General features: G+C 41.0%; 3 protein-coding genes across 3 annotated transcripts; 2 read left to right on the forward strand and 1 right to left on the reverse strand.

Annotated features, from left to right (window-relative positions):
• Positions 1 to 19,207: 19,207 nt before the first annotated feature.
• On the forward strand, positions 19,208 to 106,305 carry ATG10 (autophagy related 10; the record flags this gene model as incomplete). The annotated part of the gene is made up of 7 exons (XM_080638030.1): positions 19,208 to 19,333; positions 24,814 to 24,933; positions 71,338 to 71,461; positions 80,796 to 80,893; positions 104,214 to 104,311; positions 104,572 to 104,691; positions 105,083 to 106,305. The coding sequence occupies 7 exons, from the start codon at positions 19,208 to 19,210 to the stop codon at positions 105,096 to 105,098; spliced, it is 702 nt and encodes a 233-aa protein (XP_080494156.1). The 3' UTR covers positions 105,099 to 106,305.
• Positions 106,306 to 115,529: 9,224 nt separating this feature from the next.
• Positions 115,530 to 117,447, reverse strand: RPS23 (ribosomal protein S23). The gene is made up of 4 exons (XM_080638067.1): positions 117,343 to 117,447; positions 116,885 to 117,044; positions 116,070 to 116,190; positions 115,530 to 115,725 (listed from the first exon to the last, which is right to left on the reverse strand). Exons 1-4 carry the CDS (start codon positions 117,344 to 117,346, stop codon positions 115,579 to 115,581), a joined length of 432 nt encoding a protein of 143 aa, XP_080494193.1. The 5' UTR covers positions 117,347 to 117,447; the 3' UTR covers positions 115,530 to 115,578.
• On the forward strand, positions 117,440 to 136,225 carry LOC308232271 (uncharacterized protein; the record flags this gene model as incomplete). Its single annotated transcript, XM_080638346.1, has 9 exons — positions 117,440 to 117,511; positions 118,278 to 118,438; positions 122,817 to 123,023; positions 124,026 to 124,162; positions 130,305 to 130,366; positions 132,065 to 132,294; positions 133,703 to 133,753; positions 134,484 to 134,727; positions 135,923 to 136,225. 9 exons carry the CDS (start codon positions 117,440 to 117,442, stop codon positions 136,223 to 136,225), a joined length of 1,467 nt encoding a protein of 488 aa, XP_080494472.1.
• Between the last annotated feature and the right edge of the window lie 7,954 nt (positions 136,226 to 144,179).

Genomic DNA, 144,179 nt, shown 5'->3' on the forward strand with positions numbered 1-144,179 from the left:
CCTGTGATTACAAAACCCCTCATCTCCCATCTCTGGTCTTTGCCTGTGTGCATCCATTTGAGCCTATGCTCTCTAAACTCTCTGCTCTGATGTGTTCTGTCCCTTTTATATTTACCCCCAGTCCAGGCCTAATGCACTCACTTCATGTGAACTGGTAATCCTGAGTATTAGACCACCTATTTCATCAATATTTATGTTACTAAAAGTTTATAGTAAGTGGTGTGGTATGGATAGTAACTTCCTGTGACTGACATGCACATTTCCTGCTGACACAAGTGTGTTCAATTGGTAATAACTTCTCCAGTCTTCTGGCTGAAGTTTTCCAGGCCAATGTCCACATCCAACTTAGGCGCATAAACAAACATGCTTATATTTTGGAGTTAGGTGGTCATATAGTGTTTTTCACAGGTACTCGCCCCCTGCCAGTGCCCAGGGTGATCTGCTTGTACATGAACCATCACTTGGAAGAATGTTTTCTGTAGGACCTCTAACTCATTTGGCCTCTAAAGTAGAAGGTATTTGGCTGTTAAGTCAGGATATTGCTAACGTAGAAAGGATCCTTTAATGGTTAAAACCATTGAATGCTACTCTGGTAAATCCCATGACAAGACTCTGGCTCTGTCATGGGATTCATATGTGGCAAGAAGCAAGTCATTAAACCAAATTTATCACAGATGGCCACCGTCTGGGCTCTCCTCTTTCTAGCTTTCCTACCTGGAGACCCTTCAACCTAATTTGTGGAAGCTGTGAGTGTTCAGGGTTGCAAACAAAATCAGAGGGGACTGTCCTTGGCATATATAAGTTCTCTGAAACAAAAACAAACAAACAAACAAAAAAAAGAAGTCCTAGGCAGATCAAATTGACAAATATCTCAATTTTTCTTCTATGCACCACAGTTCTCTGCTATAAAATGGTGTACAGTCATAGAAAGTACTGCCCATCTCACACAGAACAGTGAAGATTCCTCTGATGAAGTGGAATGCTTAAAAGACACCCCAAAAAGCATTTAATAATTCAGCCTTTCAAACAGGGCTTAAATTCAGTACAGTAAATAAAACCTGCAACAACATACTAGAGAATGAGGAAAAGCATAAAAAAATGTATAGCTGCTCATTAAAAGAACATAATGTATTTTCTGCTCTGAAAAGGTGGGCAGGTACTATACAATTCAGTCACTAATTACTACACCAGAATGCTGATCTGGAAGGCAGACAAAGTAAAGCTTAATTCTATATTTTGTGACTTTTGAGTACTTAACTTTGCAAGTTTAATAATATTTTAACATATTCTTCTGTGTGCAGTATGTACAAATGCTGATAGTATTGCTAATACAAACGTTGCTCTTCAGAGGGCCACTTTAGTAGTGGGAGAGTATCTTAAAGTTCTGGACGAATCCCCATTTTATGAAATCAAAGAAATAATAAACATAAAAGTACCCAAAGAAATAAGCCTGTATATATATTTTAATCCCTCAGCAGGCTTCATAAAATACTAAAGGGCACTTCTTAATGAGGCAAACACAACCAAAATTGAAGCAAAGATTCCAGAGAAAAGTTCAGCCAAAAAAAAGCCAAACCAACAACCCAAAAACCCAAACCAAAAAGAATTTTCAGCTTGTTTTCAAGAGAATGCAATTCAGTATCTTGTTTTATACATTTTACAAAAATAGCATAAAAAAACTTATTTGGAAGTAGAAAAGGATGTAACATTTTAGGGGAAGTTGTTTTATTACACAGAAGCTGAAAAGGGCAAAGGGAAAAAATGCTTAAAACCATGTTTACATCAGAAAGCAAATTTTTACTTTAAAGTAGCTATTGCAACCTTTTAACACATGGATGGATATGAAGACAGGGATAATGCAAAGCTGGTAAGGCTGTTTTTCCTTCATATAGTGGGCTTTGGAAAGACAGATGTCATTGATTTAAAACTGTAGCTCTTACAAGGAATTATGTTTTAATTGCATAATAACTGTACAGTAACACTGAGCTCTGTGGCAAAAGTCTTAAGGTTTCTAAATATACTGGTAGTTGTTCAGGAGTATAATACATACCTAGTGCTCTGAGTACTGACATACAAGCTGTCAACAAACATTTCAGGTGACCAAAATAACCCAGGCTTGAAAGGACCTCAGGAGGTTTTCAGTCCCACCTTCTGCTCAAAGCAGGGTGAGTTATGAGATCAGACCCAGTTACTCAGCACATTGATCAGTTGGGTCTTGAAAGCCTCAAAGGCTGGAGACTGGAGACAACCTTGACTGTACTCATGATGCAAAGTTTTCTCCCCATATCTAAGCCAGAACTTCTATCCTATCAGCCTGCATTGTTAAAAAGCATATTTTAATTGGATTGCAGATGTTATACCTGACTCCTCATCAACAGCATTTTAAATAAATAGATAATTTCAGCTGTTGTTGAAAGTGGTTGATATTAAAAGTGATTTTAGTATGGAATAGTAACTTTTTATGATTAGAACGCCCCAAATTCCAAACAAAATTGTAACATTGAAATAGAAGATTCACGGGGTGATAAAACATGTTTGTTAGCATCATAAATTTAAGTGATAAATAATGCAGGTATTCCCCAATGAGAGTACCACTCAGCAAAATTAATCTAAATACAAAACTAGACAAGCTCCAATTTGTACAAACTTGTCCTGCACACACCTTCAAGAAATATTATATACTGCTGCGATCAAAAGGATCATCTGCAGTTTCCATATGATACCATCATTTTATGACTGGCATTTAGTGTTATAGCTCATGGATACAAACTCTGAAGAAAATTAACAATATCCCATCTAATGACCCTGCCTTCTTTACCTTCTCTGCCTCAGCATGTCTACTCTGTGAGGTTTTCTTCTTTCTTACGAGCTTCTTTCAGTACCATTCAAAAGGTTTGCGATGTTATTAGTTGACACTGACAGAAGGCATACCTGGAAGTGCTGAGTAAATAAATAAAGAAAAAAGGGCACAGGGCTACTAGGAAGGTGGCATCCCATCATAGTTCCAAACTATTCTTAATAATCCATTCCATTACGCAGGGCTATAGTAAAGAACATGTAGGACAGAAAGTTTCCTTTTATGGACTACATGCTTTTTGCAACATGCATTTATCTGAGTAAAATCTGAGTCAGAACATTCCAGTGTTTCAGGCTACTTCTTCATAAAGCTGCAGGGCAAATGATGTCTAAAATGTGTAGTAAGTTTTGATCACCTACAACCAGCTGCTATGGATCCTATACACTTAAAAAGACTACATACAAACATTATAGGACAAAAGGATCTATACTTACAGGACAGATATATGTTTCAAAAGTAAGACCAAGTGCCAATAGAGTCATGAAGTTTATGCTAAGCATTGCACTGTAACCACATGCCCTGGAATGAATTATTGAGCTTCTTAAATGGCCATACTGATGCTTTTACTTATGAGTTCTTACCTGTAGAGGTATGGTCTCATAATTACTGTAATTACAAGCCTTATGAGTCTCATCACTCAAATCACCTTGCTCCCTCAAGACATTCTCAAAATTGCTATCTGTCTGATTCCCACACACTAAAAAAGATAGTTTTGGAGTAAAGCTTTTACCGTGAAAAAAACCCAGCCAGTCAGAGGAAAGAAATATGCAGCGATGTCATTCAATCCCCTACAGACACCCTAATCTATGCCGTGTCATCCCCACCATCCAGAGGTGACACAATGACCCCTGTACTTCAATCAGACACACCACAGCATGTACAATTAGCTTCTGATAATGACCACAGGTAGTGTAGATTGCATAAATTATGTAGTGAAAACTGCTGCACATCGTTTTCTAAACTAGTGTTTGAGTGAGTATCAGATGAGGTGGTGATGAAGAAATATTTATCTGTAGTGACACTCTTGATGTTTCTAATAGCATCAGCTACAATTCTGAGAGCTGCACAAAGGGATGCACTGGCAAGTGTACTCAAGATTAAAGTTGTTGAATATTTACTGAGTTTGTTTTTTGCCTTTACAACTAGCATCCTGGAATGGTTTGTGTTGGAAGGGACATTAAAGCTCATATAGTCCAGCCCCTTGCCATGGGCAGGGACACCTTCCACTAGACCACATTGCTACAAGCCCCATCCAACTTGGCCTTGAACACTGCCAGGGATGGGGCAGCCACAGCTTCTCTGGGCACCCTGTGCCAGGGCCTCACCCCCCTTACAGGGAAGAACTGCCTAAGAGCTCATCTCAATCTCTCTGTCAGGTTAAAGCCATTCCCCCTTGTCCTGTCCCTACAGGCCCTTGTCAAAAGCCCCTCTCCAGGTTTCTTGTCGGCCCCTTCAGGCACTGGCAGCTGCTCTAAGGTCTCCCCTTAAGGAGCCTTCTCTTCTCCAGGCTGAACAAGCCCAGCTCTCTCAGCCTGTCTCCAGAGCAGAGCTGCTCCAGCCCTCACAGCATCTCCGTGGCCTCCTCTGGACTCTCTCCAACAGCTCCATGTCCCTCTTGTGTCATTACCCCAGAGCTGGACACAGGACTGCAGGGGTCTCCCCAGAGTGCAGTACAGTGAGAGAATCTCCTCCCTCAACCTGCTGCTTATGCTCTGGGGATGCAGCCCAGCACACAGCGGGGTTCTGGTCTTCCAGCACACTCTGAAGCTGGGTCATGGGAAGCTTCTTGTCAACAAACACCCCCAAGTCCTTCTCCTCATGCCTGCTGCATCCAGTCTGACCCAGCCTGTGTTTGTGCTGAGGATCAGGGTCAACAAGACCTTGCACTTGGCCTTGTTGAACTTCATGAGGTTCACATGGTGCCACCTTTCCAGCCTCCACAAGTCCCTCTGGAACCCATCCCTTCTCTCCAGTATGTCAACTACACCACACAGCTTGGTGTCAGTAAACTTGCTACGGCACATCAGTCCCACTGTCCATGTAACTCTGAAGATACTCAATAGTATTGGTCCCAGTAGAGACCCTTGAGGGACACCACTCATTACTGGTTTCCACTTGGATCCGAGCCATTGACTATAACTCTGGACACAGCTATACAGACAGTTCCATGCCCACTGAACAGTCCATCCTTCAAACCCACCTCTCTCAGCAGAGATGTCTGAGCTAAGTAGTTCCCCTGGCTATCAAGGCAGAAATTATTTAGAATGCAAAAGAAATTTATCCTACAGGGAATGGCTGTGTGCTTAATTTTGAAAGTTCAGAATTGCCTTATGGCTAAATACATGCATGTGTGAAATTTGAAATTTGTGGCAATGGGACTGTTTAGCCCCAAAATACATAAAAGAAAAACAGGAGGAAATGTAAAAGAGTAACGTTTAGAAATGTGTCCTCTTTCACAGACCCAAAAAACTATAAAAAGACATCTTTTGAAAGAATACTGGGTAAATTTTGAATCTAAATTCAATTATTAAAGATATCTTAATTCTGCTTTAAGGGCCTAATTACTGCCTCATTGAAATTAATGTGGAGGGGCATCCAATGAAGACAGAGCATGCCATAAATAGAAATCCCAACTTAGAGGGCTGCTACTGCAATGTTCATGTGTAATCCAAACAAGCAGATAAATTAAAGAGAGTTCAATGAATTAAATGTAGGGTAATAAAACTTTCACTTTCCTAGTGTTACATCTCATGTATGTCTAACTGTACATCATGAATGGTACAGTCACAGCAAAATCTGATTTGTGGCAACCCAAGATTTATAAATGTCACCCCTTTAGCCTTTTCTGGATTATGCTGTAGATACCCCATTTCATGAAGTACTAAATATTCTCTGAAAGAAGAACATTCATTACGGAAATAACATTGGCTTCTCAGGAGAAGTTAGGTGCTGTGAGGACAATTGTAGGTTAGTTTGGACCTTTCATCTCTTGCAAATCCATATATGGTAAATCTTCATGTACTTTAAAAAGTCTCACGATATTAATAAACTGATATTGTCTCCAATAGATCTTTATCTGGCAGTGTAACCAATAATAACAAAACAGGAGGGATCTAAATTGAGTCTTACCTTGTTAATGTTTTATCCACTGGGACTGTGAACACAGTTAAAGGATCATGCCCTTAAAACACTATTTTACAACTTCCTATTTCCAATCATACTGTGACATCTTACATCTTGTTTCAGATATTGAAAAGAAAAATAAAAAGAGATCATGAAGGAAATGAAGTGTTTTTTTTCTTTTTTTTTTTTTTTTTTTTTTGCTAGGAAAACCCTCCCTAAGCTCAATAAAGTGTTCTGCTCTTTACTTATTTAATACCATGTCTCAAAATCCTTCACTTCCAGTGGTCTCATTATCTCATCATCCTACCTTCAATTCCCTTTTACTCTAAACAATAATGTACATTTTCATAATAATTATACTTTGATTTTCTATACACCCATGTTTTCACTTGTGTGTCTGAAAAGGCCTGAAGTACTATTGAGTTAACCTTCAAAACACCTATTACATTATCATCCTCACCCTCATTCTGCAGGTAGATGGAAATAACAGCAAGAAGCAAGTAACCCGACAAAGGTAAAAAGGAGAGTGGCGGTGGCAGACATGGATGCAGTTGTGAGCTGGAAATTGATGACACTACCCTCATCATTAGCCACCAGTAATCCTCCAGTTGATAAAAAAAGGACACAGCAGCTGTTTCTCAGCTTCTGGATACCTGCAGAGAGTTGTCTTCTCCCACGGTGATAACCACAGCTTTTAAATCAGATAAACAACATTTGTAAGTTCTAATTTACACTTGAAAACTTACATGAAATTGTTCTTCACATAAACAAAATACATCCATCCTTAAAGCCATGCCATTTGATTGTGACAGAGTGAAGGGACAGGAAAAGTTACAGTGTTGGTATAGAAGGGATTAAACAGAAAGTGACCTGGGTTTGTGTATGCCTTTGGGATGGCAGGCAAAAGAAACAGGGCTGGGAAAACACAGCACTCCACTTGTGCTGGGTGGGTCTCATTTGAATTGGTGCTTGGGGGCACGTTCCACTATTGTTATGTAGGAAACTACTACCTCTGAGTTACAAATCATATACAAGATGTATATATTGTACATCAGGGATCCACAGTTGAAATTTACATCTTATTTTGGCTTTTCTTCTTGAATTTGGCTGGTTTAGTGAAAATTCCTACAAAAAGAAAACTCTTAAAAATGATTTAGTCTGAATCATATCCAATTATCTCTCAATTATTTGTGGACAACATGTGCCAGATGTGGCCCATTTTGGTATAGAGCTACATGTAATCTAAATGCTTATAAGCTTTATTTTAATGATATATCAGCAATAAACCAACTATAAATTCATGCCAGCTCTGTGCAGATCCAGCCACAATGTCTCAGCATTGTCCTGCAGCTACAAGGACCGTGGGGGTGAGTTGCTTTTCTGATGCCGCATGGACCTGTCTAGCTGCTGCTGAAACAGAGCAGTAAAACTGGTGGGAGGGGACCTGATTCCTCCACCATTCCACTGTGCTGCTCTGCGCTCAGGGAGGACACACCAGCTCTGGAATGCGCACTTGGCCTGCAGCATCTTGGAGCACTGTACATAGATACCTGAGAAGTTCATTTCATCTCCCATTCTGGGCCTGTGCTGGCTATGCTGGATCTCAGTTATTTCCAAGCTGTGTGCCACAGTACCTGTGTTATCCAGGTTTGCCTATTGCCAGGTGTTGCAGCCCCACCATTACTCCACATCATGGAGAGTAATTGCTAGACTAAATTAGTTCTGACATACCTTCATCAACATCAGCAGATGCGAATTTTTTTTTTGAAAGAATACTGGGTAAATTTTGCATCTAAATTCAATTATTAAAGATATCTTAATTCTGCTTTAAGGGCCTAATTACTGCCTCATTGAAATTAATGTGGAGGGGCATCCAATGAAGACAGAGCATGCTATAAATGGAAATCCCAACTGCAAATTTGGACCATGGAAATGTGGGCCCTCTCCAGAAGGAAACAGGAGACCTGGTTACCTGGGACATGGAGAAGGCCAAGGCATGCAATGACTTTTTTAACTTGGTCTTTGGCAGCAGGAGCTCCAGCCACACTGCCAAAGTCACAGAAGGCAAAGGCAGGGACTTGGAGAATGAAGAACCGCCGCTGTAGAAGATCAGGTTCAAGATCATCTGAGGAACCTGAAGGTGCACAAGTCCATGAGACCTGATGAGATGCATCTGTGGGTCCTGAGGGAACTGGGGGATGACCTGGCAGTGAGCACTTGAGCTCAGAACCCTGCCATGTGCTGGGCTGCATCCCCAGAGCATGAGCAGCAGGTTGGAGGAGGGGATTCTCCCCCTCTACTGCACTCTGGGGAGACCCCTGCAGTCCTGTGTCCAGCTCTGGGGCAACAACACAAGAGGGACATGGAGCTGTTGGAGAGAGTCCAGAGGAGGCCATGGAGATGCTGTGAGAGCTGGAGCAGCTCTGCTCTGGAGACAGGCTGAGAGAGCTGGACTTGTTCAGCCTGTAGAAGAGAAGGCTCCATAAGGGGAGACCTTAGAGCAGCTGCCAGTGCCTGAAGGGGCCGACAAGAAACCTGGAGAGGGGCTTTTGACAAGGGCCTGTAGGGACAGGACAAGGGGGAATGGCTTTAACCTGACAGAGGAGAGACTGAGATGAGCTCTTAGGCAGAAGTTCTTCCCTGTGAGGATGGTAAGGCCCTGGCACAGGTTGCCCACAGAAGTTGTGGCCGCCCCATCCCTGGCAGTGCTCAAGGCCAAGTTGGACGGGGCTTGTAGCAATGTGGTCTAGTGGAAGGTGTCCCTGCCTGTGGCATGGGACTGGAACTGTATGGGCTTTAAGGTCTCTTCCAACCCAAATCATTCTATGATTCTATGATTTCACTGTTATGTTAAGAAGCTCCATCAATGTCAGTGCTGCGTACAGATTAGGGGAACTGACACTGATGAGCTGGTGAAGCTAAAGCATGCTAGGTCATAGTCTTATTAAATAAACCATTCCAATTTCATTAATAGTCTGCTCTTCATCCTCTTGTCTTCCTGAGTTTGACTCTTGTATTATTTACCTTGCACAAATGCTGCACATGACTGAAGTAGAATGACTGAAGCACAGGACTGGCAGTGGTCTGGGAAACCTCTACACCTACCCTGTGTGAAATATTCCAGTGCAGTGTAACTGTGTTGTAGGTAAATGTCGATGAATGAAGTGGAGCTACAGCCTCTTATGCCAGGGTAAATTCAGTCAACTAAGGAAAGGAGTAATGACACTGCAAAATAGCTTATTTTGAAATTCTGCTTACAGTGGTCTGGAGGACTGGATCCCTTGAAATCCTTTTTTGCACTCACCTCTGTAGTGGCAATTACCAGTGGGTAAAGGGTCAGGAGATATTCCTCCTGTTCAAAGGATCATCTTACTTGGTACAAGCAATGATTTTCCGCAGCCATGCTGCAAGTTAAACTCCATCTGAATAAATGTATGTTTTTTCTTCTGGGGGAAAAGAATTACAATTGGATCAGTAACGTAACAGCTGATTTTAATTTTGAAGATCTGGTAAATTTCTGGACTATATCATTCAAGAGAATGAAAAAAAGCCTGTGGCCTTGTCCAAATAAGGATGAACAAAAACGTTGAGTGTCATATATTAACTTATGCTAGTTAACAGAATTTTGGGCAGTCTAGTATAGGGACAATATTTTAGCATGTGCTAAACTGTGAATTTTAAATGGCAGGTCCTTTCTTTAGTGTAAAGAAAAATATTTACGTTTATAGTTCACTGTCAAATGAATGGTCAGCTCCCTGCTGCTCACTTCATCATTTTACCAGGACAGCTTCTGATTTTCTTCCAATCTGGCAGGTGACATGTATAATTTTCAGGCAACAAGAATGTTCTTTGTTAGTCCAAGCTGATAAGGAAACAAACTCACCAGATTTACTCCTGAAGTCTCTATTAGTTGATGCAATGTTCTTCCACTGGGCTTCTACAAATCTCATTTGCATACCCTGATGAAAACAGCTGACATGCTGTTCTTGTCTTGCATTCTGAAGCACTCAGTACATTCATAATGTTGGTAGTAAGTCTGGAAAACAAGACTCATGACAACAGAAGATGAAGTGTTAGGAATCAACCTTATTCTCAATTTGCAGTACATGCAGTATGATAAAAGAAATGTAATTCTAGGAAGGATTGTAACCGTCTTACCATGCTGAGGCTCTTCACTTGCTACATTTCTCACAAATGGGATAAAGAGGTATACTAAAAATATTAAGTTAGAGGACATGATCTTATGTCAATGAAGACAATAAACTAGGGGGCTTTTTTCCAGTGCTTTACATCAAGCTGGATAAATACTCTTTTTCTCATTTCTATGGCAGGAACTTCCAAGTATGAATAGGTGGCTATGCCATTCGGAAGGATGAACAAGTGAACAGTCCAGCATTCAGAAAATGAGAACAAATGTTAGATGCTGTATTTGAGAAACAATACTGAGTGAGGAACAGAGGAGGTGGATTTGGCAGCTATGAAAGGGAACTGGCAACAGAAAGTGAAAACTGAAGTGACAGCCTGGTTGGTGAGACCCAGGGCCTACAAAGGTGACTAGCCCACCTCTGGAAACAGCAGCAGGAGAGGCCCTTTCAGGACCAGAAGTTAGCCTTGCCTTTTCTTTGGTCCACTCCTTGGCAGACACAATTGTATTAGGAACACTAGAGAGCAATAAAATGTTAAAAAGCCTTTAGTTTGGAAGGAGAGGCCTGAAGGAAAACTGTGCAGTGACCAAGTATATCAGCAGTGGCTCTCACAAAGTGCCAAATACATGGCTGTTCATGCAAGGGCTGTGTAAGTGCAAATGCCTCCTTGTCCCGCTCCTTGCTGTGCAGAGCTCCACAGGGTCCAGGAATCCTGTGAACTGGATTCTTCAGCCTTGGCTTGGGAAGAGGCCAATACACTTGAACCTCTGTGTGAACCCCTGCAACACATGTGAGAAGAGGCATTGAGAAGGGCAGACAAGGGGCACAACAGATGGCAAAACCAATTCTCACTCTATCTGGTTGCAGGTTTATTTATTGCTTTCTCTGTTGCATATTAAGGTGGAGTTCTGTGCTTTAGGTTGATTTGTTTCTGCACCCAGTTAGCTTACATTTTAAAAAGAGGCTTTGAACAGGTAGCAGAAAGATCATCACCAGGCTATGCACCTGCACCTGAAAGATATTTAATAACATTTCTTCAGAGTAAACTTGTAAATTTCTTACAGAAGTATCTCCAATCTGCACTTCCTGACATCACAAATCAGTTTAATTTCACTATCGTAGGTCTATGTCTACAGCCAACTGAACGTTTTTTAGGGTACAGAAGTCCAGAGCCATACCTACTGCTTTTACCTAGCTGGCATCAGAAGTTATTTTCACAGCACTAGTCAGTCAAATTCACACTCCAGTTCCAATAATCCACTACTAGCTGGGGAACATTTTTCTCCTGGTACCTGTGCAGTTAGAGAAGGATTCCATTGTCTCTAATAAGAGAAACTGATTGTTACTAAAAATATAACAGGGAGCTGTATTATTCTGTGGGTAACAACGTTACTGGGAAGGACCTAATTTTACTATGAGCTAAAGCACTTGGGTTCATTACTTCACTGTCACAGGTTTTGCCGTATTTCCTGTACTGCTGTTCAAAACACTGTTCTCATCCATCAAGCCTTTACTGAGATAGAACACATCACTCTTCTGGCTGGTGTAACTCTTCAAGCACAACCCGGGGGCATCTTCTCTCCCTTAGTATCTCTAGACCTGTTCAGGACCTATCGCAGCTACAAAAGCATTGGTCTCTGAAAACCATTTATTTCCCACTTTGGGAAAAACAAGGGTTTACAAAGCAAAATGAAACTCAAGAAACAATTTAATTCCTGGAAAGACACCCATGACGATCAGATCCTTACCTGATCCCAAAAGTCATCAAAAAACAAAAAAGTGGAAGAAATATTGTGACCCCTAGAAATCCTGAAATCAAATGTATAGCACACATACATCCTTAGTGTGCAGGACATTGTGTGCATACAATGACGTAGCATGAATAACACGTATTAAGTCAAACGGGCTGGGATCCAAAATGTACTGAACTATATACATAAAGACTTTTTAACAGGCATGCCTCTGCTCCGCTCTCGGGAAACCCCCCCTGCAGTCCTGCGTCCAGCTCTGGAGTCCTCAGTACAGGAAAGACATGGGCCTGTTGGAGAGAGTCCAGAGAACTGCTGTTATCTTTTTTATTAATGACTTGAGTATTTCGTATAGTAGCCTGTCTCAAATTGATTTCAGCTTGTCTAATAAGAAATAAAACCAAAACAAACCAAAAAACCAAGACTGGAACATCAGTAACAGCAGCAGAAAGAGAACATAAAACAATGAAAAAAATCTGAAAGAAGTATTAAACTTTTAGATAAAAGAAGTAGAAAGAAGTAGGAAAAACTGCCAAAACCAGAATGTGGCAACAATTGCTGCATTGTGCTGTTACTTTTTTTCCAGTGCTGGTTGGTAGCCACCAGAGTAGAATAAAAACACTCATGAAAAATGTATGCTGTTTGTATACCTCTCAGTTTGTTTCCTTTGAACTTTCTTTCAGCACAATCAAAGGGCCCAAGAGCAAGTATGTTCAAGGCACAGACCATGCATCTACAAAACTGAGCTCTGCTCACTAGCCTAACAATTTCCACACCCTTGTACAACTTACTTAATTCCTATTTTTCTGCCAGCAAATGGAAAATATCACTACTTGTCTACTTTGTAAGAGCACTGCGGTATTGTGCTCTTACGTGATTATTGGAAAGTGATTATTGGAAAATAAGCTCTCCATCTACCAAGCTCTTAACAGGAATTTCAACTATAAAGTCTCTGAAAAGAACAAAGCAAAAGAATGCGGAGTAGTTTGCTTTTAATTCTTATTTTGCATTACTGGTGCAGAATCTCCATAAGCACTATTAATCTAATGACAGACAATGAAGAGATTTAAATTCAGCAGTCACCCATGGTGTATGACTGCTAATATCAACTGGAATGAGGTCCAGCATTTTGGTTTTGCAGATGTTGCCTTTATATGTAGTTCTTCCTATACTGTAGATAGGATGCATTTCCTCCTGTGACCATACTAGTACAGCAAATGAAGAAACTATTTGTTGCAGCACAAATGATATGCTGGGTTTAAATGTGCTGTCCAATAGCCTCATGAGATATCTTCACAAGCATTTTGCTTTGGCGATACCATTACTTCTCATTTGGGTTACCTGGCAATATTCTTTTATTATAAAATTTCCAACCCAGGTCCTGCCAGGCATTGGTAATAACAGATTGTGATCTCTTTTTGCTTAGCAACATTGCTCAGCATTGGAAAGTAAGGGTAATCAAAAACCAAAGTAGAAGAAATAGCATTAGAATTACTGTGGATCTGAACCATACTAAATAGGATTTGTGAAATTGAATGTACATGATGTTAATCCTATCAGAGCTGTAATGTTACCTGTTTTCTTTGGAGAGGTGAGTGTTGCCTGAACTGCTTGACTCATCAATGGGTTTTGGATGAAGCTGTTTCTTGGGATCAAATTACAGGATGAAGAGATGAAAAAGGCCTTTTAGAGATCAAACAGTTCACAGCCTGGCTGATGAAGGATTGCTGTCCAAGCTCTTAGTTTAGTTCTAAAAATCTCAGCCATAAAGTTCCTACAACAACCATAGTTTACTCTTAAAAATTATCAATATGTGATAATTCATTAATCATAGAATCACAGACTGGTTTGGGTTGGAAGGGGCCTTAAAGCTCATCCAGTTCCAACCCCCTGCCATGGGCAGGGACCCCTTTCACTAGACCAGGTTGCTCCAAGCCCTGTCCAACCTGGCCTTGAACACTGCCAGGGATGGGGCAGCCACAGCTTCTCTGGGCAACCTGTGCCAGGGCCTCAGCACCCTCACAGGGAAGAACTTCTTCCTAAGACCTCTCATCACAGTCTCCCCTCTGTCAGGTTAAAGCTATTCCCCTTGTTGTGTCCCTACAGGACCTTGTCAAAAGCCCCTCTCCAGCTTTCTTCGTGCTTGTGATTGCCCTGACCCATGTGCAGGACACTGCACTTGGCCTTTGTTGCTGCTGTTCAGGTGCTCCCTTGATGACCTGTGATCACTCCACGGGCTCTGGGCACCTACTGGCACCAGAAACCAAACCGGTCTGATGACTTATTATGCATTTGCTTTAAGCATAAAACATCTCAGTAGTGACTCAAGGAACAGGACTATTAAAACTTTTGTATGCAGAGATAAGATGGAAACCTGAGGCACTGATTCAGAGTACAGGCAAAAGAAGAAAGAGAAAGGAAAGAAACCCCTATTGGGACTTCTTGTCAAGTAATTTTAGAACTACAGCAAATGCATTTCCTTTGATAAAGTGGCACTCACTGCAACTTGCTGAAATGCCCTGGCAACAATACTGGAGATGACCAAGCTGATACCAGATGCTGTAAGAATATTCCATGAATCTGATCTGATCTGCTCTGCAGACACACAAAAAGAGAAACAGACACAAAAATCTGAAACAGCCCAAATTTGTCAACAGCAGAGCCAGGATTAGAACTCATCTCTGGTAAGTACAGTATCCTGTCCACATAGAGAGATATGGAATTTCTGTTAGCAGTAACATATGGATACTAACAATTTTTCAAAGCTAAGCACTTCAGACCTTAACTTTCATAACACAATGAGTCAGCTAGGCTCACCAGCAAGTCCTGGAGGGGGATACTCAGGTAAACTGTTCATTACTTTTAACAACACATAATAACTAAACATTGTGTATGCTCAATTTAAGGCCCATAGATAATATTTGTGATGCTCTGATGGTATTCTTTAAAAAAGACAACTAGTGTTGAAATCCAAGTTGCTGCATGTTCTTGATTTTTACAGCGACTGCATGCTCACAATTTTAAATAAAGTAAATGGATCTGAGTAGATGGATCTGAATATATGGAAACTATGGCTTAGCTTCCTAAAAGCTGCTACTCATGGTGACTTCTTTGCTAACTTCAGTGCAAAATTAGGGTCCTATCATGCACTTTTAAAATGAGCCATGCCCTCAACTTGATGATTCTTCCCTAAGAAAATCCAGAGAGACAGTAACAAAGCTAAAATTAGAAATCAGGAGCTGTAGCTTCCAAGGCAATACACACTGCTGACATTTTTTCAATACCACAGGCATTTTCTGCTAGCAAAAAATGGCTTAAGGAATAGAATCCCACAATGTAAAAACCTTCCTTTAAAACTCAGGGTTGGATGAAAATGCAGTGTTTACTTACCATATTTCATAAGCCCAAACATTTAAAAGAATCAGTGAAAAACAATATAAATAATTAATTCTGATGATTAAATAATGACTCCAGCATCACAACTTGTGGTTGTAATAGCATAACCCAAGCTGTGTAACTGCTTTCAAAAATAATACATGCAGCCAAAATAGCGATCTGTGGAGGTACTATGATCCATTCAAAGCACATCATACAATCATTCTCCAGAATAACGTCACAAAACAAAACTTTGCTTATATATACCTAATGTTGAAAATTACAGACTTGGATAGAAGTTTTTGCTAATCATAAATAGTTGTGAAAATTATCTTTAAATATGAATCACAGTGCATATTTGAAGAACTCGGCTGCTAACAGCCAAAATCCAGTAAATGGAATTTTAAGTACAAAGAAAAATGGTTTACTTCAGGAATATTCCAACAAAATGCCTTGGGCCTTGTGAGCTCTCCACACCCAGCAAATTACAATCAAATTGGGAGCCCCATGGTTGCAGAATGTCACATTACCACCAACAGCAAAGCACCATCTGCCTGTGGAGGTTCTTCATTGCAGTGTGGTCTCCAAAGCTGACGGGGTAGCTCATTTACTCTAAATGCAAATCACAAAACTCTTTAAAATGGCAGTCTCCTGCTAAATAGGTAAACCCCACATTTTAAAGCAATATTTTAAAGCACTGGAATAGGCTTCCCAGGGAAGCGGTGAAGTTACCATCCCTTGGGGTATCTAAAAAAACATGTAGATGTGGTCCTTAGTGACATGGTTTAGTGGTGGACTTGGGAATGTTAGGTTAACAGTTGGACTTGAGAATCTTAAGGGCCTTTTCCAAGTATTCTATGATTTTGGGTTCCATCCATCCATCCAGATATATTAGTATGTACTATATACTGTAAACCATAGTTTGGGTATTTGGATTTCTGCACATACTACAGTTTGGATGGCTTAGTCAAGCCAGACAAGACCTTACCACTAAAAAGTGCATAGCTTAATAGACTTGTAAATTTTAAAAATAATTATTTTAACATTCGTGTAGCAAAACAGCTTCTGTGCACTTGGCAAATTTTCACACCTAAAAGCAATTATACAGTCAACACAGCTGGGTAACAAAGTGAAACACACATCAGGCATCTTGTGGAAGTAGCTCAGGATTAATATTTTAGTGAGACCCTGTTAATTTTTTCACATTTTCACCCAGACAGCTGCATAACCATAGAATGAGAATCACAGACTGGTTTGGGTTGGAAGGAGTCTTAAAGCTCATCCAGTTCCAATTTCATGCCATGGGCAGGGATACCTTCCACTAAACCAAGTTGCTCCAAGCCCCTGTGTCCAACCTGGCCTTGAGCACTGCCAGGGATGAGGCAGCCACAGCTTCTCTGGGCAACCTGTGCCAGGGCCTCACCACCCTCAGACAGAAAAACTTCTTCCTTATATCCAACCTACATCTTCCATTTAAGTTTGAAGCCATTCCCCCTAGTCCTATCACAAGATTCCCAGATGAAGAGTCCCTCACTTCATCATGGATAACCACATGAATAACCACTCCTTCACTCATCCACCATGTTACATTCCAAGACAGTCCTGAAATGAGCTGGCCATTTTAATTTCACGTTTCCCCGTCCTCACTAGGAGGAAATAATAACATTTTATATTTATCCTGTAAGGAGAGAAGGGCTGTGGAGCCTGCGAAACCGATTAGAAACACGCAGATGTAAGAGTCATTGCTGAGCTCTTGGAGCGAGGCCAGCGGGTCTGAATTAACCAGGGACTAGCACGGTTGGCGGTGGCGGAAGGAGCTGATAACGGAAGTGGGCGAGAGTCTCTGTACCCCGCCGGCTAGCCGGGAGCGCTCCCGAACTGTCGCCTAACACAGACAGCGCCCACAGACAGCAACGGCAACCAAACCCCACCCCCCGCGTAGCCCGCGGCCGAGGCCAGCACCTCCCGCCGCGCATGCGCTACCGCCCCCTCCTTCCCGCCGGCCGCGGCCCGCCGCAGGGCGCGCGTGCGCGGTGGGCTGGCAAGGAGAGCGGCGCTGGCGGGAGGCGGAGGCACGGTATGTGGAGGGCGGTGTGGCGGGAAAGGTTCCCCGCGCCGCGGCTTCCTCGCCTCTCTTCATCACTTTTCAGGCGGGACCGGCCCCCCGTGCCTCCCCCCGGGCCCCGCCGCCTGCCTGTCCCTCCGGTAGCCTCTCCACCACCACCCGGCGGAAGGCTTGAGGGGCTCCGCATGGCGGGGCGGGCAGGGGAGGAGCGGGGCCGGCCTGGCTGGGGATGCCTTGTCCCTGCTGCTTGCGGGGCCTTGGACGAGCGCGGCTGGTTAGCTCGGCTCTGGTGGTCGCTGTTAAGTCTTTTCGGGTTAATTGTAGGGAAGAAAGGTGTGCTGCGCGGGTGCCAGCAGCCTGGTGTCACTCCACAGCTGTTTATGTCCCAAAGCACGTACCTCTTGCCCGTGTCAGCGGGTTGAACTAAATGATCTTAAGGTCCTTTCCAGCCCAAACCATTCCGTGATTCTGTGATCTCTGCTTAAAACATATGTGAGAGCTGCACTCTCCTTTACATGTACTTCCGCGGTTGTGCGGTCCATCATCTGAACTGGGAAATTTGGAAACCGCAGAAGCGTTTACCCTGCCTGTTCTTCCACAGTTCCTCTTTCTTGGCAACCGGGTATCACAGAGTAACGGGGGCTTGAGTTAACTGCCATTGAAAATGAGGTGTTTTCAAGTGCGAGATTAATGATTTATGTCATAGGCAGAAAGAGTGATGTTGTGATTGAGGGCCAGATCCTGAAAAATAACGAACGTTACATGAGGTGCTGTGTCCTCTGTGTTTTTTTTTTTTTTTAAGAAAAAACATGTAATAGTTAACTGAGTATTTGAATGTGGTGCTGCAGTGTTTCCTGATGTTTGTAAACTGGCTGTGTTTATGATAAATCCTCTTTGAAAGAGGGGAAAAAAGTAAAATTGGAAGGATCCTCTGGAAGCTTTTATGTTACCTTTAAGACCCTGGAGGGGAGCGTTCGAGGAGAAGGGAAGGTGCTCATTTGAAACATGTTGTGACCCCCTGAAGCCACATTGTTGGGCCATTGAGAGCTGTGCTGCTGGCATGAGCAAGAGCAGTTACTTCTGCGGGGCTCTGATGGCCATTGTGGAGGTTCTGGGTCCGCAAACTCTTTGTTAAGGTGTTGTGGAGCCGTTCGGTTCCCCAAGAAAAAAGTGGTAGGCCTATGGAAGTAGTCCTCTTCCATGCAGTACAGTCACTGGCTGGGCCATGCTGCTAAGGAAATGTATGTCAAACCAACCATCCTATGTCCTGCTCTGGTCTCTCCAGTACAAGAAAGACAGTGCCAGACTGGAGCAAATCCAGTGAGGGGCCACAAAGATGATTAAGAGTGTCTGACATACAAGGCAGGGCTGAGGGATCTGGGACTCATCAGCCTGGACATGAGAAATGTCAGTGTGAAATACTGATGAGAGAGAATAAGGAAGAGGGAGCCAGGCTTTTTGCACTGTATGTTGTGAATGCACAAGAGGCATTGATCACAGATACATAGACTTTCATTTAAACACAAAACAAATTATTTACTGCTGTGGTAATTAAACACTGGAACAGATTTTCTGGAGAGTTTGTGGCATCTCCAGCCTTTGAGATCATCAAAACCCAACTGGAAATGGTCCTGAGCGACCTACTCTAGTTGATCCTTCTGTGAACAGGGGGATTGGACTAGATTATCTCCAGCGGTCCATTCCAACTTCACCCATTTTGTGTGTCTAATTTTCTAATGTACTTGAAGAAATTTGTCTTCGTTTTAAAGAACCTGTTTTCTCTCCTCCCACCCTTCCCAGTGCTTTGTTGTTTTATTATTTAATTGCTAGAAATTAGTGAAAGTTTTTAGTGTTCACTTTATGTGCCAGTACTAACATTTAGTTTGCTCTGCAGATGTCCCGCAGCATGGCAGGTGAAGAGGACTTCTTTTTGGAAGAAAAGAGATTCAAGCAGTACTGTGAAGAATTTATTAAACATTCACAGCAGATAGGAGATGGCTGGGAGTGGAGAACTAGCAAGGTAAAATAATCGTGTTCATTTTTAGATACCCTTTCTGGCCTTTTTGAACTGTTGACAACTGCCACAAGCTGGAACATCCTTTTCAAGGGGAGTTTATAACATACGAAATAAATGGTATTTTGCACAGCTGGACCAAGAACAAAGTAGTGCATAGATGGTTTACATGAGGATATAGGCCTGTATCTGTATTGAATAGGGTTCATGAATCCAAAAACTACTGCACCTTGTGGTGTAACCTTGTAGGGTTACCCAAGATGATTTCTGTTTTGGTCTGAAAATGTCTTTTACGACATTAAGCAGTCTTTGTTTTTAGAATTCCCAGTGTTCGAAAAACAGTCACAGCTTTCAACAAGTCTTTCAAGTGGCTGGCTATGCTTAAAGTGAATTAAAAAAAAAAAAAAAAAAACGCAGCTGTTCCTACTAATCTTAACTGCCCAGCTTTGTGTTCCAGCCATTGGTATCTATACCTTTGTCTTCTAAGCTGGGCACCCTTTTTTCATCAGAATTCTCTCTGTTTTGGTACTTTAGTTTCAGATCATTTAGAACGTTGTAATTGTAGAAGCAAACCATGTTGAGCTCCCTGCCTGTTTACATGTTTTCCAGTAGTTTAACAATTCTCGTGGATCTCTGAATCCTGTCCAATATATAAAAATCCTTTTTCAGCTGTGGGCCGAACTAGACAATGGATGTTGTATCATTGTGAAATTCAGACCTTCCTACTCTGGGCAAGGGGTTGTGGTTACGTATCCAAGGATCACTTTAACCCTGTAAACTGAAATAGCACGCAGTTTTTGTTCTAGATGTGTGACTTAATATTTTGCATTAGAATACATGTTAGTTACATACAGCAAGTGGAAAAATCTGTATAAATGATCAATCCTCGTTATTTGCTGGTTCTTCACAATTTTCAAACCTCACCAATAATAATTACATATTGTTTCTAGGTCATTAATCAAAATGTTAAATAACGCGGGGCCGAGTCCCACAGGACCCCATTAGAATCACTTCTTTTAGGATGATTCCCCATTTTTTAAAGTTACATTTGAGATCTGTGAATTAATCATATTTTCATCCTTTAGTGAGAGTCAGATTAGGATGGGATTATTTTAATGTTTTAATTTCCACTTGTGGAATCAGCAGTTTTCTTACAGAAGTCTGGGCATATATTGTTTGTGTTTATCAAGCAAGCAAGTCTTTACTGTGATAAAACCTATTTTTGTTAAAAAATAACAACATGTACTGTATGTTTTTCTTTATTTACTGCATTCTACATGATGTCTTCTTTAGCTTGGGATGACTTTAGTACATGAATATGTGTATAGTTACTCAGATTAGCCAGTATATAAAGATATATTGATACATGCTGGCTTTATCCAGGCTTCTCTGAAGCTTCCACAGTACTCAAAAACTTAAAAGATCAGCAGTTCTTATGTACTGATTTAAAAACACCTAACAATAGCTGTGTCATGTTAATGTCCTGCTTACCCACCACTGAAATGAAAACTTCTTAATAATTTGTATTTGTTCTCTAAATAAGAACAGAAATATTTTCAATAGTTGCAGTTTCTACTTTGAATGCTTCTGTTATTTTCCATCTAATAATAAATCCACACTGTTCTAGGATGTCTCTTTGCCCCACTTTTTTTGATGTGTGGGCAATACAGGTTTTCCTATGTTTTCATAGAATCATAGAATAGTCAGGGTTGGAAAGGACCTTAAGATCATTTAGTTCCAACCTGCCTGCCATGGGCAGGGACACCCCACACTAAACCATGCCACCCAAGGCCTCATCCAACCTGGCCTTGAACACCACAGGGATGGAGCATTCATCACCTCCCTGGGCAACCCATTCCAGTGCCTCATCACCCTCTCAGTAAAGAATTTCTCCGTTATATCCAATCTAAACTTCCCCTGTTTAAGTTTGAACCCATTACCCCTTGTCCTGTCACTACAGTCCCTGATGAATAGTAATTTTCTTGCTTTTCTGACTGGTTTTCAGTATCATAGTTTGGGGTACTTATCATTATCTGTGTATTTCTTCTCTCTGGTGTTTTTTAGCTTTTGTGTTTTATGTTAATGGATTTAGTGGTTTTGCATGCTTTCATGAATTTTGGGGAGAAAAATCATGCTTCTACCATTTTGAAGTGCAGTAAGTCCTGCAGTAAATATATACCATCACTTCTGTGGCAATTGTACATTAGCATTTGTAAACACAAATTAACAGAATTTCAGTAAGAAGCAGGATCCCAGCCTTAGGTACATTCTGTTTAGAAGTTTTTAAAAGAGTGCAAATATTAGCTAAGTGTTATAGTGAACCCTTTTTTACAATGAGCCGTTTGGAACTTTGGATTTCAGTCCAAGGCTGTATTTGTGAGGATTTATTCAACAAAGAAGGATGCTCTAAGCCTCTATTGGGAATTTAATACATGGGTCAAAGTTCGAACTTTCTGTGAAATAAGAAGCTTTGCTGAAAATAGCAGAATCAGAGAGAATTTTGTTCTTACCTGTGAAAAAAATTGTAAGAGGTGTTGTTTTTTTCTTTTTTTTAATGGGTCAAGTTGGTGACTGTGATTTCATTGAGACCATCCATTTATGTAGTATGTAGTCTGGGAAGGAAGCTTGTCGTTAACAAGATGGCCCATTGTTTTTTTGCCTTTTTTTTTTTTTTTACCCATTGTATGCGTTCTGGGTAGTTCGGGGCACTCTTAGTTTTGCTGATGTAATGCACTTGGATCTTATTCCTCATTCTGTACTCACGTGAATAGACCCATTGATAGCAATAAGACCACACAAGTAAACCAGGCTTGCAGACCAGGCTGTGTTCTTGTGTTCCTGTGTTTTCTGTAGAGATTAAATTTGGATGATGAAATACTCATTGTTTTTGTGGAGCTGGCTCCTGTGACATAAGCTCACACGGCCCAAGCAGAACCTTGTATTTATAGCTGTAAGTGAAATGTTCTAAACTATGTTATTTTTATAATGTTTCTTTCTCCCAGAAGAAAGCTGTAAAAAAAGCCAAGAGCACCTCTACTGTAGGACTTGATGAAGCTAAACGGGAGTGCTGTTATTAGGGGTGGATAGTTTAATCTTGGCTGTGAAAGCTGCCCCCTGTTAGCTTTCTGCTTTATGTTTCTTATTCCCACTCTTCTTTCCCAGCAGCACTTACTGCAGTATGATGTCGTTGATGTCCTGAGTAAAGAATCTCTCTCTTCCTTCTCCCTTGGCAGCTCTGGCAGCCTGGAAATTGGGAAACGACACAAGGCACCATAAGTTTCCAGATACAGACAGCTATAAGCAGTCAACAAGAACATCACAAGCAGAGATAAAGATGTCATTGTCCCACTCAGTGCTTGTCAGGCTCCACCTTGAATACTATACTCAGTCTGGGTCCCTGACTTACTTACTTAGGTTAATCTAAGTAACCATAGCAAAGGCTGTATCAGTTCACTTTTGCTTATGATGCTCACAGGATAGCTGGAGTAGAAATGAACTTCCTTTCCACAGTAATGAGATCAAAGTCTTTGCTAAAATATTGATGTATTTATAGGGGCAGAAGGGTGCAAAACAGGTATCAGAACAGGGAGTGCAACAGGAGGGTTGCTTCTCTTGTGTGCCACCTCTCCTCTAGCCTCTGACATGCAGCTATCAAATACAGAGACTGCTAAATCCAACTCTCCATAGGTATTTTTTCATGGCACTCAAATGCTACAGAATGCACAGGCTGTGGCACTTGGTGCCTTCTGGCTGACAGGAAGAACTGGTTCAGGGAGATGAATGCTGCAGTGAAGCAGCCTTCTCTGGCAAACCTCACTGTGCCTTGGGCATTTTACCTCTGTGGGTGGCTGTAGTAGTTTCTTTGCTGCTCTTAGGGGGATGAATACCAGTGCACGTAGCTGTAATCCTGCTGACACTCCCATGAAGCTCAACAAGGAGAGACTTGAGAGAGCATTGAGGCTGAGGGAAGTGGCTGCTGCATTGGCAAGTTAGCATTAATTTTTCTGTCACTGTTGCCCTCTGCATGCTCAGTTCTCCATTGCACAGGCTGCAGTTGGTTCTGCACCCATGACATCCAGCGAAGTTTGACGGATTCATCCTGTTGGTGAGGCTTAATGAGGAAATAGGGCAAGCAGTAGGAAAAGTTGTAAGCCAGGGCTGAAGTATACAAGCGGTGTATATGTGTGTGCACATGAAATACACAAACATAGTATGATTCATGCTTAAAAATTCATGGACAAAAATAGGTGTAGAGAGCATTATAATTTTTAATGTGTGAAACTTGGTGAGAACAAAGTGAACGAGTAGCCCAGAGTGGATTTTGGAGGTACATATATTCTACAGTATCCTTGAAAAGAGAGAACTAATGTGTTGGAATAAAACCTGTGTTGATTTAAAGGTCAGAATGCATAAGATAAAACTGTGTCAGCAATGACAGATTAACCAAAGAGTTAAATTAAAGTGAAATTTGCAGCCTTGTCAACAATTTAATGCTACGTTAATGAACTTTGTAGAGAGACTGTTCTGAATAGAATCCTTTTTCATCAGATGTTGTGCATATGCTTTCTGTGTTTGTTTAAAATAAAATGTAATGAAACAGCTAATAAAACCCCTATTTATTTGTTTCCTTTGAGAAACAAGTTTTTAACATGCAGCTACTGTTCTTTGTGTTCTCTATACCCTTTCTCCCTTTCAGAGTGTTTTTCCAGTGATCTGTTACTAAAGTTTTTCTGTTCTCTTGCTTTTAATTAAAAAAAAAAATACATGTTTTTATATGTGTGTAGACAGCCAGGTCAGCAAGGGGAGAAAGCTCCTAAAACCTTCTCCCGCCACTCTGAAATTGCAAAAGGGCTTTTTACAGGAGTAGACCTTGTGCCCTAGGAAGCAGAATGATAAAAAAGAAACTGGGATAAGGTACAGCTTTGTCTCTTTTCTCTTACATTTGACCCTCAGAGATGATAAAGAGAAGAGAGCCAGTAGTGACACTGCACACATGAGTTCTGAAGTGTTGCTGATTTGGTTTTTTTTGTTGTTTGGGTTTTGGGTTTTTTTTAGGACTTTAAGAAACTTAGAGGGGGAACAGAGCAAAAATAAACTGATCTAGCAAGAATTGGGAAGTTTATAAAGGCATGTATGCATTGCTAGAAGTAGGTCAAAATCATTAATATCTGCTCATCTCTTCATGATCTTGGTGCAGTGACTTCCTGTTCTTTGGTGCATATCCTGATTCCCAGGTAGCAGTTGTCCTATTCAATTAATAGCTGTATAAAATTTTATTTTTACTGTTCAGGTCTTTGACTTCCTTTAATGCCAACAGCTAGTGTAAACTACTTGGGAAAAGATGCTGAAAAGCAATGCAGTCGTTGGTGACTATAAAAAGACTTGGAGTTTACACCTGAATACCATGCTCTGTTTATTTTCTAGAACAGTGATAGCATTTAGCATTTTGGTTACAGAAATTTTTTTTTCTTGTTTTCTGAACACAGGATCTTGGTGATGGTTATCTTAGTAAAACACACTTCCAAGTAAGAAATAGAAGCATCCCACCAGATCTCAAGGAGAAATGCAGTGATAACATGCAACAAGCATTATCTACACATGCTGAAGTAAGTACACGTTCTAGACTTCCATGTTTGTAAAATAAATGATGAACAGGATTTTTAAAAGATACTATACTATTAAATTAAATCCTGCCAGAAAGATTTCAGATTTACCAGTGGCTTTAATTATTTTTCCTGTAGTTGTTCTCGTTCAGGTGTACAGCTCTATTAGTGATGAGAACTGGGATGAAATGGGAAGGCTCCAGCATCTTTTATATATATGTTTTCCTCATGGAAGGATATCTCTTTGCACTTTGATTCACCAGCATTAAGGAAGCTTTTGTGTGTGTGGAAAAAAGATTAAGCATTAAAATCTAGTTATCTTAGGGATAAATATTAATTAAAAAATAAAGAAAACTTTAGGTTAATACTCATTTAAGTGATACTTACTGAATAAGTTGCGTATAAAGATTTTACAATCAGTGTATATTTTTGTATTGTGGAACTAACATAAATTATGGAGCAATGTTTTGAAACAGGTGAGGGGAAATAAAATAGATCTGGTGTTCTTGAAGAAGAATAAAATTCTTTCTTCCAGAAAATGAAAATGATTCATTAAACCCATGGTGAACTGATCTGAATAATTACTTAATTGTTTGATTCTGCTTTAGACCTGCAGATTACTGACTAATCAAGATATAACAGTAGATATTCACTGTCTTGTTGTTACCATAATAAATACGAAGAGAAATCTTGGGTTATAATTGACTGAAAACAATGCATTCTGTATACTATAAACTGTTGGATAGATGGAGATGGTGTATTTTCCAGGTACCTTTTTCAGTAGCAGTTCCTTTTCTTTTTTCCTCAGCCTATTGATTTTTCTTTCTTTCTTTTTTTTTTTTTTTCCTTCCACAGAGACTCTGGTACAGGTTCTGAAATGAGTGTTGTTTTGGCCTGATTTCTGAAGGAAATGACACTTAAAACTACCATGCTGTTTGATAGTCTGTGGGGTAGTAATTTCTACTGATTTTTTAGTTCACTCACAGGTTTCAGCTGTATTTTGAAGAGGGGTAGGTATCAAAAAGTGTTTGGTTCTTAAAAATTTTGTGAAAGCAGATATCTGGCTAGAGGAAAAGTACTTTCACTGGCAGGAAGCCTGGTCTTTGTATTGTTTGTCTACTCAGTGCAAGTGACTAGTGCAAGTACAGGACTGGACTAAAACAGCACCTTGGTCCCACAGAGTGCCATGAGGAGCAGCAAGGGTTCTCGTGACACAAGGAAGCTGTAAACAAGATGTGGTTCTTTTATCAGCAAGACAATTTGTTCAGTCAACTGGAAAAAAAAAAAGACCATTTTACAACCCCTTAGCTGGTACACCAGATTTGATACGAATTGGAAGCTGTATAATCTTTAGAACCATAACCTTGCATTTGTTTGATAAATGCCAGTTATAAGCATACTATGTAAGTCACAGCTGAAGTGTTTTAAGTTTTCCTTTAATTTGCATTCTAGTATTTGTTAAAATGAAGGTTAACAGTGCTTCAGAAGTTGTTACTTACTTGTCACTATGACATTGTTTGTATACTTCAGGCCTGGCTTGTTAGAACAGATGAAGAGTGAAGCAAGGTCTTGGAAAATATTGTAGGTTATGAGACGTGAGGGTATGCGTAAGAGAAAAATTGAGTTTCTTCTCCAAAATAGTCACTGCCTAACTAATGCAGATTATGTCGAATTTATGTTCTTCATTGAACTGAAGGCTACCCAGGCTGTTAAAAGTTATTTAATCTAGAAAATGGTAGAAGCATACCAGTAAGTTGGAAAATGAAATTTGCTACAGATACATAAATTAAAACTATGCATTTCACCCTAAGGAGAAAGATGGAAACGGTGACTCTGTAGGGGATAAATTTGCTCAAGCACAGCAGTGCCTGTATAGGATGTGTATTCTTTCCACGGATGTTCAATGTGAGAGTGCTGTTGCACTGTTCTAAGAGTCTGGTGTTATGGAGTTACTGCAGTGTCTTTCAATAAGTTACTGGAATATATTCTGTCGAATAGAGTTCAGCAAAAGTTGTGGTCTTGTTAGAAGTTGGAAAGGTTTCCACTGGCTACATGCTTTCAATATTCGGCATTTTTTTTCCCTTAGAAAATTCGTAAATTTTATTTTTATATATTTGAATTCTGACAGAGCTCTAGATAAGAATTTTAATTTATTTTGAAAAAAAGTCATCTGATAGTTGCCTATTTAATTTTCGGTTTCAGAATTACTGTTATGATCTAGATTTTTCTATCTTGTATCTCTACTACTTGTGTCTTACTGAGGTACTTCCATCTGCCAGTAGTCAGATCTTCAAGGCATGGTAGGAGATATCATATATAGTTTTATGTAAGATAATTAAACTAGGAACAGTAAGGAAATTAAAGTTGAATCAATATCCAATGTTAGGAACGACTCGTGTTGTCAAAAAGACAAGGAAAAAAAATGTACTGTAGCATATGACAGGCCATATGAGGCCACAAGATTTTCCTCTCCTCTTGCTGGGAAGTCAGTTGAGAGATTACAAATAGAATGTTAATTTTGGGAGGCAAGGTGAAAATTAGGATGCAAATTAGAAGTCAGATTTTTGAAGCTGGGTGGAAATATGGGAAAGTTATCTATACTGAGTACTTAACTCCTATTTAAGTAACCAAAGACACATCAGAGGAGAGGTGATGTTGAGTAAATCGGTGAGTATGTTGTGTTGTAGCAAAGAGTACAGTTAGGATATTGAAACTGCAGAGAAGCAAAAATGCCTGTTCTGTTTGTATTTAATCTGTGAAGAAATGGTGAAGTCTGTGGTACAGTACAGAAAATATACAGAATAACTGAAGCAACATTATTAAAACAGCAAATCAGTTACCAGTCAATACAGCATCAAAAATGTGCTAATTTTATGGCATCTCCAGAGAACACGATAAAATTATTCGAGCAGTTTATTTCAGCTCATTGGTCATATGGATAGTTAATGTTTCCAGTTTTCCATCTCATTGTCTGGTATTTGAATATTTGGAGCCTTCCTGGTGAAGGAGTGGTGAATAACTGTGTATTCTGGTGTTTTCTAGAGCAGTCTCTAGTATGTGGTATGCTTTTTGCCATTTATACAAGATGTGTTTTCCTCTGAAAACCAAGAATAAATTTTTGTGTGGGTTTCTTTCTGCTTATTTTAGATATCTGCAATATAGAGCTTGTCACTTAGATCTTTGTTTCAGCCTGAGGAGGTAAAAAATGCATTTTTGGGTATAAATCAGTCAACCTATTTTAGATGTCTTCTCTAGAAGATGAGCTAGAAAGTGTCTGGTTTGCTTGTCTGATGATCAAGGGAAGCTAGATGGTTAACCTGGATGTAGATGTCTGCCTTTTGTCATGTGGATCTCATACAACAAAATCTCATACAACAAAATACAGATCTGAGCTCCTTAAAAGTAGTAGCAATTTTTTCTGGTGACTTCACTGAAGGTGAGATTTCACTTCAACAGTGAAGCTCAACCTTAGTTGAGGACTGTATTTTGTAAAGTAGCAATTAAAAATTAAAAAAGGGGATTTAAGGATAAACCATTAGAGCAATTGGCATTGATTTAGGTTTTTGATTGAAATCCCTACATTGTCACTGGCATGCTTATGCAGTGGAATGCCTTGGTCATACAGGAGATCAGAATGTGTACTCAGTGCATGCAATGGATCTGCATGTGCAAGCGTGGCAAAGTACCACTCTTCTTTGTGGTGGTGATAGTGTGAATTGTTGTATTCCAGTTCCTGTTGGAACAGCTTACTTACATGGAGGTTCCTGTATTGCAGGTATTGTGACAACTAGGGGTCAGTTGATGGACAGTAAGTTGCTGTGTTGAAGGCAGTCTTCTCTATAGGACCAAGAGGAATACAGCAGAAGCTAAGAACAGGTTTGGCTGGCAGTGTGTTGTACTGCAGCAAGTTGTCATGTTACCTAGAATGAAGCATGTTTTCAGTTTTCTGGAGCTTGAAGGCTTATGCCATGCATGTAATAGTTAATTGATGTTTTCTTCAGCTCATTGGCAAGCCTGCTGAATTCAGACTGTCTCCTTGTTATCCTTTGATATCTGCTAGTTTCCAGACACACTCTTGCTAATTCCTGAGCTCTCCTAGGCAGTAGACGAATTACCTTATGAACTCATATGGATTTATGTCCACATAAATTCACTGACACTATGAAGGAGGGTATCTGAAAACAGGTGTGCTTAAATTCTAGTAACAGAGCAGTTTTGGAAAATTTGTGTCTTTATATTGGCAGTAACTGAGTTGTCGAGCCTGGGAATACTGTTTCATGCAGACCATTCGTTTCATTTGCCATCATCTGCCATTTGGCATCTTACTAGAAGGGGACTGAGAATGTTCCTCTGATTTCTGTGAATTTGGTGTAATAAAGGTATTTGTTTTAATGTCTGGCTTCATAAACAGAAACTACTAATGACATTATGACTAACCATAAACAAACTTTGGGCCAGGTTTGTGGAGGACACCCTTCTAACCAGTGAGATCAGATTCAGTCCCTAGGGTAGGATTCTGTGATTCTATATGAGCTGAAGGGTACATAAATCTTTTAGAGTACCTTCCAAGAGAAGGAAAACAGCATGAGATGCAAAGCAAGTAGCTAATACAAACACATGGTGCCATTTGAAAATTAGTAGGTTGCAGTTGTGTTCTAGTTAAATTTTTATTGAATCAGTTGTTGTCTTTCTGTGTTCTCCTGACTTTATGCCAGATGAGTGTCATGTATACTTCTCCACAGACAGCATAAATTCTGTGTAACCACGATACTGTGTTCTGGCTAATTTAACAACAATCTTCAGTATATATTCTTTCTTGATCCAAGTCAGATATGTTCTGCCAAGAGATCTGTCAAGGTCTGTATCAATGAACGTGAAATTACATCTTCTTTTGTATAACTTAGTTGATACGTGGAAACATGTTTCAAATATTTCTATAGTGACATTCTCATATTACCCAAATTTATAGCAGAGATTCATGTAAGTTGTTCATCCCAAGCTCTTCAGTGAGACTAGATGCAATGAAGATCAGTTTGATGAGCTTAACCTGGGCTTGGTTTTGAGGAATGCTCGTGGCACTGATATCTTGACTGTCCGAGGCAGTAGCTTCTGCTTCTATTGAAACTGGAAGCATACCGCTATGTATTTGTAAACTTTTTTTCTCTTTTCAATCATCTCTTTTTCCAGTCTAAGTGTATCATGGTGTCTGGAGTGGTTTTTCCTCCCTGTGACTGAAACTATTCAAATGCTACAAAGTCATATTTCACTTACTTTATTTTGAATCCAGGGAGGCAACTGCACTGAAATTATGCCTTTCATTCTAGATTTCATTATTTACAATTATCCAACTCCAGCTTTTGTTAAGTGCTCTGTAGATGCATCTCAAGCAAGGCCAGAACAGTTACATACATTTCTATCTGAATTGTTGATAAAGTGAAGAATATTATAAAAATTTAAAATAGAGATTGTCTTCCTGCCTCAAAGAATTTATGTTCTAAAAGAGCAGAACAGAAAAATCTGGATTCACTTTATGCATTCTTTTTGTTTGTTATTCAAATAGCTCAAGGGAGGCAATAACTTGGAGTAATAATTCTCTCTGGGTGGTTTGTCTCAGCTCCTCTGGGTATTGCAGAAGAAGTGAGTCAGCGTGGAACCATTTCTGAAGCTAGGGCCATTGCTACTTTATGTGGGCATGTTGGGAATGTTGAAGGTCTGTTAAGACTCAAAAGTAGCCTTTGGAAAATGAGGGCTGAACTTCACAAGCATGTTGAGTAAGTTACATGGTTACTTTTACGTGGACTCCACCTTTGCTGGCAAAGGTTCCTTGGTGTTAGCGAAGATCTGCCTGATGGAGGATGTGGGAATGAGTTTGACATCTTTCTTAAACTTCCTAATACCACGTGATTTGCTGTTCAACTGTGCTGTTCAGTATATAACAACTAAAAAAATTACAATTCTTAATAATTATTAATATTTTTTCTATAAACAAGTCCAGTATTTTTAGAATTAATAACAACTCCTTTTTTTGTGCAAAAGTAAATAAGATGAACTCACTGTAAACATCTGCATAACTACAGTATTTATTGGATGGTTAAAACATGTGAAGTGAAAACCCAGCGAACAGTACTTAAGGAGAAAAATGTAAATACATTTAATAGAATCCAGCAGTCACTGCAGGCAGTAATGAAAGGACCTTAGTAAAAAGGGGGAATATCAATTATGACATACTCAGCTGAAACATCAGTTTTTAATGAACTATCTGCGCTTAGGAGCAGTGCAGTTGCTCAGAAACAGGTGAGTTTACCCTTCGTCTTTTTGATAGTTTCCCTGTTGCTTTGAGAAGGGAAGTAAATCATACTGCCTCTGTATTCAACCCAGAATATGTTCCCTTGAAAAGCCGGTGTGGAAAGCTTTGATACGAAGGAAGTATTCACATTTCAGTTTGTCTCGGATCTACTCAGACCCTTTTCGTCACACTTGGCTTCTTACTCCAATTCTGTTATGTCTCCTGGGACTAAGCTCTTCCTTTGATGCTGCTACCCAAAATGTTGCTAGTCAGCATTAGCTGGGCCACAGAACATGTTTGTGCCCCATAGTGTAAAAAAAAAAAAAAAAAGAATCAAGAAACCACTAAGTCTGAGGAGATCTAGAGTGCGTTGCAAGACACAGTGAAGATGCTTGTGATTTTGCTTAAAAATATATTAATCTGAAAATGGAATTAGCCTTTATTAAACCACAAGAAAATATTCTGGTGTGGATTTTATTAACTGTTTTCTACATGAAAAGACTTGGCAATAGAAAGACATTGTTTAGAAATATCAAGGCTGGAAGAAACTGGTGTAGACATTACACCCCTTACTTGAGCTGGAGAAACCTTAATAAAGGAAAAGTGCTGTGGTGACAGAAGTAATTTGAATCCCAGATACGTCCTGTGTCTGGGTGACTTCACTGATGGGATGTCTCAAGCTTCGTGGAAGAGGCTAAATGCTTCTGTTCCTGTAAAGTTCTGGAGACAAGGGAAGTTTCTGTCTCCCATGCACAGACCTTTGTAGATAATTTTCTGTGTGTCACTTTGGTATCCTGGCAAATCTTGTTAACAGTTAGTTACATCTAGTTTTCAGCGGCTTCGATGACATGCTGTTGGCTTGACTATCATTGTGGGTGGTGGGACTCTGATCTGAGTTCTCTATCTTTTGCATTCTTTAATTGCTGTTCTGTTTCACCCAATAGGTATGCTTTCTATTCACAAAAATTAGAAATTACATCAAAGCAAATACATAAACTAATTATGAAGCCTTTGGAGTAACTGAAGAGCCATACTGTATTACCTTCAAAAGTGATTTCTTTTTAGTTTAGATGTTAGCATAGAGTGATTCCAACTTTTTATCTTCTCTCTTAGTATTCAGAGTTGTCGCTTAACATTAGCAAATGAATGCTACTTCAAACACAGAAAAAGATGCACTAATTCAGATTTGGTAATTGAATGTGACAGTTTAGTCAGAGTTACCATGGCGTAATCCCAGCAGAATGCCTTCCTTCTGCAATAAATAAACCTCTGTTTCCCATGGAGCACACACTGAGACTGTGGTAAGTGAAGATGATTTTCTGAGAATCTTAACTTTGAGAGACTATGGAGTATTTTAAACTTTTTAATTACTCAAGTTAAAATTTAATTCAATACTTTTAAAATGTGATTTAATTTCATAAATGTACAGTCTGTCTTTTTTTTTTGTGTCTCTGTATGTACCTTTTGGTAAATTAAAGCCTTATTATGAAAGTGTAAAAAAATAGCTTTTAAAAATGGTGCCTGAGTGGACCTCAGCAGTTGTCTTTGCCCTGTAAATTATGCTAATTCATCTTAGAGCTGTGTATGATTACATGTACAAAGAAGTGACAAAGGCATGTAGACCACATATTCAGATACTTACCTACCTGGGCTATGTGTTTTACCTCTCTGTTTGCTAGAGCACTGTCTTCTTGTACAAGGCTCAGTGACTTTTTCATCAAATGTTTTGATATCCACAAGGTTGATGTGTCTTGATGCCTGGGCAAAACATCCAGAAATCCCAGCTTCTATGGTTTTATTATGGGAAGGGCTTGTGAGAAATTAAAGTCTATTTTTTTCTGTTTTCAATTTAAAAGTATTACTGTAGTAGTCTAAATAAGAATTGTTGTAAAAATAGGCATTTTTGTTTGTTTTATTACTGTTTAAAACAAAAAAATATTCATGATACAGTGCTTTGCTGCTACTATGTATTGTTTATCACCTGTCCCTTTTCTACCAAAAGTTGAAATTTAGCTACCATGAGTAAAAGAGATAATCATAGACTTCTAGAATCCCAGACTGGTTTGGGTTGGAAGTGACCTTAAATCTCATCCAGTTCCAACCCCCTGACATGGACAGGGACACCTTCCACTAGACCAGGTTGCTCCAAGCCCTGTCAAGCCTTACCTTGAACACTGCCAGGGATGGGGCAGCCGCAGCTTCTCTGGGCAACCTGTGCCAGGGCCTTACCACCCTCACAGGGAAGAACTTCTGCCTAAGAGCTCATCTCAGTCTCCCGTCTGTCAGGTTAAAGCCATTCCCCCTTGTCCTGTCCCTACAGGCCCTTGTAATGAAGTGGTATGTATATCAACAGTGCTTATGGTGGCACAGATGGCCACACTGTGGCATCCTATTATATTATTTAATATATTAGAACTAATTTGTATGTTGTAAAGTCGTACTGTTGTGGCATTTCCTAAACTGGGCTGTACTTGTGAATAACGAGAATGAAAGGTTTGTGAGGACAATATCAGTAGTAAACAATGATTGTTTTTCACATATGAATAACTAGATCCCAAATACGTCCCAGTTAAGCCTCCAAAACTAGGTTGTTCAGAACAATTGTACACTGCAGTGTTCTTATTCAGTGCAGCTCAGAAATGTGGCAGGCATGTGGTGAATGCCAACCTTATGAAGTTTACCCATGCCAAGTGCAAGGTCCTACACCTGGGTCGGAGCAATCCCAGGCACAGCTACAGGTTGGGCAGAGAAGAGATTCAGAGCAGCCCTGTGGAGAAGGACTTGGGGGTGTTGGTCGATGAGAAAATGAACATGAGCCGGCTTCAGTGTGCGCTCGCAGCCCAGAAAGCCAACCGTATCCTGGGCTGCATCAAAAGGAGTGGGACCAGCAGGTCGAAGGAGGTGATCCTGCCCCTCTACTCTGCTCTCGTGAGACCTCACTTGAAGCATTGTGTGCAGTTCTGGTGTCCTCAACATAAAAAGGACATGGAACTGTTGGAACAAATCCAGAGGAGGGCCACGAGGATGATCAGGGGATTGGAGCGCCTCCCGTATGGAGACAGGCTGAGAAAGTTGGGGCTGTTCAGCCTGGAGAAGAGAAGGCTGTGTGGAGACCTCAGAGCAGCCTTCCAGTATCTGAAGGGGGCCTACAAGGATGCTGGGGAGGGACTCTTCATCAGGGACTGTAGTGATAGGACAAGGGGTAACGGGTTCAAACTTAAACAGGGAAAGTTTAGATTGGATCTAAGGAATAAATTCTCTACTGTGAGGGTGGTGAGGCACTGGAATGGGTTGCCCCCGGAGGTTGTGAATGCTCCATCCTTGGTGGTGTTCAAGGCCAGGTTGGATGAGGCCTTGGGTGACATGGTTTAGTGTGGGGTGTCCCTGCCCATGGCAGGGGTGTTGGAACTAGATGATCTCAAGGTCCTTTCCAACCCTAACTATTCTATGATTCTATGAATACTCACTAGAATGCATACAAGACCCACATCTATGCATTACTCTGAATTTTACTCTGAGTTTGTGTGGTCTCTAAACTGCATTTTTGTACTAAGACTTCACTTCAGGATTTGGTAGAACACATGATAGGTGTTGGTGGTAGTTGTTTGGAGTTGGTTGATCTCTGAGATGTGCAAAAGGATTATGCCTCAAGCTTATCCATGAAAACTGATGGTGATGTTAAATATAGTAGAAGTCTAATGTTAAAATTCTTGCATTGCTAAAAACAATTCTTCGTGTACGTTTTTAATAACCTGGTTTTAAGAAGGTAAAGGGAAAGGATTTTTTAGCAATAGAAATACCTTTGACACAGAAATTCTTTGATACAGAATTGTATTTTAGTTTGGCCAGTGCAGGGTATGAAAATGTGAGAGCCAACCAAATCATAAATAGTGTTTTGGAAACCTGAGTTTTAAAGTATACTTCTGTTTCATGCGCATACATATGTGGTAAGCTAGTGATGGTGGCAAATAGGGCTGAATGGAGTGAAGAAGAGTGATCCTTGTTTCCACAGCTCTGAATGGCATTCCTGCACCAGAACCTTAGGTTTGGATCCGTTTGCTTCCACCAGGAGTAGCCAGAGCATCCTGAGGGACATTGTAATACCCCTGTCATAATCCCAGCCTTTGGCTGCTCCAGGAGCAATCTGGAGATGCGCTGCCCTAACTCCAGGCAGAGCATTGCCTTTTTGTCAAGACTGTATTTTTTCAAATGTTTATGACATTAGCTCACAAACAAGCAACATGACATCATAGTGTTTATCAATACTGTTTTACCACAAAGGAAACAAAATCACAGTCCAGTCAGTTGTTAGCATTTTCCTTTTTATGATGGATCTCAAAATACTTCATGTTGCCAGTCTTGCATATATGCCTTCCTTTGTTTCTTTTAAATTAAACTGTACTGGTGCAGTATTATGCTCTAATGTTCGAGGGACAGTGATCATCTCTATTGGAGCACTACTTCTATTCTGGCTAAGGGCCTGTATTTTGTAGCAGTTACATGATTCATCTTTCAGTGTGTTTCACCTGCAACACATAGGTACGTTGGCTTGGAGTGAATATTGCAGATTTAGGGCCCTATAGTGAGCAGCAGTGGCTTCCTGAGAACTAGGCAAAATGACCAAACTTCCGTATGTTGCTGCTTTGTAGAAAATTCATTGTTACCGTCCTTTTAGCTGTGAGGTCTAACCAATAGTTTTGTTTCCTCTGCAGCACCATCTCGCCATCACTGTCTCTGAACTGTTCACCTGGATCAGTCCTAAGATACATGAAACAATCCTTTTCTCTCCTTTGTTATGAAGAGCAGTTATTATTTCCTACACTGGAAAAAGATTCCATCTCATACTTCTTTTCTACATGCTGAATCTTTCTATACTCTAGATCTTACTTCTTAGCTTTATTAATGAATAAGCAGCCATTGCTGGTTTTATGTTAATATTGTGAAGATAGTGATTTAGCTTTTTTTTTGAGGTCAGAATGTGGTGTTCCTTGAGGACATTATAGAGTTATACTGTGTTTTTGAAGTCTAGTCCTTCTTAGATAGAACTAAATAACACTGAAGTTGATTGAGATTTAGGAACTTATGCTGCAGAAAATATGTTCTAGATTTATAAATTGTTTGTTGCCAATAGTAACAATAACTGATTTTTCCTCATGCAGACGAATGCACAGTGAGGAGACACTGCTTTCTTCCCTTTTTTAAGTCAAGTCTTAGTGTATGCCCTTTAAAAACACAGTGAAGGAAATAAGATTTTTTTTTTTCGTACTGTACTGGTATGGACATGGTACTACCAAGGTAGTGTGTTAAGTTTGGTGGTTATGAGCACCCCAATTTAAAAATGCTATTCCTCTAGTTTACAGCTGAAAGGAATTTGGTTATGTGAATTTGTATGGGATACAGGTGTTTTCCTTTATCTTTAATACATAGCCGGTGTTTTTTTTCACTTGAAATCAGCTTGTTAATGTTGTGTAATCTTTCTGCCCTGGTTTGCCTTGGAGTAGATCAGACATTGCTTACGCGTACTTATTGACAACTTCAATGAGACACTCTCAGTTCTACTGTATACAAGATACTGAAAGATTCAGAGCAAAGGGATGATTTGGGTCAGGAAAATACACTGCTTAGCATAAATGGTTGTCTGTAACCAGGAGTATTTTGCTCAGTGAGTGGGTAACTTTTTCGTTATGATCTGTGGTGGTAGCAGTGAAAGTAAGTAATTTCAATTGACCCAAACATCTTTTACCATTTTTTGTAAAATGTTTTTTACGAAATTGTGGAGGAGGACATAGTGTCATATGGTAAGTAAGATTTAAGTTCGCTTTCTGAAAAAGGCAACAGTAAAGTGTAAAAACTCCTTGGGATCATGAGGTGAACATATTACTGGGATAAGTAGTAAACCAAGATGCAGAAAGGCAGGCAGTTCTAGTGTAGAAGAGAGAAAGCTGTGGCTTGTGAGAGGTAAAAGACTTGTGCTGTAGGTAGTAGGTCATACTTCATAACATAAGCTTTGAGTCCATCTAGTGATTTTTTGTAACATGATCATTAGTATTTATGTCCATTTGTATTTTCTATTTTTCTCTGTTTAATAGCTTGCCAATAGAATTTCTTTCCCAAACAGTTGAACCTAGCTTTGCAGTCTGACAGGGCACAGAAAACCACCTTCAGAGGAAAGCACATTAAAACCCTTAGAAATCACCAGAAAGTGTTAACGGCTCTGTTGGCTGTTACACAATGCGATGCAGGAATTGCAGTAATGTTCTTCTTCCATCTGGTGCCTGCAAACTTGATGTTTTCACAGGCATTCATTGCTGTGGCAAACTGTTCACTTATTCATTCATGTGTAGTTGCCCGTTATTCTTTGGAAAAAGAGTTGGGTTGAAATCGGATCAGTTCTTTGTTACAGAAATGCTCAGTGTCAAACACACTGCAAGAAGATGTCAGTCCAAATGCAAATAACATGAAATTTCAAAGCATCTTTGCATGTTGTATATATTTGGAATGTACTGTGAAGGTGCAGTCCTAGGAGTGAGGATCTTGACTGACAATACTCAAAGGAAAATCATGCAGTATCAGTGCCAAAATGTCAGTCTTAGACTGAAATTTCAATTTCCGTTTTAAATTTCCTGGCTTATGTTAGCTAACATCCCCGCCTTAAATTCCCTTCTTTTCTTACAATCTCTGTAGTTGTTTTCTTTGTTACATCTGGACTGGGTAATTTTCAGAACTGTGAGATAACCTGCTGACTGGAAGGTGTCACTCTGAGAGTGAAGGTGAACTAAATGGTGGTTTCATGAACTAAAGGATGGAGCTGGCACTTCTCACTCCCTGTAGCAAAACGAGACAACTTTATTTTGGAACGTGTTGCCTGATTTCCTTATATTGGTTGCTGGTTGGGGCGGTATTGGGGTTGCCAGTTTTGTCACTTTACTGCAAAACAATGACTACCTTAGGTCCTCATGAGGAATGCTGGAGAAGGCATGGGACTCAGCTTGCTGGCAGGGTTAGTATTTACAGCTTCATAGGGGAAGCTTCAAAATTCTGTTAGCAGGAAAGTGAGTAAAGACAGAGACAGGACACTTACTTCTTGTTGCCAGACCAGGAGATAAAGGAGTTGATAGGTAATTTATGAGCACAAACTGGTTAAAAATGTCCAACTGTTGGTCCTCCCAAGACGTCTGAAATAACCACATCCATGATGAAAATACTTGCGAGGGCTGGAACAGCTCTGCTCTGGAGACAGGCTGAGAGCTGGGCTTATTCAGCCTGGAGAAGAGAAGGCTCTGGGAGACTTAAGAGCAGCTGCCAGTGCCTAAAGGGGCTGGGAAGAAATGTAGAGAAAGGCTTTTGACAAGGGTCTGTAGGGACAGGACAAGGGGGAATGGTTTTAACCTGACAGAGGAGATATTGAGATGAGATCTTAGGCAGAAGTTCTTCCCTGTGATGGTGATGAGGTGCTGGCACAGGTTGCCCAGAGAAGCTGTGGCTGCCCCATCCCTGGCAGTGTTCAAGGCCAGGTTGGACGGGCTTGGAGCAGCCTGGCCTAGTGGAAAATGTCCCTGCCTATGGTAGTGTCCTGGGTTCAGCAGTAGCAGTCAGTTTTTCTCCTTCTTAGTAGCTGGTGCAGCACTGTGGTTTTGACTTTCGGCCTGGGAATAATACTGATAAAGCTGATGTTTTCAGTTGCTGGTCAGAATGTTTATCCTGACCAAGGACTTTGTGAGTCTCATGCTCTGCCAGGGAGGAGGAGGGGCCGGGAGGAAGCAGGGACAGGACACCTGACCCAAACTACCCAAAGAGGTATTCCGTACCACAGCTCGTCATGCCGGGGGATGTAACTGGGAGCTACCCGGAAGGGCACGTCCTCTTTTCTGTCGGGCTCTTTTCCGGCGGGTGGTATCGTATTCTCTTCCCTTGTTATTTCTCTTATCATTATTATTATTGGTGGCAGCAGTAGTGGTTTGTGTTATACCTTAGTTACTGGACTGTTCTTATCTCAACCCGTGGGAGTTACATTCTTTTGATTCTCCTCCCCGTCCCTCTGGGGGGGTGGGGGGAGAAGTAGACTGCGTGGTTCTAATATACGGCCTGAGCTCAGACACGACAGGTAGGGGGTTGGAACTCTTTTCTGTGATAAGGCAAGAGTCTTTGATGGTGTTTTCATATCAACACAGGCTTGGAGGTTTAGCCATTTTCTATTATTTGGGCTGTTCTTCCAGAATATAAATTAATCTCTCCAGTCGTGCAGTAGTGAGCAGGTAATGAGCTTACTAGTAGTTTTCCTGAAAGTACCATAGGATTTATAGGCCTTGAACACTGCCAGGGATGGTGCAGCGATAACTCAAATGACAAATTTGCACCCAAGGATGAAGAAGAGGAAAGGAGGGTTTGGAAGCTGTAGTGAGATCCTAAGATGTATTTAACCTGTGTCTACATTAGTACTGTGATTCAGAGGAGTAGTGTAGTTTTGGAGCAGAGCCTCCAGCTGACCTCACTTACTATAAGTTGGTTGATCTGGTGTACATGAACTAGGTTACTTTTGGAGGAAGCTTGACTAGATCTGTTCCAGCTATCTACTGCGTGGGCATCAACTTGTAATGCAGGGATAAAGGTCCAGACCAATGACTGGTTTTTATAGCTTTGAACTACATGGAGTTGGTCTTTCAGTTCAATAAATAACACTAAGTCCACTCTTCAGTAAAATCTTGGAGCTGCATACAGTGTAGGTTTGGGGGTCTCTGCACCTTGATCTCTTGATGCCCTTGATCTCTTCCTGTAGTTTTGCATTACTTGTGGATGCAGGGGTAGTCCTAAGTACCTTAGTGCACCAGCACTTTTGCCTAGGAAGTGGTCTACCTAAAATAAAGACTTAAGTTCCTGGGTAGTCAGTGGAGAGCAGTATGTGCTTTTATGTGTTTCTGAATAAAGATGTTGTCTGAGTTTAGGCAGCAGTTAATCACACGTGGTCTGCTTTGGAAGATCTTCAAAGCCAGTTATTTCTTTGGCAGCTAGGTTGAGACTTAAGACCTGAATCTGAATTAATGAATCTGAATTAAGTATCTAGCTTAAGCAAACTCAGTTCTCTCTTCCAGCTTCATTAATTCCTCAGCTTGTGTTTTTTCTTATTTTCCCTCCTATATGTACTGTTCAGTTAAATCCACGCTTTTGGGATGTTAGCGGATAATGCTGATCATGTTAAAAGCAATGTGTGTCAGAAGAATTAGTTAAACATGACTAAAGATCATCCCGTTTTTGGCATCTGGGCAATATGATTTTCAGTAGTTGCTAGAAGCTAAGTGTAGGGTTTTGAACTGACCTGATACTTGGCAGTGGTGAGTCCTTTTGCAGTCTTTAGTGGAAGCTTCTGAGTACATGATGGTTTGGAAAATCAGGCCACATAGGCAGTTAAATAGAAACCTCCTAATCTAAATGGAAGTTCTTGATTTTGAGGGTTTTGTCCCAAGATTTAGAAGCTTAGGCAACTGAAGACTTACATGGGTTTGCAAGAATGAACATGAGCAAGAAAAAGCTACCTATCAGAAGTACTAAATCCCAGGTAGGATGCGTGGAATACATTTGTCTCCTTTATAGGATCCTTGTGCTTCAGCAGTGTCACAGCATGTGTTTTAATGTATGTTTAGTGTATGTTTAATTAATCCACTGATTAAGATGTAGAAATGCAGTTAACGAACAGCTGAAGTGAGTATACAATCAAAATTTTGATCTCATGGTCTGGTCTTAGCTAGAATTCTTCAGCTTTCAAAAATAAACATTACAGTTGCAGCCATTTAAACACAAGTGTAAATGGTAGAAACTCTCATGAGTTTCTAATCTTAAAAATATTTTTATTTGCTGTCTGTTGTTAGATGGTTATTTTTGCATTCCTCAGGGTTTTTTTTTTCCACATTTCAAAAGAGTAGAAACATACTTGCCATTTAACATCAAAGACACAGTTTCTGTGTAAGCTGTAACTGCACAAATTTGAATTCTAAGAAAAATGTTAAGCATTGAAAAGATGAGAATGCAAAAGGTCTGCTGTACAAGAGTTAGCAAGGTATAATGCTTTCCTTGGGGTTGTATTAGAAAAGCTGTTTTGATTTGGTTTTCTGTGATACGTATGTCTGTCTCTGCCCTTGCCTTTATTCAGAAATTCTTCCGTCAGTGAAATGATAACCACATTTGAGCAAGTAGAGGTTTTTAGAGATAATGAAGTTCCTTAAGCTTTAGAGAAATTAAATAGCTGAGTGGAGGACAAAGACTATACAAGTTTTCTGCCTGAGGGAAAACTTGAAACATGTGCTGGTAAGTTACCATGTGCCAGAGAGTCCACATGAGAAAGATCTTTTAAATGTCCTAGTTGAAGGAAAGCCTTTCTTTGAACCTGAAACCTAGTTGACCACAAGTTGCAAATCTGCAGGAAAGAAATATCAAATCAGACAAAACATTTCAAAATAATTCAAGGTAATTTGCAGTATACAGTATTTAACAAGCAACTTGATGAGCAATTTCAGAATGTTTTGTCATATGGATTTGGTGCAATATGAAAAAAAACAAACATGAGTTGATTAAAGAGCTATATAGTCCCATAAATAAAAGATTGGTGTTTGCCATTCATTTTTCCCCCCTCTTTCCTCAAGTACCAATGCTTCAGGAACACGGAGAGTGCATTTGACTGAAGTGTCTCAATGAAAAGCCTTGTAGCCCTATCAGAAGATGCTGGGTGTATGGATATTAAAACATTACATTATTTGGTGAAGTCTGGCATACCTTCAGTTGCTTCTGTCCTTGTTAATGGAAGATTTGAATGTCTATGAATAGTAGAGCTGTGCTGCACCTTTCATTTTTAATCTTACATTATATAGATATTTGGGACTTGCTATGTCTGTCCTAAATTAGTGGACCTAAAAAATCCTATGCAAAGCTGCTCTTGTGTCCGTATATGGTGCTGAAGTAAATCCATAATCTATACAGCGACCAGTGATTCCACCAAGCTTTATTACCCAGTTCTTCATATATGCAAAATTCTTAACACTTACAGGGAGAGCATTGAACTTACGATGTAGGCACTGTGTAGTGCAGGGCATCTCTCATATTTAGATGTTGCCATCTTTGAAAACAACATGCAGTGGAAATACTCTTTTTTAATTCAGTATGAGGAGTGCTTTCTTTCCCTATCTTTCTGCATTTTTGAAGATTTTTTTTTTTGTTTTCTTGGTTGATTTAATAATTTTACAACTATAGTATTGCATGGGCATTGATTGATGTAGTGGATTTCAGAGCAAGGATACATTAAAATTCTATTCAGCTTTCATAGAAGTTAATATAAGGACTTACTGTACTGTGGACTGTGTCTGATTCTGCTTTACAGGTAACAGTCTTAGTAGCCAGACATGCAAACCTCCTTAATATGCAAGTTCTTCAATCAAAGTGAATCATACCTTACAGATAAGTAAAGTTATTTCTAAACCCTGTTTTCAAACACTGGAGCTAGTCTAAACTTCTTTTATATAGAACTTCTTGAGCACCAGGGGTAATCTGGCCATCAGTAATCTAGACAAGGTATTTTTTGCCACTGCTAATCAGATTTGTTGTATTAGACTTTATGTACTGCTCCATGTAGTTCTCCAGGTTTTTCACCTCTTCTACTAACAGTACTTGTTTTCTTTTTCTCTGTGTGAAAAGAGCATTCTGCTGCCACTCTATAGTCTCGTTACAGAATTTTGTTTTAAAAGTATCTTGAAAAATACCTCTAAAAGTAGCTAGATTTTAATGTCATTTTTAAAAAATACTTCTTTCTGAAAACTGTGATACTGCTTTGCTGGAAAGATTGGTAAAAAGGAAGAAATAAATAACATGAGAGGGGTTGTTACTGATGTCTTCTAGTTAATACATTTCTTTGTCTTCACTTGAAATCCCTGTTGTAATCTGATACACTAATTTTTCTGGAAGGTATCCTCACGGTGTTTTATTTAGCTGGCATGTTCATATTTTGTCCATTTATATTTTAAACTACATCTGAGAATTCACTTCCATCTGTTGTTTTTCAAAGGCAGCCCTTAATCGTAGATGTCTTAACTATGCGTAAACATCAGTTTTGTAAGATAAGCTGTCCTGGCAGCTGATTATGCTCTAGGTGTTCCAGAGAATGGTATCCCTTTTTTCTGTCAGGTCTAGAAATCTTGCTGTGATGAGTTGTTCTCATGTATGTGTGACATCCTTCATAAAGGACAGCACTCTTCAAAGATGTAAATAATGCATAATTAGAAAGTGTAATCTGTTTTGTGATTGAAGCACATTTAATGAGTAATATAACAAGGTGCTTAAGCAAATCAAATTAAAATCAAGGGCCTAGAAAATTTTAAAATAATAATAATTAAAAATTAAACATGTAACACTTTGAACTGAACTTACTAATAATATGTAGACATACAGGGAGAGAATGGATGAATAAAAACAAATGTTAAGAGGAGGAGGGGCGTGAACTGATGCAGTACTTTGGTGAGCAAAGGGATGAGCCTGTTCTAGTCAGAGATCAATTTAGAGCATTTTCAGAATGCCAGAAGTTAGATTACAAATAGTTCCATTTTCAGATCAGGGAAGCAGAATGGTGGGGTTTTCCTCCTTTTTTTTTTTTTTTTTTTTCCCCTTCCTTTTCATCTTTTGATCTGTCTCTTAACTTTTCCACTACCAGTATTAAAGAACAGGTATTTAAATACCTTATCTCTTGACTGTAGAGTAAATACAGTTGTATTCAGCTGGTTCTTAAATAATAATTTAGTAAAATGCTAGAAACTCAAAACACTGGGGAAATATTTTTCAAAGACCTTCTATTTATTCTCTTCTCAACCAAGTTGTAAGTGTGTACTTCCACGGGCAGAGTAGCTATTATTCGTGTATTGCTTTGTTAGACACAATTATCCCGAGCAGAGTATCATAGTCGTATAGCTGTGTTCTTTCTGATACCTGACCCATCTCTCTATAAGTTGTGAACATGCCTTGCTGAAACAGATGATTCATTCTGATAATGTCAGGAAACCAAACAGTATAATAAAATGACTGCAAACACTGAATAGTTTCCATCTGTCCATACTTTACGTATTTGTATTCAGTAGTGTGTTATTTCCTGAATCTTACAGTAAAACAAATAAGAATACAAGTAATCCTTTCCTTATTTTCCACCTTTCTTTTTTGCTTCACTTTATATTTTTTATTTTTATGTTTTCATATTTTTTTGAGTGTTTTTAGTAATGCTAGGTAAATAGCAAATCATATCCATAGTATTTGGAAGGATACAGAAAGGTTTCTCAACACATCTGTCCAAAAGTAGGTTAGGCAAAGAACTTCTTACGGAACCGAAAATTAGTTCCGAAATATTTACAACTTTTTAGATTAAAAGAACGTTTGAAACAAGGAGTTTTTATCGTGTTAGTAATAGCATTTGAAGGTAAACTTGTAAAATTATTTTTCCCTGGTAGTCTATTGTAAGTATTTTGTTGATAACTATGACATTATTTAATTTAATTATTATTCTGGTATTATTTCTCAAAATGGTAAGAGTCTTCTGTATGTAACAGCTGATGGGATTTTTCAGTAGTTGGGTTTCTTAATGAACAACACCTGAAACTCTTTTCAGATTTGGTTCTAGCGTTTAGTAAGAATTACTGAATAGTTGTCCTTAGAAAACAAGCTTGAATGGATGTATCGTGAATTGATTCTGTTTAAAATAAATAGATGGACAACTTAAGCATTCAAGTTTCTTAATTTCAGAAAGACAAATTTTAATTCCTTAATGATATTTAATGATTTTGGCTGAAGTATGCTTTGACTTCCTTTCAGTCTAAAGTGCAGAATAGTCTGAAACATAACCGTTGTAGCAAATCCGTTGGGAAAATAAAGCAACCTTAAAGGATGAGGCAAAGCTATAGCTTAGACTTTCATAGATAAGAATTCCCCAAAAGAGAATTTGGTTTGTATCTTGAAAACAAGTCTGAAAAGATGCTAAGACAAATGTCAGAAGGTTCTTTAACCCTGCGTATGAGAAGATTAAAGGAAGAGAAGCAAGCCCGAGGAAAAGATTGCAGACAAATAATATTTTACTCTTTCCAGGTAGCAAGAGTTCCAGGAAATATATTCCCATTTTCAGTAAAGATGATTTCAGAGAAGGCAGGATGGCTAATGAGAATGGGGGCATTAATAAGACGCAAATCACTTCGCTCAAGGGGAAAGCAAAATCAAAGAGATCATCTAGTAGAAGGCAAGAGATAACTTCTGTCCTAGAATTCCTGTCAGGTATCAGTCTTGTTTCATGGTAGTGTTGAAATGACAAAAAAAAAAAAAAAAAAAAAAAAAAAAAAAAAGGAAATTATTTCTTTTTAAAAAGGCAAAGAACTATAGGTTTATTAGCCTAACATTAGAGTTACTCAAGGTTTTTGAACACATTCTTAAGAAATAAGTAAAGGTTGAAAATAGAATCATAGAATAGTTAGGGTTGGAAAGGACCTTAAGATCATGCAGTTCCAACCCACCTGCCATGGGCAGGGGCACCTCACACTAAACCATGTTACCCAAGGCTCTGTCCAGCCTGGCCTTGAGCACGGCCAGGGATGGAGCATTCACAACTTCCCTGGGAAACCCATTCCAGTGCCCCACCACCCTTACATTATAGAACTTCTTCTTATATCCAATCTAAACATCCCCTGTTTAAGTTTTAACCCATTACCCCTTGTCCTGTCACTGCAGCCCCTAATGAAGAATCCCTCCCCAGCATCCTTAAGCCCGCTTCAGACACTGGAAGGCTGCTGTGAGGTCTCCATGCAGCCTTCTCTTCTCCAGGCTGAACAGCCCCACCTTTCTCAGCCTGTCTTCATACGGGAGGTGCTCCAGACCCCTGATCATCCTCGTGGCCCTCCTCTGGACTTGTTCCAACAGTTCCATGTCCTTTTTATGTTGAGGACACCAGAACTGTACACAATGCTCCAAGTGAGGTCTCACGAGAGCAGAGTAGAGGGGCAGGATCACCTCCTTTGACCTGCTGGTCACACTCCTTTTGATGCAGCCCAGGATACGGTTGGCTTTCTGGGCTGTGAGCACACACTTGAAGCTGACTCATGTTCATTTTCTCATAGGCCAGCACCCCCAAGTCCTTCTCCACAGGGCTGCTCTGAATCTCTTCTTTGCCCAACCTGTAGCTGTGCCTGGGATTGCTCCGACCCAGGTGTAGGACCTTGCACTTGGCATGGTTAAGCTTCGTAAGGTTGGCATCAGCCCACCTCACAAGCGTGTCGAGGTCCCTCTGGATGGCATCCCTTCCCTCCAGCGTATCAACCGAACCACACAGCTTGGTGTCATCGGCAAACTTGCTGAGGGCGCACTCAATCCCACTGTCTATGTCACTGACAAAGATGTTGAATAAGACCGGCTGCAACACCCATCCCTAAGGGACACCACTCATTACTGATTGGACACTGAGCCATTGACCACAACTGTTTGTGTGGGGCCATCCAGCCAGTTCTTTATCCAGTGAGTATTCCATCTATTAAATTGATGACGCTTCAATTTAGAGACAAGGGTGTCATGCGGGATAGTGTCAAATGCTTTGCACAAGTCCAGGTAGATGACGTCAACTGCTCTACTCCTGTCCATCAGTCCCGTAGCCCCATCATAGAAGGCCACCAAATTGGTCAGGCAGGATTTCCCCTTAGTGAAGCCATGCTGGCTGTCACCAAGCACCTTGCTGTTTTTCATGTGCCTTAGCATGCCTTCCAGGAGAATCTGCTCCCAAGATTTTGCCAGGCACAGAGGTGAGACTGACTGGTCTGTAGTTCCCTGAATTACCCATTTTCCCCTTCTTGACAATGGGAGTTATATTACCCTTTTTCCAGTCGTCAAATCTCCAGATCAGAGTGACCCGGTTTTACTTTTGGCTTCCACCATTCTGATTTTACACATTGCAAACATAGCGTTTATGCTTTATTCTCAGTAGTATTGTATTATGATTTATTACCTACACAGAACTGTAGGTTCTTGCAGCGCCTTGCAGATGAATAAAGTCTGTGCTTTCCACAGAGGAGCTTTAACGTGGCTTCAGGCCACAGTATGAGTGCAGAGAAGGCATGCCATCTCTGGAGTGCACACAACAGAGCCTCCTGAAGATTTCTGCAGGTGGGAATATAAACTATCCACAAGCCAGAACAGCTCAGCTGGGAAATACCAGAGACGTCAGCCCTTAAAGGATTCCTAGCATTTGACCACAGGGATACTGATCTCTGTCAACTAGGAATGGAAGAACATGGATACAGTGAAGGCAAAATTACCTGAATTCTCTGCCTCTCCATCATGGTTTAAGCCCAGTCGGTAACTCAGAAACCAGGCAGCAGCTCACTCCCTCCCCCACCTTCTTCCCCCCAGCTCCCAGAGGGATGTGGAGGAGAGCTGTAAGAATGTAACTCCCACAGGTTGATACAAGAACAGTCCAGTAACTAAGGTATAACACAAAACACTACTGCTACCACCGAGAATAATAATGATAAGGGAAATAACAAGGGAAGAGAATACAACCGCTCACCACCCGCTGACCGATACCCAGCCCAACCTGAGCAGTGATCTCACAGTTTCTATACTGAGCATAACATGCTGTGGTATGAAATACTCCTTTTACTAGTTTGGATCAGGTGTCCTGTCTCTGCTTCGTCCCAGCTTCCCATGCCCCTCCTCACTGGCAGAGCATGAGACTGAAAAGGTCCTTGGTCGGAGTAAACATTACTTGGCAACAACTAAAATCATTGGTGTGTTATCAGCATTGTTCTCAGACTAAAGCTGAAAACACAGCACTGCACTAGCTACTGAGGAGGACAAAAATGACTGCTACAGCTGAATCCAGGACAGTCTCTATGCAGAAACATACCTGAAACTTCAGATATAAATCATAAAACTTTACTGAAAAATCTGAACTTTCTTGTGCAGATCAGTTATCTGCTACCATTTTACATTATTTTGTTAAAACCTCGCTCATCTTCAGTCTGCATTAGACAAGTCAGGTAATTAATGCTTTATGTAAAAATGTGTGTAATAAGAATCTGGGCAAGCGCCCAGTGCCAGCTCATGTTCATTTTCTCATAAACCAGCACCCCCAGGTCCTTCTCCACAGGGCTGCTCTGAATCTATTCTTTGCCCAACCTGTAGCTGTGCCTGGGATTGCTGCGACTGAGGTGTAGGACCTTGCACTTGGCATGGTTAAACTTCAAAAGGTTGGCATTAGCTCACCTCACAAGCGTGTGGAGGTCCCTCTGGATGGCATCCCTTCCCTCCAGTGTATCAACTGAACCACACAGCTTGGTGCCATCGGCAAACGCGCACTCAATCCCACTGTCCATGTCAGCGACAAAGATGTTGAATAAGACCGGTCCCAACACCAATCCCTGAGGGACACCTCTCGTTACTGGTTTCCAGGTGGACATTGAGCCATTGACCACAACTGTTTGTGTGTGGCCATCCAGCCAGTGGATGGAAAATAGGATGGAATGCAAGGTGGGGTGACAGAAGACAGTGGTTGTATTGAACCATTACCTGTTATTTCGCAAAATATCTGATTTGTTGGAGAAAGAATATTCAGTGCTTCTAATCCATTTGGAGTATATTAAAACTTTCTATATTAGCAGCACAGAGGAAGACAAAGCTGAGTGATACCGCAAAAATTCACATTTGAACAAAAATCTTGTATTTTAACTACTAATTATAGTACAGGAGGTAGGAAAGGGTTAATTAAACTTGCTGAAGGCAAAATATCTGGAGGCATTGCAAATACAGCAAAAGATTAGAAACTCCTGTGGAGAGAACCAGAGGACCTTGAGGACTGACATACCAAAACCAGGATGAACTTCAGTGGTTCAAAGTGTAACGTCATGTACTTGAGGAGTAAAGTAAGAATTCTGTTTCACGATCCTGTGGCTCATTAGTTGGCAATGACTGAGGAGAAGAAATAAATGGATGTTTTTAGCTTGTAGGACTACTGTGAACTGCTGATAGGCATGAATTTAATAAAGACAGTTTTGGTTCTGTCTGGGTGTTGCTCTCATCTGAAATTGGTATTATACAACAAGGATGTTAAGGACTCATCTGTTATGAGGCATGTTTAATTTCAGTTACTCCCACTCAAAAAAAAGGGAATTAAAAGAAGTGGTAGAATTGTTGCGTGATTGGGCAAATAAGGTAGGGAAAAGCCTATTTTATGAGAAAAGACCAGACAAATTCATCTTGTTTAGCCCAGGAATAAACAAAACAAAGCAAAACTAAAGCAACAAAGCCTGAAAGGAAATATGATTTATCTCTGTTAATATATTGGGGAAAAAAAAAAAAAGGTTTGAAATGCCAGTGAATGAAAAAGTTATTTAAATTAGAGTGTTGGCACTGGAATTACAAGTTATAAACTGAACTTGGATAAACTTGCACTAAAACCAGAGGAGAAGTGAGATCCTGAAATGACTTTCCAAAAGAATGTAGTGTCCCGAAGTTTTCAGATAAAGCTATATAATTTTAGTAAAAGCCATTATAGGATGTTTGATACGTGTAATAATGAGATAGTGAGCTTAATGACCCAGAAGTTCCCTTGCCCTCCTATTTTATACTTCATTATTATTCATTTTGTGTTACCCAGTACTGTGGTGAAAGACGAATATTTAGAGTTTATGCATTTGTTGATATATACATGAGACAGGTTAGTTTTACCCTACTGATGATGTGTTGTTGCAATAGCAATCCTGCTCAGTTATTGTGTCATTGGTCGCTTGTGATTGACCCAGGAGATGACAGTCTTGTTCAAAATGCAAGGGTAAAACCCTTTCCAAATCTTCATTAGCAAAGACATGCCTTCCTCATAGGAGAAGGAAAACACCTATTTTCAAACCGGGGCTGATGGAGCTCATCTAGCCTTGTAAGGTCTTCCATCTAAGAGAAGGACACTCTTACAAAACCTACGACCTGAGGACTTTGCTGTCACCATCCTAGCTATCTAGGCCGTGGCAGATAAACCTCAGGTGTAAAGGGTGAGGCCAGTTCTGCGCACGCTGCACCTCACCTAAAAAATCCATTGCGCAGGCTGGAAGGGTTTGCTCACACTTGCAAAGCCCTGTAGCGACAGGCGAGGGTCGAAACGGCAGGTGACAAGGTGCACTGGAAGCTGCAGATCCAACCTTGCCTGCGGTTGGTTCAGGCCTTTGGTCACTTGAGCTTGATCCAGGAGATGACAGTCTTGTTCAGAATCTTCCTGATTGCCTATGCAGCTTTTCTCCAAACAGTTTTGCTCATTCCACTTGCCCTTAGTCATCGTGCTTGTAGTGAGTGTGGGTAATGCCCTTCCCAAATCTTCGTTTGTGAAGCCAAGCCATCAGTCAATCAATCAAGTTTGCAAGGCTGCTCTAAAAGTCAGGAGATTAGAGCAGAGGTTGCACAAGAATGTGTATTTTCCCTTGTAAAACAGGGACTTCATCTTTATGTTGTCTGTGTGAGAGAGATTTTCACTTTTGCTCTAGATAAAAGGTCTAAAAAGCTTGAGGCCTGATTTTGAGAACATGTGATTCTCAAAATTCCCCAGAATTTATTAATTCAAAACCTGTTACCAAGTTCTGTTTTCATGTGAACTTTAGCTAGAAATTTTTCTTTCTTCTATGTCCTTCCGAAAACAAATCAGAGAGATCCTTTACGTTCACAGCAGAGGAAACAGAGGGTAGGGAATACAGGGAGTTTATAAAGAATTAGGCTAACAATTCACAGTGCTAGCTTTTTCCTATATTGTTTTTGAGTCCTGCTTCATCACTGAGATTCCTGTATACCATGGGGAATGCCTGTTTTAAGGTAAGCTTTCAAAAGGAATTGAGGAAATAATCTGGTTTATTTAGAGCAAGTAGGCTGAGAATTCATGGTTGAGGTTGCATGAATGGTCACCCTGCATATGTGTGAGAAAGAGGGCCAGTTGTGTTTGCTGCGGTTAGACTGTGAAGAGGAACATGCAGAAAAGGTCTGGGATAATCAGACTGTTGTTAGTATTGAGTGAGATTGTGCCTTGGTAAAACTTGCTTAGTGATGTTACACGTTGCAGTTTTTTCTACAGAGGCTGAAGAGGGAAGTTTCGCAGAGTCACAGACTGATTTGGACTGGAAGGGACCTTAATGCTCATTCAGATCCAACCGCCTGCCACAGGCAGGGACATCTTCCGCTAGACCAGGTTGCTCCAAGCCCCGTCCAACCTGCCCTTGAGCACTACTAGGAATGCGGCAGCCACAGCTTCTCTGGGCAACCTGTGCCAGGGCCTCACCACCGTCATAGGGAAGAACCTCTTCCCATTGTCTAACCTAAATCTTCACTTCTGTTACATTTTTTATACCCAATTGCTCAGCTGCCTTTATCTCTGTGTTAGGACTAATAGTCCTAGTTTGGATTTGTGTAGGCACTAATCTCTTGGCTCATCCATATTGGTGTTCTCCCTCTAATGTGTCATGCAGTCTCAGAAGGATCACCCAGGAACGAAGCTGTACTGCATGTAAGGGTTGTATATGTTCTATAGAGGTTTGTTGAAGCCTGTTGTTTGGTCAAGTGTGCCTGTTAAAGCACATCTATGCAGTCACAAGTGGGGAAGAGGGTAGACCATCTGTATAGTCAGTGTCTTTGTAGAGGTTTGTACTGCGAAAAAAGAAAAAAACCCAAAAAACCCACAACCCTGATTATAGAATTACAGTTTTATAGGAGAAAATATAATATTAGTGTGCTCTTTTCAGGTTAATTTTGAGTGACTCAGTTCCCAATTGTGATTGGCAATCAATAGCAATAATATGAGCACTGTCATGTTTCTTCATCAAAATGACAAACCTCAGAGCAGACAATATAATTGTTTGCTTTTCTGCACAGATAGAGACTTCATTGCTCTGCTTTTTTCCAAAGAATGAAGAAATTAATGTGTAAAGTACCAGTGACAAAGGCTTCCGTAATAATAGGGAAGTGTTAATATGAAACAGAATGGGCATTTAAAAAGTCACCCTAAACATTTGCAGCACCCTAAAAGTAATGACAGATATTTTCTAAATACCCTTTAGAAATTTCAATCAGAGTGAAGCTTGTACATGGCATCTCAGAGTCCTTTCAGCATGAAACTAAAACTGTGTTAGGTACACATGTAAATCTATGAAGAGAAACAAGGATTTTAGAGTTCATGCAAGTAATACAGCTGATAGAACTGCTATATCCCAACATTGTTTAACCTTAAACCTTAAGGCCAAACTAAAATATCTAGTTTTTTTTTTTTTTTAAAAAATCTTCCCAACATGGCATATGATTTTTCCTGTTTTCTTGAGTCTTACCTACATAACAAAGAATTAAATATCACTCTTTTCTGTCTATTTTTAGTTAACAAAGTTATGTATTCTGTTTAGCATCTAATTTTTTGTGTGTGTTCCGAAGGGTATGCATCTTTTGGCTCAGTTATATGTGTTGCTTAATATCTACGATATCAACAATTCCTTCAATACCCCTGTGATTAAGAGATAAGCCAGAAAAAGTGTTATTTTGAGAGCACCTGGTATCAAAGGAATGAAGGCTACATAAATCCTGTTGAAAGTTATGTTGTTTCTCACTGTGAAATTCCAAGACCTTTAGCAAGAGGAGTAGGGTGAGGAGTCTTAATGCTTTCGAGATGGAGCTATCATCTCTTGAGAGAATCTGTGGTGTGGGATTGCTCGGCTTGATGCTGCGTCCTGTTCCTTGTTCATGATCATCTAAATGACATTTTGTCCTTGGTAACAGTTATTTTTCTCCTTCTTAGTAGCTAGTGCAGTGCTACCATGGCACATTTCAAGTATTTTGGTTAATGTGCGGGCAGGAGTTTTATCTCACATTAATGCATTTTAGAAAACCCGGACACCAATAAAGGCCAACAGGCAATCTGCCAGGCTAACATGATTCAAGTGTTACGCATTTATTTGTATGATTTTTTTCCCCCCTTTTAATTCCAGATCAAATGGAATTGTGTAAAACTGTCATGTATCAAGAAGGTTGCTCACGGACAACCACCATGAACAAATAAAGCAAATATACTGTCCTTAGTCTGTTCTAGAAAGCTGATACCTTCTGTTCTAGAAAGGTGATACCTTCTCTATTTTACAGACACATAATCCTTCATAATTTTAAGGAAGTATGTGTATGTTTAGTTGTTTTTACAAAATTAATTTTTTTCTCTCTCCTTTTTATCTTTTCTCCAAAGATTATAAGAACTGTGATTTTCTACTACTGTTTTATGTAAAAACCGCAAGATTATTTACCATGAAGAAAAACCTTATGATTGAAGAGCTAACAGAGGAGAACATGGGAAAAGCATTTTCAATAAGAATATGTTAAACTGTGTTGTAAATATGCTTTCAACACCTACTTCTGTAATTAATCCGTACTTGAATAGAAGATGAATTTGTGAAATAGTTAATCATCTTAGTGTCCAAGTTATATTTCTAAGGTGAAGATACAAACACATCTCACATCTGCAGTTGCTTCTCTGGCATTAAGTTTTGTGCATGGGTTTAGACTGGAAGTTACTAGCATGATAATACTAGTTTTAGAGACACAGTTATATGGCTTTCCTTGGTTATATCCAGCTATAGTCTTGCATGAGCTGAAGAAATTCACAGATCTTGGTGTTACCAGGTTCACGTATTATTGCATTGTGTTCTTTGAGGTTGCTGAAAACTGTTTATTTTTGCTGATGTAGGGGCACCCAGGTTTTGAAAGCAAGTTGTCTAATAGTTCACAGAACAACTTGACACTATTTTTGTTCTTAGGTAGTCAGTAAAGTGTTATCACTCTTCTTGAAGTTATTTCTTAGATTGTTTCAAAGCACAACTTTTATAGTAGTTAAAGCTGTGAAGGTGCCAGGATGCGTAAGGTCATCTGACGCATGATTATGTTAGTATTGTTCTGTGTTAAAAAGTGGTACTGGCCTTTGATAAGCCATTAAGCATGGTTTGTACTAATTTCAATTTTAAAATTAAACAGTTATGAAAAAGGCTTTCTAAACACGTTGATACTTCATCACTGAATGATTACAGCTTGATAATATTTGGTCTGTATTTCAAAACGTTTGGTTTTGAAAACAAAAATATCTTTAATATGTCTTGCCTGTTTTACTGCCATTCCTTGTTTCAAAGGTTGCTGATGTTCATAAATGGTATACCTACTGAAGCTTCAGAACTGGTTTTGAAGTTAGTTTGCTAAAATAGTGAGTTGCAAGGTAGCTAATTATTATTTTGAGTGTTTGGAAATACACAGCATTTTGGCATTAGGGGTCAGAATAATTAAATTATACTCTCAGTTCTGTTGTGAATTTAGCATGTAAGCTTGATCAAAGCACTTCACCTTTCTGTCTCAGTTTTCACAGAGTAGCTTGTGTTTGTAGGGGGTAGGAGTTAACAAAGTAAAATAACTAAAGAGTAATGTTGATACAGCATATGCAGTGAATGTTGTATTGCCACTTTGTATTGAGAAAAAATTCCTTAGAATATTCAGTAAAACTGCTAAGGCAAGAACTTTACCTTGAATTAGTCCATCATTGCGTTGTAACGTCTACTTTTCTTTCAGCTATTCTCATCTTAAGCAAGGAATAGATAAGTTTAGGACCTAGCCTTTATATCTTAGGCCTCCTGGTGTTATTACTAAAAATTTGGTCATTATTTTTGTTAAAGCTGTAACTGTTGAATAAGCAAAGATGGTGCAACTTAAAACGAATGAATAAAGACTGTTTTGAAGGGTAAAAATCTCAGGACTGAGCTGTTTGGAATTTGTGTTACAGATCATCAACCTATAATTTAAAGCTGTAACAAACTGTACTTCACTGTAGAACTGTATATAACCAGTATTAGTGCAGTGGTCTACATTCTTCTTCCACATGACATGTTGAAACATGTAGAATTAAGAAAGGGGTAAATTTGATCCCATTATCCTTGTTTTTATTGTCATCTAATTTTAATTTTACAGTTTTCCCTGAGCAGTGGAGAGGGGAAAACTTTACATTGCCCAAATGAAACGCAGTGTATGATGTGAGGAATTCCTACTGCTTGTTCTGTAGTAATGAGAGCGTGTTTATCATTATGGATTCCCCTGCTGCAGGTTGTTTATTTGGCTTCAGTAGTAACCATGTTTTCTATTTGAGTACTAACATACTGTACTGTAAGCAGCTACACATTTCTCTGGTGACTCATATCTCTGAGCAGTTGGAGGACAATTCAAAATTAAGAAAAAGAAGTGGCATTAAAGGAGGACTAGAGGGCTAACTTAACCCCCTCTATCCTCAAGTTAAGTTTGAAATACAGCTTCCTGTTGGAGGTCTGCATCTGTAGTGGGAGTGGGAGGAAAATACTATTTTTTTCTTACTCTATGTGTTCTGAGTGCTGGGAAATGTGGCATGCATTTGTGTGAATGTTGAAACTTGAGGGGAAGGCAGGACCATTGTTTGTAATACCATTAAAATGCAGATATTTTTAAAAGCTTTCTTGGAAAAATGTAATAAGCTACTTGCAAGTACTTGTCTCAGTAATACAGCAAGTCTGCACTAAGCATGTTGTACCAGCAGCATATACTGGCAAAATGCTGGTGGTATGAGCACAGTTAATAGAATCATAGAATCATAGACTGGTTTGGGTTGGAAGGGACCTCCAACCTGTCCCTTCCCCTGCCAGGGATGGGGCAGCCACAGCTTCTCTGGGCAGCCTGTGCCAGGGCCTCACCACCCTCACGGGGAAGAACTTCTGCCTAAGATCTCTTCTCAGTCTCCCGTCTTTCAGGTTAAAGCCATTTCACCTTGTCCTGTCCCTACAGACCCTTGTCAAAAAGCCCCTCTCCAGCTTTCTTGTTGTTCTTTAGGCACTGGCACACTGCTCAAGACCCACTGTTACTGATTTCTGCCATGTGTAGAACCATCCCTTGCCCCAAATGAGACAAACTTGGCTGATAAAACCACAGATTTGCCTGTATGATTGCGCTTCCTGCACCATCTGAGGAGCTGCTGCTATCTCACTTCTTCACATTAGATGTTTTAGGTGATACAGTAAGCAGATCTGTAGAAGTGGTAGATGCTTTAACTCTGGACCTTGATGACTGGGCTGTTTTGAAGTTAAACCTTCAGATTTTATGCTAATTCTGATTTTTGTATTGTCAGTTGTTTTCAGAAGCGAAGAACAAAACTGATACAACCATAGTCTTCTATGTGGTGAGCTGCAATAAACTGATCTTGGTTTTACATTCTGTCATGTCATGTCATGTCATGTCATACTTTGGCTTTTTTTTTTTTCAGTATGTGTTGTATGTTCATGTAGTAAAAGCCTTACAAAAGGATTTGAAATGTCCCTGGTATCAATATGAAATAAATGGATTTTCTTTGACTAGTGACTTTATTTTTAATTTTTCATGGTTGTGATCGCAGTCAGATTTATAAACGTGCTATTCTCTTTTGTTTGGTGTTCTGTGGGTTCTGTGGCAGAGGTTATAGGTGTTAGAGAATTTTTAAATAGAAAATACATTTTCTACAAACTCAGATTTTCTTCAGGAATTAATTTTTCTGATTAGACAAATGAAAACAAAGTAGCTTACCTGGGATCAGTTTAATCCTGTTGAAAGTGTGACAGTGTTTTGAAGTTTTCAGAATTTTTTTTTATCAGCAGTTCAACATCATGCTTTGTTGTCCAGCAGAGATATATTTTTTTAGATCTTCTGCCACTAATGCTTTGTGGGGGAAAATGGCATTATACTTCTGCTGGTGTAGTACTTCCCTTGCCTATATGGCCATTAGGGTAGTGAAGTGCCTTTGAATGCCTTGAGATAGGCTACCTAGAAACTGTGTTTTGTGGGTGAGAATCAGACCTGCATTAGGTTATGCACGCTGCTAGGATTATCAAACCAAATGTGCAGCTGATGCCAAGTGAATCGGTTCAGCAGATTTGTATGGCACACTTTAATTTAGAAATACTGATTATTTTTTTTTTTTTTAATATTTACTGTCTCTAGTCAGAAAGTTTGTATTTAGCTTTTATGTTGATTACAGAAAAAGACAAATGTTAAAATACTGGAATTTATTGTGGAATGGAAATTGCAGGTTTTGGTCAGTTGTCAGCATTCTGAGTTCTCTATTCTTTGTGTGAAATATAGTTGAGCTAATGAGGTCTGTGTAGTGTAGGAGGAATCCCTAGTTGCAATAGGAGAAAGAGGGGCATGTGTCTTCTGATTTGTTGATACTGTCAGTACTTTTGTGACAGAGAGGGACAGTAGAGCTGAGATCAGTTTGTGGGTAATCTTGATGTGACAACACTTGTGTTATAAAGTCTATTTCCTGTAACAGTTTCTATCTCCTGCTCTATTGACTGTGCTTCCCAGCTTCCTACCATCAGCAAAATTTGTCAACAACTCTTGCTCTTGTGCTCGGATTATTAAGGAATATTTTACCTAAGATTACTTTACAGGCCGGTTTTAGAGGTATTTGGTAAGTTGACTATCCCCGGGTCTATACTTCGCATTTTGGCATATCCCATTATGATCTCCCCTTTTTCCAGTTTCTCATATATTACGTTTTTAACATAATCCGCATCTTCTCCAGTTTATACAATGATTTCCCTTTTGGCACACTACCGAGTGTTTTACTGAATCCAGCCAGACTGCATCTCCTGCATTTCCTTGTCCACTAATTGAGTTATCTAATCAGAGGAAGATATTAGGTTAGTTTTGCATACTCTTTCTTTAGTAAACCAGTGTTGTGTTTTATCCCAGTTTTTATATAGCTCTGTATGTTTAATTATTCTTTCCTTCAACAATGGTTCTAACCCCTGTATACACTGAGATCAGATAATGGTTACTGAAGTAGCTTTTCCCCCCCCTTTCTTAAATGCAGATAATTAATCTGTTATTTTTCATTCAGGTATTATCACTCCAGCATGATTCAGTTATAAAAAGACTTTGCTGCTGGATGTGTATCCTCATGTTTTCATTATTTTAGGCTGGAAATTGTTCCAGTCCCCCCTCCTTGGCTCTCATCCGAATGACCGAGACACATCTTGGTCATCTGTCACAGGATGAATGTACCGTCATCCTCATTAACCGCTATATCGTACTTCCTTCTTCTGAATGCACAAACTGGGCACAGGAACAAAATCTGAATTAGGCTTGGGGTTGTTCCTTTGTTATTTTTAATTTAAACCTCAGCCTTACTACATTTTTGCACTGCTTCTTTCCTTGTTTTTCTTCTACTTGTGTCTGTGAGCCTTCTGCCATTTGTAAGTGTAAATCCAGCTTGAATTTTGGCAGTTCTTGCTTTCTCCTTTTAACTTAGACTTCCAACATGTAGCTTTTTTTGCTTGCCATTCCTCTTTGCTATTCTCTGTAGAGTTTTTTCATGCATACTCCTGGTATCCTTTCTGAGGTGATTATTCACTCAGTTAAGTCTGCAGTTTTATGCTACAGTGAGTTTTCTTCAGGGAGGTTGTTCTTTTTTTGTTCTTTTTTTTTTTAATTTCAGGACTTTTTTGTGTCTCTGATTGAAATAAATCAAGACTTTCTCAAATTCCAGTTGCTCACCTATTTAATTTGGCTGCTTTAATTATGTCCCTTAATTTCTCAATTATTTAAAAAAACCCCATGAACATAAGATTTAGAAAGCCTTGTCATAGACAGTTTCTATGCATAGATACTCAGTACGGGAGGATCTGTAAAATACCTGTTCTGGGATCATCTGTGTAGTGCAGGCCAAAGCACATTTCTGAGTTCATAATGCAAAATGAAGATCTGTTGTAAAATAACCAACAGCCACTTCTTTGACTTGTAAAATTCCTAGCTGATCCTAGAAAGCAGAGCACACTGGCATTAAAATTTCAGTGTTCTCTGCCAGTCTGATGATGGAGAGATTCCCACCTGATTTGCAGTCTTGCAGTTGGTTGTTTTTGAGAGCTTGAGCAAGACACAGCAGTCAAATAAGCTTAGTATCACATATCCACCTATCATTCTGTATTTGTTTGTAACTGAACTATTTGAGTCACATTAATTTTACATAAGCAACCATAATAATCTTGAAACTGTTAATCCACATAAATATATTTTTTTTGCTAATTCAGTGACTTTTCAGTGAAGAAGCATTGCATCTAAGAAAAAGTGAGTCTTGCCAGTATTAGAAACATCGTCTCTTGCAGTTCCTGGCAGTACTTATCTCTCTAAACAGTATTTGAGACATTTCTATCCAAATGAAATCCTATTGGTCCTACACATATGACCCTATTTTTATAATTCCTCCTCCAGATGATATTTGACCCAAGCTGAGGCATTTTCATCTGCATTACTTGTATTTTCCTGTAGCATTAACAATTGGAATATAGGCATTTTCTTTCAAAGGGAGAAGCTACTGTGATACTTTCCTCCAAGTCTTGCACCACATGTACACCACAAGTCTCTGGTTCTTCCCATGTCCTCAGAGTTCTTGGATCAGTATACTGTAAGCACTGTAAGTGCTTCCCTTTGACATCTCCTCATCTCCTATATAACTCAAATACAGCCCTTTCACTAGCAGTGAGCACCAGTGTAAAGAATCATACTTCCTCCCTGCTAATGATGTTTCCAGCACTGTTAATTTTTAAAATATTATTTTATTTTTACTTATATTTTTACTGTTTCTTTAGTTATGGTTTTATTCTCTGTTTGGATAACAAAGAAGTCTTTTACAACACTTCTGTTTTAAGACACTTACTAACTATACTAGACATGACTATAAACATGAGACAGCCATGCTTAAATGGTGTCTTTTTGTGAAAACTATTGTATGAATGTCTCCCAATGATGAACCATTCCCAGACCTTCCGAACTTAATCGTTGTGAGCTGATTGACACTATGAGTTTATGCCTCCTCCTTACTTCTGTTGAACAGGCAAATCCCAAAGAATCACAAAATTTCCGCTGAAAGTTCCTTGTAACCTTTATTACTTTGAGCATTTTCCTCTGCCTGGGGCAGTTGTCTGTAAGTCATTTCTGTAGAAATGCAGATTTGTGGTTTGTCTCAATATGAGGGACATGCAGTGGAGTTTGGAATCATAGAATCAACTAGGTTGGAAAGGTCATCAAGTCCATCCATTGCCCCAGCACTGCCAAGGCCACCACTAAACCATGTTACAAAGAGCCTCATCTATGTGGTTTGTGAACATTCCCAGAGGTGGTGATTCCACTACTGGGCAGTCCTGGGCAGTCTGTTCCAAAGCCTGACCACCCTTTTGGGGAAGAAATTGTTCCTAATATTCAGTCTAAACCTCCCCTGGTGCAGCTTGAGGCCATTTGCTCTTGCCCTGTCACTTGTTCCTTGGGAGGAGAGATCAGCCACCTCCTGGCTCCATCCTCCTTTCAGGTAGTTGTAGAGAGCGATAAGGTCTCCCCTGGGCCATCTCTTCTCCAGACTAAACCCCCTCAGGTCCCTCAGCTGTTCTTCATCACACTTGTGCTCCAGGCCCCTCACCAGCTGCACTGCCCTTCTCTGGGCATCTCAGTGTCTCTGTTGTAGTGGGAGGCCCAGATGTTTCTCACGCTTCATCTCCATCGGGGGCTTGAAAGTCACATACTGTGTGACAAGAATACAAAGCGTGGCACTGCTGATGGCTCTGTCCTGTGTGCCAAACAAGGTGAAGAGTCCTGTGGGAGAGTCTGCTATTGAGAAAAAGTATTTAATCTATTTGTGTTTATCCTGTGCATGGGTATGCGAGTGTTTGTGGAAACATATCCATTGATGAAAGAAACCAACATTTGCGTTTTTTCTGTAAAATGAATCCAGTCCTGTAGAACTTAATGTATGAAAGATCCTGATGCTTGGAAACTGATTCCTACAGCTATGACTTCATGATCTGCTCAGGTATTACTTCTGGACTCAGAAAAATGTCAAAAATGCAGGGGTTCTCTTTTACCTTAAACATTAGGGAATAGGGATTTCAGCCGTACTGTTTGAAATATCATATGGACAGCAGGCCTTTATTCTAAAATGACTCCTTTAGGGTTTGTAGTTGAGTTTTAGAAACCTATAAGCAGAAGTTAAGAAAAAAATCTATTAAATTGTGTCTTTGATTTTGGTGCAGCATTACCAATCGTAGCCCCGACTTATGATATGAATAAAGTTATCATATAGGATGTTAAAAATATATTTAATGAATTTCTAGTTGCCTTTTCTTCCCCTGCTTCCTTTGTTTTGTGCATGATTGAAGCTTAATATTTAGGAAAGCATGGTCTTATTTGATGCAATACTGATTCATTTATGTAATCAGAAATAATTTAAGTAGTAAATATCTTGCCATTTCTGTGCTACCCTGTTTGGGGTACATGCAGCAGCATGCAGTGCAATAAAAGGTTCTTTCAGCAATTGTTTAGGAAAATACTTTCCAAGAGATCTGCACATGATTAGAATTACTGAGTGCTCTCCTCTTCAGCTTCCTGTTTTGGAATTAAATGCCTTCGGGACACTTGGAATATCTCAGTTTTGAAAAGCAAGAGCAATTTAACCAATTAAGTTCTTCATCGTCTTAGCTCTGATTTCAGTTAGCTGTAGATAGGGACGAATATGTGAAATAGTCCATGGGATACATTAATCAAATTGAAGGACTAAATTAACTCCAGTAGCCACAGAAGTAGCTTTTGAGTGACATGAGAGCAGATAAAACACAACAACAGTCAAAGCAACATTCTGGCTCTTTCCTTGCGCATGTGTACATATATACATATATATATATATAATACGAGTATTTTAGAATCCCAGACTGGTTTGGGTTAAAAAGGACATTAAAGCTCATCTAGTTTCAACCCCTGCCACAGGCAGAGACACCTTCCACTAGACCAGGTTGCGCCAAGCCTCGTCCAACCTGGCCTTGAGCACTGCCAGGGATGGGTCAGCCACAGCTTCTCTGGGCAACCTGTGCCAGGGCCTCACCACCCTCACAGGGAAGAACTTCTGCCTAAGATCTCTTCTCAGTCTCCCCTGTGTCAGGTTAAAGCCATTCTCCCTTGTCCTGTCCCTACAGGCCCTTGTCGAAAGCCCCTCTACAGGTTTCTTGTAGCCCCTTCAGGCACTGGCACGCTGCTCTAAGGTCTCCCCTTAAGGAGCCTTCTCTTCTCCAGGCTGAACAAGCCCAGCTCTCTCAGCCTGTCTCCAGAGCAGAGCTGCTCCAGCCCTTGCAGCATCTCCATGGCCTCCTCTGGACTCTCTCCAACAGCTCCATGTCCCTCTTGTGATGTTGTCCCAGAGCTGAACACAGGACTGCAGCTGGAGTACTAGCTCTTGCTTCACCTGTTGTATCATGTGTTTCCGATCCTGTATGATGCTGAGCAAATCACTTTTTGATACAGTCCAGGAAGATGGGGCTGGGCAGCTCCCATGCTTTGTGCCCTCTGAACACAAAAATCACCTGCAGAGGATAGTATATCATGCTGTCATTCACTGTAACATGTGGTGACCATGGCAGGGGGGTTGGAACTAGATGATCTTAAGGTCCTTTCCAGCCCTAACTATTCTATGATTCTATGACTCGCGCAAAGTGGTACAGGAGTGATGTGTCCTCTAGTGCTTTGTGGCTCCACATCTGAAGGGAGGAGAAATGTCCCTTTGAGGTTCTCCACGCAGGAGAATCCGCAAAAATATGTGAATGCAGCTTTGAGTGAGAAGAGGCTAAGGTATCAGCTGTCTTTCTCAAATTTTGTGCTGCTCTCAAAAAAGAAAAGTTTGAACGTTTTGGAGGAATGATTTACTAATAGCTTGAAGTATTTTATGTAGGTTATTTATAAAGTTTGAGGGAAAATTTGGGTATGCTTGTTGAATAGTTGTGCACAGAACAGTCTTTTCAGGTCCCTCCATTTCATACTGAGCAATTCAAGTGCAAGAAGAATTCCTTAAGAGGAGGTAAACTACCTTCTTTAAAAGCTCACCCACTATATGGATTTTGCATGTGTAAAATCTCTGTAGTAACACTGTTCATGAGCTTGCCCAGGTGTAGCTGTGTACAGCGTGTACCATTTCTTGATTTTTGTAAACCAGTGATGTTGTCTGGTTGTTGTATTAAAGTAGTATTGTTAACCATTACAGGTGTTTTCCACCACATACTGCATTGGAAATATTTGGGTATTCCTAACTCTGCACTGGGCTTTCTTGTCAAATAAAGCAAGAGTGTGCATGGAGACTGTTAGAAGATTCATTCCAAACAGAAACATTATGAATAATTCATACAAATTTTCTACTTGTCTTTAAAGAATTGTAAAGCAAATTTCAGCTTCTTAGTTTTCAAGTATGGTTGGCTTCAAAGTGCAGTTGCATTGAATTGTACAAAACTCTGGGTGGTGTATTACTGTAGCCAAGATCCTTTTCTACGTCTGTGTTTTCTTTATTTCTCCACAGACGTCTCCTAGCCATATTGTTCAGCCATAGGAGCGTAGTATAGATATGTTTATTGTTAGCTAAAGTTGACACAGGCAATTCTTAATTGCAAGATTTGTGTATTGCATTTTGTCTTCTCATTTGATTTTTGTGAATTTTAGGTGCATTTTGTGAAACTACAATTACTTCTTTGTAAAGCTCACTAGCAGTTGAATTTGCTTTGAAGTCTATTACATACCACATTCCTGAAAGTCGATATTACTATGTTGTACAGCATGGCAGCTTTCGTTTGACATTACAGTACTTTCTTTTTGGCTACTGTGCATGTCCTCAATCTACACTTGGGTTGGTTGTGATTGATGACATTGATAACAGTATGTTTATTAATATTTAGAATAATCTTACAGAGTATTGTGTTTGAAAATGAACTGAAGGGTTTTCTACCTCCCAAATCTGAATTAGGAGTTGCATTTTCTAAGCAACAGTGATTAGAGAGTAGAAAGTAAGTACATCTGTGTTATATGATGTATTAATTAAATAAACAGTTTTTCAGGACAGCAAAAGCTGAGCTAACTTGACTTAGTAGGGTCTGACCCTGTTACATTGAAAACCATATTTATTATATTTAGGTGTTTCTAAACAGAAAAAACACTGGATCCTAATTGCTACAAGTTGTAATTTAAGTAGGATTTTTTTTTTTTTTGAGAATTTGCAAAAAAATAATTGAGTGATAGTTATAATTTTAAAATTAAGATTATTTTGAATTTTAAATAGATCATTGTAGATCTCTTACCTTCCTGTTATCTTAATATGAGAATAACATATATGCTTTAGCCTTAACCTGTAGTTAATATCTTTGAATTTCTCATATTCAGATAAACTAGTTGTAAGTAACGAGTCTTCTTTCTCTTATTTCTCCTTTCTTCTTTCTCACTTCCCCTTTCCTCTTTCTTCTTTCTCCTTGTCCTTGTCCTCATGCTTTTTCTCGTTCTCCTTTTCTTCCTTCTCCTTCTTCTTCTCCTATAGGCTTCTCTGGTACCTTTTAAAGTTTATCATTTGGACAGATATTAACTTAACTGGATCCTGTTTCCTTTTTCGAGTGGGCAGCATGCAGTTCTTACTGCAGTAAGTCACTGTCCCAGTGACACTGCCTTTCTCCTACGGTGTCCTGGGTGGGCACTGGTGCAGACAAACCTCTCTGAAGTGTTTCCCTGGCCTGCTTGCCCTTCAGCCGCTTTTAATTGTAACCTTTAACTTAAAATTCCATGATTTTTCACATTTTGTGACAACTTGAGCATTTCTGTCTGTAACTTTTTCACTTGAATTACTGCTAAACACTGTCAGTCTTGGCACCATTTTCGTACATCAGAAATGTTTCACATCAGAGAAATTAATGAGTATGTGAGTTTGTCTTCTATAAAGTAAAGGTTTGTAGACATTTGCTGTCAGTCTCCCTGTTGAATTAAGCATCGCCAAAAACTGGGTTGCTGCTGAGATTATCAAAGCAGAAATAATAATTGTTCTAAAAGAAATGACTGACCTAAAATACAGCTGAACTGCTACTCTTGTCTTCTAGTGTGGCAGGTATTTTTTACTTATTGCCTATTGCAAATCATAGATCCCAATCCTGGAAGCACTTCAGTTCAAAAAAGCAATAATCTTGTGAAACAGTACTTAACTTCAAAGTAGTAACTTATTCCAGTTTGTACAAATGCAAGATCATGGCAAAAATAATGGGAAAATCCTGCAGTCTGCTTTATGTTTGGATGAAATTCAATGACACAAAACTTTGCTTGTGTGTGAATTTTAATTATTGTACTCTAATAACTGCAAACTAACTTCAACAACGTATGGCATACCTACCTCATCTGTTTTTGATGAGCCTTGAAAATACTGCACACCTCTGCATGTGTGTACCTTGTTCTCGTACGGTAGCACTGTTGAGGTCTCGTGTCCTCAACGCGTGTTTGGCATGTGTTTCTTGTGAAGACTTGTGGATGAAATTCAAAAACTTCCTGTTAAACATATTTTTTAATTGTTGTTATAATCCTAGAGTAGGAAAAGTCACAGATCGAAATCACAAGTTTATATCCATGAAAGGATGAGGATGCATTTGGCAGCACGGCCCAAAATTTGGTCTGATAGAACCCTTTCTCAAATGCCCCTTTACCTGGGATATGCCTGGGGTCCCTGGAAGCGTGATCCTAGGCTGTGGATGAACTTCCACAGCCTGTCTCGCCCTCAGGACAGGATCTAGCAAGGCTTCTATGGACACAGATGCCAAAATATGCCCTGCAAAAGATGGCTGGAGAAGATGAGAAATTGCGGCTACCCAATCCCTGAGAGTGTTCAAGGCCAGGTTGGACGGGGCTTGGAGCAACCTGTTCTAGCGAAAGGTGTCCCTGCCTGTGGCAAGGGATTGGAACTGAATGAGCTTTAATGTCCCCTCCAACCCAAACCAGTCTGTGATTCTGTGGTTCTAAATGAGTAATTCCAAGAAACAATATTGACAAAGAATATTGGTTGGAAGTAGAGGAAATAAATCAATCTCTACAGCTCACATCTGAGATTGCTTTGTTTTTCTGCCAGATGTGTGTCCTTAGCTTTGGGTGGACCCTTCTTCTAAGTATTTCAGATGGCTTAGCATAAGAAGGACAAGGAGCTGTTGGAGCAAGTCCAGTGGAGGCCATGAAGATGGTAAGGTGTCTGGAGCTCTTCCTGCGCAAAGACGTGAGGTGGGTTGCTAGCGAGACGACCCCCTGTTCTCTCTGGTTACCTCCCTGGCTGTCTCAACTCCACACTGTGTTTTCAACATGGAATGGAAAGTGAGGATCAAATCCAGAGAGTCAGGGTCTGTGTAAAGGTAGGGGATGACTTGAGACTCTGCACAGGAGGGCTGAAAACCAGCAGCACAATGATCTGCAGAGACTAAACCCATGGGGTCTTCAGGCAAAAAAGTGGGACATGATCCAAATAGATGTGGAGAGCACCCAGGAGGAAGAAGAAAGCACAAAGATACAATCTCACTGTGCTGCCACACCTGCCACATTAAGTTCTGTTTTAATTCCATCTGATGAATGCTGTCCTTCCATTCAGTTTCATGTTCACATCTCCCTGTTTGCCAAAGGAAAAGTGTTGGATGGGGAGGGGAGCTGCTCCCTGAAAGCTCTTGTATTTCACATGGTAGCTTACAGTCATCTGAAGAAAGAAAAACACTACTCTGGGGAAACAGCGATATGTTTATTTTCAACATTGGAGGCTGAAATGAAATTAAGTGTAAATGTATTCCAAAGCAGTGAAATCAGTTTTGCTTACTAATCTGGATTCCTCTTCCTTTCTTCCCCCTCCCACCGAAACTAGCAGTACCAGTCACTGTGCCTGTGTCTCCTCTTCCTCCCTTTCCTGCTTGCAGCCCAATCCTGCTGTGCTCCTGCAGGAGAATTTCCCAGGAGGCTGGCCTGCAGCAGGAGTAAATAGAGGTCAAGACAAGAAAAGAGAGGAGGAACATGGGAATTGGAAGAAAGGCAATAGTGACTTGAGATCCAGTAGAAATGTGCCTGCTGTTCTTAAAACCACCTCTCTTAGCTTTTCCCTAAAAAAAGGGCATTAGGGCATGCCTTTGCATTTCAAAGGGAATTTAGGCTGAGCAAGCAAGGCTGTTCTCCCTCCAAAGGTGACCTGCCTTAACCTGTGCCTTCCTGCGGCTCTTCAGTCTCTGGAGAACACCTCTCTCTAGAGTATCAAAACATACTATTAACTCTCTCCTGCTGTCAAATTAACTTGTTGCAAGGGGTTTTAAACTGGACTTCTTCATCAGGAGGAATAAAAATAGTACAAATGTGTTATTTTGCCTTCGGAATGACATGCAGCATCATTTCTTGTGTATTGATTTGAATAATGTTAGCATTTTAAAAGGAGCAAATTGACTTAATTTGTTTAGGGGCTACTTAAAGGTTGAGAACAATTTTATATGAGTTAAAATTAGTGATAATTCATTTATGATAGAATTGATATAATTTAGGTAGTTGCTGCTTATCTTTTTTCAAATACTTATATTGCTTTTAAACATCTGCTCAGTAGTCCATTATGGTAGCATGAGAATGATTTTATGTGGGAGCAATGGGGGAGCAGATGCTTCCTGATGACAACTTCCCTGTTAGTTTAGGAAACACCCAGTGAGTCCTGGATTCACAGTGTTAGCTTGAAGCATGGCAAACGTGCAAGCAAATCTGCAAAGCAAAAACACAGAATTGAGAAATCAAATTACTTCACAGCATTTTTAATGATGGCAGTTTCGGCACTCCCCTCCTTCCCCCCCCCCCCCCCCATTTATTTTTGCTGGTTTTTTTTTCTTAATGCAGGTATGTTCACTTTGTCTTTGACAGATCTAAGCAAAATGATGTATTTGTTTAGTGGTGTGTGTACATGCATAACTGTTTTGTGGCAGTTACAGTGTCTTTCAGACTTAAAATTGATTTGATATTGTTTGATGCAGTAACTAAAATTCAACATTAGCGCGAAAAGAGATAGGACAACAGTTAAAGAATGAAAAATGAATCTTTTCTTTTGGGCTGATATGAAACTCTCTGAGGCTCCATTGCTTTATTCAGCCATGCGTAGTTTTTCAGATGTTCCAAAAACCACCTAGAATGACTGCACTCATTTTATTCATCTCATCAGCAAAGTTCATCTCATCAGCTAGGGAGATACCATCAAAACTTTTAAGATCCAAAATGTACTTTCCCTGACTAGATACTGTATGCTGTGCTTACAGAGACTGTAAAGTACAGGATTACACATCAGTGCTGTATCTTTTTACGTAAGAAATCTTGAAACTGCTGTTTACAGAAGGAAAGGGGATTAGAGGTAGCCCTAAGAAGATTCAGCTATCTGCTTTTGTATGCAAATCACGAATACAGTGTGGCGATTTGTCACTAGAAACAGCGGAAAAAGATGTATCAGAAACATATTTTGAGTAAGTGTGGAAACTTAGTACGAGACTGAAGTTCATGTTGTTAGGAGAGCAGAAATGTCAGTTTCAGAGTTTTTTGAGCTTTGTATTCAGCCAAATACTTGCTTTCAGAAACTGCCTAAACCATCAGTCCAAAAAAAAAAACAACAAAACGTCCAGGATAATGCAGAATAAATGTGTCCAAATGTATTCTGCTCTCCAAAAGAATAAAGCAGTAAAGCTGCTGCCTTCTCTTCTCTGCTGCTTCACCTGCCATCAGACTGTGTGCATCTACTGAGAAGGCTACTTTGGGATAAGATCAGCTTTCTCTGGAAATAATAGGATGTTTTGGGAAGTACCTGTGTCTGGTAGTGGCAGGATTCTTACAACTTTTCCATGGCTGTCTGAAGGAACAGTGAAAGTAGAAAGGCTTCCTTTTGTTTTCCTTTACCTAATCCAGCAAATGAAGACAGAAGTTACTTACCAGCCGAAATCTGTGCTAACCCAGTAAGTTGAATTCTTAATGATGTTGTTCCTAGCCAAATTTATGACTTTCTGAGATAATAAGCAGGGTTTTAGTAAAGTGTTTTTACAAGTTTGAGTATTTAATTTTTGAACAAGTATTAACTTACTTATTTTCCTAAGTATTTGGAGGTAATAAAGACTATGGCTTCTTTATCAGTCTAAAATAGTCACAAATTAGGTATCAGTATTTGTGTCAGGGTATGCAGTCATTTTACCATTATATGTAGAAGAGTATATAGGAGGGAGAAGTATGTGTGTACATACAGCTTTTTTTCTAGAACCATAGTATTTAATACATGAATGGGCAGTCTTGCCATTTCCAGGAGAAATATTCTTCTAGGACAACGTAAGCTAGTGACTAAGCAGTAGGCAAGGCCATAATATTTGGTGAAACGTTAATGTCTGTAAAGCAGTATGATTTTAATTCCAGGAGGCTCATCTGAAGGGCCTTTTTAAAGTTTAATGTAGATTCAGTTCTGAATAAGGACTCTTTTTCATCCCCACCCCTACAAACTTGAAAACCAGTGTGTGTTTGTCTTTTGTTCCCACAGGCTGCTGTTGTTCTTTCCATTACTATTCTCACTAAAGCTTTGAAAATGGATCAATTTTAAAGAAAGCTCAGCTTACTATAGAGAAGAAACTTCTTGTTTTAATCTGTATTTCACATCTGATCAGTGGGTAGGGCGTGTGAGGAGGAAAGAACTTGCCTTCTTCGTCTGTTACACATTTACATGGGAACCGGGCATACAATACCTAACCTGTGAATGCAGATACTGTTATCATCATTGTCCCTTATGTCGTTAGGATCCCTTCACATACAGTTGTTAAAACTAGGTTAACACAGAGCATTTTCTTTAACATTCCTTTTCTGTGCCTCAGATATCTGTTTCCTGGTAAGACAAAATCAACCATTCCTGCACCATCTAGAATTTCCCAGAAGCCTTCTGTTCTGTGACCATTTACAATTTTCCCATTCAATGTCCAAAAATGTATTTACAGTACTTGGGTCTGTAGCTTCCCAAAGTCTGGCCTTTCCATTTGTGATCTTCTCTCTGTGTGCCTCTGCAGCATCTGGTTGTCCAGTACACTAAATCTGGGGGAAACCACGTTTATGTGGGATATCACAAAAAACTGGAAATATGTTGTGTATCAATACTGTTATAGTTCATCAGGTTTTATATCTCTTCATAGGTCAATTTATTGCTGAGTTAAGGGTATGAGATAAAAATGCAAAATAGCTTTAAATTTCTTGTGTGCTAAACCCGCAGAGTGTTCAGAGGAGGATGGTTCTTCTCTGTTCAGTCATTTTTACTTTGCTTGGACAGGGACAGTAAGCCAGTATTCACCGTTGCTTGGCAATAGTCAAATTATGAAATGCACACCCAACCTGTGGGGCATTATGGTTGCTTAGTTCATGCATGTAAATTTGGGGGTTTGAAAACCAAACAAGTCCACACCCATGGTGTCTTCTTGGAAAGTTTGTTCTAACATTTAATCTTAATGTTATATTAATTTAATGGTTCCATTTTCAGAGAGGTTGGGTATCGACAATTTTTAGAAAGTCAAAACAGCTGTGTGCTTACCACTATTTGACTATAGATTGAAATGTTAGGAAATCTGTGCTGCAGCTGGGTGTATCTCAATGCAGTAAGTTCAATCTCTTCTGTTTTATTTCAAGTTTACAATAAGCTTTCCTTACTTTACACCTGAAATCTACATTAACAGGAAAAAAAAGTCTCAGTTTTAGAAATACTATTAGCAAAAACAACTGCTGGCAGAAAGTCTTTAAAGAAGGTAGAACAGAATTTTTGGTGGATACATCTGATTTGTCTTTTGGCAAGCAAAACTGTATTATTTAAGGATACATTTTTTAAGTGATCTCTACTAAAGGTACTGAGAAGAGCTGCAGCTGTAGTCACCTTGTTGTACCAGTTATTGTGCCATAAACATTTTAGAGAGCTTTTGTCTTTTGCTTAGAAAGGCAGCCTGAACTTATAGAAAGGCTTCAGTTCTGCAGGTGTTTACACATGATTCACATTTTGTGGAAGTAAGTCTGTAAGATGTCTTTGTAGGGTTTGGACTTTGCTTTTTTTTATCCTGGGAATCCTAATGTGTACTGTTGTGAAAGGAGTGATTGCCATTATTTCTGGTCTGTGTATTTACTGAATTTATTACAATAGTAGTAATTACTTTTCTCTTGATACAGATACAAAAGTTGATTTATTACTGTGTTCATGTTTGTTGTTTTAGGAGTCTTTGGATGATTCTCAAGTAGCTGAAGTTTGTGCAACAGAAGTGATTCGCTATGAATATCATGTCTTGTACTCCAGCAGCTACCAAGTACCTGTGCTGTATTTTAGGGCATGCTTTTTAGGTAAGACCAATCTTCTGTTAGACAAAGTAAAGAATAAAAATAAGTTGGATGTAATATATGTTAAATACACAGATTTTGTATTAAATTGAGGTGCATAGTAATGATCATATGTAATAAGAAAGTAAGAGATGAGGCTGTTAAGTAAATTTTGTAGTAGTCCTGGCACAGAGCTTCAGGACCTTGGAGTAGATGATATCATCTCAGCCTGAAGGAGGCTGATCTTTGGCTCCTGGCATCTTGCCTGTAGTTGACTGAAACTACAGGTCATTTTTCTTGTTCTTTTCCTCAACTGAATACAAAAACTTAAAGGTGCAGGTTTGAATTTGGCTGCAAAATAAGGGGACATAATGACAGTGCTTCTGCAGAACTGTGTCTGCTTATTTTGGAACCTGAATTTGAGCCACAAGGCTGGGGTCTAAATGTACCTTTAAAAGCGTATGCTGTTTTCCATTTAAATTTGCTTTATAATAATACCAATAAGGTGTTCCCTTCTTCTACCTGTTAAAACTGGCTCCTGAAACACTAACTGATGCTCTTTCCTCCCTGATACACACAACTTGTAACCCATTACTTAATTACTATAGCCACTCTGATTTCACCCACCATCCTGTCAGGAAGGAAGGAGGAGCACACAGCCTCCTGCCAAGGCCACTGTTAGAGTCACTTCTTTAATCAGCAAACACAGAGTGATCACACTGCAGCACTGGCTGTGCTGTCTTCCTCTCTGCCCAAATACTGTGTAGCTAGAATGAAGGGATTGAAATCTTCCAACTCATTTCATTCAGTCTCCTTCATGCATCATGGTAGGTTGGGGAAGAGTGGCCGGGAACCTCCTCATGGAAAAGGACCTGGGGGTGCTGACTGACAGGTGAACATGAGCCAGCTTGTGCACAGGCACCCAATAAGCCAACAGCCTTTTGGCCCATATCAGCAGTAGTGGGGCCAGCAGGACCAGGGCAGTGATTGCATCCCTGTACTGGGCACTGAAGGTGCCCTGAGGTGAGGCTACATCTTGAATCCTGTGTTCAGTTCTGAGCACCCCCCTACAAGAGAGACATTGAGGTGCTGGAGTAGGTGCAGAAAAGGGCAACAGAGCTGGTGAAGGGCCTGGAGCAGAAGCCTGATGAGGAACAGCTGAGGGAACTGGGGGGGTGTAGTCTGGAGAAGAGAAGGCTCAGGGGGACCTTATTGCTCTCTACAGCTACCTGAAAGGAGCCAGGAGATGGCTGGTCTCTCCTCCCAAGGAACAAGTGACAGGGCAAGAGCAAATGGCCTCAAGCTGCACCAGGGGAGGTTTAGGTGTATGTTAAGAACAATTTCTTCACTGTGAACAGGTGGTCAAGCATTGGAACAGGCTGCCCAGGGCAGTGGTGGAATCACTGTCCCTGGAGGAATTTAAAAGTCATGTGGATGTGATGCTTAGGGTCAGGGTGGGCTTGGCAGTGTTAACAGTTGGACTAGGTGATCTTAAGGGTCTTTTCCAACCTAGTTAATTCTATGATCGGCATCTTTTGTGTTGTGAATAATCTTCTAATCTTTAGATAAAAATGTCTGAATGTTGCCAGTGATATCTTTTCCTTTTTAATTAAAAAGTTGCTTAAGCTGCTTTGAATGTGTTTGGAAAATTTAATCACTCTCTGTCTTATATTGTTTAATGGTTTCTAATTTTGCAGCGTTAGCCTTTTAAAAGGCACTTCAGATTTAAAATTGAAGAACAAATTCTCATGGACTCCCTGGTGGAAAGATTTCAGTCTGAGGAGCAGTTTCAGGAATGGATAATTTGGGGTAAATTTTCAAACTGGGACATGGAGAACTGGGGACATTCCTCTGCCTTTACCGCCAACAGAACTCATTTGCACACATCCTGCTGCAAATCTATTTCTAGAATTATTACAGGCATTTACAAATGTGCAGTGTTTTGCCTTTAAACTTACTATGCCGAGAGGAAGATGAAGAAACTTTTGCTGTAAAAGACAGATTAACGTATCTGTGGTCCTGAGAAATGTCATCTTCTTGGTTTTTAGCTGAATTAATAGTTCTCTGTCTCTAAAGAAGAGGATGGAGATGCTGCAGGTAGAGGAAATAGGACACTATTTCTACTGTACTGTACTTTCATATAATTAGTATTCACCATAAGCAGTTAATCACCAGAGAAGAGCTCACAGAGACAAAACAAGTTGTTTAGCTTGTCAGCATCAGGGAATCGGAGGTGTTGAAACATGACTCCTTATAGCTGGAAGTGCATATTACAAAGCTAGTGGATGATCTAATGCACAATCATAGTATTATGTGCCAACAGCTCCCCTTGCAGTACAAACCTGTAATTGTTCCTACAATTATGTTTTAAAACACTTGAGAATCTTCACAGTGAAAAACTAGGACTTTTTTTTAGGTAACTCCTAAAGTCACTTGAATTCTCCTCAGTATATAACATTCTCTTCTAACATCTAAGAGTCTCTGACTCTTCAAGATAGAAGGATACAGAATGCTGGCAATAATTACATTTCCTGTAATGTTTTCAGCTAGTATTCTCTGATTTTAATTATTAATAGCTTACTGTTGAAAATTAAAAATTTTTTGTCCCTGCAAGTTATTTGTTTGCCTGTGTCACACTGTGTGAAGGTCCAAACATGGGGTTTTGAGGAACGTGCAGATGACAGTCACTCACAGTCATGTGGGGTATCTGAGCAAAGTGTCTTTTGTCCTGTCCTGAACCTGTTATGAGGAAAACTCTAGGTAATGCCCTGAATTTTTTTTTTCATTTGAAGTAATTAATAGTCTTCATGAGATAGGCTCCTCACCTTGTTCCTCAGACAGGTAGTAATATTCACTTCTCAAAATAATCAGAGAAGAATCTTCTGAGACCTACATCAGTTTCCCAGTCTAAATTCCTAGCATTATTTGTAGGTTAAGTAATAGAATCGGTTCCTTATAAGTCTCTCGTGAGCTGTTCTTGGTTTCCCTTGAATTCTGTCCATACTGATCATCATGTTAATTAGAACTTGTTGCAGAAGGTGAAGGTGAGCTATCCTCCTTCCAGTGTTTCCACAGCCCTGCCCTGTCTTGCCTTCCCCAGGAGCAAGGCACAGAGTTTGAATTAAAAACTCTGCTTCCTCTCTGGCAGAATGTTAAATGGCCATTACACCTCGAGGTCTGCCTAGAAAATAATAATTCTTCTGTTCAGCCTAAGTAGTTTTGCTTGTTTTACAATATTCACTTCGTCACTTTGTGTGTTATAATAGCAACTGGTGCCATCCTAGGCAAATCTGTGCTCTTCCAAATAGTCTCTTTCAAAACATCTAGAACAATTAAGCCATACCTTTCTCCCATCATACATGAGTTCAGTTTTCATTGACTTGCAGTCTCTCCTAGGAAAAAGGCTTCTGATAGAGTTGCTCTGAGATTTTTCTGTCATCTTTACTGTAGTTGTCATCTTCAGGAGCTTGTGTCAGTGAGGACACCCAGTGTTCACTCCTCTCTGCTAGCGGTTGTGCTCAGACGCTGTAGATCAGTTCTTCCTGCAGAAGGGCAGAAGTTCCATTCTGTGCTTACCTTGCTGCTGTCTAAATTGGATGGTTCAGAGGGACCTTGACATGCTTGAGATGTGGCCAGTGCGAACCTCATGAAGTTCAAAAAAGCTAAGTGCAAGGTCCTATACAGAGGTTGGGGCAATCCCAGGCATAGCTACAGGTTGGGCAGAGAAGAGACCCAGAGCAGCCCTGCGGAGAAGGACCTGGGGGTGTTGGTCGATGAGAAAATGAACATGAACTGGCTTCACCATGTGCTCACAACACAGAAAGCCAACTGTATCCCGGGCTGCATCAAAAGGAGTGTGACCAGCAGGTCAAAGGAGGTGATCCTGCCCCTCTACTCTGCTCTCGTGAGACCTCACTTGGAGTATTGTGTACAGTTCTGGTGTCCTCAACATAAGAAGGACATGGAACTGTTGGAACAAGTCCAGAGGAGGGCCACGAGGATGATCAGGGGTCTAGAGCACCTCCTGTATGAAGACAGGCTGAGAAAGGTGGGGCTGTTCAGCCTGGAGAAGAGAAGGCTGCGTGGAGACCTCATAGCAGCCTTCCAGTATCTGAAGGGGGCTTATAAGGATGCTGGGGGAGAGACTTTTCATCAGGGACTGTAGTGACAGGACAAGGGGTAACGGGTTCAATCTTAAACAGGGGAAGTTCAGGTTAGATATAAGGAAGAAGTTCTTTACTGTAAGGGTGGTGAGGTACCGGAATGGGTTTCCCAGGGAAGTTGTGAATGCTCCGTCTCTGGCGGTGTTCAAGGCCAGGTTGGACAGAGCCTTAGGTGACATGGTCTAGTGTGAGGTGTCCCTGCCCATGGCAGGTGGGTTGGAACTGCATGATCTTAAGGTCCTTTCCAACCCAAACCATTCTATGATTCTATGATTTTCTGGAATTCTTCTTTAGACCTCTATTTTTGGTGAGGCAAAGTTTGATATGTAAGATAGCGTAAGGTAAGGGTTTGAATTTTTAATTGCAACTAAACACTTTTGAGAGACATCAAAACTTCTTTAGATTTACAGAGAAGATCTTGTTTGTGCAAGGACAAATACTTCAGCTGAAAATAATGATTAAGTGTTACGACTGTCTGAAAAGATGTTTGGGAACATTACAGGATACAAGAAGGTATGTTTATGCTACATATATATACACAGGTAGGAAACATTTTTCAGTACCTTATGTTACTTCCCATGTGGCATGTATTCATAAAATCAGACTTACTGAAGCCACACTCTGTCAGGAGCCCAAGGCAATGGTCGTCAATACCTCAGAGCACCAGAGACCTAGCTATTACTTCTCCAAGATCAGTCTTAGCATGCCATACTGTTCAGAAATGGGAGCCCTTCTTTCTTGCTCTGGCTTCTGAGATTACCAAATAGGTTGTTGAAAAAAAGCATGAACCCCTGCTGATATCTGATGTCAGCAATTAGCCCTCTTAGAGACAGCATTTTGACAGATTTGATGTCAGCAATTTACCCTCTTAGATGGTATAGGCAATTAGCCTTCTCCTTCAGTGCTGGCATGAGGCAGATGGGCTGGGCTAGGTCCTGTAAGTTTTCTTTAATCAGCGGAGTATTTTTGCCTTTTCTTTAAGATGTCAAGGAACTTTGGTCTTTTCCTGAACTGTCATTGTATGAAGCCAGACATTCAAAAAACCTCTTCCACCAACAGTGAGGTAGCAGCAACACAGACAGCATTCAGGAATCACCCTGCATTTCTCAAACATCTCTTCTTATTTTTTCCTACAAAGGCAGAATAATAATCATGAATGCTGAGCACTGAAAAGAAAGAGCAGAACTAATGGAAGTCAATAAGGACTGCAGCCTAACTCCTCTAGAAGAGAGAAGTAATGGGATTTTCATGTTGACCTGCTCAAAATACATCTAGCTCTCTGAAATGCAGATAGATCTCTGCCAACAAAAAACCATGCTAATCAGCAGTTATAGAGAAAGGAAGCTTGTAAAGGTAGTGTAACTTCCTCCAGCCCTGAAGGCATGACATTCTGTACTCATAACCATGTTGGCCCTCACTGATGCTCTTTCCAGAATACGAATTTACTCCCTGAACTTAGAAGCATGCAACCACTGTATCCTTTCTTACAAAGATAGCTCTTCCTAAGGCCCTGTCCCATATGAACTGCTTTTATTGTGGCCTTGGACAGAAATAAAATGGAATAATTTGTGTATTTGTGTAATCAGATATTCTCCTAAGGTGTAAGGGTATTTTTTTCTTTTGTGACAATGTTTTTTTAAGAGTGTTTCTTTGGAAAGTGTGCCAGAATGAAGCCTCAAAATGATTTGTGCACTGTTTCACCAGAAGTGTCAAATAACCTTTAATTGGAAATCCAGGAAATTATTAAAAGCCCTCAGTAAACATCAAGAAAACAGAATACAGCAAGTTGGGAAGTCTGAAAATTTTCTCTGAAAATGGATATGAAATTTGTATGCTTGAGAAATTTCTGCTCTTTGCAGAAATTAAGGTGCCAAGTCAGCTGGGATCTGCAACTCATATGTAATCTTAATGCTGCACCTTGCTGCTGTGAGGGGGCACTCAACCATCTGCTTTGTAACTGTTTCTTATTTGGGTGACATAAAAGAGTTAACCCCAAGTGGACCATCAAGGAGCTTTTCTCAGAATAAGGTTGTCATAGTCTAGACAGTTTGAATAATAAAAATCTGAGTTTGTGGTAGAAAGGCTGTAGTCATTCTTGCTCAACTGTTAAGACAGATGAACTGGTTGATGGAGCCCATAATTAATTATGGTAGAGACAAAACTCATAGTTTAGAGTGCTTGACTCCTATCCTTTATCTCCTTTTTCTTAATAAAAATCTTAGTTGGCTACTGCCCAGGTTCTTTTGGCCTTTCTTGCTAGGTACATGTCAAGTTCATTCTGTCTGAGCCTGGGTTAGTACTGATGAGCTTGTGATGTGTTGCATGCCAGATCTGTGGCATTATCGGCAAGAGCTCTGGACAAAGGTACAGTAAATCTGACATGACCCACAAGCAGCTGTTGCTTTGTGATGTACATTTTCTTTCACTCTCTGTCATTATTTAATGGGCTGAATGATAGAAAATATACATGTAACCACAAGCTTTCACTTCGGTCTGCATACCTGCTCCCAGCTAGACTTGGGATGAGACGTGGGACAAGCTGCAGGCACCTCAGCATCTGTGTTGTCGTGGGTGGATGATGAATAAATGTATTGCTGGGTGAATCTGAAGCCTCTGCCTTCCTTTCCTGCCACTTCTCTTGGCTTGATGCTGATGCTGCCTTCTTTTTCTGGCTGAACTTTTTGAGTTCAGCTCCATCACAGGAAAGAATAAAACAAGAAACAGGCTGCTTGGCTCAGCAGGTACCACAGCGGCCTCTTGTTGCTAGCAGCAACAATTACAGACTGCTCTGCCAGCCCAGCTGGATATTTGAGGTCTCAGTGGGCTGCTAAACATGCGAATACTGGCAGCTTTGGAAAAAGGGGTCTCAGAGTGTCCAAAGAATACAGATACATGTTTTATGCAAACCTGGGAGCTTGTGAATAAAATGGGTTCACTTATATCACCCTAAACAGATGATCAAATTCACACAGAGAAGTTTTGAAATACGAAACACAGATCCAGATGGTACCTGAAATCGGTTTTATTGTCCACACTTACCTTCTGACACAGAAACAGCAACAAACCCAAAATAGACTGCAAAAAGTAAAAACTATTGCTAACTATGCTTTCTAACAAATAGTCCTTTTGTCAGTCATTTTAAGATCTTACCATATTTGGGGGTTTTCTTTTCTTTTTCCTGTCCCTTGTTTTCTTCTTCTTTTTTTTTTTTTTTTTCCCTTCTTTTTCGATCCCTTTTTTAGTGTGGGTTTTTTTTTTTTTTTTTTTTTTTTTTATGAGAGAACATCAGACTTTCAGGTTTTCATCCTGCAAAAGAGGATGAGGAAACTATCCATCCACCGCATCTCCTTTTGCAGGGGTCTTGAGTTCCTAGGTCTGTAGCTGAACTTCTCATCCATTTTAAGTAGTGATAACTTATTCTTTTCCTGCTGCATTTGGCCTTCCATCTTCTAGAGAAGTCAGCTAGTCAGTTAAATAAGAGTTTACAGGAATACACTACTTGGGAGCATGTGTGAAAGCTTATTCAGTTTAAAAACCACACTCCAAAACTCATTTAAAGCTTAGTGAATTGTATTAAAATAGTGCAGAGAATTAAAAACTTAGGGAAATTTAAATCTAAGTGTATTTCAATATGTAAGTGCATCATCAGAATGCCCAGGTCAATTTTTTATACCTATGTGAAACACTGCAATTACTCTGTAGTTACTGTCTGTGATCTCACTTCAATGTGAAGTGAAGCTTTCGTGTTGGATTATTTGTATTTTTCTCTGAAATGAAAATAATTTACACTGAAATAGGATTGAAGATAAACTGCGTCTCAGACATGAAATAATAAGGTAAAGACAAAACTCAATTATGATTAATGCGTCAATAATACTTGATTGTTTCTGTAAATGAGATTAATGGTAAGGGTCAGAGTAAAATCCATTCCATATGTACAATCTGAATTTGCTTGTTATAAAAATTCACAAAGAAGGGTGTACAAAACAAAATATAGAACAGCATATAAAATCTTGCATTAGAATGTGTGTTGTTGTAGATGTTACCTTTGGGCTTTCTCTGGATTCTTTTTGCAGGGTGAATAGAAAACAGAGAATTACAAGTATGCACAGCATCTTGCTGTTACCTGCAGACAGATGATCTGAGCATAAATACATCCTTCTAAACTTAACTTACATTCTTACAACAGATTTCGTAGAAATGTAGACTATCTCCAGCACAGCTCTAGTGTCTGCCATCATAAGACATAGGGAATGACAGCTTTAGTAGTCTCATGTTCATGAGGATGGCGTAGTATAGCAAGTTTATAAGCTGTTACCCCATCAGATACATTAATTGCCACATGCTTCTGCTGTATGGTTTTTTTTTGTAAGTTCAGAATTTGGTGCTTTTTTATAAAGATGTGCAGAAAATAAGGTAAAACAGAGGCTGTAGGCAGCTGGTTTTAAGTTACATCTAAACATGGCATTCAAATGTTAATTGGATAAATAAATCTTCATTTTAGAGACATATTAGAATAAAATTATTTATGACAGAATAATGGTTTCTGACACCTAATAAATACTAGGACGGAGCCACTTACTGAAAGTATATCGAAATATTCTCTTGCTGTTTGCCAAAAACAAAAATTCAGGAAAAAATTGACATGCTTATTTTCTAAGAGGTTGACACTAATATCTTTGGCATAATTCTAATATCACAGATAAAAACCTGATGCAACAATGCTATATAAATGCTGCTCAAGAAAAAATATGGGCATGTAGGTTACCAAGTTGTGGTAAAATTTGTTGGCAGAATTTTGCAGATCTTTTCCACTCTTTCAATGTGAATTGCTTGTATTTACAGTGGAATAACTGTTCATGATATTATTTTGTGGTTTTGAATTTATCTTACTCAAGCATTATTTTACAAAATCAGTTTGACTTCACACCTTACAAATGGAACAGTAAGTTGTTGCTCTCAGGTGACAGATAGGGAGGCTGAAGAGGAAATCAGGATAGTTTTATATGCACCCTCAGTCAGCATTGGAACAATGCGGCTTTGGAGTTATGGCTCCAGGAGGGACTGTTTTGCTGTTATTTTTCCATCTGTTTCATGGTAATCTGTATTTTCAGACTTACTTTCGCTATTCTGTATTAAAGATACATCATGCTTAAAAGCTTTGACTTTGGCTGGTGGTTTCTCCCGCTCCACAGATGGAAGACCTTTAACTCTGGATGAAATATGGAGAAGTGTTCATGCATGTTACCAGGATCGTCTGCAGGAGGGGCCCTGGGACACTATTACACAGCAGGTGAGAAACCATTGGTCCTTTACAAAACTGATGAATGCAATATGTGCCTGAATCCTCAGTAGTCTTATTCCCTTCCTGGACACAAGTGGAATACATAAAAGTCTGAGGTTGTGCTGAGCTACAACTACCAACAATAGTTTTAGCCCTGAATTTTGAAGGATGTGTAAGTGTTCACAGTATAAGACTTAATGTATTTCTCACTTAAAATACTTTTCCAAAGCCAGTCCTGAAAACTTCAGGCCATGTCTGAATAATAATGGATTTGGGTAAATACAAAAGTAGACTTATTTGTGTAAGTAACACATACTAGTGTAACATTTCACAGATTGTCTGTGAGTCAAATGAGCAAAAAAGTCTGTAGTTTTCAATTCTAAATGGACTTGCAGTCCTTAGGATTGAAGGAGAGGAAAAATTGGTCTCTCAATCAAATGGTAAGTTATTGCCGACTAAAGTCCTTAAGAATCAGTAGTTAATGAATGCTGTGTTTTACAAGAGGAAGCAGATTAGTAAACTGTGATATCACTGGCTTTTTTTAGAGCTGTTCAATTCTCTCTTATTTAAAGTGGTTTTAAAGTCACCACATCATTTCAGCAGCTCTTTCCAGACTTGTGATGATGACTGTCTTGGAAACGGCCGCACTTACTCAAGGAAGAGTCAGAAATGGTTCAGAGCCGAGCTGGTTCCTATGGTTTCTTCTTTCAGCTCCAGGCCTCCAGTGCAAGTTTGGGCAAACAGTAGAGACCCTCCAGGTGTGAACTGTTTATCATCAAAGATACTAGTGTGTCCTTTCTTCCTCCCCTTCCTTAACTTTTTGGGTTTAGCTGTTCCAGGTACACAGGTCTCTTACCACACAGCTGGCACAACAGGGATGTAGCCTCAACCGAGTTCTGCAGGTGTTTCCTTAATTCAGCTAATACAATTTAATTACAGGATGCCTGTTTGTAGATGGTACTCAGTCATGGGAACACAAGCCGAATTCATGTTTTTGCCACTAGGGACTATTATTTACATTATAATAGCTCCCTGAGAACCTAACAAGCATTGGTTTTCTGATGTTTGCTGTGCATATCTGAATTCCAGGTGCGAGTTTTCAGATTCTTATTACACACATTTTTACATAAAGCATTAATTACCTGACTTGTCTAATGCAGACTGAAGATGAGCGAGGTTTTAACAAAATAATGTAAAATGGTAGCAGATAACTGATCTGCACAAGAAAGTTCAGATTTTTCAGTAAAGTTTTATGATTTATATCTGAAGTTTCAGGTATGTTTCTGCATAGAGACTGTCCTGGATTCAGCTGTAGCAGTCATTTTTGTCCTCCTCAGTAGCTAGTGCAGTGCTGTGTTTTCAGCTTTAGTCTGAGAACAATGCTGATAACACACCAATGATTTTAGTTGTTGCCAAGTAATGTTTACTCCGACCAAGGACCTTTTCAGTCTCATGCTCTGCCAGTGAGGAGGGGCATGGGAAGCTGGGACGAAGCAGAGACAGGACACCTGATCCAAACTAGTAAAAGGAGTATTTCATACCACAGCATGTTATGCTCAGTATAGAAACTGTGAGATCACTGCTCAGGTTGGGCTGGGTATCGGTCAGCGGGTGGTGAGCGGTTGTATTCTCTTCCCTTGTTATTTCCCTTATCATTATTATTCTCGGTGGTAGCAGTAGTGTTTTGTGTTATACCTTAGTTACTGGACTGTTCTTGTATCAACCTGTGGGAGTTACATTCTTACAGCTCTCCTCCACATCCCTCTGGGAGCTGGGGGGAAGAAGGTGGGGGAGGGAGTGAGCTGCTGCCTGGTTTCTGAGTTACCGACTGGGCTTAAACCATGATGGAGAGGCAGAGAATTCAGGTAATTTTGCCTTCACTGTATCCATGTTCTTCCATTCCTAGTTGACAGAGATCAGTATCCCTGTGGTCAAATGCTAGGAATCCTTTAAGGGCTGACGTCTCTGGTATTTCCCAGCTGAGCTGTTCTGGCTTGTGGATAGTTTATATTCCCACCTGCAGAAATCTTCAGGAGGCTCTGTTGTGTGCACTCCAGAGATGGCATGCCTTCTCTGCACTCATACTGTGGCCTGAAGCCACGTTAAAGCTCCTCTGTGGAAAGCACAGACTTTATTCATCTGCAAGGCGCTGCAAGAACCTACAGTTCTGTGTAGGTAATAAATCATAATACAATACTACTGAGAATAAAGCATAAACGCTATGTTTGCAATGTGTAAAATCAGAATGGTGGAAGCCAAAAGTAAAACCGGGTCACTCTGATCTGGAGATTTGACGACTGGAAAAAGGGTAATATAACTCCCATTGTCAAGAAGGGGAAAATGGGTAATTCAGGGAACTACAGACCAGTCAGTCTCACCTCTGTGCCTGGCAAAATCTTGGGAGCAGATTCTCCTGGAAGGCATGCTAAGGCACATGAAAAACAGCAAGGTGCTTGGTGACAGCCAGCATGGCTTCACTAAGGGGAAATCCTGCCTGACCAATTTGGTGGCCTTCTATGATGGGGCTACGGGACTGATGGACAGGAGTAGAGCAGTTGACGTCATCTACCTGGACTTGTGCAAAGCATTTGACACTATCCCGCATGACACCCTTGTCTCTAAATTGAAGCGTCATCAATTTAATAGATGGAATACTCACTGGATAAAGAACTGGCTGGATGGCCCCACACAAACAGTTGTGGTCAATGGCTCAGTGTCCAACCAGTAATGAGTGGTGTCCCTTAGGGATGGGTGTTGCAGCCGGTCTTATTCAACATCTTTGTCAGTGACATAGACAGTGGGATTGAGTGCGCCCTCAGCAAGTTTGCCGATGACACCAAGCTGTGTGGTTCGGTTGATACGCTGGAGGGAAGGGATGCCATCCAGAGGGACCTCGACACGCTTGTGAGGTGGGCTGATGCCAACCTTACGAAGCTTAACCATGCCAAGTGCAAGGTCCTACACCTGGGTCGGAGCAATCCCAGGCACAGCTACAGGTTGGGCAAAGAAGAGATTCAGAGCAGCCCTGTGGAGAAGGACTTGGGGGTGCTGGCCTATGAGAAAATGAACATGAGTCAGCTTCAAGTGTGTGCTCACAGCCCAGAAAGCCAACCGTATCCTGGGCTGCATCAAAAGGAGTGTGACCAGCAGGTCAAAGGAGGTGATCCTGCCCCTCTACTCTGCTCTCGTGAGACCTCACTTGGAGTATTGTGTACAGTTCTGGTGTCCTCAACATAAAAAGGACATGGAACTGTTGGAACAAGTCCAGAGGAGGGCCATGAGGATGATCAGGGGTCTGGAGCACCTCCCGAATGATGATAGGCTGAGAAAGGTGGGGCTGTTCAGCCTGGAGAAGAGAAGGCTGCATGGAGACCTCAGAGCAGCCTTCCAGTATCTGAAGGGGGCCTACAAGGATGCTGGGGGAGAGACTTCTCATCAGGGACTGTAGTGACAGGACAAGGGGTAACGGGTTAGAACTGAAAGAGGGAAAGTTTAGATTGGATATAAGGAGGAAGTTCTTTACTGTGAGAGTGGTGAGGCACTGGCACAGGTTTCCCAGGGAAGCTGTGAATGCTCCATCCTTGGCAGTGTTCAAGGCCAGGTTGGACAGAGCCTTGGGTGGCATGGTTTAGTGTGAGGTGTCCCTGCCCATGGCAGGTGGGTTGGAACTAGATGATCTTAAGGTCCTTTCCAACCTTAACTATTCTATGATTCTGTGATTATTTTTGCCTCTGAATGAATAATAAAGTAAAGCTGTCCTGCATCTAGTAACTAGATATGTGTGTGAGATACATATACACAAAGGCCTGCAGAAACAGATTTTATGGGTGGTAAAATGTGTTGAATGCTGAACCTGTGACACTGCTCCAGAGGTGGTTCAGCCAATGTGAGACCTGTGACAAAACACAAGCTAAGATGTAAGAAAAAGCATTTTGGAGAAATTAGTGAAGGTTATAGCAGCAAAGAAACTGTTGAGTATAACATCAATATGAGTTTAGATTAAATAAGGAGATTACAGAATAAGTTAAACTGTTCATCACAGAGTACAATACTGGAACTGCTGGTAGGTGTCAGAAGCCAGAGAAGTTAAGATCCTCCAGCAATGCCACTACATAAATTGGAATTACTTTAACTTATTTTTCTACACTATTTCATGTTCACCTTCCTCCTGAATACCATGTACCTGTGGCTTAGGGTGGTTGAATTCCACTACTTCACTGAGGTTATCGTGCTTTACATCAGTATTGAACTTCATCCAGAGGCCCCAGCTGCATTCCTGGATTGAAAATGTACTTTCCCACATGGCTGCAAGAGAAAGCCTCTGGGAAATCAGCTTTAAGAGGTCTACAGTTTTAATTTTAGATGAAAGCAAAAGAGCACCAGGGAGAGTGCATTTGCTTGTGGTCATTCAGCCAAATGATAAGAAGACAAAGGAATGTGTGGTTGGTGGAAGCATACATTTCTGGAGCTGAATCAGAGCTGACGAAAGCACTAGTACATGCAGCAGTGTCGACACTATCACATATTCATTGTCAGCAACCACTGGTGCAACAAACACATCCCCTTGTAAGCTGAGAGGTGCATATGCCAGTCCAAATACAAATAGCAGTAAACTCCAGGGTATTCTCAAAGAATTATGAAAGATAGTATAAACATACTGTAAGCACTAGCCGGCAAGCTGCAGATCAAAGCAAGAGTTAGGTCTACAAGAAAAAGAGCATTCAGTTCAGGGTTCTGACTTGAAATACAGCCTTCTCTTCCCTTCCTGCTTTTGTGCTGACCCATTTTGTTATGTGGGTTAGGCTTTGCCTGCAGGGACACAGATCATATAATACAAGTCATTGGGCAAACTTACCAAATCAGGCTTGAAGTCTCAGTACAGATGAGAAGCAGAGAGAAAAGGTTTAGGATTTTGCTTCAAACAGATACAGATTGAAAATTTTACAAGCAATCCATCCGTGGGAAGAAAAATTGAGCATTCCATTAGCCATGCATGTTACTTACCTTTTAACTAGGGCCGATTTTGCACTTTGATTCAATATTTGGCAGATTAGGAAAAGACAGTCATACTGTCTTCTTTTTTCTTCCAGATCCAGGATCTTACAGTAATAATTTGGGGCTTATATCCAATGTATTTAATGAAATATTGGTGCCATGCCTGTGCACATTTTTGGTACAACTGTATTTAGGCTTATAGTCTCTATGGTAAAATATATGAGATCAGGAACTGAGACATTGGCGTAAACTCCAAACAGTTTAGTTTTTTGGCAATTATATTGCCAGAAACAAATTTAAGGTAAAATTCGTACTTTTTCGAGTTACTCTTGATTATTGTGGAAAGCCACGCTCAGTTTCAGAAAAAGCATCTTCAGATATTTTTAATGACTAGATTATTCTTACTGCAAAAAAGCAAAAGTCAACTAGTTACCTTCTCATAAATAAATTAACATTATAAGGTTGCATAGTATTTTATAATGATAATTGATAAATGTTGATGATTTAATTGCACTTCCTCTAGTAATAATCTTAAAATGCTCAAATGAAGTTCCTATGATTGGCTTTCTTCTGAGTTAAATCTCCCTAGAGTCTTCAGTCATCCCTTTTCTACATCTGGTGATAACTTGCTTTAGCTGTTTTAAATAATACAAATCAATTATAACACACAGCTGTTTAACAAAACTTCTAAATGTTGCTACAGGTCTCTGTAGGTATTTCCTGATGGCTTATAATGACATCAATTTAGCACACCTGGTAAGATCTGTGTGAGCTGGAAGTAGTTTAAATCTGAAATGACAGGAAAATTAAGGATTATTTATGGATTATATTGCATTTCAGAACCATTGCCAACTGTTATTTTAACTTCTTTTTATGAAGAGTCAGAAGTGGAATTGCAGACATTGCATGCACATCTCCTGAATAGTTTACTTGTAACTTGGTGGGTGCCTTTGAGGATACCCTGTGTATTAGTTACATTTCTCTGTACAATCTGCATGAAAGAATGTCTGTTCATCTTTTTGAATCAATGGATGCTAGAAATGTACTCTTTCCAAGAAGCTCCGTTCCAAGTCTTTATAGCTTGTCCTGAACTGTAAACAGGGCTTTACTCAGTTGTCCCTTACTTGGATTTTCCTGTTCAGCTTGATTTACGATGGATGGAATCCCAGCCCTGCATCCTCCATATCACCCTGCTGTGTAACCTTCTGGGCTCCTCAGCCTCCCAGCCCTGGTGTTTTCCTGACTGCATTGCTTTTTAAAAGTACTTACTAAGACAGTTATATATCAGCCATAAGAGCACATAAAAGATCTAGATATTTGGAAGAGTGCAAGGTGGGAGAAAAAGACTGATAGTCAAACTGAGAGAAGTTGCAAATAGATGAATATAAAGATAACACTAAGGCTCTTGGGAACATTTCAGTTAATAGTGGAAAACAAAACCAAGACACATTCTCCAAAAACTCAGGTAAAAGTCTCCAGCTAAAAGAAAGTTACAGTAGAGGGAAAGAAAAGTCTTGACAAAAGAATAATGAAGTACGTCATTGTGGTAATGGGTGACATCGAGACATGTATTTCTCTCCCATGTACTCTGATACTTGGCAGAGATGTCTAGTAGGTAAATACATAATGACATTGTGTAAACCAACTCAAACATAAAAGTCCTTCTTTGTAGTAACGGAGCAGCAGATCCACCACACTAATATCCAGGTATAATATGCTAGAGGCACAGCTAACCTAGAGCAGTCCGAAAGTGCCATGGTCAAATGCTGAATGCTGAGACATTTTGAAAGGAAAAAAACAGCAGAATAGGGAAAAGGTTCAAAAATTAAGAACAGAGAGTAAAGAATACAAATTAAACAAGGGCGAAGAAATCTTTCTGATGATAAATGTATACATATTTTGCCACATGGGTAGTGCATGATGTAACAACCAGGAATTTATAAAACAAAGGCCAGCTAAAATATAGTTAATATGTAAAGGCTACATTTTACCTTTTATCATTTTGGAAATCTCTCCCAGGGTAGATGAAAAGATGGAAAGCATCAGAAGGCGACTGCATAGTTAAAGCTAGAACTTCTGTCTTCAGACTATCTGGTGTTAGGTACTTGCTGTAGAGGCTGGAAGTACAGTGGCCATAAGTACCTGAGAATATCACATTTTTTCATAAAATTTTCAATAACCCACTTTTCAAACTTATGGCCTGGTAATCGTGAAGGTTTAAGAGCATAGTAACTTCACCAGATAATATATATACACTTCCATATAAGCTATACGCATTATTGCGTACAGCAGTAAAGCTGCTTTGAAGGTTTTAATGTCTGTGTAATGGCCAAACTTTAAAATAATAGTTGAAGTATTTAAAAATACAAATTAAAAAACTGAACAGAGATGCTCAGCTGTCCTAGTGATCCATGTTGATGTTTGTTCTACCTATAAGATAACTGATTATCTGGGAAAAGTTGCTGAGATAACAGTTTTCAGGATTGAAGCCCTCTTTTTTTTTGTGTGGAATGAGCATTGACAGTGCATGAGTTTTCATCCTAGTATGGCTAGGTGCGCCAAACCTATTTTGAAGTACCTGCATCAAGGACCAAGACAGTAGTATAGCCTCCATGTGCAGTTGAGTCATTGTTTTCTGCAGAGAGTGTGAAATGGTACTGGATTAGTGATGTGTACAGTCACCTATTAGAAGATAAAGAGACCTATTTATTTCCCAAATTTGTTTAAGAATAGTATGATATTTACCAGATTGGGAAAAAAAAAGGGGGGAAAGACGCTAGTAGTTTTTCATCCTTGCTTTGCCATGATGGGTCTACAAAGTAGAATGACTTCCAACAGGAGGAAGTGAAGCATTCCTGCCTCAGAATACCATGTAGGTCAGTGGTGAACTAGTCTCCTTGGAAGTCAGGAGATTTACTCTAAATCAAGCAGAAAAGAAATTTCAGTCTAGGTCTCTTGTGTCTCAGGTGAGTTCTCTGTGTGCTTGTAGAGTAAAGGGGAGGTGTAACTGCCTTCTCGTCTGTCTTTAAACTGGCTTTAACCCAACAGAAGGGAAATTGAGATGAGCTCTTAGGCAGAAGTTCTTCCCTGTGAGGGTGGTGAGGCCCTGGCACAGGTTGCCCAGAGAAGCTGTGACTGCCCCATCTCTGGCAGTGTTCAGGGCCAGGCTGGATGGGGCTTGGAGCAACCTGGTCTAGTGGAAGGTGTCCCTGCCTGTAGCAGGGGGTTGGAACTGGATGAGCTTTGTAACTGGATGAGCTTTAAGGTGCTTTCCAACCCAAACCAGGCTGTAATTCTGTGATTCTTTCTGGTGTGTTTGTGCAAGGCTTGCTTTGGCAGGCATGCTGCATGAATGCTACAGGCTGCCTGCATTGCTGTCATAGACACGCTCTTGGAGTCCTGTCAGGGCATACACCGTAAATGGATCACCCTTTCAAAATGTTGTTTATACATGTGCCCAGTGACAGGAAAGTGTGTGTGTGGGGTGTTTTGTTTGGTTTTTTGTTTTGCCTTTTTTTTGCCTTTTTTCCCATGGAGAGAGACAACACTCATGAGAAACTTGCATTTCTAAGGTTGCAGTGAAGCTGAGTAATAATTTTATGAATTTTAGATATAAGCCCTTGAACAGACTTGCTCAAGTCTGGTTTGGATTCTTTCCCTTGTGCAAGTCCATATCCTAGTTGTTTCCTGTATAGAAGCAAACTATCAAGAGAATTCTAAAAGCTGATGAATGTATCTGATCACAGCACCGAGTATCACCAGAAGTTCTGTTTCTAACAGTGTGATGTTGTCATAAAGCCTGACCTTCCCCTGAGAAAACAAAGTCATAAACACAATCAAGAGTATGTGCTAAGGCTTAATCAATGCTTAGTGATGATGGAATGTGAAATCAAACATCCAAGGATAGAAATTGAATTTCATTGTTCCACGAGGCTCAGCAGTTGAAAAACCGCCCAATAAAACAAGAGTGAAAGCTTGGTGACTTGAAGGTCCTGCAGAAATAGTCTAAAGAAACCTACCTGTGAGTCAGGACTCTGAAGGATTGTGGAAGTTACAGAGCACATATGTCTTTACATCATTCCCCCTCCTGCCCTCTTTAACAAAAACTGTTCAGTCCACTTCTGTTACCAAAATGTGATTTAGAGATGTATGTGCAGGGCGCTCCCCCCAACCATGGGAGGGGACACATTTCACGTGGAATACCTTGGTTGCTGATTTGACAACAATAAATACCATTTCAGTTGTTTATGTTCAAACAGACATTCAGAGCATTCAGATACTGACTGTAAATGGAGCAATTTGTAAGGACAGTGCAAAGGATTATATTAACTGAGGATGTAATCCACAGGATTGTAGTAACTCAGATCTTCTGCCAGTCTGGAATTCTGCTTCCATCAGGGTGCACAATCACTCTGGGTTTCCTAAGAATCAGAAGTTTCCTGTGGTTGCATTGAATGTGTTATTCTGCCACTCTGTCTTTTCATAAAACTTCTTTTTCAGGAGTGTCTCCTTCATGGCACTGCAGAAAAGATAAACCTAATGGTCTAATTTATCATAGAATGGTTTGGGTTGGAGGGGACCTTAAAGATAAGAACAGCGATTTCTGCAAATACACTTTCCTTCAAAGTTTATTTCTCCTTTGGTGTGTTCCTGCTGTTTTGTAACCTTGAACAAATTTTAAATATGGAAGATCATTGTTGTCTGTGGTAGTCTATTAAAACGTCCTCCACAGTGCTTCAGGCCTTAGCTGAAAGGCTCACCTTAAAATAAAAAGGTGTGGACTGTTGATACCAATGCTACTCAAGTGAAGACTGAAGGTGATTCCGCAGGTTTCTTTCTGCATGATATATGCATCTTCAGATCCAGACTGCTCAACCTTTTTTGAATCCTCATCTACAGTGAATAGAGCTGTTTTCATTTACTAATAGCACTACTGCTACTACAAGAAGGGATCAGTTAGCAACTCTGTTCCACAAAGTACCAATCTTAAGTTTCAGAATAGTAAGTGATAAGGAATTCTGTGTCTGGTTTGGGATTTTTTTTCTCCTCAACATTTATTTCTCAATTTCACATGAATGAAGCAGTTTTCTTGTGTCATTTGATACTTAGCAGGTAGATGTAATATCATCTCTGTTACATGTCCATTCTGTCATACAAGAAGTAGTCAACCAAACCTGAACTACCCAAATAACAGCACAGAACTGCACTATTTCTACATTAATCCAGAGTCTGCTCTTTTTAAACATCTAGTTAAGAATCTGGAAGACATATTCTTTATAGTGCTTCAATAATCCTGTCCATTACATCACTGAATTTATAGCAGTGTTAACAGAAAAATCAATAAACATTATTTCTAAAATGTCAGGGATGTTAATGGTGTGATTTAAAAAAGGGGAAAGATTCAAAACTCTGAACAGAACACACTGGTGTAGTATTGTAGGTGCACATCTTGCTGAAACTGTGATAGGGAGGATTTAAATCATTATGGCTCAGTCATCTTGAAAAATGTGTGTAGGTAGCTATTCTTAGACATACAAATCTTTCTTGCCATATTGTGGGATTTTGCTAAGTGGGGGAGGCTATGTACAGTATATCTTAACAGAAGGTTGCTAAGATTGCTCTTAAATCATTTTGAGTCATATCAACAGTTGCTATGGAACCCCTGCTAATATTTTTGGAAAATTATTAGTACAACTTCCTGAGGAAAGGGATTCTTACCAGTAGAGATTGGAAAGCTGTTTCACAGGGAAAAAATGTAAGAAAGAGAAAGCTGGGTGGATATTTATTTCCAGCTAACCTTTTTTGTGATTTATTGAACTTCAGTGATTTGAACCAAGTGGTAGTATTGTACAAGCTAGCAAGTAGTTTTTATTTTAAAACTAAGCATTAATTAATTTATAGCTTCCCTACAGTTTAATCATGTTTTTTCCCAGGAAGACTTCATGGATATGAACCTACTCCAACTAATATCATGGGAGGAAAAGACCAAATACAGGACTAATACGAAATGATGTAAAGGAAATACAAAGGCTTAATGGATAATTTACATGTAGAGATAAGAAGCAGTAGGAGGATCCTTGCTAATTTCTGGAGCACAATTGAGGATAGACTTTCAAGTCCTGGTACGATTGTTACTAGAGCTGATCAGTTACTCTGAAATGAAGATTCAGTAATACTGAACACACAGATATGTAATTAATTGAATGAATTACGAAGTAATAGTATTGATTTTCTCAATTCTTTTCTACTTCTGTGGAAAAAAATGTTTCAGTGCTATATGTTGCATTTACAGATAATTTGTCTGGAAGTGACTTTCCTTTCACAGAGCTTTCCAAGCAGAGATTTTGTGGCAGAAGTTGTAATAGCGTATTCTCTTTTTGGTCTGGCATTTCTCCTTGTAGGCAGAGGTGGGTTGCTCTTCTATCTTCCCGCTGCCATGGCCTCTAACAGTTCACTACTGGCATAAAGCTGTTGCTGAACATTACACCTTACTGAATGTTATTGTGAAAAAGTGTAAAATACAGAACAACATTGGTTGCACAGTATGAAATAATTGGATGTCAAATATGACACATTCAGCTCCATTTGAAAGGCAGCTGATATGGTCACAAGGCACTGAAAACTTTACAATAACTTCCCTGTTTGTTTTCTGCAGCAAAGGTCAAGCCCTTTGTCAGATTTTTTTTTCTTTTATTAATCTTTTAAAAGTGTTTTAAGTGCCATATAAATGGAACTTAGGCATACATGTTAACAGAAAGCAATTTATACCTAACCACCTGTGCTCTGTGGAGGCAGATGGTATCAACAGTTCAAAAGCTGATTCAGACAGATTCATGAGACCATTTGTCCATGAATGGATGCAAAATTACCAGGCAGAAATGTGTCCTCCATCATCCTTAATACAGAAGACATGCTGAAGAAGTACAAGGAGATTGAGACACAGAAAGAGGCCAGACTCATGTTCTCCTGAAAGAACCTTCTACTGGAGATGGGTATGAAGCTGTATAGAGTCTCAGAGACTCACAAAACCAGCTGAAAGTCATCGAGTCCCATTTTGGCTCCTCTTCTTATATATTGTGTTTCTGATGGTATAGCAGCCTGATTCAAGAACAAGGGGAGAGACCACCCAAAATCCCCCTGAAGAGCAGGTGCTATGGCTCCTGCAGAAGTGGTGACTTCAAACTTCCATAAGCTATAGCTCTTCTGTGCTCTCAGAAGAGAGCTTGTCATTTCAGTCCTGTGTTGGTCAAGACACTGAGGTGATCAAAGTCTTTTATAAACTCCAAATACTGGTTTTGTCAAAACATTTAGCTGCATAACATGAGGCAGGCACTTCAGCCTTGCAGGAGACAGTTTCAGTGTCCTTTTGGGGTTTTCTGTTGCCATGCCAGCATTTGCTGCTCTGGTGGTTGCTAATCCCTATTCTAACCTCTGACTCTACCATGCTGTGTGTAGAGATGCATAAGTACCTTGGGCAAACTTGTGACAGAACTGACTTTTAGGTGGTACCAAGTTTATAGCCTTATATTGAGGCTTTCAAGTAGTAGGAGACTTACCATGAATACTGACAGGCCTTACAGTGTCCATGCTAGAACATTGGGAGTTCAGTTTCAGTAGTGATTCAGAGTGCTTGGTCCAGCAGGTGTTTCAAATGATAGCTAATGTAAGATGGTTTGACTGAAGGAGGGGAGGACAGACATCTGCCACTGCAGGGAGAGATGGAAAACAAAGAAAGCCTTCTCTTGTCCTGAACTAAAAATGAGGGTTGAGTCACAGTTCTATGGACATGTCATTGCCTCTTTATATTTGATACAATTAAATAAGTTTTCTACTGCTCTGCTGCATCAGAAAATTGCTTTCCATTCATTGCCTAGTGGTAATTATTGTCTGACTTCTGTTACAGTTATCAGTTATAATACCTTCTTGATAAACTGTAAAGAGGAGCTAGGAATAGATGCCATCCATCGCATTTGCTGGTTACAGTATTTCAAACTCATAAGTGTTATGAAATCTCTCTTCCCAGTATCTTTCTGTCCAGGAATTCCTGAGATTATAAAATGAACGCTTTCAGGGCACATTTATGAAATGCTGGTATGGACTTTTTTTTTTTCCTTCTCTTACAGTTTCTTTAATCAGGGTAGGAAATCTGTCTGCAAAATCTTTTCCATACTTCCACAGCTTGTTGGATCGCTCAGTTTTGCACCTTAGATGAATCTCTTAACTTAAGAACAGATTTTAAATATTAATTAATTAAGACTATATGCTACATAACTAAAATGGTGACAACTGAATTAGTCTTATTTTGGCAAGTATGGGAGAAGAATCATCTGTTTGTTTTCTTAGGAAAATGTCTGAGATGCCATTTCTTGACAATAGAACTATGGGCCTGCCAATTTTTAACTGTAAAGATTTATTAAAGAATCCTACAAGAAAGTTACATGCTTCTGAGAAGTTTAAGCTTTAAAAATGTAATCTTGTGTGAGCATCTCCTACTGCTTTGATTCCTCTTGTTCTCAAAATTAATAATTCAAATGTTATTCTATATACATCTAAATAGATAAATAAATATATACACATATAAATATATATCAGCAGTGTTGGCTGTTCTTGATTAATGTTGTGCTTGTCCTGCATTGTCTCTTAGGCATGCCTCTCATGGAAGTTGGTTTAGCTATTCAATATCTTTTCAAAAACTAATAAAATTATAAACTGTAGAAAAGGATCACCACCCCCTTAAAATTGTAAATATTCTGGAATTGGGAAGATTTTGGGGAGGAAATACGAAACATTTTGTCATCTAGTTATTATATTTTGTATTCTGTAGTATTAAGTTTACAATAATAAGTTCTGCAGAAAAAGCACATACGCACATCAGGTATTATGGCAGTTTTCGCTGTTGTTATTATTCTAGTTATAGAAATCACTATATGAAGAAAATATGTAGTTTTTGAATACACCTAAACCAGGAAGACGTAAACTAAAGTAAAACTTCTAATTTAAACCCATTTCCATCTGCCACCTTTGCCACCCTTGAAAACACTTTACTTCTGGCAAACTGGCTTTGTCTGTGACTTTCTAACTTGAAGTGAGCAATATACAACAGAAGGAAAGCTGTCTTCAGAGATTGTGGATAGAGGTATTGTTCCTGTTTTGGAGGCACCCAGATAGTTCTGATAGCTTTAAAAATGGAGAATCAACATTGATGTTTTAGTAGCATCAAACTGTAGATGTATTCAGCTGTCACATTCAGCAGAAGATACTGCAGCTGTCAGTATAAGCAGCAGTAAGTTAGCAACGTAGCAGTGATATGTGTGCTGGGAGCATGGGGGCCAGAGCTTTATCCAAAGGAGAAGACGGTTTTATTGCAAGCTGTAGTCATTCAGGCTGTGATCAGCCAGGCTTGATAACATGAGCAGGATCATAAGACGTCCTTTACACAAAGAGCAGTTTGTACCATGAAGTGTCTGTTTCTTCAGAACCTGCATTTCCACCTTTGTGGCCATGTGGGATTTGAAACAACAGGTATGAAGTGGTAGGTGTGGTTGATCTGAAAGATTAATTCTGGCTGTGTTAAGTGTCCTCATATGTTTGTACTTGTAGGATCTGCCGAAGCAACTCCATTTTCCTCAGAAAAACTTAGCTGTTTGATTAATTGCCTCTTCAGCTTGTACTTTGTATTTGATGGAAGAAGGATAGGATCCACCTTAGTTGGCTGTGTGGAGTTAGTAAAAGTGTTGATAAAAACTTGTCACTAAAGTTAGTTGGTATGTATTTCGGAATACTCAAGGAACAGATACATTAAATCATAAGGGCAATGCAACTGTTCATCTACAGAGAGGATCTTGAGCATAAATCAAAATCCCTCTTCAGCCTTCTCCTCCAAAAAGAGGTTCAGTAATGACAGAAATTTGCTTTTTTGGTCTAGTTTGCACTTCTTTGTCTTATCAGGGTCCCTTCAAGTTTTTTCTTGCTCAGTACTATCACAGATTTATTTTGATTGTCTAAAAATATTTGATTGTCTAAAAAAATGCAGGAGAACAGCACTTTCATAGTTATTGTTCAGTACTCATTACAGACAGAAGTAGACTGTTTCATCTTCAACAGGCTTATCAGTGGGAGTGCTTTTCTGGGTTTTATGGCAAAGTTGTGGAAACTTTCCTCAATTATATCAGTGAGGATGACTTGGGTTCTTCCTGTAAATCAAAATCAAGGTGACTATAAATATGTTATCTGTCCCAGATAATAAATTTTATCCCATGCCCTCTAGATAAATGGCCTTTTTTTGAGGGTTTTTTTTAGGCTTTTTTGGAGTTGATGGCTACTTCAGCAAGCACATTTTTTCAACAGCCATTTTTGCCCTCTGAAAATTTTTAAAATTATAATTTCTCTGTAGACAGTACTATCAGTAAAACATTTTTATGAAATGGCTGCATTAATAGTAATGTTGCAACCTGTGTCAGTAGGATGAAGCAGCCCTGTACAATTAGTATCCTAACAACAGCTTTGTTACTATGGTCTATACTTCCTATCAGGATGATAAAAGTTCCTTGTGTGATTCCATTTTCTTCACATTGCATCTGCAATGTAGTGATTCCATATTAATAGAGCTTCTGTTGTAGTAATTCCTTTATTAGAGGAAAATCTGTGAGGAGAAGGGGATAGAGAGAAGTTTGGAACATATTTCTTGTGACGCCTTGTCCTGGGTTCAGCAGTAGCAGTCGTTTTTCTCTTCAGTAGCTGGTGCAGTGCTGTGTTTTTGACTTTCAGCCTGGGAACAGCGCTGATAACACTGATGTTTTTAACTGTCGCTCAGTAATGTTTAGTCTGACCAAGGACTTTCTGAGTCTCATGCTCTGCCAGGGAGGAGGGGAAGCCGAGAGGAAGCAGAGACAGGACACCTGACCCAAACTAACCAAAGAGGTACTCCATACTACAGCACATCATGCCCAGTATATAAACTGAGGGCAGTTACCTGGAAGGGCTAGATCACTGCTTGGGTCAGGCTGGGTATCAGTCGGCAGGTGGTGAGCTTTTGTATTCTCTTCCCTTGTTATTTCCCTTATCATTATTATTATTGGTGGTAGCAGTAGTGGTTTGTGTTATACCTTAGTTACTGGACTGTTCTTGTATCAACCCGTGGGAATTACATTCTTTTGATTCTCTGGGAGTGGGGGGAGGAAGGAAGGGGAGTGAGTGAACAGCTGCGTGGTTTCTGAGTTACCGACTGGGCTTAAACCACGACACGCCTCTGACTCTCCTGTTGCCTTTGCAAGCATCATTACTGGTCCTTGTAAAGACAACATGCATGTACTTGTCCAGATTCAGTGCTCAGGCTTAAAGTCTCTCAGCCCTCATTCATAAAAATGTTATGCACTTCGTACAATTGAACCTGAGCATGTGCAATTTAGGCATAAAGTAATCCCTTTGAACTCTAGTTCTACTCCGTATAGGTAAGTTCCACATGTGCCCAGTTAACTTCTGGTTGTGGGACACACAGTCAATCTGAAGAGCGAAGTTTTATTACTTTCTTTCTGAATAAGCAGAGTTAAGTTTTGTTAACAAGTAAGTTATTCAGGTAAAGTGTGAATTCAAGGACAAATACCTAAAGTAGCATAATCTTGAGTGAAGGATTTTTACTTAAAAGCAGGCATTTGTTTCAGTGGTGTGTAATGTGGTCAGTAATAGGTGAAAAAGGAAGAACATGCAACTTGTTTATTCACTGCATCACTATTTCCATTTCTTTAAATGGAAGAGATTATGTGGGACATGTTTTATGTATTCTGCCTTCTTTTTCTGACCTGTTAACTGGGATTGTGAATGCTTCTGGGAAAACACCTGAAAAGAATCAGTCCTGGCTGTGGTGTAAAGTTTGGTGGTAGTTACCTGCGTGAAAGTTTTGACACCCTTCCATGAATATATTTTTGCAAAGCAATATGATGCAAACTGGATTGGGGAGGAGGCAGTTTCAGGCACAAATCCCTTGCACTATCATAAATGGAGAGACCATAAATGTTATGATGGGTGCTCAAAGGCAGTTTAATGTAGCACTGGAGAAAATAGAAGCCATTACTACTGGAAGACCTTCAGTTATGACAGAGAAAATGAATGGTGCTGTTACAAGAAAGATACAACAAAATACCTGCTGGCTGGGGAAGAGATGAGCAGAGCACAGTACAGAAACCTACAGGAAATTACCCATTACCTGAAGTAATGTTTATTTTTGGTTTAAATCTGACAGGGATAGTATTTCCTATATTCACTGCTGACAAAATTATATAATCCAATCTGATGGACCTGTACTTAGTAACTACCCAGTCTTTGCCAGTGTTCAGATTCATGTCTTTAACATTTCACTGTGCTACAAGCACTGCACAGGAGAGAAGATGAAGTTAGGTTTTTGCATCTTAACTCTTGATGACCCTGTGAAGTCCAGTTCCATTAGTAAATGAGGACAGAACAGGTTGATGAAGCCTTCTCATCCCTGATGCGAAGAGTCTGCCTTACACCTCGTGGAAAAAGCTGCTCAGCTGATTTGTGTCTCAGTCCTCAAGGAGCCTTACCACTCAGATTTTGTTGTTGCTGTGGGCTGAGGAACACTATCTAACCTAAACTAAAGCAAAAGAGGCTTAAACTCAACAGTTTATCTTCACACCACAGCTGCTCAGCATATGTGCACAATGGTTATAATTGAGCAGCTAATGAATAGGAAGCTGTTGTGCTGTCAGCACTCAGTCACATTCAATCTTGTGTAGCATTCCTGAAACAGAACTACATTAATTTCCAAACTACCCAGTGAAACATTTCACATCTTTGATCCGTCCATCCCTTGCATAGTTTTGTATGGGAGGAGTTGAGGTAACGGCTACAGAGATGGGTACAGAGCATCCTTACAAATCTTTCTTGAAGTCACCTAGTAAAGAAGTCTTCCTGCATAAAACAGATGAGGCAACATTTTGAGCTTTCAAATTCAATGGAGGTAGTTCCTGCCTGGAAATATTTTATTTCACATGAATGTTGGGTAAGAGGAATATGCAGATGGATGATGGATTACAGTGTGTGGTGTGGAATGGGCAGTGTTATGAATCAGCCTCATAGATAGATAGATACATGATTGTACATAGATACAAGAAAATAGTGCTGTTGATTTCAAATAAACTGTGTGTCAGTGTGTTACTGTCCGGAAGAGTTGTAGGCAACCTTAAAATGGGTTCATGCTGTACAATGCCAATGAGTAATTGTGAGAATTGACTTGAAACTCTAGGCCTCTCATAGGCCTCTAAAATGCATTACTACATGACTGATTGGAAAAAAAGATTAATTTGTAAACTAAAAGAGGAAAGATTCTTTTATACTATTGAATTTTTTTTTATTTTTTTTTTTTTTTGCATGCAGTCCAGTGTGATTTTATGTTTCTTATGTAACTGGCTCATGGATCAGGCTAGCTGAAGGCTAATACTGCTGCCCTAGTGTTATGTTTAGGATGCATTCACTGTGTGTGGAATGTCACAGGTAGTAGATAAGCTCATGAAGCAGATTTAGCACAAGCTTTCATTCATTTCTACAGTTTTGGTAGTGTTTGAAAAGGACTTGGGACATCAGAGACGCATAGCCCTGCCTCAGGGTGTTCCACAAACAGCAGAAGTTTGACTTCCCTGGTTTTCGTGACTTCAGAGCTGGCCTACAGGGACTTCTCCCTATAGTGACAAGATAAACCATCATCTTCAGTTGTGGACTCATCTGCAGTGACTACCAGCAAGGGCACTAATGAATGGCACTTCAATGGTGTGAAATCTGTCAGTTGCATATAGTGCTGTTGTACTGTAATGAGTTCTAGCTACTGCTAGCCTGGGCCAAGGCTGGACGGGTGGCCTGGCAAAGAAAAGTCTCTGTAGCCCATTACCAATTCTGAAATAATTCAGGGCTTTGATAACTCTCGCATTCTTACTGGCAGCTCTCCGTTACTTTGTTCTCAGAGCTGCTGTGTCAGTGATTTCACATTGAGTATACATTAAAGCCTCATGGGGATGCTATTAGATACAGGATTTGGAATTTAGGATTTGACTGAATCAGATCTGATGTTCTCAGTGTTTTCCCTGATGCTCAGGAGCTCTTCTTCCCTGCCTCAGCCTTTTCCCTTTTTAGAGGCTCCCACTTAATGGGTCTTGGCTCAGGATTTCTTTTAGTGTCTTGTGCTTTTCTGTTTTTCCTATTAGTGTGTGATATATTCCTATCTTTCAGGTTTTGAATAAACTGCATTGCATTCTTTCAGTTTCATGCCTTTCATTTAGGGTAAGAGAGGTATATGCAGCAAGCTGATTGAAAAATTCCAGCTTTGGACACAGCTCTTTTGCATGACAGTTTTGTGGACTTTGAGTGCTGAAGGACCTGTGCAATAATGAGCTTCGGTTTCCTGGATTAGAGGTAAACAAATAAGTGACAGTGCTCAGTTTTCAAAAATGACCTGCAAATAGAAGCCAAAGCAGCTCCTCCTGAATGTGTAGACATGCAGCTGTAGTGCACATGCCATTCTCAGAGCCCAGCCAAGGAGCAGCACGAGTTTAATTAAACCCCGGGTTATTTGTTGCTGGTCAAAATTCTGTGGATTATAGTGAGATTTACACCACCCTGGCACAGCTGTTACTTCAGGATGTGTATGAAGCACCCCTTGGTAATTTGAAGAACAAAGAGACAAGCTAGGAAGAGGGTTTGACTAACCAGAACCAACTGTCCTCATAGCTTTCATATCAACGTAGAAGGTGATGGCTGTGTCCTGTAGCAGAAGCCTTTCCCTTTACATCTATTAGATCTGGAGGGATTCCACCTATGCAATGGATTCCATCCATTCAAGAAGAATGGAGAAGGGATTGCAGTGAATTCAGAGTGTGAACAGATTTCACCTCTATCACATGCTCTTAAGTCAACAGTTTGATGCTGAAGATGGTGGGACCAAGGATTTTTACCCTTTTGGAAAAACTAAGTACCAATGCACTCTGCTTTTTGATATGGACTTTTAATGGTTAAAGTTTGGAGGTTTCTGCAGTGTCACTCTGTCATGTTGTAACAAGAAGAAGGATGTGACCTATCAGTGTGCGCTCGCAGCCCAGAAACCACCCATGTCCTGGGCTGCATCCCCAGTAGGATAAGCAGCAGGTCAAGGGAGAGGATTCTCCCCCTCTGCTGCACTCTGAGAAGAACCTCCCTGCAGTCCTGCATCCAGCTCTGGGGCAACAACACAAGAGGGACGTGGAGCTGTTGGAACAAGTCTAGAGGAGGCCACGGAGATGCTGGGAGGGCTGGAGCAGCTCTGCTCTGGGGACAGGCTGAAAGAGCTGGGCTTGTTCAGCCTGGAGAAGAGAAAGTTCCAGGGAGACCTTAAAGCAGCTGCCAGTGCCTAAAGGGGCTACAAGAAACCTGGAGAGGGGCTTTTGACAAGGGTCTGTAGGGGCAGGACAAGGGGGAATGGCTTTAACCCAACAGAAGGGAGATTGAGATGAGCTCTTGGGCAGAAGTTCTTGCCTGTGAGGGTGGTGAGGCCCTGGCACAGGTTGCCCAGAGAAGCTGTGGCTGTCCCATCCCTGGCAGTGATTCCGTGATCAAAAGAAGAAAGATGTTGCATGCAAAGTTAATAAGCTGTTTTAAAAGATCAAGTCTGGCGTCCATTTGTCACTCACTGGTGGTTTGCTGAAGAAGGAAGTGCAGGACAGAATCAAATACCTGGTAACAGGGTAATTGGCAATGACTTCAGGCTGAACATTCAGCTTTGGAATTCTCTTTATCCCTTGTTGTAAGTGCTAAATCACTTAAAGACCAGATTCTCTCCTCTCTTCTTTTTGGGAATGTGTGCTACATCTTTAAGCTCTTTCTTTATGTAAGGAAGGGAGTTGACTGAAATTGCTGCCCAATCTACCTCAATCTACAATTATTTTTATTTCTGTAATAGTTTTGTAAACATTATCTGTCTTTTTTTGCTATCTTTAGGAATACCATTGGTACATTTTATATATTTTTTAGAATTATTGAGAGACCTAATGTAAGCAATCAGATAAAAAGAAGGGGTTTTTAATTCAAACTACCACTTTTTTGTCAATGGAAAACAGCATCAGTTCACTTCTACCAACAGCAGATAATAGCAGTCTTGAACAGCATTATCTGCTTGCACTGCAGTGTCAAACAAAGCTTTATGCATATTGCTTTTTTTGTGTTCTGAAGCTTCTGGAAGTGTTTTGAAGTTCTCTTAGACATAAGATGATTGATCCTCGTGAGTGCATTTTCAATATAACAATCAGGTGTCATTCAGCTGTAAGAGACCCTGTTTAATATTTAATATTATAGAACATGTCTTTTTGCTGAACATGACAGGAGAGGATTTGGGTTTGTTTCTAGGCTATGTTGGAGCATCTGTTTAGTGTTTCTTCTTTACTGTTGAGAAACAGAGCCACACAAGAAGCACATCTAAGGAAAAGGGTCTTTTTTCCAGGATAAAACACCCATCACATTAATCCTTACAGTCAGTCTGTGCTGTGGCTTTGGTGAGTAGCACAACACAGTGGAGGAGGTTCACACAGCTGAATGGACACTGTGCAGAGGTGGTGATCCTGTGGTTTATTCCATCATTGTCCATGCCTGCTTGTCCCCACCCCGTTGCCTTGCATTGCTGCTTCTCAGCTCCAGCTTAGCAGCATCTTAGCATGGTCCATGCTTGGCTGTTAACAGGCTGCTGTGGCATTTCATTTGACATCTTGTGTGGAATCCCTTTCTAGCCATTTCCTGCTGTACTGTTATGCCTCTTACTGCACATGAGGATCCTAGAATCACAGACTGATTTGGGTTGGAAGGGATGTTAAAGTTCATCCAGTTCCAGCCTCCTGCTACAGGCCCCCTGCTATACCTTCCACTAGACCAGGTTGCTCCAAGCCCCATCCAGCCTGGCCTTGAGCACTGCAAGGGATGGGGCATCTTTGTTTATTTTGGTGCAGAAATACTTAGCAGTGAGCTCAGCAGCATTAAAGGAAAATCAGTTCCCTAGGGCACGGTACGTAAGACAGTCAGACAGGCTGATCTTGTGGTATCATCACCCATGTAAGAGCTGATGAGATCACTGTTACGGCTCTGCATTGATTGTAAGTGTGATTAAGTCAGAACATGTATTCTGTTCAAGTGCTGGCTGGAGATGAAAGTGAAGGCTTTACAGAGCATTGGGTTCAGTTTTCAGCAGTACTGTGTGTTGTGTGAAGCTAGAGAAAAACAGGCGGAGTCTTGTGTCATAGGGAGTGTTTCGACTTAACTGTCACTACATGATTTTCGTGTTTTCCTCAGGACAGTTTTGACTGGGCTACTTGAAGAACAACGGGTTTAAGACTTTTTTTTTTTTTTCTGTAGAGTAGCCTAAAGTGGGGATTTGCCACTTAGTGCAAGTCAAAGCCACCTCAAAGGCTCTGCCTTCTTCCTTCTTGCTCTCCCTCTAAGGCTCCAAATTAAACCATGTTTACTTCCCAGCTCCAGTATGAAAAGATACAAGGATAAGAGGTCAAGGTTGTTAAAGAGCTTTCCGTGGAGTGGGTTTGCTTTATTGTGAAGTTTTAGCCCAGCCAGTAACTTAGAAACCACGCAGCTGCTCACTCACTCCCCCCTTCTTCCTTCCCCTGCTCCTGGAGGGATGGGAAAGAGAATCGAAAGAATGTAACTACCACAGGTTGAGATAAGAACAGTCCAATAACTAAGGTACAATACAAAACTAAAGCCCAACCCGAGCAGGATCTAGCCCTTCTGGGTAACTCCCCCCAGTTTATATACTGGACATGACGTGCTGTGGTATGGAATACACCTTTGGCTAGTTTGGGTCAGGCGTCCTGTCTCTGCTTCCTCCTGGCTTCCTGTGCCTCTGTTCTCTGGCAGAGCATGAATCTGAAAAGTCCTTGATCGGAGTAAACATTACTTAGCAACAACTAAAAACATCGGTGTTATCAGTGTTGTTCTCAGGCTAAAGAAAGCAAAACCACAGCACTGCACCAGCTACTAAGAAGGAGAAAAATGACTGCTACTGCTGAACCCAGGAGATTTATGTATTAATTATGCTTGATCAGATACTTGTTTATACAATATCTTTGCCTATTTGTATTCAGGTAATAGCGGTAACAGTAACTTGTTACTTTTGCAAACCATTACTTTTTAGCTAAAATGGTGGCCTAACTTGGTTGGTGATCTTACTTCCTTTCAAAGATTGGAGAATATGGTCTCAATTTGTCATGACTGTCAGTAGGAGAGCAATGTAGGTTAGATTCTGAAATGAGAAAAGTTACATCAAGGATTAATTGGACTCTGCTTTGCCCCTTAGGAGCACCCCTTACTCGGTCAGCCATTCTTTGTTCTACACCCTTGCCGGACTAGTGAATTCGTATCTTCTATACTGATGAGTTCACGGAAATATAACAGGTGGGAAAAACTTCTGTGCTTTGCAAGGCTTTATGCAGTGCAGGTTAAGTCTATTAGCAGGGAAGTCAAAATGGTCAAAACAACTTCCTTGGTCCATGTAGAGTAAGATTCTATATTGTCACCTAAGGGCTGACAGTTAAAAAACATTTGCTATAGATAACGTGAAGGAATAGCCTCATATGAAGTTATTCTATGATTGTAATGCAGAAAAGGTTGTGATAATGTTTATGTTGCTTTTTTGTTTGGTTTATTTTCCCTAGACACACAAATTACATTATATTGTGGCTCAGTACTGTAGGCCCAGTTGTGGGTCTAAACCTGCCCCTGAGTTATGCAACACTAGCACCTGAGCAGAATACAAATGCTGATTCAGTTGAAAGGTAAGAGAAAATGAAATCACCCTTTTTCTCTCTCATCCTCCTATGAAATTAAAAACATCAGACGGGTAACTGGCAAAACCATTATGTTCTCCTTTGGAGCTCTTGGTTCAGGTAATTTAGGACTCCTCTTATGATATTTTGCTTACATGGCTGCCTTATTGCCCTACTTTGCAGTGAAAATTTGCACTGAAAGAGATGTGCTTGGCAAACTGCTGATGCCCTTCATAACTGTCAGCAAGTCCTCGATGTCCTGAGGTCTTTCTCAGGCATGTAAAAGCATTTTACGGGGGTCTCTCCAGCACATGGCACATTTAGCATAATTCTGTACAATGTTTTTAATTTGATCTTTTTTTTTTTTTTTTTTTCCTCCTGTTTGATGTCATCACTTCAGACTTCTGAGCTCATGACAAATGGTGGTTAGCTATAGCAAAACTACTGCAGACTGTCCTAGGGTTGAAATCAAACAAAGGAATCCTTCCCAACTGGTAAGCGGTGCAGTATGGACGGATGACTGTCATGGCTCTTTCTCTGGTGAGAACTTGCCTGGTTACAGTGGAAGACCTAAGAGCTGCCTGCAGTTGTGACTACTTTCAATCGCCACCAAGACCTGAAACCCGTTGCAATTGCTTTGACCCCTTGCAGTCATTTTATTATCATTAATGAAGACATTTCATTATCTCCTTCCTCTGTTTTTCTCTGGTTATGGCTTTGGTAAGACTGCACACAAACGTGCAAGCAAGCAAGAGCTGAAATGCTGAGTTTGGATCTTCTAAATTTACCTGCTAAAAATCACATCTCTAGAAAATCTGCACCAGCTGTGAGGATATGTACAGTAAAATACTTTGAGGATGTGGTTTATGCTTTTGGTGATCCATGTACGGACTGAGACTACTTCACCTAGGGACCACCTTCTCCACCACAACATGATGCATGGGTCACTTATGTTCCACACTAGACACAGAGTATCCTAATCCCAGGACTGAATAACAGTTTTGTTTTGCTTTGGGTTTTTTTTTTTTTTTTTTTTTGAGAATATTTTGTGTATTTTATATACATTGTACTTCAGGGAACAAACAGCATCAGGATTATAGACAAACAGAGTACATACAGTCTACAGCCGATTAAGCATATACAGTTCTAGAGTTCAAGGTGCTTGATGCTGTTGTATGAGAACATCTGACTTCCATGCTTCACTGCCTCCAAAGGAAGCTTTGCCGTGCTCTGTGGGAGTTAACTGTTGTAGTTAATTAGTATTTCTCATTGTACTAGTAGTTGTTCACAGGTTTAGTCCCTATTCTGCAGTCTTTATGCAACCCTCCCCTGACAGCTGTTTACTTTTTGGGCAAGTAGGAATTGTATGGTAGTACAATCAGTGAAAAACAGATTAGAAGTAACTTCCACACAAGTCCTCTTGGATTCTTTCCCAATCCCATTTTATTTGTAGTATAAAACAGGCCACAAGTCCTGAGCAGTGGAGATGGAATTACACATTTTACTTTGTATATTCAGCAATATGTCACTTGCATACAGAGTTCAACTATGACAGAGCTAGAAATGTGAAAGTCATTGGGTTTCAAATTCTGGGTTTTCACATGTTTTGATTGGATGCATATTTTTAACCTACATCATATGTTATTGGTGGATTGAAATACAGTGCCGTCCTTAAAATTCCATTGGTGCAGAATTCTTTTGCCAGCCATTTGGAATTAATAATGAAAGTGCATAATTTATCTCATTCTGGATCATAGCAACCTGCAAAGCCATTTTTCCATGTAAGATTTATAAAATGAGGCCTTCCATGCATGTACAATGCCAGCAGCCACACTGCTTTTTTTAAAACCCTTGGTAACATATGCTTGATAATTCCATCCATAGCCCATTTTCAACTTTAAGGAGACCTACACAGGAGGAAAACCAAAAAAATGCCAGATTTTTTTAAAACAGCAGTTTTAAGAGCTGGTAAGTGTTCATCCCTGCAATGTGATCTTCATTTGTGATACAATGGAACAAAGGAGTAAAAGCAATCATCAGCCCTTCTCAGCTGCCCAGCATTGGACATTATGTCTTTGTCAGCTCCTCCTGCTCTACCCAGCATATTGGCACACTCACACTGTGCTGGCTAGCCCTGGGGACCTTTCTTCCTGGTATAACTTAGAACTGGTAGCTTTATTTAAAGCAAGTTCTGAATTAGATCCTCTTGACCTTAGGATCAGGGAAGTGGAAAGGATTGATGGAGCTGTTCCGTATGAACTGTCAGCACTGAATGCTGCATCAGTGTATCTGAGGACCAGTTAAGCTTATTTTACCAAAACATCACAGATGTTACTTGATACTGCACTGAGGGTTGAATGTACAGAGCAAATTGCATCTTAATATTCTCTTGTTGATTTGTTGTGTTGGGTTTTTGGTGGGTTTGGTTTTTTTTTTTTTGGTGGTGGTTTTGCTTGTTTGTTTGCTTTTGTTTGTTTGGTTTTTTTTCCAAGAATTAGAAGAAAGTGGGATTTGTATGTAGGTATAAATAAATATTTTTTCTTTTACATGGAGGAGGTCTCAACACCCAGTACTTTCTGCCTTAATTTTTCATTTGTAAACAGAATCAAGAATTATTTCAACTGGGCATTGCAGGTTGTACCACGCTTAGGATTTCCTCTGTCAGAAACAGCTCTAGGCACTTGCCCAGTGGATGGCTGCACACAGAGAGATACTGCTTTGTCAGACTCTAAGCTCCTTGTCAGCCTCTGCCAGCAAACTGGATATCTTACAACCATACATTCACTGGGCTGCACACTCAGGTTGTTCCCAGTTTCTGAAGCTGTCTCTGTCTTGCTTCCTTCCTGCTGATAACACCCCTCCAAATTCCTCTTTGGTGCCTTGACCTTGTTCCCGCAGTTACTGAGACACAATGGTGTCAGATAATGGGGATCATGAAATGGATAAGCAAACAGTTCCCCTTCCCTGCTACAAGTCTTAACCATTTAACACCATAAACAATGAAGTAGCAGAGCAGTATCATCATCAGGATCAGTGTTGCCCTGAAATTTGTTTAGAAATACCACTGGCCAAAAAGTCAGCTCAGTTGGTACAAATACACTAAACTTAGATTGAGAAACGAATGCAGGATAACACAAATATTTGTGATCAAGGGGAGATATAGTCCTGTTTAGATATCTACATTCTAATGGCTTAAGTGGGAGGTAGGCATCTGATTTCCCTTAATGCCTTAATGACTTACAGGATATTTTATACAGAATGTTTATGTACAAAAGTCCTATTTTATTTCAAAATCAAGTTAATTGCAGCACTATGTTGTAATTATATATTGCGAATCTACTGAAGATTCTTAGATCTGAACTTAGGTTTTTGGCTACATACATTATCTGAAATCTTGCAGCTTACCAAAAAGAAAATTTCCAGTTCCAAACAGTTGTGTAAATCTGTTAAGTCGTTCATCCTTGCTAATCTGGAAAGACGTATTGAGAATCATTGCTTCTGGGGACTTCTGCTTGTGAGAGCTTACTTGTACCTGCCCTTGGGTACAAGAATCAGCAAGAGGAATGGATTTTATATGTTCACCTAAGCCAAAACTATGCTTTGCTTTGGAATAATATTGCTACCTACATAATCTCTCATTTCTGCCAGCATGATCAGGTTAGAATTTAACCCCGGTCTGGTCTGCCAGAAGGTTTGCAGTTAGTGGTTTTGGTTACTAAAACAAATGTTCCTTTAGTCACATTGCATGCATGTTTTCATAACAGTAAATGTTGAGCTAGTTGATTAGAGCTGAATATAGTGAAGTAAACAATATAAATTCCATGAATTCCAGAAAAACTTTTTCAGTAACTTTTTTTTTCCTATTTGCCTCAAATGAATTTGTTTGGACATTTATATCGCATAGTGTTTCACCTCCAGCACAAAGGAAAACGAATTGCTCTTTCCTCTGAACTATGAGGTTAGTTATTTCTGCCTAAACACTCTCTTCTAGAGAACAGTGTACGTATGAATATCTGTGCATATTTTTGGTAACGTGGGCTTTTAAAAGGGTTTCAAAGTGTTTAGAATGTTTCTTAACAATAAGTTCTTATGATTTAGAATTTAAAAAAAAATACATACCTGCACTTCAGAGCTGCAAAACAAGCTGTGTATTGATTCCTCGGGACAAATCATGGAGGTGTCACATGTGTTACCTTTATGTTGGAGACTTCATTGGTCTTAAAATACACCACACCACAAGGAAGCTTTTGCTTCACCGCTTCAGACCTTGCTGTGTCACCTGCTGAAGATGAATTTCAGCTTAAGGTGAGAGAGGAGTTTACTGCCGTGCTTGAAAAGAGAATGGATTTGCAGAGCCTTGCATTGAACACCACCTTTTTCCTCAAGCCTGTTAGAAAACAATGTGTTTTCCTATAGTATTACTTTTCAGCAGTGTTGTTAATGCAGCATGCTGGAAGAGATAGCCGTGTCTAAAGAGACTGGGCTGTGTTCTTCTCTGTACGCTGCTGGGTTCAGCACATTAGCCTCGTCAGCAGGTGGAGGGAGATACTGTTCAGGTGCTTCCTTTCCCCACATTTGTTGCTGCCGAGGATTAGGCTATAGATAGAGAAGAATCCCCTTAAGCAGATTTCACCAGCAGTCATCTGCATCACCAGAAGCAATCGCTGATGTTGGGTCTGTCTCTTGAAATACATCACCTTAAAATGCAGAGGCTGGTCTTGATTTTTGCTTCTGAGCAAGCAACACAGTTGATGCCACTCCACCTTCAGGGGCAGCCAAGAGACCACAGCAGGAAAGAACACAGACTGAGCGTTGGCTAGAGAAGATTTTGTCAGATAGTTGAAATGAACTAACCCTTCTTTCCTTTGCACCTGATTCAAATCAAAATCCTGAACTGAATTTTGGTGGATTCCAGCCAGGCCTCACTCTGCCAAGCACTGATTTCTTCCAAGGCTTTGTAAAGTTCATTCTTCTGCATCCACCAGTCACATATTGTTGGCTTCATATGATTAGCCAAGTGCTTTAATATTTACTCTTATGTGTTGGTAATGAAGCAGAAACATGGACTGCTGTATCTGGAGAGGGACTTTTGGAACAGGACAAGAGGAAATGGCTTTAACCTGACAGAGGGGAGATTGAGATGGGCTCTTAGGCCGAAGTTCTTCCCTATGAGGGTGGTGAGGCCCTGGCACAGGTTGCCCAGAGAAGCTGTGGCTGCCCCATCCCTGGCAGTGCTCAAGGCCAGGTTGGACGGGGCTTGGAGTAACCTGGTCTAGTGGAAGGTGTCCCTGCCCGTGGCAGGGGGTTGGAACTGGATGAGCTTTAAGGTCCCTTGCAACCCAAACCAATCTGTGATTCTGTGATCCTGTGATCTATTGCATGAGTTCACTGTTCTGTGGATTCCCCTCCATTAAAGAGGATTTGAGTTGTACCACACATAGTTCCAATGCTTCTTTATTAGGATTAAAACCCTTCTAATAGTGACTTAGTGATGAGGTTTGGCTTCGCTCATCTTCCTTTATTTCCTCCTACCACGTCCAGATAACACAAGCTATTCTTGGGCACTGACAGAATCCAGGACATGTTTGCTGGAAGAAGTCTGGTGCCTAAGTGTTGACTGGATGTGATAAATGTGCTTCTAAAAAAAAAATGGTTATAAAATGCAACTCAAAAGGTGCAGCCAACTTAAGTAACTTTGGGCTTTACTTGTCCTGCTCCCAGTTCTGTGTGTTTTCTTATTCCTGTCCCTTCACTTTGATAGTTTCACTTCTGCTACATTGCAAGAAGTTAAAACAGAAACAAAGCAAAAAAACCGCAAAACCACAAACAAAACCCCTCCCAAAAACCAAAAAGCCCCAAGCCCCTAATTCAGCCATATTAGACATGCTTGATGGAGCAATAAGCACCTGTGTACTTCTCTTCCATGTTTTTGATCTAACAATATTTCAGGTGAATTTACTCCATAAACTCTCATCCTTATGTGTCCTTCTGTTTAGGTTCGCAAAGGCAGCAAGACAGTAGGTGCCTCATTTTCGTAACAGAAACTCATTGAATCAGTTAAAAGCTGAATTTCCCTTTTCGAAGATTTTCTTTGTTAAAGTCCACACGAGCAACTTCTCGCTTTCCCTTTTATGTTTCAGCTTTTCCTCTCACTGTACTGATAGCAACATCTAGTGGCAAGATTTCCTCATTACAATGCCCTACTTTTTTAGCTGGTTTAGCTCCATTTACCTCCGTGTAAGTCTTCCATCTCAGAATCCCAGACCGGTTTGGATTGGAAGCGACCTTAAAGCTCATCCAGTCCCAACCCCCTGCCATGGGCAGGAACACCTTCCGCTAGACTAGGTTTCTGCAAGCAAGATCAAATCTTCTCTACTGCCAGACTGACTTTAGAATTTGAAAAGAATTGAACCACAAGGACTTTGATAGTTCTCTTTTTTCTTTTTTTGAAAGGAGTACTGCTGACAGCCCTACTAATATATTTTGCTACACAAGAAAAGCAAATTAGAATAACAATACCCAACAGACTCAGTTTGCTGGAATAACGAAACCAAATCTGCTGGTTTTCTTAGTTGAAGGAATCATCTCCTGTAGAAACCGAGCTGGAATCCTAACACCAGCAGTTGTGTAGGACAGCATTTGCATATATAAGACCATGATTTCTAGATTAAACTGGCTGACTGGGATCTTTCTCCTCTACTAGGAACTGGTGTCAGATCTGCAAGCTGTGAGTCACAGTTCAGTGATTGGGTTTGCTCTTCCAGTAGCTTCTAGTCTTAGAATCACAGAATCACAGCCTAGTTTGGGTTTTAAAGCTCATGTAGTTCCAACCCCTGCCACAGGCAGAGACACCTTCCACTAGACCAGCTTACTGCAAGCCCCGTCCAACCTGGCCTTGAGCACTGCCAGGGATGGGGCAGCCACAGCTTCTCTGGGCAACCTGTGCCAGGGCCTCACCACCCTCACAGGGAAGAACTTCTGCCTAAGAGCTCATCTCAGTCTCCCCTCTGTCAGGTTAAAGCCATTCCCCTTGTCCTATCTCTACAGGCCCTTGTCCAAAGCCCCTCTCCGGGTTTCTTATAGCCCCTTTAGGCACTGGCAGCTGCTCTAAGGTCTCCCCTTAAGGAGCCTTCTCTTCTCCAGGCTGAACAAGCCCAGCTCTCTCAGCCTGTCTCCAGAGCAGAGCTGGTTCAGCCCTTGCAGCATCTCTGTGGCCTCCTCTGGACTCTCTCCAACAGCTCCACGTCCCTCTTGTGTTGTTGCCCCAGAGCTGGACGCAGGACTGCAGGGGAAGGCCTCAAGAGTAAACTGTAATCTCTCTCTTGCTATAATCAAGAATCACCCATCAAAAATAGTCATGTTCTTGCTGTTTTGCATGTGATTTTTTTATCTGATTTATCTCGCACATTTACCTGCAGTTGGCTTGATGCTTATTATTAGTAAATATAGCTGTACTGATGGCAGCCAATGCTTTCAAACCTGGGTGTCCACTTAACATTTTTCTGCTCCTAGGTGAAGGCTGGATTTCAGAGACTTCATTGTAGCATATGCATGCATCTCTACTGTGTGCTGCCTCTGGTTACTGCATTATCTATTCAAAGTTCACAGAAGCATTAGGAAGAGCCACAGCAGACATGGCAATGACGTATCTGGGATTTCTGGGCATACAATAGCATGGTTGATGTGATTGTGCATAAACAGTAGGTTTGATTCAGTGAAGCTGTTAAGAAATACTGGGCAGATGCAGAAGATCCTTCAAAACCCATCCACGTAACATTTTTGGGTGAAAAGAGAATATATCCAGAACACACATATGGTTGCATGAGAGAAAAAAATTACCAGCAGTTAACCCTGCACTTACCAAGAAAACAGAAGGGGTGGGAAACAAGAAAACCATAGTAAAAGTAAAAATGACAGTGGGTATTCCCCCGCTGGTGCCATGATCTCCCCAGCCTGTTCACTTACGCTCTCCTATGCTAGTTGGTTATTGCACTGTGTCCAACAACAGTTGAGGAGTTCAGGCCTCACGCTGCAAATCTTGAGGGGTATTCAGGTACTTAATTTTGGAAGCAGCTTTTCTAGAGTTCCCCCATCACTGCATTGACATGGGTAAGAAAAATCAAAGTTCAACATTGCTTCTGTGCCTGAACAAGGATTTGAATCCAAATCTCTCACATTACTAAATGACTAAGTTACAAAATACCCAGTAGTAGTGATTCTCAGCCTGTTCTTTTACACCATTTTCATACAAATTAATGAATACTAATTGAAACAGAGCCTTTTGGACCACCACACAGATGAATTGTGATTATAATAGAATTGTTTACACCCTAACTTCAGCCAAATAAATATTTTGAGGTTTTCTTGCATAAGACAGCTCTAACATGAAGCAAAGAATGCAACACTGCTATAAGCTTTGTGCAAAATATACTTTAAAGGGAACAAATTCAAGATAAAATATGTAAGTCCAAGTGTTGTTAACTGAGTGGAAGATCTGGCAATGATTTAAAGGCTGATAGAGGGACATGTGGCTTTTTGGCTGATGTTCTTGTCTGTAATGCTGTATTAGTTCTGACAACCACATTTTAAAGTGGTGTTGAAAAAGTGGACAGTACAGAGAAAATGATAGAATATACGAACTTATGAAATACAACTTGATTATGGGACAGACATCTTCAAAAATTTAAATCCACCTATTCAGAAATATTTTTAATTAGCATAGAAAGCCAAAAAAACCCTACTCAAAGACATGTTCAATTCAGTACATAGCAGTTAAATGGTAACAGCTAGAACACACTAAAAGAACACTAAAAGGCTTCAAATCAGGCAGGCTTGCTGAAGTCCAACTTGTAGGACTTTGAATTGCAAATAGCGTGAAGGCACCTGGATCAAATTCTGTGCACCAAGCAGGACAGAGATGAGATTAGATAAATGGTTTAATAATCCCTTAAGGACCTAAACCCCATCAGCTGTGTATCAGGTGCTATTGCCTATCTTCACACCAGAAACTAGAACTGCTGTTGTTTCAGTAAACACCATTCTCAGCATTTGCAGCTACCATTTTAGGTATGAGGAAGGCCGACTTCCAGACTGCACATTAAAATCTATGCAGTTTCTCCTCCCAGCTTCCCTGAGGAAATGTTTTGATTCCTGATGAATAGTCCAAAAGAAACATTAGGGCTTTTGACAGACCTAGCAGTGAGAAATTTCATTCCAAGTTTCCATGGGAAGAGTCTTGAGATTGAAGGTAAAATTCCAGCTACCTTAGACAGCAGTCTGTCTTCTAAAGATGGAGTCTCTAATTCAGGTCTGGACTGTATTTATTACAGTTAACACAGACATCTCACAAGCAGAATCTGTGCTCAGCCACTGAACAGGTGCTAATGATACACTGATATGTACTGATGCATACAGATTGTTATGGCTGTTAGAACACTTTCATTTTTGGTGCACATAGCACATGCTTGGACACAACCTTCAAAATCTCTATAGTTCTGCATACTGGCAGCATTAACAGTCCAGAATCTTTTTCATGGGGCCCCTCTTCACAACAGCTTTAGGGAAGAAGAGTTCGTGTTTTCAGAACAGGTTGAGGGCAGAGGCTTCAGAGGGATTCATACAATAGTTTGTGTTGGAAGGGACCTTAAAGCTCATCCAGTTCCAACTCCTTGCCACGGGCAAGGACACCTTCCACTAGACCAGGTTGCTCCAAGCCCTGTCCAACCTGGCCTTGAGCACTGCCAGGGATGGGGCAGCCACAGCTTCTCTGGGCAACCTGTGCCAGTGCCTCACCACCCTCACAGGGAAGAACTTCTGCCTAAAAGGTCATCTCACTCTCCCTCTGTCAGGTTAAAGCCCCCACCTTGTCCTGTCCCTGCAGGCCCTTGTCTAAAGCCCCTGTCCACGTGTCTTTTAGGCATCTTGTCATTAGGACAGTTTTGACTCTAGTTACTAAGCTGAAGAATGCATTAGGAATGGTGTGGCCAGCAGAAACAGGGAGGTTATTCTTCCCCTGTACTCAGCACTGGTGAGGCCGCACCTTGAGTACTGTGTCCAGTTCTGGGCTCCTCAGTTTAAGAAGGACGTGGAAATGATTGAGCGTGTCCAAAGGAGGGCAACGAGGCTGGTGAGGGGCTTGGACCACAAGCCCTACGAGGAGCGATTGAGAGAGTTGGAGTTGTTTAGCCTGGAGAAAAGGAGACTCAGAGGTGACCTTATCACACCTTATCACAGGTGGGGGTTGGTCTCTTTCACCAGGCAGCAACTGACGGAACGAGAGGACACAGTCTCAAACTGCGCCAAGGAAGGTACAGGTTGGATATTAGGAAGAAATTTTTCACAGAAAGAGTAATAAAACATTGGAACAGTCTGCCCAGGGTGGTGGTGGAGTCACCATCCCTGGATGTGTTTAAAAAGAGATTGGATGTGGCACTTGGTGACATGGTTTAGTTGAGGTGTAGGGCATGGGTTGGACTTGATGATCTTGAAGGTCCCTTCCAACCTGGTAATTCTGATTCTGAAGAAGACTTCATGAAGGCACTGGCATTCAGGGATGGTCCACAGGCCACTACACCACCTCTTCATTCTAAGAAGTAACTCTCTTCATAGAAGAAGCTCCCCTGCACACAACTTGTGTTGGCTCCACACAACACAAAGGTAAATTTGGAAACACAAGTGCTTTTCAGGCTCACCTGCCGGTTGAACAGATTCATTAAGCGCAAAGCATTCCTTACATAAGGAAAAGCCAGCCAGCAACAAAAAAAGACAGTACACACTAGTGCCTGAGGTATGGCACTTGCAGATCAACATTAAAAAAATATAGTAAGTCTTAAATAACAAGCTACAAGTTTTTCCAATCAAAAGCTTTATTGACCTTCTTGGCAAATTAATTGAAATTTATGATCTTGGTCTCTCCTTCTTGCCCTTGTACAAGGCCAAAAGGGAAACATTAGCTACTTTGACAACCTTGAAGCGAACTCCAGGAATGTCACCAACAGCATGACCCTTCCGGCCAAAACCAGCAACCAGAACTTCATCATTCTCCTGCAATGAAAAACGCATAGTTACACAGCCATGAACATCAAACCAGTGCCTCCTTCTGAAATTGGTAACATTGAACCTGAGTGACTTTCTAAGGAAAGGGTGGAAATACTGAACGCTGTCCATAGATTTACGTAAATGAAGGACAATTATCCCCTTTGGTGTTTTGGAAACACAAGCCAAGACAACATCTCTGGTGTTTTCATCATCTCTGCAGTTACAGCTTTTAAGATGCACCAGGTGCAGCATGGCACTAACCACCTGCCAGATCTGTCAATTACGCATTTTTATTGTGTGTTCCCTGTGACATGCAACTTCTTATAGATGACTTCTGGAAAACGACTCACCTCAATGAAGTTCAGGCACCCATCATTGGGAACAAAAGCAGTTATTTTTTTGCCATTCTTGATCAGCTGGACTCTAACACACTTCCTGATGGCAGAGTTGGGCTGTTTGGCTTCTACGCCACTAAAATGGAAGCACGTGGAAATATATTAACAAAACATCCATATGACGAACCAGCAGACATTAATTACAGAAGTTACTGCATGAATCTGTACTAAATGCAAGTTGCATCTGTACTTCAAAACAGAAAATATTAGATGTTTAGATTTAGAAATATATATTAAATACATTTATATACTCAATATATAAACCTCAATTCCCAAGCTACGTAGAAATTTTATCACCTACACACACACACTAATTCAGTAATTAAAAATCTGGAGGGACAAATAAAAAAAGACAAGCATCTTTGAGCCCTGGCAATGTCCCAGTGAAGCTTATAAATTAACAAAGGAAAAAAAAAAAAAAAAAGCCAGAAGACAAGTGGATCGGATCTTTGAGATCAGGCACACACAAACTCCGCCCCCCCCCCCCCCCCCCCCCCCCTTAAAATCCTAAACTGAAGCAAAATAAGGGGTTGGAACTGGATGAGCTGTAAGGTCCCTTCCAACCCAAACCAGTCTGTGACTCGACAGTAAAAATAACTTTAGACACAGCCACGTGGAACAAATAAACCACGTTACAATCTAGCGCACAAGCTAAGAGAAACGTGTCACTACACAGGTAACATAACAGTTTAGAGGCCGTTATCAAAAGTTCCTCCCCGAAAGGCCTCGCTGTCCGGACACATCGGGGGATGCCGCGTGGCTCTACCTACACTTTCTCCAGGACGATGCCTTTGGCGTGTGAGGCGCCGCCGAAGGGGTTGGCCTTCAGCGCCGTGCCCAAGTGCGCCTTCTTGTACTGCTTGTCGTGCCACTTCTGGTCGCGGCGGTGGCTGCGGAGCTTCCGGGCGGTGCGGAGACCTCGGCACTTCCCTGCAGAGACAGCGGAGAGGGCTGAGCAGGCCGCACCTCGCTTAACCTTAGCCAGGCCCGGCCACCCGGCGCTGCCTATATGGGAACAGCCCGCCGCTAGGCCCTGCCGCGCTGTGCAGAGTAATGGCGGCGGCGGCGGCGCGGCCGCACAGCCCAGCATTACGGGGCGCGGGACCCGAAGCCAGCAGCAGCTCGTGGGGCAGAGAGGCAAAGCGCTGCGAGACCCTCCGCGGTGCCGCCAACGCGGCCTCCTCGCCCGGCCTGGCCCGGGCCAGGCCAGCCCCGCTGTCCCACTCACCCATCCTTCCTCTCTGGCTACCGAGCGCGAAAGAGATTTCACCCCCCACGCGGCGCTGACTAGTGCGGCCGTGAGGCCCCGACGCGGGCTGCCCGCGATGCGCCTGACGAAAATTCCCGCCAGGCACCGGAAGGGGCGACCCGGCCCGAAGCGGCACTACCACGGGGGGGTGGGGTGCTCGGTTTCCCCAGCAGGCTGCGGGGGAGGCTCGCACTGCTTTTAAGCAGCTGCTCCGGGCGCTATCGACCTCGCTGTAGAGCGGGGCCGGAGTGAAGCAGCGCCGCAGCGCCCTGAGGAACCGCGAGGTCCGGAGGATGCTGAGCTTGCGGTTGGCTTCACCAAACACAGTTGTCTAACCAACCCAGTGGCCTCCTATGATGGAGTTACTGTGTCAACGGGCAAAGTAAGGACGGTAGATGTCGTCTGCCTGGACTGGTGTAAAGCCTTTGACAGGGTGCCTGCCTAGCATACTTCTGTCTCATCTGGAGAGATACGGATTTGATTTGTGGACTGTTTGGTGGATGAGGAATTGGCTGGATGGTCACATCCAGAGGGTAGTGGTCAGTGCGTGGATGGACAAGTGACATCCTTCAGGTGTTGGTACTGGGATATCTTGAATACCTTCATCAATGACACAGGCAGTGGGATTGAGTGCGTCATCAGCATGCTTGCAGATGACACACAAGACCAAGTGGGTCTGTTTGCAGTGAAAAAACCCTAGATTACTGACATGGCCAGGAACCAGCCCCCCCGAGGGCTATTAGGCTGGTGCATGGAAACAGGTTATTTAGTTTGTTACATCAGTGCTTCCAAAATTAAACATTTTGGTTTGCTGAGCAGATAAATTCACCCAAATCCCACGATTTATTTTAAAACTACTGATATAATCTGATCTCCGGCTCTCCCTGTGGAATCTGATTTCTTTTGTCCTGCAGAGCTGTGAAACAAAAGCTTCAACTTGGAGAGTTAGCTACAGCACCCTGCAGTGTCCCGAGGTGCTGCTGGCCACCACAATCCCCATGCAGCCCTGTCTGCTGGTGTGTGAGGTGCCTTTAGTTCCCTCGTGGGACGCTGGCAGCAGGGAGAGCAACAAAAAGTAGGTTGGATTCAAAACAGAGAATTAGGGCTTTGACTGTCTTGTGTGGTACCTCAGAACCTGTGGCTTTCTCTCACTTTAAAGGCAAGTACTATATAAAACACTGTTGATTGTAAAATAAACCAGAACCCCTGGCTGCCACATTCGCCAGGAGAATGAACACACACAAGTGTTAGGACCTCTTCCACAGTGGTAGATCTACCATGTAATGGAGACTGCGGGTTTTTGTTTTGTTTTGGTGGGGTTTGCTGTCCCTAAAGGTAGACCAAGAATCAGAATCATAGAATCAGCTAGGAATGAAAGGACCTTTAAAACATTAAGTTCAACCATTTCCTGGGATTGCCAACTCCACCACTAATCCATGTCCCTGAGGGCCTCGTCTACATGGTTTATGAACACTAACAGGGAAAGAAGCTTCATTCTTGATCTAGTCTCCATCCAGAACATTTGCAGTAATGCCTGGAGTCTGTATGGAGATTTCTCAGTGTAGGATGGCATCCTTTGGGGTTGTTAGGAAGGGTGCAAGGAGTGTAAGGGAATCACAGAATCACGGACTGGTTTGGGTTGGAAGGGACCTTAAAGCCCATACAGTTCCAGTCTCCTGCCATGGGCAGGGACACCTTCCACTAGACCAGGTTGCTGCAAGCCCCGTCCAACCTGGCCTTGAGGACTGCCAGGGATGGGGCAGCCACAGCTTCTCTGGGCAACCTGTGCCAGGGCCTCACCACCCTCACAGGGAAGAACTTCTGCCTAAGAGCTCATCTCAGTCTCCCCTCTGTCAGGTTAAAGCCATTCCCCCTTGTCCTGTCCCTACAGACCCTTGTCTAAAGCCCCTCTCCAGGTTTCTTGTAGCCCCTTTAGGCACTGGCAGCTGCTCTAAGGTCTCCCCTTAAGGAGCCTTCTTTTCTCGAGGCTGAACAAGCCCAGCTCTCTCAGCCTGTCTCCAGAGCAGAGCTGCTTCAGTCCTCACAGCATCTCCGTGGGGGGAGGGAGAAGGGGGAAGTGAGCGAGTGGCTGCGTGGTTCTGAGTTACTGGCTGGGCTTAAACCACAACAGTGCTTTGTGGCACCCAACATGGGGCACAAAGGGTTGAGATAACGACAGATCTGACCAGAGTGTGTGTAATCGTATTTGTGATAAGCATTTGTTGTTTCGGATTAATAGTCACTGATTGCAGTGTTGATTTATTTGCTCTTGGAGTTGTTGTGCTTGGTCTTGGAGTTTCAGCCATTCGGCATGTTGTACCTTACTTTTAGTGTTTATCGGCTTTGGGGCGTGGGCTAAGGTTATTGTTTCAATGTACTTCATGGTAATGACTTGTAATACAACAGACTTATTGATCATGAAACTGGGCTGTTATGCATCCTCAGTGTGGTCATCACCTCTATAGTATGGGAGGCATGTAATGGGAATTTTTAACAATTATACATCTTTCTTTTTCCTTCCCGTAGGGGGTCAGGCTATGGAAAATATATTCCCTCACACCCTCTGCTCCCCCACCAGGCTATTTACAGTGGGAGTAGATTCTGGAAAAGCTAAAGATCCTGAATATCCTTTCAATGCCCTTGAAAGCACCCTGCTCTTCTTGCTGGGAGCCAGCTTGCTGCTGCATATGCTCTCTATGTTTTGCCTGCAGTGTGACCACCCTTAGAATGCCTGATCTTTTCCTATCTGGAAAGTTAAGCAGGGTCCGGCTGAGGTCTTGTCTAAGGTTAAATGACTATTTAAGAATACTACCAAGAGATCTTCTCTGAGGCTGGACAGTCATGACTAGCAGGGTGTGTGAGACAGTATGGGCAAAGACTTAAGCCAGTTTGGAATTTCAGTGCTGAACAAATGTGTAATCCTAAAAAATTAGCACACTTAGATGCTGTCATCCTGGCAATACCAGAGAAGGACAACTCGCTGCAGCGTGCTGGGGCTTGTCCTACGCCTATAGGGCCCTGTTCTGTAAGGAGCAGGAAAAAGATGTCCCTCGATCTGCTGACAAAGCAACAGACAACACAGCTACTCAAACCCCAAGCACAGCAGCTACGTCAACCCCAGTAACAAGCACAGCAGTTGCTCAAACCCCTACCATAACAGACAGCACAGCTACTCCAGTTCCGAGCACAGCAGCTACACCAGCCCCAGTGACAGGCACAGCAGCAACTCAAACCCTGACCGCAACAGACAATGCAGCTACTCCAACTCCAAGCACAGCAGCTACACCAACCCTGACAACAGACACTGCAGCCACTCCAACTGGGGGGAATTACCCAGAAGGCCCAGATCGCTGCTCAGATTGAGCTGTGTATCAGTCAGCGGGTGGTGAGCGGTTGTATTCTCTTCCCTTGTTATTTCCCTTATAATTATTATTACTAGTGGTAGCCGTAGTGGTTTTGTATTATACCTTAGTTTGTGGGCTATTCTTATCTCAACCTGTGGGAGTTACATTCTTTCCATTCTCCTCCCCATCCCTCTGGGAGCAGGGAGGTGAGGGGGGTGAGCGAACAGCTGTGTGGTTCTGAGTTACCGGATGGGCTTAAACCATGACAGGATCCTTCATCAAACCGTCCTGCTGAATTGGAGAGCAATTCGACTGACTTGTTCAGGTAAAGACACCAACAGCATAAGCGGGACCCCTCAGCAGGTCTGCCCACTTTATCTGAATATGTTACCTGCTGCCAGCAACTGCTGGCGTCCACGAAGGACTGACGCTGACAGTTTATGGAATAACACTTTTTATTAATATAAAGTAGTGAGTAAATAAGGTTTGTGATTGCCAGTGATAGGGACTGTCTGCAAAAACAAGCTTGAAGCGATATACGGTAACATCTGGTGTGAGTTAGTTATTAGTTAGTGTGCAAAAGATGAAGTTCTTACCCAACAGGCGTCCCTATGGGGGAGAAGACAGGTTCAGCCCATCGACTGATCCCAGAAGCTACGATGGAGTCTTCTCTACCTGCCCTCCTTTCTCTTTCACTTTTATACTTTCCTTAGCTCTCAGGTGGAGCTTGGGTGACTCCAGTCATACATTCTTTTATTATTGATTGGTGTAAAAATCTCTCGCTTCTCATTTAAAGATACAGCCAATAAAAAATACAAAGCTCATGCTCGGTGAGGGGTGGTCGTACCTTGAAGGCGGTAACTCTGGGATGGAGGTGTGAGTTAGTATTATAACGAGATTATAATGAGCAAGGCTCACCTAAGGGAAGTGATCTGGCCACAGTTGTTGGCTCAGCAATGGACATCTTCTCCTATATTTCCCATTTGACAGCTGCTATGCGGCTTGACAGCTGCATGGTACCATCGAGTTCCCAATCCTGCAGGGAGTACAACAGAGCCTGGCCGCGGTGTCTTCACTCTGCTCCACCCTCCATTGCTTCTCTGGGATAGCAGTGGAGCAGATTCCGTGCGTTCCAACTGTCCTGAAAGTGGCAACTGTGTTTTACCTGAAAAAGGTTTCTCTAATACTGCAACTTCTGTTAAACCCCAGTGTTCTCTAATTCCACCCCCCATGACAGTGATTTTCCCACACTTGGTTATCTCTACGTTTCCTTATCTCATTTTTCAAGCTGGAATTCTCACATAAGTATCTGGATTCCTCCTTAAGTTGGATAGGAGCAGTACTACTGAGGACAAGCTGTTTAGAGATTATTGAGATTAGTGAATACTCTCTGTATCACTGAAGGAGAAATGAATTAAGATTGTAAATCCCTTTTAATAGTTACAATGCTAAAGCCCCTGTCCTTATCTTATGTCTGGAATGCAACACACAGGAGCTCTAAGTCAGTGAAGCAGGGCTTACTGTGTGATCACATTAGCAGACATCTGATGTTAGCTGCTGAGCAGGAAAGCTGTGGGAGCAGGAAAGCCGTGGAAGTATTTATGTACATAGATAGGTATATACATATATGAGCACACCTGAATACTGGTGCCTGCAACCCACCTCTCTTGATAATGACCCATTCGAGACAAAACCTGCCATGTCCACAGTGGTGTGGATGAACCTTCATGTCTTGGTCTGACAGTCCAAACCAGGGCACTGTAAGTCTGTGGGCTTTTCACTGTTGTGGTCTGCTTAGAGTTATCTGTAGGTATAAAACAATAGAGCTTGAAAGCAGGTCACACGCAAACTGAGTTAGTGCTGAAGAAAGGAATGCTTCCAAATCTTTGACTTCTGTAAAATAGAGATAATACTGTTACTCTGAAGGCACTATAAGACTTCAAAATACATGTAATTCTTTGTCTGGTTATATATGGAAGAAGAAGTTTCAGAGTGGTTTGGAAGCCTTCACCTTTCAGTAAGGTTAGGGTTGAGTACAGATAAGAAGTGCTCTTCAGTGTGATTTTATAACCTGGAGAGACCATCTGATTTTATTTCTTTTTCCCTTAGCAAGCAGCTCACATCCTGGTGTAACTTCCCCAGAACGTGTAAACTGGAATTCACAAGGAAGCTGGAAGGAGCCATCAGTAGGTGTCTGCGTCAGGATAAATCCGAGCACACGAAGGATTTCTCTGGTGGGTACCGGTGCAGCAACGGAGTGACGAATCCCGCCCTGGATTGGCTGGATCTGCTGCCCATCATGCTGCCAGACAGAGCGTGGGTGGTGGACCAGAAGAGCAGATGTGCTGGGTCTGGTGGATCTGGGTCTCTTCTCCATGGAAAGAAACGCTGCCCTTAGGGTCCTCCTGCTTGTTTTGTACGTGGGATTTGCAGTGTCTGAGGACGAAATAAATGGCAGGTCAGTAATTGAGTGTGTATCAAACTGTTGATGGAGTGGAACACATGATTTAAATGTTGTAATTTAGTAATTTGTGCTGTGTGTGAGCAGATTTGATCCTAAAGGATGTCTGGACATGGTTTTAACTTTATTTTCAGGTTTGAAAATGCCTGGGGCTAATACAGAAATTAATTATTTTGAAGTGTACGGAACATTAAAAGTGTAACTATAATATGGTTTTATAAAAGATATAATGGTTTGAAAATTAGTGTTTTATGGGCATCTGTCTTATATATAATTTCATTTTAATGACTCTCACATTGACTTGCTGTGGGCTGTGTAAAAAAGGAGTTATAAATAGAATAACAACAAGGGTGTGAAAACTTTCCAAGAAAGATAGATGCTAAAATGTTATTCTTGTGTAGAATGAATATTTGAAGCATGAGTTCAACATTTCAAAAAAATATTTAACTTATAAAATTACTAGAGATTTGGATTTAACGTTGTTTATAATGCTATTTCATTCTGTAATGATGTATAAATAGGAAGCCCAAATTACAGCAGGGAAAAGAGGATTTTCTAGAGCCTAGCATTACAAAAGTGAAAACAGCCTAAACTGTATTAGTTGAATTGTGCCCCAAAGTCTCTAATAACACACAGATCAAATATGCTGATTAAAGTCACAGCTGGCAGTAAAATCTGTGCATTTAAGGCAAGATGGATATGTGATGATTTGCTTAAGCTTGTATTAAGAGATCTGGTAGTCAGTTACTGATAAGTACTACAATACGTTTTCATTTAAATAGCTTACTTGCTGTTCTCCTCTGCTAGTTTTCAGATGTTAGTGTCTTCTTGGTATAATTGCACTTTTTTGCAATCAGATCAGAATCCAAGAGAGTGCAAGCAGTGGAGCATTCATCACCTTTCATCAGAACTTTGTTTATAGTGCCTTTGAAGGTTCGCATGTTATTTTCCAATGAAATGCTTCATGAATCAAGTGAAACTAGTTCAGCAGCCAGTGAGGTAGTCTGCAGCTGGACAATGACAGTATTAAAGTGATAATTCTGAAGTAAGTGGAATACTGCAGTAGAGTACACTCTGCCATCTGATGCAATGTGTCAGGGCAGCAATATGAAGAGTAAAAGACACTGTGAATGTGGCATGTGAATGTGACAGTGACTATGGCTTCGTTTAACCAGCTGGCATGGAAACTCTTTGTGGCCTCTGCACCCAGCATTGATCGAGTGCACTTGATCACTGTTGAGTGCCAGGATTATTCATGCCACTCATCTGAGTGGACTAAAGACTGCTCACGTGCAAGTCTTCAAGGGCTGGAGCCCACATGAAATTTTACAGACAAACAAGCCAGACTTGGTTGTGTCATGTAGATGGATAATGTTATCTGATAAGAAGGAATTTGCACTTATTTATATTTATCATCTTATTTAATTGGGGTTTACATAGTGGTTAGTCATCCAAATGCTTTGTATTAGGGCTAATCCAATTTCACGGTGGGCTCCTGACATTCTTGGGAGGTTAAATTCAACATACAACATACATATCTGAGTGTATTTGGGCTGGTTATTTATGGATTGGTGTCCTGGGTTCAGCTGTGACAGTTATTTTTCTCTTTCCTAATAGCTACTGCAGTGCTGTGTTTTGGCTTTAGTCTGTGAACAATGCTGATAACACACTGACATTTTAGGTTTTTGCTAAGTAATGTTTACCCCGTCAAGGACTTTTCAGTCTCATGCTCTGCCAATGAGGAGAGGAAGCTGGGAGGAAGCAGAGAGAGGACACCTGACCCAGACTCCCCAGAGAGGTATTCCATACCACAGCATGTCATGCCCAGTATATAAACTGGGGGCAGTCACCCGGAAGGGCTAGATCACTGCTCGGGTTGGGCTGGGTATCGGTTGGCGGGTGGTGAGCTTTTGTATTCTCTTCCCTCGTTATTTCCCTTATCATTATTATTATTGGTGGTAGCAGTAGTGGTTTGTGTTATACCTTAGTTTCTGGACTGTTCTTATCTCAACTCACGGGAGTTACATCTTTTGATTCTTCTCCCTATCCCTCTGGGAGTGGGGAGAGGAAGAAGGGGGAAAGTGAGTGAGCAGCTGCATGGTTCTGAGTTACCGTCTGGGCTTAAACCATGACAGATGTGGAGGAGTCACGCTGCATTGTCATGAGGCTCCCACCTGCACTCGTGGGCTTTGTGGATGCCAGTTATAACTATTCTGCTCAGGATGTGACCCCACAGGGGCATTCACAATGAGTTATACCTCACATATACATTGTATGCTCTCCTTAAGGCTTGATGTTGCCTATCAATTAGCATTCCTCAAGGTGATTTAGTTGTCATAACCATGGTATTGGCCTTATTCCAGATGGAAAACTAAGTGATGGTTTTAATATTGGTTTTTTTATATTGACAATCAGGAAAACAAACATAACCTTTCCTCTTCCCAGAACAGTATAAAGTCTTCATGGCTTTAAACTTGAAGAGAGGAGCCTGAGATGAGCTCTTAGGCAGAAGTTCTTCCCTGTGAGGGTGGTGAGGCCCTGGCACAGGTTGCCCAGAGGAGCTGTGGCTGCCCCATTGCTGGCAGTGTTCAAGGCCAGGTTGGACAGGGCTTGGAACAACCTGGTCTAGTGAAAGGTGTCCCTGCCTTTGGCAGGGGGTTGGAACTGGATGAGCTTTAAGGTCCCTTCCAACCCAAACCAATCTGTGATTCTGTGAAGTCCAGTGGGGAATGAAATTCCTTACACAATTTTACACCAGTCTCCTCTCATCCCAGTGTTTTATTCTGCACACTGCAGTATGGTGATTTCCGAACTGGAGTGATGGGCTATAAGCTTTACATTATGTATACATGGAGGAGCTAAAAGTATAACGAAGCATAATGGCATGGTTTAAGCCCAGATGGTAACTCAGACCCACGCAGCTGCTAGCTCACTCCCCCACCCTTTTCTCTCCCCCATCCCAGAGGGCTGGGGGGGAGAATGGAAAGAATGTAACTCCCACGGGTTGGGATAAGAACAGCCCAGTAACTAAGGTATAACACAAACCACTACTGCTACCACCAATAATAATAATGATAAGGGAAATAACAAGGGAAGAGAATATAAAACTAAAAAGGGAAAAGAAACAATAAACGCAAGTGTTGCACAGTACCATTGCTCACCACCTGCTGACCAATACCCAGCCTGACCCGAGTAGTGGTATGGGCCTTCCGGGTAACTTCCCTACCACCAGACTCTGGCCCTCAAGATCTTGAGGTCATGTAGTATGGCTTTTGATTTCTTGAACTCGTGTTGAAACCAATCACTCTGATTTGTATATCGTTCAGCAACATAAAATGGAAGTGTTCTGATCTGTGGCCTTCTTGGAAGGTACACCCTAAATGTAACTAAAGTTAGTACTAACTAAATAATTCACCTTTATTTCCTTGTGGTGTGCCTCTTGCTTGTAGCTATTATCATGAAAAAATGCTCCAAAATTGCCTTTTCCAACCTGAAGCCACAACTATCATGAAGAATGACTATAAAGCAAAAATAGGCCTGAGTCAAACCACACACCCTGTGTTCCTAATCATTAAGCAGCCTAAGAGAGGGTTTTTTTCCTGAGCAAAACCCCAAGGTTTCGTCCATTTTGGCTGTGTCTTTTGTAACATATTCATCAAAATGAGGATTATTTTACCCATTCTGAAGGCTGCTCACTGCTGATGTGAGACCTTCAAGTGGACGGGAGATCTTAGCCCACCACTAACCTTGCTGTCCAAGGGGCAGTGAGAGAAAGTGAGACCCGCTCTAAAAGTGCATAGCCTCCTTGAAGTAACTGTGATTTAACAGTTCCAGCTAAGGAGAAGGTTGGTCTTGCTCTCTGTAAATAAAACTGCCAGATTGCTTTTAAATAGTGTTACCGACATTGAACTTTCAAAGATCTTTTTATGGTTCTTTCAGCTCAGATCACAGTCACTGCTGCAGTGCTGTAAAGCCTAGCTGTCTTTTTGTGCTGTGTTATGTTTTCTCTGCAACCTGTCTGCTGCTTTATTGCCCTGGCTGCGGAAGGGACTGAGCAGCCTTCCGATGGTCTGGAGCAAAGCTGCTCATCAGACCTGTGTTTGGCAGCAAAGTGAGAAGCTGGAGCACCGACTCCGCTTCACTTTCATCTGTTGTGCCTTCTGTGTGTGAGGAGTTTGCGAGGGGACACAGGAGATGTATTTGTGGCTACAGAGAGTGTCTGCAGAAGGGCATTCTCACTTAAGAGACACTGACTGGAACCTGCTGCCTTTTTGAACCTCAAGTGTAAACAAGACATTGTGTATGAAATAATGGGCTCTGCTGAGGCTGACAACCTTGCCGTGGGTTTCAGGCAGGCCACGTTGTGTCAGTGACAATAGATAATGGTCTGTGGTGAAGCATACAGAAATAAAAAAGTACTGTTTGGCACAGATTGTGGGAACATAACCTTGAAGATAGGAGATTAACACCACCTTTAGCAAAAGGGAGTCTTATACCAGTAAACCTCTGTTCACATGCTGGCCATGTGTGCACTGATGTTGCAACTGCCAATTTTCCACTCCAGCCCGAGGAGGATATAAGGACCTGTGCAGGGACGGAAGGGTGAGAAGGCCAGATGCGCATCTTGGTTCAGGGGACACCCTGATGATGCGCTGCCTGCCACCCCTCCAACCGGACAGCATGTTCCATCTCCTTCTCCGGCTTGGCAGTATCCCATGCAACCAGGGGTTGGTATGTATGTAACCTGCTTCGCATTAACATATATATATATTTGCTTTGCACTAATAACTTGATGAATAGACTAGAGCATTTGATTGTTTATGTTGTGTTTGGTATCCAGTCTTTGGGAATCCTATGAACCCGGAACACACGTTAAGTGTGATCAAACTGCAAGGGCATGACAGCAAGCAGTACAGGCTCTGAACCATCCCACATTTCTCCTTTGGTAGTGTTACATTGTTCAGACTCGTATTAATCTACCATGAAGGATGCCACATTGGAAATTAGGATGGGATAACTCCTGCAGTACATGCTAGTAGGTAACACAGATCCCCCTACTCAAGCCGGTCTATCGAGGAGTGGGTTCACTCAGCTGTGCAAGGGCTCCCCAGCAAGGCCAAGGCTTGACTCTGCACTTCAAATACCTTATGGTACACTTTACGCATGAATGCTGAAAGCTGCCTTTATTCCTAGTCTTTATATGCTGGTGTATAACTTTTCAAGTATTTGAGCTTTGTATATGACTTTGCAAGTATTTTGCTTCTGTGGTGGGTTGGAAAGGCAGTAAGAAACAAGTTAAGGAAAGAAGAGGGAGGTGTACTTCCATGTGAAGCGGCTGTGAGGCATGTCTGGCCCCACCATTGCTTTTGCCCTAGAAGGCATTGTGTGTGGCAGGGTCTACAGAGTCTCTGTGGGATGATCATCAGCTGTGAGTGCTGGTGTGTTCACCTGCTAGGGAACGCTGAGGGCAGACTTGAGAAGAGGACACGTGTCATCAGATCAGTCGGTAGCCCACTGTAGGGGGCTGGAAGGTGTTCCTGTGACTCAGGGAGTGGAGTGTGGTCCTAAGGGAAAGCCTTGTTTCTTGGACTTTGATCTTGTAGGTCTTTGAGTGATTTATGTGAATCTGCTGGGCTTGATTCTCTAGTTCAGGAAAGCAAATAATACATGAGTTGCAGACTTATCTCTAAGTTATACCAAAGAATATCAAAGGCTGAAAATTTCATGAGCCTGTAGTTGTCTCTTGAGATGTGCTTCCCTTCTGCCCCATCTTGCAGCTTCATGGGATTTGGGATTGCTATGAACTATTCAGGAGCTGTCTTGAGATGGCTGTAAATCTGGGCTGAAGACATACTAGACCAGTGCATTTGCTCTGTCCTGAAAGAATTCAATGTGTTGCTTCTGATCCTCACTGGGAGCTGCGGATGGTGCAGAACTGTCCTTGTGTTCCCCTGCTTGTGGGCTGGAACTTGTTCAGTCTTTAACCCAAAGCTGATGTCCCATGAATAGGACAAGAGGGGTAACGAAGCCCTAAGTCAATATGGGAGGGATATGGTTATGCCTGTCAGGGCTGATCCACCTAAGGGGTTTCTGAAAATGAGGCATTTTTATCCTGGATGCACTGGCCTGTAGATTAATTTGTCCTATTCTTCTGACATTTACCAGCCAAGGATCTGAGTTATGTTTTGAGTATTTTATTGAGCAGGAGCTTTCCCCAGTAAACTTGCAGCATACTTTAAATACAGATGCTGTACAATAAATGTTTTTCTCCTCTCTTCCAGTTCACGTGTGTTTTCAGATCAAGATTCTCTGCAAAGAAATGGTAAGGCTTTCAGTGGGCTGAATGCCTAGATACTGATTCTGCTAGTGTGGCTGTAAAAGATCATCTTTCCCAGATGTTGCTTCTATTGGCATTAGTGACTCTCCTGACAAATGTTTTGTTAAAGCCTATGTGTTTTTAAAAAACACTCTTTAAAGGATTTGCCTGGTTAAAATAATAAGTTACTGACTGACTGTCAGGTACAGTGAGAAGATGGTACAAGAAAGAAGTTGTTATTTTGCTTGTTTGTTTATTTTTTTAACCAAATGAAAACAGATAAATGTTTGAAGGATGGAGCAGTGAGAATGTCCATGAAATGAAGTGTCATCTATGAAACTCTTACTTTCCTGGCAGGCAGTTGGGCTATCAGGTTATTTGTCAGTTTCCTCTTTCTGGCCAGTGCAGGGAAAGAAATTCCCACCCATAATTAACACGCTTTGGCCATGCAGTTCAGTACACACCCTTTATCAGTAGTTGGCTGTAAGAAGAAAGAAGAAGCTTTTGTAAAGTGTATTTGGGGTGAATAAATACATATAAATACATATACAGGCAGAATCCATTTCTGGGCACTGAAGTTCTTCCCAGTAGGAGTGACAACATGATCAATGAAAAGAAGAGGAACCCTGTTGTACAAGTAAACTAGAAGATGCATGTATTGAAGCACCAATCCAAATATTTTCCACAACAGAATCAGGTATTCTGAAATGCATGTTTTTGTGCAGGAGTAATTATTATTTGCATAGGAACCTGCAAGATTATGCTTTTACAAGTGATTGGATATTTTCTTTGTACAGTAATAACACATTTTCTTCTGCAGGTCAACATTATGATGGTGGTGTGAAGCCAAAACTTCATGTAAATAAAATACCAGTGACACAGGTAATGTTTGAAGGGCTGGATCTGTAAGCTTTTTTTCATAGCACATTAGTTTAATTTACATTATTGAATTAAATAATGCATTGTTTACAAGAAATAGCCAACAAAACTGTCCCAGTCATCATGATATGGTGCTGAATCACAACCTGCTGTACAAGACCTCTGCTTTTAGGAGTAGCCATCTGAGACTTCAGTTGGTGTTGCTGGTGCTGAGTGGCAGTGGGTTTGGGCACAGGATCTTACTGATGGAACCAAATCCTATCATACGTATTCTGTACAATGCCATTTGGTTACTGTGGCCAGTATTTTGATTATATCACTTGGTACTGAAAGAAGAGGTGAAGCAAAACTGCAGATAGTTCAAATTTAGTGAGAGTTTTTCCTGAGTCCATCCAGTAGGTCTCGACAGAAATAGAGCACAAAAGGCTTCCTTACCAAAAACCCTGTAAGGGATGCAATCTCATGTAAATAATCTGCTGATCAAATCTGTCTCATCTGTACTTCTGAGAAGACAGTTTTATAATTTATACAAATGATAGTCATAGTCAATGTTTCATCATGTTTTCTGACCATGCATGATCTTATCCTCCTTTCAGCTTGTTGCTGTAAGTACTTACTAATTTAATCATAAAGCAGTCTTGTGCTGTACATAAAGGGGTCTTTCAGGGTCTGAGAGGGGAGACATGATTCCCTAAACTGAGCAGCAAAAAGAAATCTCTCTTTAAGCCAAGACAAAGCTTTGGGGCTTAACTACTTGCCTTCTGGAGCCTGGTAAGATGCTGTTTATGATTGGGACTCAGAATACATCTCTTGTTCGTGCATGATTTGTACTTGCTCAATCATATGACATGCAGACATATGTGTTACCAGATTTGGGTAGGACATATATGTAGATGGAAAAAAGCTGGTGTCTGGAAAGCTTAGTTTGAAATATGGAAATGGTTAAATTTTGAAGTCCTTTTAAGCCCTAACTCACTGTCTCAAAATATGTTGTCTGACAGCCAGATTGGCCTCCTTTGGCTATGAAATGTAGCTTAGAAGAAATAGTATTTCTCTAGTGTCTATGGCTAACATAGAAACTTCAATCCCCAGGTTTTAATCTTGCAAATGACTATTTTTTTGAGCCTTGTTTTCTGCAGCAGGCATTTTCCCAATTTTAAAGCCATTAGGAGCCAAGCTCTGTACAAATAGGTGTAGATTGGGATATTTTCTTTCATCTGGACAGCTGCCCAGTGTGCTTTCTGCATGCTAGGCTATGTCCTTGGCCCAAGCTGAGTCCTATGTAATGTATTGAGATAATTTTTGCAGGTGTTGTAGAGAGTCCTCTGCTGGGGTGAGCACCTTATGATTCTGGCTTTGCTTCAACTTTTTATATTTGGCAGCTGTAGGTGTTCTGGGTGAGATGGGAGCATGATAAGAATGTGTTTTACACCAGTGATGCTACCCTAGCAATAAATATAACTTCTGTTGGCTCTCTGGCAATTGTGCTGGAGCTAGAGGTCGGTAGAGTAGCATTCCTGTGATGGGAAGGGGTTAGCCAGAGATTTCTCTGCTTTCTCAGTTTATTACTACTGCTGCTGAGAACTGGCTCCACAGATGCTCTCCAAGTACTGGCCTCATTTATTTATTATATTGGTAAGATGGAGAGTAACTCCTGAAATATGCATCTTCTGATACTTATCTTTTATGTGGTCAATTCAGGTTGTCAGCTACAACTTGAGCAGGAAAGGACAGTGGGAAAGAGCAGCCACCCACAGCCATTACAGCCCTCTCAACATCACGGTTAATGGCATCCCCTGCATTCTGTTCTGGGCCAAGAGAATCATGATTAAGTTTGAAAACCACATGCAGCTGGATTTGACAGAGAAGACTTTTGGTGTCCATGCAACAGTGGATGTTGGAGAGTCAAACTGCAGTGAAGACAACGCAGTGTAAGGTGGCATAGTACTCTGCCAAATACATACTGAAGGTTAACAGACATTGTATTATGTGGTGTAGAGCCCTATGGGCAAGCTCCTTCCTATAATGTCCTGACATTGCAGGCAGCAGGGCAGCATGGGTTATATACTTTCAGACCAGTCTTTCATGAGACACATAGACACACATAGCTACCTTCATCTCTTGCAGTCAGTTCTTTTCAAAAATCAGTTTTGCTGTTATTGCTTATGAAGCTGAAGCTGTCGATCTCTGTAGCTGGTTTACGTAGGTGCTTAGGAGATGGAGTGGTGAATCTGATGCTAAATATGGGGGCTTAGGGGCTGGCTGCGCATGACTACTTATCCCCTCACAGGATGTGTGCCAGCAATAATGTAAACCATTGGTACAAGACACAGATGTGTATTTAGAAACAGGTGGCCCCATGTCTCAGTAGTGCCAAGAGTTGCTGAAGCTGAAGAGTCAATTCTCTAGAGGTTTGCATGCGACCTGAAGAGTCTTCATACCTCTGAACTCTACAACTTAGTCTGTCATGATTTTCTTCAGGATGAACAGCTTTTGGCAGCTTTGCTCCTGCTAAACCTGAGGGAGACAACCTAACTGGATTCAAAATTCTCTAATCCCATGGCTATAATAGAAAGTCATGTAGTTATTTTTATTTCCTTGTCATATACCTGACCACTTTTCTCCCTCCACATAGTGTGATGGCTGGCTTCATGTGTAATACCATGTCATTGATTGCATTCTGGTAGGTAAGACTCTAAAAATTAGGAAGTGGGTACCACGCTGGGCATGTGCTGAACATGAGCATTGGGTCTACTCCATAAACATGTTTAAATATGTAGTGACACACAACAATAAAAATAACATGACCAAACCCAGCAGTTTCCTTAAGCTCATAACAGCATTTCACCTCTGCATCTAAAGATGTTTCTGTAGAAAGTGCTCTAGTGATGCACATCTGTGAAATCTGAAATCAAATGTCATCTGCATTTTTTCATGTTCTAGTATTTAAAAAGATGAGAATGTGCCTCTTAACAATTTCTAGTGATATACAGAGGTGATGCATGACTTGAGATACATGCCATGATGCATGGCTTGAGAAAGAGAGCACAGATCAAATGAACCTAATTGTTAGCTGATGCTGGAAGCAGCAGGATTGAGTTGTGTTGAAAGTTGAACATGCAGTTCTGTTCTTTCTGGATAGTCTAAGCCTCATTCACATTAAAAGGTGAACTACTGGAATTCACAGGTGGAAGATTTAATCCTTTCAGGTTTTCCCCCATTGACTTCAAAAGTATACTGAGCAAAAGGCTTCATCTGTAGCTATACTTCATCTTTTGTGCTGCTTTCAAGATCTCTGAAGTTTTTATCTAGCCTTACGATACTTGCTTTTTGACCTAGGCTTTCTCTGAACTTTGGTGACATTGGCAATCTAAAGGGACTTGTTATTCGGTAAGTTTATATGATAAAGAAAATATTAGGTAATCACATGTATAATGTACATTGTTATGCAGTTGCTCGAGGAGTTTGTTTCAGAACTTGTGTAAGCAAAATAATGTGATAGAAACTGTTGATTGTATAATTGAGACCCCTGCATTGAACAGGTCTGTCATTTGCCTGCCTTGTTTTACTAAGGCATTTCTTTTTCTGTGTTGACTTTTCTATTCATGAGAATCATTCGGGTCATCTCTTTTGTACAGAATCTTCCCATGTCTGAGATTTTTGCTAAACCTTGCTAATTAGCTACATTTTTGTCTGGGAATCTTGCCGCAAGAACTGATAGTGTGGGCCACTGAAGCATCAGACTATGACCTACTTTATGTTTGCTTTTTGGTGATAGAAGAAAACAGCATTTCTTGGTAGACAGTTTTATGTACCTTAGATGGAAGTGCAAGACTAATGTTGCGTATAGATTTTTCTCTATCTTTTAGGAAGAATCCTTCATATTTCTTCTCACTGTGAGGGAAAGCAGCAAACTAACTCCTTCAGCTGCAACAAGCAAGAACCTCACATCACTTTCCACACTCAATAGAAGGAGCTAGAGCTTTATAGTAATATATTTATACATATATATACGTGAAATATATATATATACACAGTTTAATAAGGTTGTTCAACTTGTGAATTTAATAGTGCAACTCTTATTCAGACTTCTTATTTTTCTTCCCATACCATATTTCAGATTCTTATTAACAACCAACTATTACCAGCTGTCTGTTCAGAACCGGTTCAGCTTACACAGACTGCAGCTTCTTTACAATCATTCCATACAAGCGACGTTTAATGCAACCAGAATATATGCACCAGTGAGTTACTCCTACCACTGTGAACATGTGAGCAGCTTGCAGAGATATGATGCACTTCTCATACCTAGCTCTGCAAATGATCTTTCAAAGCTTTGGGAAGTCACTTTTATTGATTTCCAGGTAATGTAATGGAAATAAGCCAAGTGGATCCCATAGGTAGATTGGTGGGAAATTTTGCTGCCAAGAAAAGATGACCTTCTATGTATAGTTTACAGGATCTCCATGGAACTTGAAATATAAATGAAGCCTTCAATTATATTTAACCTTCCTGTCAAAGGAAATGAAGGGCTTTATAGATAGATACTCTGTAGTCTTTTGCCTGAATTTCCCCTTGGTGTGGGGAGTGAATTTAACTTTTTGTGTTCTGTCTCTCTGAACTGGGCTCTTAAACCCAGCATCAATAGCAGCATAAGTCACAAGGTATGGGGGCTCATTTCACTTAGCCTTCGATGCCTAGTGATTTTAACCTTGTGCCCTGATTATAATCACCTCAACCTGCCTTTAAAGCCAGTGGATAATTCCTCTGACTCATCTTAAGTCCTTGTTTTAGGATGAGGTTAATCATCTTCTGAAAGTGCCTATTTTTCTGTGTAAGGGAGCCTGAGATGACTGAACTGGGATGTGTTGCTTTTAGATACCTAAGTAACAGGGCATGAAGAGCTGAGAAGAGGTTTGAGGGAGGAAGGTGATCACCTTGCTTCACCATGTGATAAATGCCCATGGACTGATTTAGTGGAACAATCAATTCCCTGAATGCCAATGTGGCAGACTTCATGTTAGAACTGAAGCCAGAAGTCAAACTTACTGGTATTGGCCGTAAGTTGAGTGCAACTTCATGTGGTTTAGGTGGTTTGCTAACATCTACCATACACTTGGATCTGGTGAGAAAAATCCAGTATTAGGATAGGCAATTGAAAATATTTCTTTGTTTGCCACATTGAATTTTATGCAGTTTGAAACAGAGACTCTGGAGTGTCTCAACAGATGATGCTGGAAATGAACCCATTTACTTGAAAGTTACCACACTTAGAATTAAATATTACAGGGCTAGTAAGAGTGATCATTGAAGACTTTGATTAAAACACAAGTGCAAATCTTTTGGGCTGCAGAGTGATGGGGATTAGAATAGCTGGCAGTTTCTAGAAGACTTACCTGGATAAACTGAACGTTAACTCCAGCTAGCACTAATACAATTTTGCAATAGGCAGGTGTTAAATTAAAAATTCTTACTCTCATCAGAAGCAAATCCATGAATTTGTTTGTAACTAAGATGCAATTATTTTATTTAACATGAGCCCTTTTGCTGTCTTTGTAGATTCAAGGTTTTAACATTCAAGAAGGACATTTTGGCTATGCAAAAGACTGTGCATCCTTTTTCTCTCCAGCAATACTTATGGGATTGGTTATGTCACTCATTCTGCTGCTGGTTCTTGCTTACGCTCTTCATATGTTGATTCACCTGAAGTCTCTTGACAGGCACTATGAATGCAAATCTTCTCCTGCCTATTTTCCACAGATGAAAGACAATGACATGGGAGATGAGAAAGAGCCACTGAGAAGCAGTGGAAATGAGTCCTCTGAACTCGGAAACCAAAAGCTCTGTAAAATCTACATTTAGCAGTGCACATTTATCTGTCACAGTGAAACAGTTGGTATTTTCTGCTGGCACTGTTGTATGTAGCTTGTTCATATTTTTCACCAACTGATGAGCGAAGTAGGTGACAGACTGTTTAGCTGGTTACTGTCTGATATTTATTGATACCCATCATAAAGATGTCTTGGGAAACAAGATGAGAGAAAAAAAAAATCCATTGTAAGAGATCTCAGGTTATGGGACTTTATCCCTCTAGTACAGAACCAAAATATGTATCTTTCTGTCCAGCTTACCAAATCTTGAAGACAGAAGAATCTGTAATGGAGACTTTGAAATTGAATAAAGGTACAAAAATCAAATCAAAACAAAACAAACAAAACACCCATCCACCCCCAAAAAATTAAAAAAGTCTCTTGTCTTATTCTTTCAGGAAGCAAGATTTTTTTTTACTGGATTTGTATTTGCTACATCCACCCTGCTCTGTGTCCTAACAAAATAACACTCATTCCTTTCTCAGTATATGTTTTGCTTTTATTTTCCAAATTACATCCTCTGTCTTCATAAACTCCTTTCCCACATTTGGAGTCTTCAGAGCTATATAAGTAGTGTATTATCCACTACATTGATGAAATAGTGATGGCTCTAGTATAGCAGCATCTTGATACTTTTCTCCATCTAAGCTGGTGGCTTACTGTAAGGATCTAGTGGGAGAAAGCAGACATCTTGTCAAAGGCTTATCCTTAACTTCCTGGCTCAACTCTACACTAAAAGGTAGATTATGAACATTATACCCTGTAATTCTAGGTTAATTTCTTTTGTATCAAATCCCATCAGTCTGCTTTGGGAATTTTACCTGAATGGAGATAGCCAGTGCTGTAACTGAAGACATATATAAACGAAACAGTGGAATCTCCCTAGCAGTGAAAATACAATTTTCACTCCTTTTTCTGAGCATTTAAGATATTGTCTTCCCACTCACCGTTTCCTCTGTTAGAGTCAAAGTTTGGGAACTCCAAATTAGCCTGTAATTCAGCCCTGACTTCTAGCAAGGAAGAACACAGTAATGTACTAACTGTAATGCTTTCATGTCGCAAGTAATACAAACCCATTGTTCTTGTCTGTCAAGAATAAGAATTTCTTAAATTTAAGATAATGGATCTAATTAGTTGTCTGTGGTCTTTGTGAACTGTTCTGCAGTGGGAATTTGTCTGCCTGTTGTAAATGAAACACTGGAGAACATCCCCGGTCAGCCCCTGCTTGTGTGCTGACACAAGAGCTCTGGAAAAAAACCAGCATAGGCAGCTTTTAAGTATTTCATCAGGAGGTGGAGTCTGGCCTAAGCTTTACAGCCCAGCACACTGAAGTAAAAAAAAATAGCGAAGAAATCTGGGCAGTAACATGTTTTGAGCCCATCTTGTAGCCACAGTGCTCATGCACCTTCGTTGTGGTTTCTCATAGCCAATAGGATTTCATTTAAATAGTTTGTTTTCATGTGCCAGCCTTGCGTATTTCTATCAGATTAGTGTCCATTCTTATCAAATGCCTCAGTTGCTTTTAAACTGCCCAAAGGCACTCTAGGTAGGAATGTCAGTTTTATTCTGGAAAGACTATATGAGAGCCTGGGTTTATGTACTTTTCCTTTTATCAGGTAGGCAGCTGGACCGTGTGTACTGGGGCAACCACTGTGGGTTGGGGATATGCACAGAAACGTGGGAAGTTCCTGTTCTGTGCAAATGGGATGAGAATCTGCCTGGTATCCTAGTACCATTTTCTAGGTCCCTTGAGTTACCAACCAGGAGACATGGGAGAAATGAACTTGGGAGGGAAGCAAAAATGATTGTGAGACTGAAGATCCCTTAATTCCCTGCACAGGTGAAATCTGCTGCCACCCCATTTCTGCCTTGACTCATCAATCCTAGACTTTTGCTCTGCCACAGAAACTGTTTGACTGCGCATGTTGGATCTGCCTTTAGAAAAACCCAAACAAAGCATATACTGCCTTATAGCGGCTTTACTTGACTGTGTATAACACTTCAGTCTGTTGAGCCAGATTCAGTCAGGTAGAGCAACTTGGTCTAGTGGAAGGTGTCCCTGCCCGTGGCACGGGTTGGAACTGAATGAACTTTAACGTCCCTTCCAGCCCAAACCAGTCTGGGATTCTGTTGTTCTCAGCTGGCATGTAATTAATTTTAGATTATGTATGTGCTGTTTTGCCCTATTTATTCTTACCACTTGTGTCCACATACTCATTTAAAATACAGGAATCTGACTGAAATACTGGGAAAGCCAGGGGGGATGTCCCCAAGGATTTAGTAGGCTTTGGATTTGGCACAAGTGGGTCAGGACGGAGGTCTCATACACGCCCCCCCTCCCCCGAACCGTGGATAACAAGGGAGTCTGGGATTAGACAAAACCTAGGGTGACCCGCCAGTCTGTGCTGTGCCATGCCGTACATCTGAGGACAGTGCTGCCTGACCTCCCATGGGGGCAGAGCCTGTGCCCTCCAGCAGGAAGCGGAGCCTCTTGCTCTGTGTTTGCTGGGGAACTTAATTTTTCCCTCTGACCACCTCACTCTCTCTGTAATTATCCAGATTGGTTTCTTGCAATATGATCTTCCCCCTGCTTCTGGCTGTCAGTCAAGAAGACTGGCACCTGCCTTGTCCAGAACTACTCCCTTAATTAGCCCCAGGAGCATCTCACTTGTGGTCTTTTTTCTGAGTCCAGGCCTGCAGATGGCTGGTGAGAGCCTTCTGTCTGTTGACTTTTGCCTGTGCCCTTGTCATACGATTCTTACATGACATTTTCCATAGCTGCTCAGCAGTGATACTTGAGTAACCCAGAGCCCACGTTTTGGTGGACCACTTTACAATTCAATGAGGAATTTTCTCCTGTCTGCTTCCTACTCTCTTCCCCCTCCTTCTTTCCCTCCCAACCTTTTTTGAACTCGGGGAAGCTTTATACATAACAAGTCTGAGTGCTGGTGCTGTCTGCCCTCCTATAGCTTCATTCCTTGGGGTCTGCACTTCCCTTCTTTATTCCTTGTGATTGTCAGATGTGGTTTCCCATGGTTCCTCACAGAGATGATGCAAAGCACAGGAGGAATCACAAGCCTCAGGCATTCTTCCTCTTTCAGAAGAGGGTCAGGTCAAGGCTGGCTGTGATGAGCATTGATGCTCATCACAGTCTGATGAAGGCAATCTGTTTAATAGGGGGATGCAAATACTAGGGGAGAAGGCAGATCTTTGACAATCCCAACTTGATACAATTAAAGACGTGGAAAATCTTTTTCCTCCTCCTGAAAACCTCGTGGCAGGTAACTGCACCTCATTGGAGGAGAGATTAAAAGAGGCAGTTGTATGAGAAAAAAGTCCAGAGTACAGCAATGGAAATTACCCAGTGCCTAGGGAGGAGAAACCGCATGTGGGGAACTTTGAAAAGAGCAGAACTATTTGGTATGGAAAGGCGAACAGGAGGAAGAAATCTGATAGTGTGACATATTTTATTGGAGGATATAAAGACAGCCAAACAAGGGATATTTTCTTAAATAAACCCCTTAATCTAAAGACATGGGGTCACTTTGCAGTGTACAGAGGCAACATCTTGCAGACAAGTCAGTTGAATTTCTTTGTCATGCATATGTGTGGCTCGTAACAACACAAGGAAATCCAGGATTATAAAGGAATACAACTAGGTCTTGCATGCAGAAAGTGAGATTCACATAGCTGGCTCTGGTTTTGTGTGTTCTTACGGATGGTTCCATGCTGAGCACATGTGCAGCATGGTCCTGGCCTTCCTTTCCCCAGATGTGAGCTGGCTATGTCTGGCACATGGGATGATGGAGCTAGGGAGGGGCTCTGCTGCTCTGCAGATGGAAATGCACAATCTGGAAGAGCCCTGTTGCTCCTCTGCCTACACCTGCATCTTCTCTGTTGTGTAGTGTTCTTCTCTTGATGCACGACAGTATGTGCTTGAGAAGCTGAAGTATATCATCCACCCCATCATAGGTTGGAGGACAAAGGGCAATGGTCCTCCTTGTTGATACTCTATAGCATCATATGTGTGTGCGTATGTTTGCGTGTGTATAAATGTATTATAATTCTTTTAGACACAGCACAATGGTTTATGATTTCCTTTATTCTGGGAGGTGTGTGACCGCCCAGGAACTGTAGGCTGCATTTGAGTTTCAAAGCAGCAATGTCAAACAGAGAAATGTAATGTCTGAAAGAAGCCGCTTGACTTTCCTAGGCTGTATACAGGTGTGGGGTATTGCTCTGTAGAAGGCACATGCTATTATTTGAAGACCACTAATTAGAAAGACCTAGAGACCGATGCAGTTTGCTTAAATGTAGGAACTTTCTTTCCTGGGTCAGTGTCTGAGCTGATCTTTACTTCATTCCTAATGTTATCAGTGTGACTGACTTTGGTGACTTTCTCCACTGTACAGAGTCAATGCATGTGCCTTACAGTGAAAGCTGTGCACATCACTTTGCCACTCATGTGTGAGAGACTATCACACTCATGCAGAGGGAAGTGTCATGGGAGAGGGGCGGGGTTGATGGCACAGGTTTTTATTTCCTTTCGTCTGCCACTGCAGCTCCCATTCTGTTTAACAAAAATCTGAATGAGGTCCTGTGTCAGAATCCATGAGGCTTTCCAGGGCCTCACCAAGGATCACCATGGTGAAAGCTCTCTCTGGCAGATGGCAGCTTCCCAAATTATGATCCATACAGGCAGATGTCTGGGAAATATCTTGCCATAAAGATTTTGAAGCTTGGTTCAAAACTGTCCAAAATATCACTTTAAGGACTTGGCTGTCAAAACCAACCACAGTTACAAAGCTCCTGTTTGACTTCCTTGCGTTTTAACAGATTCCTTCAGGTAGCTCTGGTTACATTAACTTCTACTGGCAGCCTGGAAACCTGTGAGTGCTCAAGTCAAAGGCTCAATGGTAGAGTGTCCACTGCAGGTGTGCAGGCTGTATTTCATAAATTCCTAGAATGTTTTGGGTTGGAAGGGACCTTAAAGCCCATACAGTTCCAGCCCCCTGCCACGGGCAGGGGCACCTTCCACTAGACCAGGTTGCTCCAAGCCCTGACCAACCTGGCCTTGAGCACTGCCAGGGATGGGGCAGTCACAGCTTCTCTGGGCAACCTGTGCCAGTGCCTCACCACCCTCACAGGGAAGAACTTCTGCCTAAGATCTCTTCTCAGTCTCCCCTCGGTCAGGTTAAAGCCATTCCCCTTGTCCTGTCCCTACAGGCCCTTGTCAAAAGCCCCTCTTCATGTTTCCTGTAGCCCCTTCAGGCACTGGCAGCTGCTCTAAGGTCTCCCCTTAAGGAGCCTTCTCTTCTCCAGGCTGAACAAGCCCAGCTCTCTCAGCCTGTCTCCAGAGCAGAGCTGCTCCAGCACTCGCAGCATCTCCATGGCCTCCTCTGGATGCGCTCCAACAGCTCCATGTCCCTCTTGTGCTGGATGTCCCAGGCGTCCAGGTGTCTAGATACTGAGCTGTGTCCTGTGCCTGCCCTGCCAAACAGGACTTGTCAAGGTGTGGGGAAGCACCATCTGTTCTTGGAGGGCTACAGCTGCCTGGGAGAGAGGCGAGATGCAAAGACCAGAGTCAGGAATGTTTAACACATTCTGTGTCTGGGGTCTAAGTGTTCAGAAATACCAGAGAAAATATATGCTGGTGAGAAGGCAAAGGGAGTGCAGACTTGATAACCATATAGGGCTGATTTGAGCTTTGCAGCCAGGTCTGTGAGGCTTGGCAGGAAAAAGAAATGCCTTGAGCAGTTGCATTACAGGCTGCCACCTTATGTTTGCAAACTTGCAGCCCTGCACCTTTTAAATTTGGTTAACGGCTGCACATCCACTTGGAAACATGCTACCTAACTGCTGAAAAGCCTGTCTGAAGGTCCACGTTCCCTGGCGTCTTCAGCTTCGGTGAGAGCTCGGAAACCTTAGGATCTTCAGAATCAGTTTCCTACAGGGAGAAACGTGAGAAACTCATTATTTGTTAACAGAGTTTTATTCACAGACTGCTCTGAAAACAATCTCATATGGGATTCAATTACCAGCAGTTATATGACATATCAAAAGAAGCATCTGTAAACCCAAAAAATGATTTACAGCTTGTGACACCCATCTTCAAGTTCCGGAACTGCTAAGTAGTTCAGAAGCCCTCAGTCCTGAAATACAGAGCTGAGCTGGATTACACTGGGTCAATTACATAGTGCTGCGTGGTGGAAGGCACAGAGAGCTGTCTTACATGGTTATGGGAATTAGGTGAGGCTATAGGATGACAGAGCCTGAGAAATGTAAATCCAGGTAATATTTGCAGAGAGTGATTAGGAAGATCCGAGGAGATATTGCTGCATTTAGCTTGCAGAGAAGGTAAATGAAGATGACTTCCCTCCTTCATAGCTGTGTCCAACACTATCCACTGAGCCTATTTTGCAGTATGTAATGTTTTCTGAACATACCCATAAATTGTGGGTCTGATTTCCTGTCTGCTGAAGGCAGTGGAAGACTTCCAGAATGTTTAGTGGGAAATGAATTACCCTTGGCCCTAGTAATATTATTTTCTTTTGCAGCTGCAGACCAGCCTTGCTCTTGCTTTCACAGGGATGTAAAAATTAAGACATACTGTATCAGGATGACCTGCCGTACCTTGCATGAATTTCCCTCTCTTATGTGTTCACTGTATTCTCCCGTTACTTTTGCCGGCAGTCCACAGAAGATTAAGGAGAAAAGAGATGCTTAAGGTTTCCCTGATAGACTGCCTACACCTGCTACCACTCTTCCAGCTTTGCAGGATGAAGTTGATCCTGAATTTGGCAGATACCTCTCCCAGTGAGGTTACCCAGTGCATGTGGCTTTTGTGAACATTCAACACAGCACCCCTTGTGAATATTTTTTTTTTTTTTTCCATACTGTCAGATTGGTTTGGGTTAGAAAGGACCTTAAAGCTCATCCAGTTCCAACCCGTTGCCACAGGCAGGGGCACCTTCCACTAGACCACATTGCTCCAAGCCACATCCAACCTGGCCTTGAACACTGCCAAGGATGGGGCAGCCACAGCTTCTCTGGGCAACCTGTGCCAGGGCCTCACCACCCTCACAGGGAAGAACTTCTGCCTAAGAGCTCATCTCAGTCTCTCCTCTGTCAGGTTAAAGCCATTCTCCCTTGTCCTGTCCCTACAGGCCCTTGGCTAAAGCCCCTTTCCAGGTTTCTTGTAGCCCCTTCAGGCACTGGCAACTGCTCTAAGGTCTCTCCTTAAGGAGCCTTCTTTTCTCCAGGCTGAACAAGCCCAGCTCTCTCAGCCTGTCTCCAGAGCAGAGCTGCTCCAGCCCTTGCAGCATCTACATGGCCTCCTCTGCACTTGCTCAAACAGCTCCACATCCCTCTTGTGTTGTTGCTCCAGAGCTGGACACAGGACTGCAAAGGGGGTCTCCCCAGAGTGCAGTAGAGGGGGAGAATCCCCCCCCTCGACCTGGTGGAACCTCTTGTTTTGGTGCAGCCTAGCACACACATTATAATGGCAAATATTTACTGTGTTCTTATTAGAATGAATTTCCCAGGCCACTTTCCTTCTCCTAAGACAAGGAGGCTGTGATCCATCTGACATGACTTGTGGATCAGGAAGTACTCTAAAGATGAAGGCATGCCTAAATCCATGCATCTCCAGTCATGTGTCACCAGTGGCTGAGGTTTCCTAATGCTCAAATCTCCTCTTTAGGGAATTACAAGAGCACTGGTTTGGCTGAAGGAACACCTGTATCAGAGGGGCAGCAAGGAGTCTTGGAGCATGTACAAGGAGTATAAACAGTGTCCTGTTATAGGGACCCTTCCCTGAACAGTCCTGCTTTATCGGAGGGCGATTTGACTGACTTGTTCAGGTAAAGACACCAACAGCATAAGCGGGACCCCTCAGCAGGTCTGCCCACTTTATCTGAATATGTTACCTGCTGCCAGCAACTGCT

Source organism: Psittacula echo (assembly GCF_963264785.1).
Source record: "Psittacula echo genome assembly, chromosome: Z".
In the NCBI taxonomy this organism is placed as follows: Eukaryota; Metazoa; Chordata; class Aves; order Psittaciformes; family Psittacidae; genus Psittacula; species Psittacula echo.

Excerpts from the sequence above, each read along its gene's own strand:
- RPS23 (XM_080638067.1), bottom strand. Across the intron at positions 116,191-116,884 it reads GGCATCGTCCTGGAGAAAGT|TGGCGTAGAAGCCAAACAGC; the intron begins GTAGGTAGAGCC and ends CTTCCATTTTAG. Across the intron at positions 115,726-116,069 it reads GGTGCCTGAACTTCATTGAG|GAGAATGATGAAGTTCTGGT; the intron begins GTGAGTCGTTTT and ends TTTTCATTGCAG.